The 121896-nt window shown below is 36.6% G+C and overlaps 4 protein-coding genes across 6 annotated transcripts; 2 read left to right on the top strand and 2 right to left on the bottom strand.

Annotated features, from left to right (window-relative positions):
- Window positions 1-17326: 17326 nt before the first annotated feature.
- LOC125241291 (serine/threonine-protein kinase Pak) lies at window positions 17327-45644 on the bottom strand. The gene is made up of 13 exons (XM_048149692.1): window positions 45476-45644; window positions 42616-42746; window positions 40198-40358; window positions 27179-27350; window positions 26940-27055; window positions 26546-26647; window positions 26312-26466; window positions 25708-25836; window positions 24979-25156; window positions 23934-24135; window positions 23051-23166; window positions 22490-22708; window positions 17327-22223 (listed from the first exon to the last, which is right to left on the bottom strand). The coding sequence occupies exons 2-13, from the start codon at window positions 42725-42727 to the stop codon at window positions 22140-22142; spliced, it is 1746 nt and encodes a 581-aa protein (XP_048005649.1). The 5' UTR covers window positions 42728-42746; window positions 45476-45644; the 3' UTR covers window positions 17327-22139.
- Window positions 45645-48616: 2972 nt separating this feature from the next.
- LOC125240999 (GRIP and coiled-coil domain-containing protein 2-like) lies at window positions 48617-78969 on the top strand. Of its 2 annotated transcripts, none has more exons than XM_048149255.1 (15): window positions 48617-48627; window positions 49530-49644; window positions 50238-50681; window positions 52912-54561; window positions 54651-54747; window positions 54836-55125; window positions 55321-55511; window positions 55629-56045; window positions 56207-56334; window positions 56717-56882; window positions 58617-58835; window positions 63196-63398; window positions 67893-68049; window positions 73401-73509; window positions 77168-78969. In XM_048149255.1, exons 2-15 carry the CDS (start codon window positions 49530-49532, stop codon window positions 77224-77226), a joined length of 4245 nt encoding a protein of 1414 aa, XP_048005212.1. In that variant the 5' UTR covers window positions 48617-48627; the 3' UTR covers window positions 77227-78969. The 2 variants fall into 2 exon arrangements, with proteins under 2 accessions (XP_048005212.1, XP_048005211.1); XM_048149254.1 differs by lacking the exon at window positions 48617-48627 and adding an exon at window positions 48760-48945.
- On the bottom strand, window positions 64590-67861 carry LOC125241001. Of its 2 annotated transcripts, XM_048149257.1 has the most exons (6): window positions 67159-67861; window positions 66851-67008; window positions 66406-66578; window positions 65907-66026; window positions 65651-65770; window positions 64590-65049 (listed from the first exon to the last, which is right to left on the bottom strand). In XM_048149257.1, the coding sequence occupies exons 3-6, from the start codon at window positions 66452-66454 to the stop codon at window positions 64775-64777; spliced, it is 564 nt and encodes a 187-aa protein (XP_048005214.1). In that variant the 5' UTR covers window positions 66455-66578; window positions 66851-67008; window positions 67159-67861; the 3' UTR covers window positions 64590-64774. The 2 variants fall into 2 exon arrangements, with proteins under 2 accessions (XP_048005214.1, XP_048005215.1); XM_048149258.1 differs by lacking the exon at window positions 66406-66578.
- Window positions 78970-83349: 4380 nt separating the features above from the next.
- On the top strand, window positions 83350-121656 carry LOC125241472 (elongation factor 1-alpha 2). Its single transcript, XM_048149983.1, has 11 exons — window positions 83350-83440; window positions 84464-84682; window positions 86726-86875; window positions 86971-87190; window positions 94940-95085; window positions 116424-116556; window positions 117253-117368; window positions 117775-117864; window positions 118602-118722; window positions 120149-120315; window positions 121021-121656. The coding sequence occupies exons 2-11, from the start codon at window positions 84509-84511 to the stop codon at window positions 121090-121092; spliced, it is 1389 nt and encodes a 462-aa protein (XP_048005940.1). The 5' UTR covers window positions 83350-83440; window positions 84464-84508; the 3' UTR covers window positions 121093-121656.
- Window positions 121657-121896: the final 240 nt, after the last annotated feature.

Raw genomic sequence — 121896 nt, forward strand, 5'->3', positions numbered from 1 at the left:
GATTGAATAATTTATGTCATGCCCTCACTGTGACTCCACATAACACCAACAGACTCTCTTCTACCGTAAACGAAAGGACCACTGCGATGTACAGCACAGGTATTTAATATTGTAATATTGCCCAAAATTACCTAAATATCATCCTCCTTGCGTTAACCCGGTATTCACCACGGTTCATGGGAGCCTGGGGTCTGGTATGACAACTAATCCCAAGATTTGGCGCAGGCACTAACTGTAGGAAAACTACCTAATCTATATTCGAAACCTAAGTTAGTGATAATTATTTGTTTTACAAGGGGGCAAAGTTGTGGTTTAACCGCACGTGCCAATATTGATGGTACTCGAGCAAGCGAAAGATTCCAATATTCAAAAAGTGGAATCTTAAGCGTTGCGAGGGTTTCAAGGCACGAAGGTTAAACAAACTTTGTCACTGAGTGAAACACAAATTTTTTCACCACACTAACACGAACTAACTACTGACTATAAAAAATCAAACTAAATCAAATCCATAAATCTATTAAATATTGTATTTACCCCCTAATTCATAAACGATCACTAAAGTTATGAAGCCGATAAAGTTCGTTTGTCCCTTTTCGACGTATAGGTGTGATAGAAAGGGACTAACAAACTTTATCGGCTTCATAACAGAACTTTAGTTATCGTTTATGAATAAGAGAATACTTTGCACTCTTGTGGATAAAATGAAATTTTTCTATCAGTTTCAAAGGGAGCGTTCAAGTATTACGTAATGCAATTTTTGAAGATTTTTGACCCCCCCCCCTCCCCTCCTTGTAACGCACCGTAACGTTTTACTGTACCCCTCTCTAAATGTTACGTAACATTGTTACGTAACATAGTGACCATTTTTACCCAAAAGTCGCAAAAAGTTATATTATTGTTTTTATCCTTGGTATAGTTTTAATTGCATTTGCAGTAATAATACTGAAACGAAAAGGTTTTCCAACTTGCGAGAACAAATTAAAAATGACGACCAGACTAATACAATCGATGGATTCCTCGTAAAACGTAAATGGAAAGGGTTGCCAATTTGGGTTATTTGGGAGTTTTAATTTCCTAATTTAAAAAAAAACAATGTTACGTAACGTGTTGTAAGAAAGACCCCCTCCCGCCCCTGTAACGCATCGTAACGTTTTACGAGACCCCCCTCCCCCCAATTGCGTTACGTAATACTTGAACGCTCCCAAAGAACAATGTAAGCCTTTACTAGTTGGTGTGGTGGAAAGTGAATGTTTGATCGCAGCGGCATCCCGCGGCTCCGCACAGTCGAACCCGCGGCGCAAGCTCGGCCGCAGCCCGAGTCCCAGCCCCGCGCGGCTGCTGGAGCACTCGCGCGCCACCAACACGCCCTGCTCCAGCAACAACAGCAGCTGCGGCCGGCTCAGCAAAGGTGCATCTAAGATGTCCTTGAAGAAAGCTCTATCTAAGCTCAAATGTTAGTTTCACTAACACTTGCACATACACTACTTTTAAGTAGCCTTACCACCAGTTTTACATTAACCTAATACCTATACCTACTCTAAACTAGCGTATGCGTAAATTCCCTCGTAGGTACTGACATATTAATGACGACCGGTCTGGCGCAGTCGGTAGTGAATGTAGTGATAGTGACCCTGCCTTGCTGCGCCGCGGTCCCGGGTTCGAATCCCGGTAACGGCATTTATTTATGTGATGAGCACAGATATTTCGTCACTACTTTTAAAAAATCTCGTATCTCACGCTGTTCCTCAAAGTTAAAACGCAGTAAGTCTATATGCATTCCATACATACTTAGGTACTACATTTTACTTTTCATTGACAGACGAAGATACAAGTTTTTAGGGTTCCGTACCAAAAAGGTACAACAGGAACCCTTATTTTAAAAGTAGTGACGATTTGTTCCTGAGTCATGGATGTTTTCTATGTATATAAGTATTTATATATTATATATATAGTATACCAGTGGCGGGGCGTGAAAATTTTCATTGGTAAAGCCGGACAATCTGTTTTGTATGGACTTCTACAGAAGAATTTTCCGTTTGAGCGTACCGACGCTCCGCCTCAGCCAATCTGAGCATACCGTGAGCCTCAGCCAATCTGTGTAAGAATGTCCTATAATATTTATTTATTTATTAATTTAGTGAGACTAATATAGTGCACAGTATCTTAAAGAGTCCCTACTATCGCACAGTATGTCCACTCCCTGTCTGGTTACCTCACAGTTACCGCCTATCAAGAACGCGACCAGTCGACACCTGTCTTATCTCACTCACACGAGCGTGATACGCGTTCGCCTTCGCCTACACGAGCTTAGACTGTGTGCGTAGGAACGCGCTTCTTTCATATATTTCATCGCCAGTGAAGAGACACGGCGATGTTTATAGTTACTTGCTCAGCGGTGAACTACGAGTATCAAATTATCAATATCGCCGTGTCTCTTTTATTTACACGGGAGTGAATATCTTTTGTTCGTTTTTATAGCCGATAGCTAATAGTTAACAAGCTTGCGGTGGGACCATTGCCTAAACAATAGGCTATTTTCCTTCTAGTCAAATCAGCTTCTTTTTAAGAACTGTCAAAACGAATTTCAACGATTTGCTAATATAGAATTAATATGAAATTGTGTCGAATGACGTCAACTCATTTAATTTTTCCCTTCAACCTATTAAATACTAGCTTTTGCCCGCGGCTTCGCTCACGTTAGAAAGAGACGAAATGTAGCCTGTATCACTTTCCATCCCTTCAACTCTGTTTTGTCGTGGAAGACGGACAAACAAACAAACACACACTCTTTCCCATTTATAATATTACGCCGTGTCTTGCGTGGGCGACGGTCGCCGTCGCGTCTCGTACTTCCATATCGATAAGGTTTGATTTCGTATGCGTCGCATCGCCGTCGCGCGACCATCGCGCGACCGTCGCCCACGCAAGCCACGGCGTTAGTATGGATATATTGGGTTTTAAAATAACTGCTGTCCGTGTTTTCCTTATAGTTATAATTATCTGACGCTTTCTTGCATATAATAAAATATTTTATTTGAAGTAGGGTGCATTGGGGTAATTTCGAAAGACACATAAAAATCACCATTATTTCTATCATATCAAGATTCCCCTTTCGAAATTACCCGAGCATTTTGTGCTTCGAAATTATCCCAATGCACCCTACAGACAAGTTCCCTATTAAGTATCGGATGTTGTCGTGTCGGTATTGAAGCGTTGTCCGTGCGATGTGTCCAGGTGTAGCGGGCCCGCGGGACGGCTCGCTAGGCGGGCACTCGGTGGGCGCGGGCTCGCTGGGCGCGCGCCGCGCCGCGCCTGCGCCCGTGCTGCAGCGCTCGCCGCGCGTGCGCTCCGACGAGCGGACCATCGCCACGCAGGGAGACATGCTCAATAGCATTAAAGTAATACTTTTGGCACAGTTTTTTTTGCAACTGAGAGTTCTTGCTGCGAATATTAATACGACACCTACACACTGTGGTACCAAATATGAAGAGCGTTACCTTACAATCCTGCTATGAATGCCGAGCAAATGTATTAGATTCTTTAATTTAAATCTGCATCTAATGTTACTAATTAATTTCAATATTTCTGCTGGAAGTTTTTAGCAAGCTATGAAATTAAATTAACTAAGGCATGACCAATTTTTAATAAATGTATTTACATCTTTCAGTTTCAGAGGAGGTACCGAAACAGCAACTTCGATGAAAAATTAAATAACAAAAGGTAATTTTTACGTTTAATGCCTATTTGAGTAGGTCTGGTATGTATATATATATATATAGCAAACTAAGCCTGCTGATTGGTTGCTGAATAAAAGGGAGTTGAAATGGCCTTAATTGCTTCGAGTAAAGGATTGTACGGCCCACGGCCGTGCCGCTTTTTTGCTCGACTGGGCTGGGGCACTGCCGTGCCCCCAGATTTACATCCTTTGCGATGTTTATTGATCGAGATTAATCAAGACGAAAATAACAATGTATTGACTAAATATTAGCTATTAATTTATTGTGTCGACTATCATTCAAGCGTGAATAGTACATTACATTACACAAGTGCGATAAGAAATTTGAAACAAGCGACGATCGTCTTCATGAAGCTGAAGCACCATCATGGCATGGCCGATGGTGTGTCTTGTATACCGTGTATTTTTTTTCCTGTTGCTGTCGAACAAATAAGACAATACTTATTTATTACATGTTGCAGCTCTATATCAAAAAACTCTTTCACAGACCGATTAAGTCAGCATGCGCCAGCACAGTGAAACCTCCTACGGCGCATGACATGCGAGCGTTGGGCGGACTCCAACGAGATCTCACGGTCCCAGGACAGTATAAAATCACGCGGAAACACTAGAAGTATCCAATTGCTTTGTGCTTTCAATAGGTACGTTAGGTAGATTTACCTACTTATTTTAACTATAAAACTCCCGTGAGACTCATACATATTCAAAAATATTTTAAGCGGGTTACTCACGTATTAAGTCGATATAGCGTTCGACATGTTTCGATCCAATTTCGAGGACCTTTCTCAAGAGTCGACTTAATACGTGAGTAACCCGCTTAAAATATTTTTAATTACCTACTTATATTTATATATACGAGTATGTAGTTTAATTATGGTTTAATGAATAGGAAGGGGGGGGCGATTTTTGAAACTCGCATACGGGATTTTGTCACTAAAATACCGGTTGAAAACGGTGACTTGCTTATTATATTTATTATTTTCAGTGACAATTTTCTGAATTCGAACCCGTGAGACTCAAAAATCGGCCCCCTGAAGAAAATTACTAATAGCCTACAGCCCTACACTATGCCGGTAGAAATTATTAAATTCTTATTCCTATGTCACTGGCATAAGTAAACTTCTTGTTCCTATGCCAGTAGTATAGAAATACGAACAATTCGAGTATGGAGATTATATAAACTCCATAAATTCGAGTACGACAGTCGACCATTCGACGGACCAGGCCCCGTAGCCGAATGGCATTTCTCCGACGCCAAACGAAAGCGATACGCCGCTGGCTCTGTCGCGCCAATACGCAAGCGCGATAGAGATAGATATCTACTAGCGCTTCGTTTCGTGAGCGTTTCGTGAGCGTTTGTGCCATTCGGCTAGCCACCCAGGCTACCAGTAACTTTTTTTATGAATAAGGGGCGTATATGCCTACATTTAAGTTCTATTTTTCAGTTCGGCGTGGCGTAGATCTTCAGCTGGATCCACTAGATAGGGATAAGAATGTCCGGATTGAGAAAGAAATTGAGTATCTAATTTTAGAAATAGAGCTGTTTAGATGGATGTAGCATTTGGTATGTACGCGAAAAAGAAAATTGCACGTGTGCATTTTAGTATGTTAAATACCTAACTAGTTGCAAAGATTATATTACCTTTCTTTCTAAGAGTCGTATGGTTCTTTATTTTCCTCCGTTTCTTGCAAACTTTACTTTGCTGCTGTTACTAGACTAATAAGAGCCCAGAGCCGCCATTAAAAAGGTCCTCATTTTCTCAAGGATGGAACTTAATATGGAATATGTAGTAGTACATTACGATACAAGTGCGAAAAAAAGTAAGTTCGAAACGAGTGGCAATAAATTAAAACACGACCGAAGGGAGTGTTTTAAATCGACACGAGTTACTGTAGTAATTGAAATAGTACATTACAATACAAGTGCGTAAAAAAAATTCCTTTTCGCACGTGTATCGTACGACGTTTTTCAGTGAGATTGGCACAGTTGTTAATAAACTTAGATGACAAACTAGAGTCTGGCTAGCCAAATATTGTTGACAGATATTTCCTTGTGGTATCACCAATTGTCTATGGTTTAAAAAAAAGGCTAAAAGTCTGCTGTCAATTTATGTCACTTGTTCAAATTGTTCGCGGGTTAAAGGGTAAATCTTAAATATTATAACAATGACGATACCAAGCGAGGTCCGCTATTTGCTGTTTAAGCTAATAAATAATTACAACCAAGAGCGAAGTCGACGTGAAGCGGCATATAATGAAAAACTGCAATGTTTACAAGTCGTAAACAATATAGTAGGTTGGCATTGAGGTATAATGTACTAGAGAGGACACGGCGAACAAAAAGTTTGCTCCACGAACATAAGTCCAGTGGACTTATGTTGCCTCAGTCAGTCTCTGCGCGTGGTGGGAGGAGGTTGTCTCTGACTGCACACAAATAAAATGAAAAAATGCCTTCCTGTGCTATAAGATACTGTTGAAGCTATACGAGAAAATCTAATAACAGTGACGGTGTCACATTTCATCGGTTAGTAGACAAGTTATTTTGATCTGACTTATATTTAAGTAATTATTATAATGAAGGGACGGGCTCCTTAAACGCGATGCTATGGCCGCCATTTTGACTACTGGAATCATAGATGAATCGCGCAGACATGACATGTAGGTATTACGGTATAATAATTGTGATCATATTCTGTTTTCAATATATAATATAAAAATATTTATTTCAATTTATAGTTTTGAATATTACACGGTTCTAATACAAATTTTAGTCGATAATATTATACAATAAGCATGATTTTGAATTATTTCTGAATTATAATTCTCATTATTGACGAAAAATAGTGACACCAAAACTGAAATAGTATTTAATGCAACCGGTGTTTAAGGGAGGTAAAACAAGGTGAATGGCGCGATTATTATTCTGAGCGACAGAAACTTACAAAACTAATTTTATTCAAAGGAAATTAAAATTTATGAAAAAAACAATTACTTATTTTTATTTCACTGAGTGGAAATTAAATATAACACAATGTATAATAGTGCTAAAAGTAAACTACTTAGTATTTCACACACAAAGTATAAAACAAAGGTCTACACTAAAAGTGTCGCGTCTAGGTGGTCAAGTCTTACTCTATGACACGGTTCGCTTCACGCGCATGCGCCTCGCGCTGCCGCCGCTGCCGGTTGGCGCACAGAATATGTTCGAGTTGTCATTTCTAGTACGTAGTACATAGTAGTTCAATGTAGGTTGGTGATCTATTAATATTTTGATACTTTAAGTACTAGTTCTAACATTTGCCTATAACTTTGATTAAGTATGTGAATATAATAAAACTTAAATCTCATAAACAGGAAAAGAGTGTAAAGACAAGGAGAAACTCGAAGCTCTGGGAAGCATTAATAAAATAAAAATATTGGAACGTAACGACTTACTTACGAAAAACCAATATTTAGAAGAAATCAGTGAAGTGACTGGTCAGTAGTAATTTGATATAAAAAATAAAATAAATAATATAATTTAGCCTATATACGTTCCACTGCTGGGCACAGGCCTCCTCTCATGTCTGAGAGGGCTCAGGCTATATAGTCTCCACGCTAGCCCAATGCGGGTTGGAGACTTCACATAAATCTTTGAATTTCTTCGCTGACGTATGCAGGTTTCCTCACGATGTTTTCCTTCACCGTAAAGCTAGTGGTACATATTAAATGATATTTCGTACGTAAGTTCCGAAAAACTCATTGGTACGAGCCAGGATTTGAACCCGCGACCTCCGGATTGAAAGTCGGGCGTTCCCCATTACTTCTTGTAATACACGTTAATTATTAATATTTAAATGCCAATAACCATCGTAAAACTTTTAGGTTAATACGTCAAATGCTAACAGATTTTGTCAAATTTCTGTACATATGTATATTAGCAATTTCTATTGATTTTCAATATAAGTGTGCACAGAAAACAAAAATATTTTCTAGTATCAAAACTATATCTCCTACTATACCAAGTGTGACCAGCCCTAGATTTTTTGAATTTCCCGCCAAAAGTTGGGGCAATATTTCATTAGCCACACTCTAGCTCTGCAGAATGTCCGCAAACAATGTGCAGGCGTAGGCGGAGCTGAGGGCCCGTGGCCATAAAATTGTTAGATTTGTGAGTCGGCTCAGTCAGGTTCCGGTACTTTTGAAGCAGAAAAAGAAGGGCCGACTTATTATGGTAGCCGCAGCGCCCCTAGCGAAGTCTATGGAACCCGAACCACAGGAGTTATTTTCCCGGCAAGTAATTAACAAGTGGGTTAATCGCAGGAACGGGGCCTTGATGTATTTGTATATGGTGGTCCAGACACGACTGTTTCGGACATTATCTACACAGAATACGGAGGGCGCTGAGTTCTCACTTCCACAAATGGGGCGCGGCAGATGCTATGGTCCAGCTCCAGCACACTCTGGGAGAATATAGTCGTTGGACTCCTTGGGCCGCGGAAAGAGCTCCCTTCAGGGCAGTGACGATTGACGACGGACCTCTCGCTATGCGGGATAATTGAGGCTAAGTATGCTGAGTAGTGAGTGGTTGACGCCCGTGGTGTAATAACTTCGATGCCAGCGCACTCGTACGAACGGCAAAGAGAGTGAAACGCCGGTGTGGGTTTAGTGAGTAGGACCAAGTTTTCTCCCTCTGGGTAGGGGAGGGGAGAGGAAAGGGCGAGCGAGTCCCACATATGGTGCTTAACTACATAACTAAAACTTACTTGGACCTAATGCCGCTTAGCAGTATCATAATTAGTTTTGTTAAAAGACTAGTCTTGAAGACTTTCAAACCTTAACGACTTGCAAACCTTGAAAGTTAAAGCTCAAGCGTTAAAGCTTTCAGCTCAGAAACTGTTCAGAACCTTAACGACTCAAGCTTTTTATGAGCTCTTAAGAGTACCTAAGTCTTTAAGACTCGGACTTCATAAAGAGCTTAAGCCCCCGAACCTCGAAGGCCTGAGTCAAGCGTTAAGAGCTCAAACAGAGAGCGTTATAGTCCGAAAGTATGCTTGTGTATTTATTTTGAACCCTTAAGACGCTGACAACACCCAATGACCTTGACGCTAGCGGACACTGTCTATTCGTATGGGAGTAAGTGAGAGCGCGATGTCACTAAAAGAGGTCGGGTAGGTACGAAAAGTACGGAAAAATATTAAAATAAAAATAGAAAGATGCATTATTTGTGCAATATGTTTCGTTAGTGTTTTAGATATGTATATTTTTGTTATTGTAATTTTAATTAAAGACAACTAAGTGAATAATTGAACGACATAGAACCGTTTAATGACGAACTCGAGACCAATCTTTGCAATTTTTTTCTATCGAGCTGATTTCATTGAATCGTGTATCGAGTACGGCTATGTTCATTGAAATATAATGAATAATAACATATAATTTACTTGCCTTACTAAAACTAATAGTTTCCATAAAAAACTGCGCAAGTAACATCAATTTTGCGCAATTGGGTGTTGTCAGCCCCGTGTGGTAGTGCGCGACTCTATTACTAAGACTCCGTTGTCCGTCCATCCGGTCACGTCACCAAACTGTATCCCAGGATACTAAAAATTAAAATTTTGAAAAAACCCCCGACCGCGACATAGTGGACCGATTTTCATGAAACATGGCTAAGAACACTCCCGACTAACTCAGCTTTCAAACAAAAAAAACTAAATCGAAATCGGTTCACCCGTTCGGGAGCTACGGTGCCACAGACAGACACACACACAGACAAACAGACAGACAGACACGTCAAACTTATAACACCCCGTCGTTTTTGCGTCGGGGGTTAAAAAGTACGGAAACCTCAATGGGCGAGTCTGACTCGCACTTGACCTATTTTTTATTTCTGTTATGGCCGCTGTACACACATGGCCAACAGTTCCACCAACCCCCTTGGCCATGTGTGTAGAGGGCTACTTGGCCGTAAGTTGGCAGTTGGCGCTTGCGCTTGCCGGTTAATTTTACTACGGGGTTATTATTTTTTAATATTTTTTTTCTGACAACGTCTATGACCAAGAATTTCCTAGATTTTTTCATTCCACGTCCATCTTTCATGAAGAGCCAATGCCAAGTGATTGGTTCGCCAATGTGTAAACAGCGGCTCTTATCTTGGCCAAGGGGTTTCACAAAGGGCTGGTGGAACCGTTGGCCATGTGTGTACAGGGGCCTTTAAGCTCAGAACCTTAAAAAAAATAGACTTAGCCAATCACACCTTCCAGATCAACTTCCAACCTTCAAAGTTTAGGAGGATTTAAAGCTTGAGGCCTAAAGACACGAGGTTTTTGTGCTCGTAAGCAGCAACGCGAACTTATTGAGGCTTTAAGGTTTGAGGCTTCAAAACTCAGAAGTCGCGACTCGAGTTTTCTAGTTGATGCCTCGAAGCATAAATTCACAACACTAAAGTCAACCCACGATAAGTTTGCAACAATTTTGACAGCCTCGCCGGTGCAACTGTTATTCTAAACGTCAAACTTCGATGAAATGATGACGTTTACTTAACCATTACAGAGGCAGGGCTAGCAAAATTGTTGCAAACTTATTGTGGGCTGACTTTATAACACTAATCATAATGCCCGGGCAACGTGATAAAAAAATGGCATTTAGACAAACTTATTAAGACGATACGGTAGGGGTCAATAAAATTATCCATACAAACGCTCTCGACTACTTCCTCCCTGGTTTTTGAAGATAGAGGAATTATTTTTTTCAACACAGATTGTTATTATTTTTATCTGTGTCGGACCGTTTTGATTTTTTTGATATTCTGCTTTTTAAAGACTCTAGAGCCAATCAAAAATTTCCAAAAACGGCCTTTTTCATTGTGGCGCAAAAAAATACTCAAGATTGGTAACAATTAACCAAAAAACCGGCCAAGAGCGTGTCGGGCCACGCTCAGTGTAGGGTTCCGTAGTTTTCCGTATTTTTCTTAAAAATTACTGAACTTATCAAGTTCAAAACAATTTTCCTAGAAAGTCTTTATAAAGTTCTACTTTTGTGATTTTTTTCATATTTTTTAAACATATGGTTCAAAAGTTAGAGGGGACACACTTTTTTTTCCTTTAGGTGCGATTATTTCCGAAAATATTAATATTGTCAAAAAATGATTTTTGTAAACCCTTATTCATTTTTAAATACCTATCCAACAATATATCACACGTTGGGGTTGGAATTAAAAAAAATCAGTCCCCACTCTACTTGTGGGGGGGGTACCCTAACAAAACATTTTTTCCACTTTTTATTTTACCACTTTATCGGCGTGATTGTATACATATTGGTACCAAATTTCAGCTGTCTAGTGCTAACGGTTACTGAGATTATCCGCGGACGGACACAGTGTGGGATCAGACCTCATTTTTGACCATGGTCTTTTTATTGTAAAAACCGGTAGCCTAGACCAAAACAATGCTACGACTAAAATTCCCGAATGTCAAATATGACTAGTTAACGAGAAATTATTTTTTGAAATTTTAAAGGGTGAAATCAAAATATCCTGAGAACGGTATCGATTATCAAAAAAACTTTTCAGAGAACTTATAGAAACCATCTGGAATACTACTATCAAAATATCCTGAGTAATTTTCGATTTTGGTATCGATTATCAAAAAACATTCCATAGGATCTAATTACTTAATTACTCTATGGGGATTTTATATGGGACGTTTAAACACACCATAATTTCTAGATCCTATGGAATTGCTTAATGCAAAAATTATAGCATATAGGGAAGCTAATCACCTTTCAGTAAAAAAATAAAAGAAATGCTAATATACAGGAACTTTCGAGAAAAAAAATCAAAATCGAAAATTACTAATTTGGTTCTAATACCGATATGAATGATGCTATTACCGTGCTGATTATTCCATACGATAGTATATTGGTAGTTCTATAAGTTCTCTGAAAAGTGTTTTTTGATAATCGATACCGTTCTCAGGATATTTTGAGTTTTAGTCAATTTTCGGGTACATTTACCCTAAATTTCAAAAAATAATTTCTCGTTAACTAGTCATATTTGACATTCGGGAATTTTAGTCGTAGCATTGTTTTGGTCTAGGCTACCGGTTTTTACAATAAAAAGACCATGGTCAAAAATGAGGTCTGATCCCACACTGTGGGACGGACGGACGGACGTACAGACAGACATGGCGAAACTATAGGTAAGGGTTCCTAGTTAACTACGGAACCCTAAAAAGCTAAACGGTCCGACATAGATTATTTCATTGTTATTCGATTCTCAAATTTCATTCCGATACACTTATTATCAAATTGTCCAACAATCACGTAGCAATGTGATAAAAAAGGCGTTTAGACAATGTATAATCACTTTGCCCAATGTAGTTAGGCATTATTCATAATTCCCAACCCTATCCTGTGTATGTTAGCGGATAGATTGGACTGTCCGTATATGCGACACTGCTGTGAAATGCATGTTTCCAGCAGTGAATATATATTGTAATTATTATTATTAGTTTAAGTACTAACATTTTAAACGTAAGCTTACTAACAAATTGTATGAGTCATTAGTTACTCGAAATAAACAATTTCATTTCATTTCATAATGCCCTTGGTCCATAACATATGCACAAATACGTTTTTGGGGAATACACTAGACTTGTCTTGACATCTGTTATGGTTTTAGTATCTTTGCACGACCCTGTAAATGACAAAAGTACGGGAGTGGAAAAAATAATAAAACAATTCATGGTGAGTCTTTTATTACAGTACCTCTATGTTCGTAATTCATACGCACAAGTTGCTCATACATGGCACTGATGTTTTAAAACTGTCAAAAATCATGAAAACTTTTAAATCGCTTTTTAAACGTCTTGTACATAACCTAATACATTTATTAATACAATCGTAACTTAGATTAAATACATAATTACAATTATATATCAAACTCAATTTTACGCTTTAATTTATAAGTTCATAATCACGAACTTGTTAATACATTTTTTTTCACGGAATATTACAAGTTTAGTGTTAAGCGATACAGAATAACTTTGTGTGAACTCCTCAAGGCATCATTTTTATTATTGCACATAAAATAATCTTGCCGTGGTTGGTGCAGTTTATATACTTAACTAACGTAGGCCATCTAAAGAGTGGCCAAACTGAATTACAGCTAACAATTAGGCCAGATTGCTTACAACATAAGTAATATTGCAGCAATTCCCGTCAACTTTGTACAATGCCACGTCAGCAAATTTTAATTGATCCTATTTTGTTACCAACATTTAGTAATATAATTCGACTTTCGTAAGATATATACAGGATAATTGTTATAATTAAGAAAATATAGATACTAGAGAACCTTAATGACGAAATAAAACTTAATAAAATCTCAATTAATCAACAAAATCTTGGTAACAAAATAGGAATTAATAAAAACAAATTTTACTTTTCCCTTAATTTTTGTACAAAGTTGACGGGAATTGCTGGTTGGATTTTATGCATGCACGCACGGAGCTATTCGCTTATGAGTCGATGCCATCAAAACACATTAGAGCTTCTATTTCGGTTTATATTTATACTCTTTACATTGAATTCATTATTTTGTTGTTTGCCTGTACACACTACCATCATTGGCAATAGGAGCCTCCAATACTTAATGACATTGAAGTTTACAGCGCATACCTATCATAACAATTGTTTCTTGGTGCTTTATGTAGGACTATACACGATACTTGCGGTTTCAGGGTGAAATGGTTTTTAGATAGAAAAGAACTATAGTCGGCTAGATGACTATTTTAATTCGCACACGTTGTCGTTTTGATGGCGTCCACTAATAAAATAGAAATAACTGATAAAATGATTATAAGTAAATGTTGTGGATTGCACCAACCTGAAACCGTTGCAGTACCTACGTAGCGTTAATTGGTCACTTCATATTGTCAAATAGTACTCGATTCTGTGTCTGTTACATACTATGTACAGTAGGGTGGGCCAGCCCCGATCAAACGCCCGTTATTTCTTTAATACCTTTTCTATACAATTCTCACTGTCACTCCTGCATTCATATCAACACTTACCTACAAGTAATAGAATAATAGCGAATATGCAAAGATCTAGTCTAAATTAAATCGGAAACAATAGCATCATTCGGCACAACCTAAAATAAAAGCAGAGAGCCATTGATTACTAAGGCGTTAGGTATATTGAAAGCAGACTCAATATAATATGTAATTAAAAATAATTCTTGATTATTCGTATCATTGGTACATTTTGAAAAATGTGCCTTAAAACAAGGAAACTTTAGCTTCGTACTACCGCCCAAATGTATACAAAGTTAATGCTCCGATAAACTTTATAAACTTAATACTAAGTAAATGCTTCACTTTTACACTAATCTTTAATGACTGGAGATATACTTCCATAATGCGTTGCGGTTTATAACTACCTAAAATGATAATCTTGGTGGCTGGCTCGTATTATTCGATTCCAATAGCTATGTCTATCTGTAACATTTAGAGCTGCGGCTCCGAACAGATGTCACTGGCCTGAGACGTTTAATTCACACTTTATCTCTGGTACCTAAAATGTGGTTTGCGTTGAGTAAATACGCACATAGATAGCATTAGTCAGATCAGCTTTTGCCAAATAATTTTACTAAAAACGAAAGCTTTGCTACCACCGTTATGAATAATTTACTTGATTAATTTAACCTTTTCGCCACGCCAAGCGTACAAATGGCACCACAGGCTCAACGCCAATGACAGATTAATCATTCACTGACCACAAATCAACGTACGTGCATAGATCAAATTTAGTTTTAAAACTTTGGTGCCGTGGCGACTCAATGACGATTGACATGGCGTATAAAGGATTAACCTTTTGAACGCATTGCCTCTTGCGTCAAAATGTGGCCTACACGCCACTACTAGGAAATAAGAACGAATATAAATATCTGTCACCAGGACAATGTCCAGCGGACAGCGTCCGCCATAGCGACTACACACGACCACTTACGTTGGCGTGGTGGGCACGACGGCACACGACCACTAGTAGTTTTCGTCGTTCAAAGAGTTAAAGGTAGGCCAGCAAACCTCATTACAAATAAAAAAATCAGGTCAGAATCCAAATCTAAACAGAAATACATTATACTGCTTATACATGCTAACATTAGAAGATTTAGAAGTTATGATGGAAGATGGGCTCCTAGACAGCGATCAGGCACAGCATTATGGAACATACCTACTACGACATAATTTTTCCTTCAAGAATAAATATAAAATAATGAACATTATTTGTAAATATTATTTAAAAAAATACGCATGAGTAAGAACAAAAGCATTAAAATGCACTAAATTACAATAAAATTAACAGTATGTTATACTGCGAAACGTATTGATATAATGATTCATTTTAATACATAATATGAGGATTAAGTTCAGCCAAGACTTTGTAGCAATAGATTCGTGTTTTCCCAAGATTTTATGGAAACATGCACTTGTTTAAGTGTTTGTGTGAAAAACCAGCTAAAAAGTTTATCAATTTATAATATCAAACAAAAGTAATAGGCTAGTTTCCTATAATTAATATAAAATATTTTATGCAGTGCACAAAATAAAGCACCACCTAATTAGAAGAAAAATATGGACAGTGGTTATGTTTAAACATAATTTATATTTAATAAATCAAAGAGAAACATATAAAGTAAATGAATTGACCGTGACGTCACTCCTCAGTATTTCATAGTAATTCCATATTAGCAAATCGTTTTGACAGTTCTTAAAAATAAGCTGTTTTGACTAGTAGGAAACTAGCCTATTAATACAAAAATCATAAAATATTTATAGTGTATAAATTAGAATGATTAGCGACAACTTACAACAAAATATCAATAACCAAAGGAACACCTTTATGACATCGACAATGCGATAAATCTCTCTCTCTCTCTCTCTCTCTCTCTCTCTCTATCGCTCCTCCGTGTTGGTACGATACGGTGGAGCCGGTCGCGTATCGTTAGCAAAGCCCGGACGACGGGAGCAAAAATGCACTTTTCAATAGTGCTTTATTAAATATCGACTATTTTATCGACATCCATACGAACAATTTTTGAATCAGAAATTGATTGATCTTTATTATAGTTATTATCTTACATGTCATATTGTTACATAATGTGTAAGCTTGTTATTTATTATTTCAGTAAACTAATTACATACTATAATAATCATCAATAATTGAAAAATATATATTAAAAAAATACTAATTGTTTATTACGAAAATTATATAAAGCATTGAAAAAAAATACAAACAGCTCTTTTTAAAATTGTTTACAACTACCAATTTATTTATTTAATTCGTAATGGTGGTCGAGTACATCGTGCTTTCTATCGACATTTTATCGACTTATAGAATGTGTTTCCTCGCACTATTGAGATGTCAACACATAATTTCTCCCGTCATCCGGGCTTTGATCGTTAGTCACGGAACATCAACAATTGTACTCTTGGCTGCAGGGCTAGTATTTGCCAAATATGACTTTCAAAAACGCATTCTTAATAAATTGTATATATAATGGACTCTCAACACAACGCTACATGGTCGGTTCGCTCCGTGATATTACCCTACAAGATGAAATCTATATTTACAACTTGTCACTCGTATAATTATAGACAGAATCTCTAATAACAAATAATTTCGTGTCACTCTTAAAAGAACTGCAGAACATATATATTTCGCATATTAATAGATTTGTCCCCGATAGGTAGAAAAGAGGACTTAGTCAAGTGACAATCCTTTGTATTAAACGAAACACTACATTGTCTTGCTTAGGCTGGTTTTAGTGTCACGCGGACCGTCCGCGTGGAGCGATCCATCCGCACGACCAATTTGTATGAAGTTGATTTTGTCGTCTGCGCGGACCCGTCCGCTTTAAACTTTGAACCAATTATGGGACGCGTCACACGCACGCGGCTGCTGACCTCGACTGATAAGTGTGCACAGTCATAAGGCTGCTTTCGAGAAAAACGTCAAAATAATGTAAAATTGATAGTTTTAGTCGGTGAAATACTACACTTTCCGTTATCTAATAGATAATTTAATTAAAATTTCAATTAGAGCATCTTATTATCTTGATACTTATCAGACTGGATTTTAGAAAAGTAACTCATTAAATTAATTATGATTTTTTCTGTGATGCACGTTTAGGAAAACCCGCGTATAGTGCTGGATTAGTCGATCTTATTAAATTTGTAAAATTTGGACATTTTGGAATACTGAAACTGGTAAATTTATAATACGTATATCCTGTACTACAAACTTCTCAGACTACATTTGTTTTTAAAAATAGTAAACAAGGCTGAGACAAATTCAATTTTTTTCAGACATTACCTAAAATTATGTGACTATGTCTTTGAAAATCTACATCACATCGGAGTTATTTTCGTACAAAATTAATCTGCAACGTTTAATAATATTGCTCTTATGCCTTAGTGATTATAAATTTCTATTATATATTTTTGGCCATTTTTTGAAAACGAGCCTTCTCCGTCACAATTATTGCCACTTCTGGACATTTTCTCATATTTTGTTAGACCAAGTAGAAAAAGTCCTATAATATGTTATATATTTGTAAACTACTCGGAAAGCTCTTTAATATGATACCACACACGGTATGATTAAGCGCTCGGTTGCGATTTCATTATTTTTCACATGAAAGCCCTCTTAAAACATCCAGCGCGCCAAATGACGTCCGGACGTCCGTAAGCTCAAGGGCACGTCCACGGCTTACGTCCGATAGTTTGACCATTCACTGTATATTCGTTATCTAGAACGCGGCAGTGGACGCGTCCCATAATTCGTTCCTAGCTTTACTCTAAAAAGCTCCCTGAACTTAATACATATTAGTCCGGCGCGGATCGCTCGGAGTCGGTCCGCGTGACACTAAAACCAGCCTTACTCTCGTTTCTCGTTTGTTTTGGATTCTCGAACGATTGCCATCTCGGCTAGGCCCCCAGCCCTTTCTCTAGTTCTACGTACAAACAGGAACACCCTTAACTAACCATATCGGTAGATATTTTATATTCTTGTAATAAGGATTACAAATGTACAGCTTAACAGTGTTGCCGATGGTACGTGAAGTCTGTGTACTACATGTGAGTCATGTGTTAATACTACAACGAGCTGCAAAGTTGCATGAAAGAAAAAATACGAAAGAGACAATTTCATCTCGAAATCTGATAAGTAGTTACGATGTCTATTTATTAACCCGATGTATCAAAAAATATGTGAAGCTAATAAACTAATACCGAAATTATTAAATCTTAACAACTAAGAAAATCTTGTTTGATTTGTGTACATATCATTTAAGTGTGTGGTTATGTTTATGGTCATATTTATATCCGAGAGTTTTCGGAAAAAAACAAAACCATACACTTTTTTAGAAAGACTAACACAGGCTATTTGCAACTGAGAACCTCGAGAATTATAGTATGTTCGTGGAGCGAAAAGCGTTTACGAACTGAGAGCCCGATATGGGCTCATTGGCATGCACTATTTGTGTTAGACAATCTTTCTTAAGTGTTGGTAAGATTTTAAAATCATTACCACTGAGGGAACTGTATTTTATTATAGATAGAGGTTTAAAATACTATTTTTGGTATCGTATATAGGTCGTCCTATTCGTATTTTTTAGGTTCTCAATTTCGTTTCGACTAAGGGTTGTTTGGGGAGTAAATGGAAAGGTGGAACAAAGTCATACATAAATATTAGGAAGCCTCGGCCTAGCACTAGTTCCGAGTCAGAAAATTCCTATTTAGAGGTAGGTATATATTATAGTGCTTTTCTCAAACATGCGAGCAGATAAATTTTACTCCATACTTCTTTTGACTTCGCAGGGAGCAAGTTATTCGTCACTTTTTTGCTTCTGCTTTCAAATCAAGTGCGGTTCTGTCTATTTTTCATACTTTCATCACTCGAACTTATTTTAAAAGATATAATTTTACGCAACACAAGAAAGCAATGTATAAATTTCCGTCAACAACTAACAACTTTCCCGCCTTTTGTATTTATTTATTTTTTAACCATAAATCCGCTGTATACATGGGGCCAACGGTTAGGCCATCCCTTGGAGCAGCCCCTTGGCAAGATAAGAGTCTCTGTTTACATTGGTGAACCAAGTAGATTATATAATGTAATTATGTATATTAGAATTACCTTTATCATGCAGCCTAATACGAACTTCATGTAATTTGACCTTAGATATAAACTGTTTTATTGGCAACTTATATATTTTTTCTGATGAAATGGATACATTTTTATGACATCATTATTTATTATTAATGAATGAATAATTTTGTTCCATCGTTCCATTTACTCCCCAGACTACCCCTATGGTGACGTCATTGCGACAAGAATCCGGGGTCTTAAAATCATCCATTCTTCATTCATATTATTGACGAGATATAAAGTGAGCCGTCCGTCCTCTCGTTTCCTCATCTGTGTATTGTTTTTTCGGCTCACTTTAGTTTTCTAAATCACCTCGAGACTACCGAAAAAAGTGACGATTGCAGAACATGGTTATTAATATGATTGACCAAATGCAACAGTAAAAACATTAGCAGTTAGCACGGTTCACCATAAAACTGTAAAAAACTTTCGAATTAATAAAAAATATTTGCAGACCCGTAACATTGGTACTCGTATTATATGGATAAGTTAGGGCAATATTGTAGTCTACATAACTTCAAAATATCCATCTCTTCGACTTTCGTACCATTTTGGTTACACTCTATGATTTTGATGTCTAATCGTATGGGGCTTCATTTGGGCATCGTGAACAGGTGGTACAAATTATACAACAATGTATAATTATAACTCCATGCATTGGAGTGCAACTACGTAAACGTACTAAAACCTCACTTGCAAATATGGATAGATGCTACAAGAAAGATTAGCTTATTCTAATCCCCATTACAAGACTATAAAGCTCACCAATAGTAAGTATATCATTGTTAGAGGTTCAATTATACTCTTACACTGCTCTCATGAAAGATGTTTATATTAATATTGGAAAATTATAAACAAAGTATTTTTATTTTTGATTCCGTTGTAGGTCAGTCTACCAATAAACAAGTTAATATTGATGTTTTGCCTTGGTGTATGTAATCGATAGTTACCTCCAAGTCTGAATTAGTAATTGTAACAAACCTAATGTATTCTACAATTTACATTTTACAAGATCTTCGAAATTTAAACTGCCAGTCTTCATTTGCAGCTACATTATTTATTGATAATGTCAAAATATCTAAGAGATCTATCTACTTCTATCGGTCCTAGACTCAATCTCTACATGACGCCACAGCTGAAAGAAACACGTCAACAAGAGATATCGTCGCTAATTAATAATAAATAACACCACTACGTTACATAGGATTCCTTAAATACTTTATTTACTGGACTGCACTCTTAATTAAATCTCTTCATGTAAAAATATGATCACTTTATTTTCAGCAGCCACTACACAGATAAAATATTGCTCTCTAACTATCGTCATCTTTAACATAATGCCTGAATATTTTGCAAAAAGAGTATAGTCGGCCACTTAGTGAACTGCCGAGCTCTTTCACAAAACTTGTACTATAACTGACGACAGCGTAGTCAAACAAACCGACTATAGCGATTACGGATATACCGGTTCACAAGACGCGAACATAAAGAATAAGCATTATCTGACGGTCTTGAACCAATGGGCAAGGTCCAACCAGTATTTAGTTCATCAGTCAGTTAAATACTGACTGCCGTGATACTACATACATATATATATATTTATAATATATATTTTTTTTGGACACGAAGTGGAATATCCGCTCGGGTTGTTTGTTTCATTCAAGTGTTAATTTTAAGACGGCGTACCTATACATTATCTGGTAACACTGCATCAAAAGTTACAATTAATAACTCATTCAGCTAGACATGAACAAAAATTCCAGTTAGATATCATTACGGAAACCAAAAATTACGTCTTGCACAGGGTGTAACATGAGATTTTATCAGTGTATTCCCGATGAAATGGTAAGGAACTAATATATTGAGTAAGCTTTTCAGTTATACGCCGAGTTTCCGAGTTATTACCGATTAAAACAAAAAAATCTTTCTGTTGTTTTTCAGTACAAAATACCTTTTTAAAGGCGGTGATAACATTATGGAGAATATACATTATCCGGTAACACTAGGTATCAAAAGTTACAATTAATAACTCATTCAAGGTAATTCATTGGATGTGTGAAAGACTTACAGAGTCGCGCATAACGGCGGGCTCCTTTTGTAACTTTTGGTACGGAACCCCAAAAATATTTTACTGGAAGTGCCAGTTTTATAAAAAGAAGAAGTACATTGAAAAAATTTGAATAAAAATATCCAGAGCATACAATTCAAATCATTACATTACTTCTTTCTTTCGGCCTCAGAAATCATTCGGTTTCATCGTGTTACACCGTGTATAAGATTTCGTAATTGATAAGAACAATGTTTTACAAAGATAAATAATTAGATGGAGAAAATGGTACCTAATGTCAAATGCACTGTTATAAATAATCGGATGCATCAACTGTTACATATTTGTATACAGGATGCATTTTGATAGCGGTCAGTAAAGGCAGCTACCAGGTCCCGTGCTGCCTCTCAAAAATAGTCTTAGAAGACCTTCCTTCGATTTTTAATTTATGAAAATTGGCGTTTACAGATTTTGGAAAAAAACATACAGAGTGCGAAAAAATAGTACATTACGATACAAGTGCGTTAAAAAGGAAGTTTATTCGGAAAGAGAAGAGTCGTGGAATGTATTGGACCCCATACATTTCACGACTCTTCTCTTTCCAAACAGACTCTACCCTATACGACTTAAGAGAATAAGTTTTTCGTTTCTTTTAAAGCTTATCTCAAAAAATCAAAAGGTTTTAACTGCTCATCAAGTTGACTCCTGGTAAGAATCATATATTTGACACAATGACATCACAAACATTGTATTGTAACGTCAGATCATCACATGAATGTGATGCAAGCGAAATCAGCATCTAATAACATTTTACGTCGCATAAAATTATTACGTGACTGTATACAACATAAAAAACCATTTTAGTATCACGGAGGTGGACTTTACATTATCCTACTATTAACTACACGGGTCTTAGCTAGGTGATTGAAAACGTAATTTTTTAGCTATCAGTCTAAGTGATTGTCTGGAAGTACTGAATGTTTATCACAAATACGGTCAATTCATGTAAATGAAGTAAACGAGGTTAACGTAAATTGGAGTAATATTTGTAATGTGGCTGAAGTGTGGTGTACCTAGTTAGTTTCTTGTTCGTTTCGGATGTAACAGGCACTGAGGGCGCTAGGGGAGCGCGGGCGCGGCAGCGACGGCCGCCGGCGGCCTGCGCTAATGCCCCTTGGCGGCTTCCTTGGCCGCCATGATCACAGGTGTTAGCGACGCCAGAGGCCGGGCCAACTTCAAAAACGGATGCTGAAACAAATATTCATTCTTATAATGACAAACTCATTTCTATGTATGTTTTAAACAACATCAATGCTCAAGCTCGATACAAATAATAGTGTTCTAACTATTCTGACTTGTAAATAATAAACTAACTGAATGAACTGAGCTAATTAAATTTCATAAATCACTTGCTGTCACGCTGAAATGGTATTAAACTTTTCCTAGCGATTTTGGTATGAATATTTCAATGGTATTTTTGAGCCAAATCGAGTCGTGTGTGGTGTGTAAGTCACCTTTAACAAATCAAGCGCGGTGGCGCGCCGGTCGACGTCCACCTCGAGGCACTTGTCGAGGAAGTCCTGGAACACAGGACTGAGCTTGTCCTTGTCCTTGATGTCTGGCTTCCCGTTGGTCGCGATCAGGTACAGAGCCCGAAGAGGATTTTCATTAAGATAAGGCGGTTCTCCTTCGATCATTTCTATAGCCATAATACCTAACGACCATACGTCCACCTGCAACATTGTATATTATTTTTAGTATTTGTTTCCATGTTGACAATGTTTATGTTTATTATTGTTTGATGACGAAAGATTTAGTTTGTAGATTCGGGAAGCGATTACGAGACTACGACTTCTTATTGTGTTTAGTTCTATTCCGATATACCTACTGTTATTTGTAGTGCAAAATCATTTACATTATTATTATTACACGGAAACCAACCAACGTGTCATGCTATTTCAGTCAGAAAAGAGTCATTGACATTGAGTAAAGCATGCGAAATAAGATAGTTCCTGAGAAAATAAGTTGGTAAAAGATTATGCACTACATCTGTATCCAATGTTCACTAAGTATACCTTGGGTCCATATTGCTTTCTCGTCACAACTTCGGGGGCCATCCAGTAAGGAGTGCCCACCATCGTCGTACGTTTATTTTGTTCAGGGGATATTTGCGCACAAAAACCGAAGTCAGCTGCAATGAAAAAGATTTATTCATTCAAACACTCCAATGGTCTACCAAACATTAACCCCCTTATTCATAAACGTTCAATAAAGTTATCAAGACGGTAAAGTTCGTTTGTCCCTTTCTATCACACCAATACGTCGGAAAGGGACGAACGAACTTTATCGGCTTGATAACTGTGGTGTACGTTTATGAATAAGGGGGTAATGGTTTAGACAAGCGCGGATCCAGCTTCGTGCCCAGGGGGGGGTCACGTGGTAAAGGCCCGGGGCCCCAGGGGTGGGTCACGTGGTCTATTTGTATGACCAAATTAGGCTCCAGGGGGGGTCATGACCCCCATGACCCCCCCTGGATCCGCGCATGGGTTTAGAAATGTGTATAGATTTTTAAACTTATTGGATATGATAAATAACAAAATAATTATACAGATAATTGTTTACGCAAATTGTAAAAATAATTTGATATCAGTGATACAACAAGCATTTATATTCAATTTAAAATTCTATAGGTGGAAAATGCGATATAATAGTACCCTCAAACATTTCGAGTCGAGCTGATCTAAAAAACTGTGATACAATGTCACCTAATTGTGTTGTTGTTATTGTTGGGATTGTCTCGACAAGCACCAGTTGACTGTTTAAAGAAATTTCACGGCGACTTACTACGGTGGCTATCTTCCAATCTAACACTAGACTCCGCCATTGGCTCCTGTCCTGTGCGGTCCATCGATCAATCGTTACCTTTTCTTCAAACCTTATTGTAACTTAAATACTCACTCAATTTAACTTGTCCGTCGAGTCCTAGTAGAATGTTGTCGGACTTGATGTCTCGATGTATGACGTGGTTGGTGTGCAGGAAGTGCAGCGCCTGCAGCACCTCGCGGCACACGGCCGCGATCTGGCCCTCGTCCATGCACGTCTCCGTCACCACGTCCGTCAGCGACCCGCCCGCCAGGTACTCCATCACTACCCATAGCTCCTACAAACCATCATGTGTTAAGGGCCGTGCCTGCGCTAATGACTTTCGATTTCAACCCAATGATATTATGGTAGTTTCTATTTTATACTTCTACTATTTATTATATAGTGTCTCATAATTAATACACAGCTCATTTTTTCTGTGATATTAGACCTCTAAGTTGACCAATTTTAGGCCAAAAAAAACTGGTTTTTTGGTCATAACTTTTGTTTTAATTAGTCTAAAAGTGTTTTTTGGACCATGTTTAAAAAAATAAGCACTTATTTCTTTCTTAATATGGCTCTTACGAATAGAGATAAAAGATTGAAGACCCAGATTTATCTTATAGCTGTAGTGCAAATTTAAATATTTCAACACAAAACTTGTCAAAAATCGATGAAAACCTCATCTAACTCATTCAAAAATAACACTACTCTCGCCATTTGCACACATATTTAACGTCGGACAAAAGGTAAAATATAAATATCTAAATTATGTCATTAAGGATCACTTGCATCGACCACAGTTAGCAAACACATCAACTTCACGCAGCAGAAGTTGATGGAAATTTCCATACAAAAGAAATAGAACGTTAAATTCGGTATCAGACGGTTTGTTGCAACTGACTCTTAGTATCTAGTTTACGTAGCAGCACGATGATGTATCAGTGAATTTTGCCGTTGCCAATTAATAACATATTAAGATAGTTAAGTAGCAGTTTTAACAGCGATTTTTCCGTTGGCTATTCTTATAATCGGATCAGACCTTGACTCCACCAAATCATGAATTGCTTTCTTCGTTGCATTTCTTGAGTTATACATAGCGTAACTAACCCGTTAATCTGAATATACATATAACATTTACCTCATTAACCAAATAACTGTCTAGATAATTAACAACGTTGTTGTGTTTGTTCTCCCGCATGACCAGGATCTCATTGATGATGAGCTCTTTCTTAGGTTGTTGACTGAGGTTCATCTGTTTGATGGCCACTTCCATGCCCGTGGATGTTTCGATTGCCGTGTATACCGTACCAGATGCCCTAAAAATATACACATTTATATTATAATCACCTTCTACCATTTAGCTTATTGTGATGTTTAAAAGTCTCCATTTAGAATATTTAGACGAGGTCGTAAGTCCATCAAGTTAATTCATCAACATAAGACGTAATGGGTATGTACAGATCCTTAGTGGCCCACAAATGAGGCACGGATTGGTTGAGTTTGTTGAGGTATATTTATGGAGCACTGGCTCACTGGATTGTGAAGGTATGTGAATAACGTGCTCACATTTCTTCAGAACATATTATTAGTATAATTTATTAAAAATAAATGTTGTTACTGCAATAGATTTTTAATATTTATGTTTATTATTGTTTCTCAAATAAATACACATAGAAACGGTAGTAAAACGTCAATATGTAACGCTTACTAATATGCCGTTATCTGGTTAAAGGGACCTTATTGTCGGTGGCGCTTACGTTCGCGGTGTCGTATTTGTATATGAACATCGTTCATAACGCAGTACAAGCCATCGACAATACCCAGATAACGTCACATATAAGAATTACGTGAACGAAATCATACATACCCTTGGCCAATTTTTTCCATTTTTGTATATTTTCGATTGGGGTCACCAACGCTAACAATCGTTCTTAACTTCTCTAAAATCTCCTCATCAGTCATTTTCTTTTTCCTCTGCTGCTGTCCAGTCGCTCTTCTGGAAATATAGAAAGATATTGATATTGAAAAAATATTTCAATTTATTTTATTTTTTTATTTTATATAAATCGTAATGAATGTTAACCAACCAAAATATAACACTTTTAAGTTCTCGCGCTTTGTACACATATTTAAAGTCACACACAGGTCGAACGCGATTAATCAGCATTATCCCGGTGACAAGTTGCTGGGACGTCAGTCTTCCGCGACCCACGGCCAGTGCAACCTGGGGCCCGTTTCTCGAAAGGTACAAGCCTTTTATTACAAGTGCGCGAACTGTCAAATCGTATGGGATGTCATGGAAACACACTTGTAATACAAGGCTTGTACCTTTCGAGAAACGGACCACTGGTCGAAACGTTGGAAAAAGGGTAAAATAATGTTAATTAATCGCGTTCGACCTGTGTGTGACTTTAAATACATTGAGAAAATCTTTTATGTTGGTGTTAAAAGTAGGTGATATAATAAATAACCCGGTTTCGGTGTTGGTCTGTGCGCCGTTAGAGGGCGGCGGGTGCGGCTGGTGCGCGGGCGGCGTCTGCGGCGCCGGCGCGCCCGTCGGGTTCTTGTTGCGGTCCAGCGGCGTCGGCGCCGGCGCCGGGCTCACCTCCACTCTGCTCGGTATCTGCTACAATTACCAAATAATCACTTCAAATATGCTCATCTTATGGTCATGACATCTCAGTAGTTATTAAAATGGAGCTTACCGGATGCGCAGTGATGGTAGCGTGCGGGATGTGCGGTGGTGACGCCGGCGACGGCACGGGCCGTGGCGGCGGGGCTTCTTCCTCTTCGATAGGTTTCGTATACTGGAACAAATCATTTTTACTTACAACAGTGCACCACTTTTTAATTAAGTACCATCGGGGCATAGTCTACCGATGGTTAGCTAACGCCGTGGCTTGCGTGGGCGACGGTCGCGCGACGGCGATGCGACGCATAGGAAATCAAACCTTATCGATATGGAAGTATGAGACGCGACGGCGTAAGGGTGTTGCTGTTTGTACTTAGATAATTTGAAATGAAACATAATATAATGAAATATTTATAACTACGGTTTTTTAAACTTACTATACTCTTTGTGCGATTTTTTAAACTTACTATACTCTTTGTGCGATCGGGTCGAGACGGTGGCGGAGGCGGAGGCTCGGGGTGCTCCGTGTCCGTCGGAGTCGACGACGAGGGACTACTGGAAGACACTCGTGATACCGATGACCCTGCATCAAAGATTTACCTTCATTTCATATTCAAATTAAAAGGGGAAGGGGGGTCCCTTTAATACAGTCAGTTTTATGAACAATAGGTAAAAAGGTTTTTTTTCTACGTGTTGGTGTCGGTACCTGAGTGCGTGGTGTGCATCTGAGCCGAGGTCATGTACTTGGAGGGCGGCGGCTGCGTGGCCGACGCGTCGTACCACTTGAGCACGTCGAGCACGGCCTGCGGGTTGCTCTTCTGCTCCTGCTTGCTGATGTTCGACGCCATGAGCAGCCGCGCCCATGCTTCTGGCATTCCCTGCAGATACACACACACACACATATATATATATTACTGTTTGCTATGTAAATATAATGGAGAGGATGTTTGAGGGCATCGGGAACATATGCTAAGATATTTTTAGCTTGTTTTCAAAGGTATAACTGTAGTAAATTTTGCGGGGACTAGTCTTATGCCACCAATCAACGCTATCGTTTACACCTTTTAGGGTTCCGTTCCGTACCAAAAAGGTACAAAAGGAATCAAACCCTTAAGGTGCGACTCTATCCATCTGTCACATTACTAAATATCTCGAGAACTACATATGCTATCGATTTGAAATTTTTAACCCCCACAAATTGAAAACATTATTTTCTTAAATTTATTAATATTAATATCAGAAAATGGCAAAAATGAAAGGGGGCCAACTGTAAATGTCAAGTTACTAGCTCAAGTGGGATATCGTTAGAAATAGCTCAAATTGTACATAATCAAAACTATATTCTATTCAACTAAAAATTTTACGGAATATCGGTTTCATTAAAATCGTGTCGGTATCTTGGAAACTTTTTTTTTTTATTGACAAAAGGATTTTACCAATTTAACCACCTTTGCGGATGGATATCGTACTTCAAATTAGCACGAGATTTTACGTAAAACATTATCCTTCAAATAAAGTCAAAACTGTTGAAATCGATTAACTTTAGAGTTATATGAGAAACATGAAATTATTTTAACTCTTGAAAGTTTGTATGGATACGGAACCTTCGGTGGGCAAGTCCGACTCGCACTTGGCCGGTTTTATTTTGTTAGAACAGGACTACAGTTGACAGAAGTTTGGCGAGATTTAGAGTAAGGGAGTTATAATATATAATCATTACTTTAGGCAAGATAATAAGTAGAACAGCACGTTTTAGGAGTATGTACACTAGTACAGTACTTGATTCAGAGACTTATGTTAATTCATAGCTATTTGTCACCAATACATAGGTATAAAACAACCATCCACAGCCACACTACAAATTCGCAGATAACAGAAACGCACATAACATTCTGTACAACCATACAGATTAAAAATGTCATGAGATTCAATCATACTATAAAGATAAGCCATTAAATTAGACGCTCAGAATATATGACAAAAAATAGTTACCTAAGATTATCTACATGACGTATCTAATGACAATTACCTAAATTTAAATCTAAAATATACAAAAATGAAGACTATTTGAAATTAAACATGGATAAAGTAAAAGTATAGATAAGGTACAGCGGGGCAAATCTCGACTGGGGGACAAATGTAACTGGTCCATTTTTTCCATGTTTTACAATGTTTGCATTATTATATAGAGTGTCCGCTGGTTATACAGGCTGCCCGGTAATTAATGGACAACATTTTAACCACCAAGAGGGTGCCTTATACTGGTCCAGAAAATCGACATTAAGGTTTAGTAAAAGTCGCCTGGTTTTCGAGATTTTCACTTTTTAAAATTTTAATACTACCTAAAATTTTTTAAATTTCTTTTATTTCAATATCATAGTGTATTAATGGAAAAAATGAATTAGTTACAATTGCCCACCAGTCGAGATTTGCCCCGCTGTACCTTACATTATACATATAAAAGAGTTTCTCGAATTAAATTTTCGGCCAATATGTAGTCATGTAACATTATAGTGGCTTCCTGTGTATGAATCAGGCATGAGTGGCTTTATCGAAATGTTGTCCTGAGCTGTATAGTAAAAATGTTTCGATCATCGAAATATCATGTTCATGACTAATGTTATTTTCTACAATAATTTCTCGTTACTGTGTGTTTAGTGTAGGTAGTTAGTTATACACCGTGTCCCAAAACTCAACGATAAGCCGGCACCAGAGGATGGAGCTGATTAGTCGAGAATAAATAAGAAATAAATTCGAAAATCGACATCCCTAATGTTATTTTTAACGACCATGTCTACAAAATACTCAAATATTTCTGTTTCTTTTTTTTTGTTTTTGGAAACTTAAGTAGCCCTGTTATCGAACACAACCCTTAAAAATACCATAACATAACACATCAAGTTTTACATTACAAAATAATCAAAATTCATTTTGCCGCTACAATATGGAAAGATTTTTTTCTTTCAGTCCACTTTTAAACATCATTGTGTAAAAAAATATTATTGACACCAATATGGCAATCGAAAGTTGACGCAACTAACCAAGATTCCAAAATTGTATAATAGGTAGGATACGTGGTCACAACAAAAAACAAAGAATTTTTAAACAAGAATTGACATTATTTCATGTTGGCGGTAAGGTCAGTGCGGGCAAGACCGGCATACTTTATTTGCCCTTAAAACTAGACCAGTGGTTTTCAAACTTTATGGTGTCGCGGCCCTTTATGACTCCTTAATTTTATCGCGACCCCCATAGCTCTTTCTTTGCCAAATATTAGCTAAATATATCAAGTATAACAAAACTGGATTTGCAGATTTATTTTCTGATTATGTTTGGCTATTGAAAGTAGCAAACGAGTATCTTGCCGCGATATCTTTGACGGAAACATAATTACAGCAGATAAAGTTAACGGATTTCTAGCAAAAATAGAGTTGTGGACAACATCTTTATACAATATGAACGTGAACGTAGAAATCCATATTTATGTTATGGTGGAGAGCTTGCAAAGTTCTCAAAAAGTTGGATTTTGAATCTTTTTTTGAATAAATCGCGTACGCCTCGGTGAAAGAAGCAAATTTTGGAACTAGCATCTGATAGATTGCTAATAAATTGCAGTTGGTATCCATTTCAATTGGTGCGTTCTGGGTTTTCATGATCCCATTTGCTACTTTCGTATTTATGTGAGCTGACATTTTCAACAATGGTAGATATAAATACAAAAACAGGAATAAGAATTTGACTTTTCAAGAATTTGACTTCATTAAGTTAGAAAAAATCAAATCAGCCTGTCATAAGTTTCTCTTAAACCTAAACTTCGTGGCCCCCCAGGATAAGTGCCGCGACCCCCCTGACGGTCGCGACCCACACTTTGAAAAACACTGAACTAGACTATTAAAGTAGTCTGGAGTAGTGATGTGCAAGTTGCGGAAACTTTCCAAAAAAATCTTAAATTTCTTGAAAAATTCACGAAACTTATGAAATGAAATGGAAAGTTTCCATCCATACAATTGTCCATATAAAGTACGGAAAGTTTCCGAAGTTTTCCTATGTGAAAATTTCAGAATTTTGGAAACTTTCCGTCGGCACATCAGTAGTCTGGAGTGATCCGCATGGTCCTATGGGCTAGCAAATTTTATATTCTACACGAGCCTTCGAGAATGTCATATACTTGGAAATTTCGACCCTTGCTTTCGTGCACCGATGGCCGAGTGGTTTTCAGGCATTCGCCCGGTTAGCGGAGTACGCTGGTTCGATTCCAGCTCGGAACACTGGAGGCCTTGGTCACTTTTTCTTTGTATATGACATTTATTTAATGTTTATTTAATATTTTTCTACACAGCTTTTATAATACTTTGGTGAATTAAAGTAAACTTATGTGATAAAAATCACTTTTTTTAAGGCTCGGCGGCTGGCCGTCCCCACGCGCTCAGTACGGAAAGACCGTTTGCTCGTTGTCGCGTAATTTAATATGGAAATAAGTTTAAAAATTATGTTCATTGTTATATTCTGTAATAACAGGGAGTAATGTGATAGATATTAAAACAAATAACGTTGATATTTTCAACATATCAGCATTTTGCTATTTATTAGGCAAGACCGTCATATGTCCCGTAAATGAGGTTGATAACCTTCTTTTTTCAGGTCCAGACAAAAGCAAAGCCGAAACTTATAATTAAAATTAACCTACAACACCCGTTTAAACTCGACTTATTTCCCATAAAGCCTAAAAAAGGTGCCTTACTCTTATATGCCGGTCTTTCCGACTAGGCACAATTTCGAAGTTACATATTTCAGGACATAAAACAATAAATTGAACGCGTTTTAAGAGCATTAATTGTACTAGACAGGAAAAATGATTATTAAATTAACACGTTACATACATAATGAACAAACATTCCAACTGCTTCTATTTTATTTTAATTTTTTGCGTAACCTTGTTGAACTCGATGGTCGAGTTCGAAACACGAATCGAGATTTTTGTTAACTACGGCGCGATACCGCTCAAGACCGAGCAAAGTGGCGTGCTCTTGTTGGAGGCCAAAACTCATTTTGGGTTATCGCGCCAGCCAAGTAAGCAAGTAAGTGTCGTCCTAGGGATATCTATGGATTAAGGATGAAAAACTGGTATACTCGTACCTTACCTTCGGAGGTGTAACAAGTGATAGATATATAAATACAGAAGTTATATTCAGTAGACGGTCTTTCTGGGTAGACGGTCTACCCGACACTGACCTTAATCATTTTTACGTACCTACTCAAAAAGGATATTTGTTGTTGAAAAATGTTTTTCTAAAATAATTGAGATATATATTTTTTTATCCTCATTCTTTATCATAAGAAGCTCTATCCTCTGGAGCTGGCCTATCGTTTGTTTTTGTTTTACGACAAATAGATATGAGAGTGTGCTTAATTTATGTATGTGTTATAAAATCTATGCAATAAAAGTTATAGAAAAAAAAATCGCAGATATAGAAAGAAATATACCACAGACATTGAAAGAAACAAAAGAAATTTGCTAATGCTAATTGGTATACATGTAAGTATTTTTTTCTACTCCCGAACTGTTATGCGTCGTTTACAGGGTCGTGCACGGATCTTTAATACTCTACATAAAAGACTATGCGCACGCGCGCAGTAACGAAAAAATTGAAAACGCATTGCTTGGCTCTGTAACCATGGCAACGCATTGTTATAACGTTACTGCGCGCGTGCGTGGAAAGCCGGCTGGGGATGGTTTTGGGCAGCTGGCTCGAGCGTTGGCAGTTTGCGTCAAAATACAGGAAACAGTGTGAATTTCACGAAAGTTATAACTATTAAAAACTAAGTGCATGGTCGTTGATAAAGTATTATAAACAACAAACGGTGTTTAACTGTGTCAAAAAATACTCGTGGCGTCTTTATTTGCAATTTTCGGCTTCGCCTCAAATTGTTACCCCCGTCACTCGCCATTTTTGACCTCCTTTAAACGCCGGTTGCACAAAATACTATTCCAGAATAGATAGTATAGAGTATCCTGAATAGAGAATATATTTTAGAACAAAAAATAAGCATAGAGCAATAGCTTTATAGCGGTTCCTCGTGTGTTTCATTAGCAGTGGTCTGTTATGAATGAATACTGCCATATCCGAACCTAACTGTCGCATGCAATACTAATAGGATGTGCAATCTGCTTGCATGACAACTGAAACGTGCAACGAACTAGGATGTACAGATGTAGTGCGAAAAAGGTTTCCTTCGGAAACGTTCGTATTGTCACGCTAGTTCAGTCAATGTCAGTACATCTTGTATTGACACTGACTGAAATAGCATGACACGTTCGTACGTTTCCGTAACAATACGAAGGCAACTCTTTTCGCACTGCATCTGTATTTATTATGATTGTCTCAATTTGATTTCCGTCTATCTACGTTCAAACTTATGTTTGCGGATCATCAAAGTTAGAAAAGACGGAACATCACCAGATATTTAATACTCTAATAGTACCAACACGGTATAAAGCGAAATATGGCACATTACGTCGTATCTAATCACAACAAAGGAAAATAATTGGATTACTTTCATAAATATTTATGCCATAATTACCGTAAGTATTTGTATTATATTTATTTATTAACGCACAAATAAACAGTTTACATTAGAACAATGTCCCACAAAATAGTTTTCACGGTTTGACCGTGCTAGATCCCGATCTGTGGACACTGATATATATATATAGATAGTTTCAGATCTGTCAATGTGTCAAATATAACCTAGTAGACTACTAGGTTATATTTGACACTAGTATAACAGTACGAGCCGTAGCACATTTTAACAAGTCATAATTAAATCGTACTATGTAATTGGAAATTAACTTAAATTTTAAAAGGTACCTATAACAATTTTGAAAAGTTAGGGTTGTGTCAATCTTATACATATTTTCAAATTAGCCGAATAATCTTGTAATGAAATGGTAAGTAATTGTGGATTTTAAGTCCTGCCTTTTCTAAGGCTCGAATGGCCCACTTTTATTAAAATGTAAACGTGGTATGGAAACAGTCTATAGTACTTGTAATACCAGATGATTTACTATCCGTTGCCAAATGTATTCACATTATAATTATGCATAAAATCAGGGGCGGCTCATTCCGCGATTCTATCGCCGCGCTACAAGGACATGTAGGCGGCCGCGAGTTCGCGACCCCTTCAGTGGTGACGACCTTCGCGCGGCGCAATAAAATTCAATGTAGGCTGCTCGCGCGCGGTCCGTTTGTTAACATAAGTAAGAATTTAGAATGGCGGCATTTTGTGAACATCAAAGGAGTGAGCCTTCTGTACTTGTACTATTATATATTTTGTGATAAAATACTGAATAACTATTAAATACCAATTACATTAAGAGTTGTAAGGAAGTATAAATCATATTTAAATGTATAAAAATACACTTGTACATAATCACACATAAATAATAATTAATAAGCATGCCATCTGCTGAGTATCCAAACCTGAAATTAGGTTGATACGTCATCATTAGTTAAGAAATATAAATGCAGAGTGTGATACTACACAACTACCTATAACAATGAAGGCAAATATAATAGTGACAATATTATTGCTATTTAAATTATTGTGGGCTACCTGTCAAATATCAAAAGCCCAGCAGCAGCACTAAGATAATATCTCCGTCCACTCATAATACTCATTTACTTGCTAAATGATTTACTAACTATTTTGGCTCAATGATCCAAAGTGAATCTTGGCTCCCGAAACGAGAGATCACCACCTGTCCCGATTCTGCGCAGCCTCTTGCCAGTCACTGACTTGAAACTGACGCAGATCCGCCGCCGCACTGTCCTCCCAGCGATACCTAGTTCGACCCGCCGGCGCCGGACGGCCACCAGCTGGTCGACCCAAGAACGCTGTTTTGACGGCCCGATCGTTTTATTCTATAATTGTATTATTATGAATTTATGATATAGATTGAAAAGTGATTCTATGTTATAAATAAGACAATAGACCAAAAATACCTTTGGGAATACATAGTTAATCCAACCAAAATTAAGTTGATTATTTTGTGTTAAATGTTTAGCTTTAAGTACAGATTAAACATTGAAGGGCTTTTATCGAGGAATGTGGTTGCCCGGTCCCTGCTAATAATAAATAAGTAATAACCACCAAACAACTCTACTGTATATAATATACTGATGCACATCATATACAACCTATAACTCATATTCATATTAGTGGAAGCACAGATGTCATATATACCATAGATCAAGCAAACGTATCTACTTAGCGTGTCAAATGAACTCAGTGAAATCCACTGAGTTGTCCGTCTTTACTCGCAGCTTGCAGCTTTCGGGCGTCAATTTTTGTAAGTTGAAGTCAACCAAAACATAAAAAATGCCTCGTTACGTGATATTAAATTGCAACAACACAAAAATTATGAACAATCAAGAGCCTGAGACATATTTAAAATTACAGGCAAGAATCAACTTCAGTCCAAATTTGACACGCTCGGCCCCTATACAATATATGAATTTGTTTCTTCTATCTAAATTAAGTTCTGTGAGTGGAAGTAACTAATCAGTATAATAAAAAATAAACATTTTAATTTGGAAGTAATATTGGCTAGGGTTCTGTGGAGGGATGAAAGGAATGTTATAGAACGAGTGGTAAATATGAAGGTGATTGGATACAATGGTCTTTACCCTTTGGTAAGGGGAATGCCTAAGCAAAGATGGATGGACTGTGTGAAGAATGACATGACAGTGAAAGGTATTAATATGGAAATTACGGGTCTGACAGAGAGGAATAGAAGAAGAAGATTTGCTGCGCCGACCCCAAATAATGGGAAAAGAGCAAGTGAATGATGATGTTCTGTAGTATCACACTGTGCAATTTTTGGAATACGGCTAAACGACAGTTTTTATTTGAAAGGCTGTTTGCTGATACATTTAAATGGAAACGAGAAAACAAAGAAATGTAATGCATATACTATATACTACTAGAATGCTAACACAATATGCTATTACTTACTGTTATAGGCAGCTTGAAACAAAAGCGATAATCATGGCACTCCATCCAAAGTTTAGTTTATGTGATAAATAAATATCTAAAGTGCATACGTTTCTAAACTGTGTAGGTACCTAATCTAAAAGAATATATAGGATTCTATCTAAATAATTCTTCTTAATTTCTCCTCAGATTTTCAAATAGCATTTAGAATTCAATGCATATGTTATTTTACGATTACAGCAATGAAAACGAGTCATTTTGTTCGGACGTTCCATATCACTCAAATCCATTACGGTGCTAGGACTAACTAATATATTTGTACGGAAACAAATAACAAATGTTCAAAGAGTTTTTTGTTTATTATTTGATTTTAGAATAAGAAATAATTACTATTAAGTATTACTGATTACTGTTCAGTGTTTACTATGAATTAGTACGTAACGTTCGTACGTTTAGTAGGTACGTAAATACTGTTAAGTATCATAGCCCAATAATTTACTGTAATATTTTTTAAATATTATGTCGGTTTATTAATTAAATTTCGTTTGACTATATAAAAAAATAACATTTTAAATTTTGTTGTAGTATCGTTATTATTTTTTCATGTTTATCAAATTATTTTGTCTACGATTGACTAAATTAAGGGGTATGGAAAGGAAGGCCCTTAGCAGTTACTGCATGCAGAATCATTATAATACTACACTAATTGGATCGTTACATCTAATATCCCATTTCGAAGATTTCATCATTCGTTCATGACGTTAACATGCCGACAATTCTTAAATCGTAACTTCTTAACTCCCACTTCCCACATTACTATTTTGACCACAGTCCCAGATCATTCACATTCTCATTATGAGATTTATGAGCTAATGTGCTCCACTGGTCCCAAAAATGCGGACCATACGAGTACATACTTATATAAGAATGTAGACGAGTAGCACTATATGAACCACATGGGAATGTCGACAAGATAGGAAAATGACGATGTGGGAATGTCAACGAATCAGAATCGATAAACTATTTGGGAATAATGAGTAATGATGTTTAGAGGGTGACGAACTGACTAAATAGGATTGTGGACGAAGCAGTCCCGCGTCCATCACTTTGTTAGTTTTCAAACGTTAAGTTGATAATAAGTATAAGAATAATTTACTATTTCGTAATCCTATTTGATATGCGCAGCTTTAGTCAACTTCAATTTCTCTCAGAGGGTAAAAATACAGTTTTTCATGAGCACTTCTTTTTAGTTACAATAATATTTAAGAAAAATTTGTAACATTCATCCAAAATTCGATTCATCCATACTAATATTATAAATGGGAAAATGTGTGTGTCTGTTTGTTTGTCCGTCTTTCACGGCGAAACGGAGTGATGTATTGACGCGATTTTATAAGTGGAGATAGGCTACTTTTTGTCTCTTTCTAAGTCCCCACTTCCCTAGAATGGGGGGTGGAAGTTTGTATGGAGCATAAAAATAACATTATTTCTGGATGAGATGGGTGTAGATGTAAAACAATATACAAGTAGTATACAAGTGTATACTTTCCATTGGCTATATCATTTTTAAAACGATCCCAGACAGGGGGTAAAAATACAGTTTTCACGACCACTTTTTTAGGGTTCCGTAGTCAACTAGGAACCCTTATAGTTTCGCCATGTCTGTCTGTCCGTCCGTCCGTCCGTCCGTCCGTCCGTCCGCGGATAATCTCAGTAACCGTTAGCACTAGAAAGCTGAAATTTGGTACCCATATGTATATCAATCACGCCAACAAAGTGCAAAAATAAAAATTGGAAAAAAATGTTTTATTAGGGTACCCCCCCCTACATGTAAAGTGGGGGCTGATATTTTTTTTCATTCCAACCCCAACGTGTGATATATTGTTGGATAGGTATTTAAAAATGAATAAGGGTTTACTAAGATCGTTTTTTGATAATATTAATATTTTCGGAAATAATCGCTCCTAAAGGAAAAAAAAGTGCGTCCCCCCCCCCTCTAACTTTTGAACCATATGTTTAAAAAATATGAAAAAAATCACAAAAGTAAAACTTTATAAAGACTTTCTAGGAAAATTGTTTTGAACTTGATAGGTTCAGTAGTTTTTGAGAAAAATACGGAAAACTACGGAACCCTACACTGAGCGTGGCCCGACACGCTCTTGGCCGGTTTTTTTTTACTTACGATATTGATTAAATAAAGTTAGACTCTAATTTTAATCAATGTTAAGTAATTAAGTAAAACAATAAAGGAAATTCCAAATTAATTGATTTTAAATTATGGTTTTCTCTTACTTTTCATTTTCTTATTGACTGCTATTATTTTGCCACACGAAATTTTGACGAGAGCCAAGAAAGTATGCTTCCTAGCGGAGACATATTTTGATCATCGTTTTCTTATAAATACGTGTAGTACATTTTTTTAATTAGCGTACAATCTAGTACAATTCTCGTATATTTTTTGATGTGAGGTTGGATTCCATACGATACCATGTCACCGCTAGAAAGTATGATACTTCACTACTCCCTGCATTAGTCAAATTCGAATATTTTGTTTCGCCCCATGGTTAACTGGTAGAGAGTGCCTAAAGCCATTAAGTCCACCTGTTTTAGTTTTTAATGTGCAATTGAGTTTAAATAAATCTAATACCGAATATCCGGGCCCACACAGAACGTGGTATGTAGAGACGTGCCTCGGCCGAGTCACTGCGCGCGTTTTGCTCGGCCGGATCGTCATTGCCGAGGCTCGTCTATATTGGACGTTTGCTGAAAGAGCACATTGCCTCGTGATGTGCCCCTCGCTCTGTGTGGACCCGGCTAGTTATGATGTTTTAATCCATGTTTCATACTATTCAAATCTATGTGTTTCATAGTGTCCATTTTGTATGCGTAAGGCAAAGCTAATTAATCTTGTGTTTAGATATGCGGTGGTATTCCACATGTACAAGATCTTTAACCAATGTGAATTGCGTTATCACTTATCAGTTCAGACATCGGATTCCGTGGGGTGAAACTTCTTGACAGCTAGGGACTTCCTATATCGATAAACTCATTTATCGATACTAGTTCTATATACTAGTGACCGCCCCCAACATTGTGTGTGTTTTTTGTAACTATTGTTCTGAAGACCAGTATGAAATTCATACATAGCGTCTAAAGTAAATAGCGTCGAAATAAATTGTGACGAGTAAACTTTTAAAAACGTTTTCAAAAAAGAAGAAGAAAACTGAGTTCTTATTTTATTATATAATGTTTTTTTATACTACGTCGGTGGCATATTGTCTACGTCGGTGGTTAATAAAAAAATATTTTATAAGCAAACCTTTGTGTGATCACTAGTATTTAGAACTAGTATCGATAAATGAGTTTATCGATATAGGAAGTCCCTAGCTGTCAAGAAGTTTCGCCCCACGGAATCCGATGTCTCATCATCGTCACATTTTTTAAGCTAAATGTAATACGCAAATATCGACTTTGCTCAAAGATCTTAAACCTTTTGGAGGATCAATTTAATAAAATACACATACAATATAAATATTGCTGGTAACAAAAATATGGTAGAATTTTTCTTATAGCTCCACATATTTCTTTATGTTACCGTTTGAAATAGTGCAAAGCAAAAAAAACAAAAGGCACAAAATAGAATAACAGCACTTCTAACAAAATAGTCTATAATCCAATCAAATCATCTTCCAATTTTTATGGGAAATGAGTTATAGTCAAAGCATTGTTGCCATGGTTTTTGTACGGGTCTTCAGTAAAAAAGTCAAGTCGTACAACAAAGCACTTTTATGAAATAATGATATATATTACGATCCCTTCGTAGTAAAATGAATGTGATTTGACAGAATCCTTACTAATATTATAAATAGGAAAGTGTGTGTGTTTGTTTGTTTGTCCCTCTTTCACGGCGAAACGGAGCTACTAATTGACGTGATTCTTGAAGTAGAGATAGTTGAAGGGATGGAGAGTGACATAGGCTACTTTTTGTCTCTTTCCAACCCCCCGCTTCCCTAAAATGGGGGATAGAAGTTTGTATGGAGAATTTGGTTATATTCGAATTTAACGCGAGCGAAGCCGCAGGCAAAAGCTAGTATAAAATGTCAGCTAGCATCCTCATTTGAACGGTCAAGTCAAGACATTGGAAATGCCAATGATTTTTTGAAATTATTGTAGGGTTTAGGTAGTTACAAAAATGCTAAATTAATTGAAGGATTAGCAGTAAGCTCTGTTTTCAATATAAAAATAGCTACAATGTCAATAGTTTAAAATGACAAGCTAGACTGCTTTAAAACTATATACTCAAGATAAGGTTCTAAGCCTGTAATGTAATAGTGTCATTCTTCAATAGCTTCATATAACCTAATTTAACCATTACAGCAAGTTTTTATCATTAAGGGCCGGTTGCATCAAACCGTCTGTCATCGTTAAAGCGTTAGTTAAATTTTATTGTGTGGGCAGTTCCATAGACATCTGCTGCGTGACGATGATGTGTCTGTCAAATGTGGTTGATGCAACTTGGCCCTAAACTCGTTTGTATAATCTATCTTTCTATTACAAAAGCTTAAGGTTGACAGTTCAGTTTGGAACATCAACCATGTTAAAAACTAGAGTTGGTAGACAATTTTAACTCGCACATTACTTATTTTTCTTTGTCCTGACATATCGTGTATTTGTATATCTTGAGCCATATATTATATTAGATTGAAAAGGTTAATTGAAATACATGCTTACCGTAAATTCTCCCGTGACCGCATCAAACCCGACGTGGACCGTGTGCTCGAAATTGGTTGGATAACTAATGTTTGGCTTGTTGTCATTGTGTGCGGTGCTTTTAGATCCCTTAATTTTTGCCTTCAATGTTTTCTTTTTCCTGTCACCGCCGTCATCCGGTTCTAAAACAATGGAAGATACGTCATTACATACCAAGTGGCCACATAAGTACGGACATCAGTCTCCAACACTATAGGCTAATGTTCTATGTAAAGACTGACAACTTTGAGTAGCCGTATTTATTTTTCTTATAACAAAACATAGGCTTAATAAGTACCAAAATAAGGTACGCATTCAGAAATATTCATTGACAATCCTCCCGAGTACCAATTACGATTTCGGACAAATGCTACTGGAAGATTCACAAATTGCGTACAAGACGATACGATTGCGAAAAAATATTGTACGGTGCGACCGTGCGAACCTTAACCACAGTATAATAAAGAGTACTATCGTACAGTATGGCCACTCCCGCTCCCCGCTGAAAGTGCCGCCCAACCCCTCTCGGTTACCTCACAGTTACCGCCTGTCAAAAACGCGAACAGTCGACCTGTCATATGTCACTCATACAAGCATAGTACTCGTTCACCTACACGAGCTTAGACTGTGTGCTAGGAACGCGCCTCTTTCATATATTTGATCGCCAGTGTCCGAGGTGTGCCTTAACTACATATGATCCATTAAGCAGGATATCTGGACATGTCTAGCCACTGTTATTTGTTAAAAATAAAGTTTAGGATCTGTGTATGGTGGCCATTTAAAGAATGTGGCATGGTGCCTACGCTAACTCCGACTTTGATGTCGAATATATCTATCATGACAGTGTTTATATCGATCTGGTTTAGGGATTGCTCAAACACCATGAATGTCTATTAGACTTTGGCCTATGGCTAATTCTTTTATCTGTTTCTCTCGTCCTGCTCGCATAAAAAAATAACGACAATCCTAAACATTGCCCCAAAATGCCGTCTTTTTTTATTATATAAATTCACCGCATTTATTCTGCAAGTGCTCAAATGTACAACCATGAAGAGGACTCTTAAGGAACATTTTTGGCAGTATATTAACCTTTGTTTGTTTAAATCGTACAAAGATTCATTGGAATATTCTCAAATTAAGCCAGATAGGGGTTGTCCGAAATTTATTTGCTAGACCTTAATGAAAGCACCATACCATAAACTCCCAAAAATGAAAAATAAAATCAGACCTTACATCAGATGGTGCTTACTGCTTACCAATACCTTCAGATCATGCTCTCGGAACATAATAATATAAAATTAGGCACGTGTCAACATTTAGACCAGGTTTTTTTTGGCCTTTTACTTAATGATACAGTCTTTATTAGTTAGCAGTCCTTCTGTACATTAAAGAAGATTCTTTTCCTGGTGAAATCTTTGTAAGTGAATTCTAATATTTTTGTGGGTTGTCATTGTCACTTGCCAGGACCTCAGGACCAAAGCACTGAATGAACTACAACATTTCTACTACATAGAAAAGTACTGTGAACAACCAGAATGAGGAACAGATTTCTTCTTTGTAAGCATAATAAAACACCTAGAGGCAAACCATCTGATATTCTGTGCACCCATGTAGACGAAGTGACAACCCTAATATACCCTAGCGTAAAACTGAATATTGAATAATCAAGATAAAGTGCGGGACTGCGGGTAGTTCGCAAACCTCGCACAGCTAGAAGATGTTGATACAATTTCTCATCAGTCTGCCCGTGTCCGCTAACGAGACGTTACGTTCGCAACGTCGAGAATATAAACTTAAGTGTTACGTGATTACGTCCCGTTAGTTTTAAAAATATTAATAAGTGGAATACATATATCATAAAGATTGTCTTGAGACAGCAAGCATCCTGACTACAATGACTACGTACTACTTAACTTCAAACTTGCGTAAATCCATTCTGCTATTAGGTTATCTGATTCTGCTAATATAATCTGAAAGATAATTATCTTTCAGATTATATTAGCAGAATCAGATAAAGCAAATGGATTTACCCAAGTTTGAAACTAAGTGACACATTTATTGCCGAGAATCGCGAATGATTTACTTTTTTTTAATCCTTATTCAAAAGATAATGCGAAAACCACGAACACGATTCGTGCCACAGAAATAAATATGTGCAGAACTATTTTGAACAGCTGACCGAGCCACAGCTGACGAGCTTGCCGAGAAAATTTGCTCGGGCGAGGCAAACGTGCGCGCATGAGCACGGATGTATTCCTCGCGAGGCGTGCGGCCAGTGTGAACCCAGCTATTGACCATGCTGCAAGAGCAAATGCCTAACGACAGCGTTTTCGCTCTTATTGTGGAGACCCTTAAAACAAGCTAGGAGTAATTGTGGCACAAATATGAGTAGATACATGCCTTTGGGTAGAGGCCTCATGTCGACGGAGGGGGCGGAGTCGACGCGGTCGGTGGCGCGGTTGCTGGTGAGGCGCACGGGCGGCGCCGGCGGCTTGTCTTCGTCACTCGACATGCTACTCCACTTTGCCGTTCTACGAATGTAATATTGTATCAAAAAATAAACAAACATATTTTTCTTCATTTTGTCGTTTTCGAATACTGGAGTTTGAAACAGGAGGGAATTGATTGACGCTTGAACAATAAAAAAAAATGTGGCAACCTTAACATATTTTATATACAACCAATTCCTTAGTTTATTGTAACCCCTGTATACCAGAGTTACAACAGTTATACAAACATGAAGGTAAAACTATGACTGTTTGAAAACCGATTTAAAAATCACGTGAAATACTACTTCAATATCTTTTGATGTAATTACATCACTATTATTAACTTTACCAAATTTGCTAAAGCCTAAATAAAAGTGCCTTGAGATTAGTGATGCGCAAGTTGCGGAAACTTACCAAAAAAAGCTTAAATTTCTTGAAAAATTCACGAAAATTAGAGGGGATTTAAACTTATGAAATGGAAAGTTTCTATCCATACAATTGCCCATACAAAGTATAGAAAGTTTCCGAAGTTTTCCTATGTGAAAATCTCAGAATTTTGGAAAGTTTCGGTCGGCACATCAGTGCTTGAGATAGATTAGGTAATAGGAAACAGTATATTAAAAAAGTAAAAAAAAAAAGATTCCTTTTTGTGGAAAATTATTTTATCCTAAACATTACTTATAGAAATATTATATTAGGAAATCATAATAATATTTTTAAAGTCGCTTTGCATAATATATCATATGAATCACTTTTTCAATTAGAGTAGGTATTACATGGCTATGCAGATAATAAATTGGTAGTAGCATTGCAAGGGATTCACTTAAGTCCAATCTCACCAACCACCCATAAGCTCATAACAACTGCTCCACATTAGTTAACAGAGTCCTAGATACAATTTCTCATATAATAAAGTTGATCAGTGCAGTACAGCAACCTTTATCCACTGTCCTGAGTCCATAAATTTACTATGCTCTATAATGGCATCTTAAACATCAAAAAAGCATTTTTCACATAGTAACAATTAGGAAGATTTATTATATGATAATTAATTTAAAATTTGAGGTGATTTTTATAAAAGTTTATTTAACATTTGTGTCTTGATATGTGATCAGAAATATATTTTTAGAGACTATGGGTTTCTAAATAGGCAGCAAAATAATTTTCTTACATGGCTTTCAAATAACAACTTCGCATCGCATTTTATAAATCTGTAAACATATTATGATAAAATAATTTGCTAGCTGTGTCCAAAAATAAATTTCTGTATATTGATATGTAAACATGGGGGACAAAAAGGCGATACTATGGTACATAAATCTCTTTATAACTAGACATAGGTACTTTCAAGTTGCATATATTTCAAATCAAATAGCATTTAAAAAAGGAGAAAAGATATATTAGCATATTTGTGCAACAAAACCTTTCACAATTATAATTATTGACCTGATGATTGATAACTTATAGTGTGTTAACATTCTGTACTGCATAAGTATGACACATGGCAACCACACATTGATAATCTCTTTCAAATTTAGTATGACACTAAAAGGATAACATAGCAATTTAGGTGATTATTGGTCCACAAAACGAATGACTTAAGACAGTAGGATACAACTATGTGCAATCTTTCATCCCTAAACATACATACATAAAATCACACCTTCGTTCCAAATGGGATAGGCACAGCACATCCTTATATGTATACATATATCATTGTTATATTATATTTTTATCTCATGCTTATGTTTTTTCAGTAAACTATTTTTAAAGAACAAAGATCTATAAAAAGCTGTTAAAAAATAAAAAAGAACAAATATGTGACATTTTCAAATAAAATGTCATTTCATATCTAGAAACAAATTACCTGTTATAGCTCCTTTTACTTAAAGGACAGTTTGTTTCTGTTCACTTATAACTCGGCACATATTATCGATGTTCAGTGAACAAGGCATCCCAACTGTTTGAAAGTTTATATTGGACACAAAAAAGTCACCAAAGGATTATTATAATTTATGAATTTGCAGGCCAATTGAGATGCTACCATGGAATGCTAGTGGATTGGTATTCATATGTTAAATATATTAGTTTTAAAAATATTTAAAGTGGGTACCTTATGTGTCAAGTTGATATAACATTCAAAATGTTTCTATATTTGTTTTGCTCAGTAAATATAGTACCTATTTTATTTATTTATATTATGATCACTTGATTACTTGTTAAAATAGGAAAGAAGTAGGTTACATTTATATTTAATAATTAGCTTAAAGGTGCAAATAAAGAAAAAACAGTCCTAATTAGATAAAATTACTCTTTCAACAATAATCTATAAAAGTGCCCACTTCTGAGCACAATAATAACAAATGAAATTTTGCCCTTTACAAGACCGACACTTGTACCATATCTAGTTCTGATTAATTCAATCTGGTGACTACTTTTAGATGTGGTTCATATGGATAAGAATATTAATAATTCGCTAGCAGAGTTACCACAAACGAGACCATTTTCATACTTTGGTGAAGTGTAAATCTATTTAGGCGTTGTAACTGCTCATATTCATGTTTGGACAGATAGTAAATTGAAAGCAGACTGTACCAGGACATTACAGCAAGTTGACTAGATATTTGTTATTGTTTCCAATATTTGCCAGTTTTGCCCCATAATCGATGAATTCTAATCACATCAATAATTTACTAATATAGGCGCCCAAGACATTACCGACAAAATTAATGATCTCTTATAATGCCTGGAAGACATTTCATTTCACGTACCTGGAAATGTATCTGGATAAATAAATACTCGGAGACAGACCGAAGTCACATTTCAAGTAATCACGACACTAAAATATTAAAGACAAAGATAATCTATAATTCAGCGAAACCATCTATAATATGAATGTAGGCTTATTTCAATAGTTAGAACTAAGGCAGCAATGACTGGAGAAGCCGCCATTACTTTCAATTCCAAGACCATCACACATTTTCTTTCTTTTACGCTAGTGATGTAACCACCAGTGTATAAAATAAATAAATTTATTATTCACTGCTTGAACATTGTTATCCTCTATAAATTCCTGGTATATTTTTTTCTAATTTATTAATATTAATTATAGAAAATAACTAAAATGAAAGAGGGGCAAAGTGTAAAGCTAGGAACATACTACGCGGACGTCCGTCGTAAAACGACCGCGACCGCGACCTATCAGTGTGCACGGAACAAAACATCCAGAGAGCCAGATTTCGATCGGACGTCCGTGCGCTCAAGGCCACGTCCGCGTCCGTCGACCGATAGTTTGCACGGTTATGTGTATTTCCATTGTCCAGATTCCCGTCCGCGGTCGATTCACGACGGACGTCCGCGTAGTGTGTTCCTAGCTTAAAGCTAGGAACATACTACGCGGACGTCCGTCGTAAAACGACCGCGACCGCGACCTATCAGTGTGCACGGAACAAAACATCCAGAGAGCCAGATTTCGATCGGACGTCCGTGCGCTCAAGGCTACGTCCGCGTCCGTCGACCGATAGTTTGCACGGTTATGTGTATTTCCATTGTCCAGATTCCCGTCCGCGGTTGATTCACGACGGACGTCCGCGTAGTGTGTTCCTAGCTTAAATGTCAAGTTAGGTACTAAGTAGGCTTGTGTAGGACATGTACTAATAGTAATAGTACAAAAGACACGATTCCCTGCACTATACTAGACCGAACTACTCCCAAATGATTCTGCTCTCTAGTACATTTAGTACACTCACACACGCGCAACAGAATGGGAGCGAAAGGAGCGAAGAGCCGAGGAGTGACAATGACAGCAAAGCGATCCGTGCGATCCGACCGAGTGCGCGCGAAAACGGCCGATCAGCTCTCGGTTGGTACGAGCGAGCGTTACTGTACGTCATATGCACAATTTGTCTTTCGCTCTCTCGGTGTACTACTGTCCTTCAATGTCCTAAAAGAACGAACTAGTATGCTTCGGAGATCGTACTAGTTGGGAGCTATCTTTTCAGTGAACAAGCAGGCACAACTCTAGTACTAAGTCAAGTGGGGTAACGTTAGAAAGAGCTCAAATTGTACTTTACAAAACTATCCCCCCCCCCCACACTTTATCTCCAAAGTTTACCAAAAACATTGGTTTTATGCTAAATATTACAGGAAACTTTTTTTTAATTACCTTTTCAGATTTTAACTTTCAAGTTAACCATTCTTGTGGATGTATATCGTTCTTGAATAAATACAAGTCGTACAATTTCGCGACGAGAAAATTGCCCAATTATATGTCAAAAGCAATTTGCTTGGTGGCTGTGGGATCCATGCGAGAAAAAATACGTGTTGATGATAGAGAAAATCCAATGCAAATTCACTGGTACTACGAATACTATCCAACTCTATATCTATCTCTGTGTGGAGTAAATGGTATGGTTGGTTTGGATATCCTCGAGATACCTACGCCGGAAGACTGCGATACTGCGCCACTATTGCTTGCTCTTGCACCACAGGGTAGACGATCCGGTTGCCTTTAGGAGGGTAAGTTTGTTTGTTTCAGACAACTTCACTAACGCGGTAGGACGCAAGGGGAGACGAACGCGTAATCTTTTTGCCATTTCCGCTGGTAAAACTTAAACCCGGCAAGCATGCAACGCACTTACGTCTCGAGCCTTTAGAGTACTAAATGAGTTCCTTTCGTGGATCTTGTATAACTGCTGATAACATGACAATCTTACAATAAAAATCAAACGTTTTAGTCGACATTCAACATTTGGAGTAATATATTTTTATTGTTATTGTATAAATCTTTATCTCATTAAATTGTAAATGATCATTAAATTTATTCAAATGTAACTTAAATGAGTTCCTTTCGTGGATCTTGTATAACTGCTGATAACATGACAATCTTACAATAAAAATCAAACGTTTTAGTCGACATTCAACATTTGGAGTAATATATTTTTATTGTTATTGTATAAATCTTTATCTCATTAAATTGTAAATGATCATTAAATTTATTCAAATGTAAGGCTTCCCACAGACAGTCTTAAAAATTCATAATCTTAAAAAAAACTTGTATGCAATCTGACAGTTCAAATCTGTCAGTGTCTTGTCAGTGTCAGTTTGAACTGTCAGATTGCATACAAGTTTTTTTTAAGATTATGAATTTTTAAGACTGTCTGTGGGAAGCCTAACTTGACTTGATTTAGTGCATCCAATCTAGTATTTATAATAATTGTATTAATTAACTTTACGTGACATTGTTAATTTTTAGAATAAGCACTATCTTGTAAGCATTTTGGGATCACCTGTAAGCCAACAAGAGTTGTTATTAAGTAAAAAAAAAGTTAGATGTGTATTTTAAGATATAGATCGACCCCTTTTTTAAATTAGAACTGACAAGAATGATGTTACATGTTATTACGATTTTCCTATTGTTCGCATAAATATTATAATATTAATAATGTACAATTTCCTTCTCGACCTGTTGCACTCATAAAATGCCAAATATGCCAAGTCAATATTTTTGCGCTGGCACAAAATACGTTTTATTTTTCTTCCTCTTGATCTTTAACCACACGTTGCTCATATAAATACAAAATACAAGTCAGAATTTATTATGACTCATCCCCGAAGGGTGGACAGCACTAGTTATCATAGACAATATCGTAACTTTTTTAAATTTTACAAAATGTATTTCTGGACTCTACAGACAATAGCGGTTTCAGATTGTGGATGGCGCTTATGAGATCCATCCGGCAGCAAGCTACTTTAGAGAGCTGATATTGGGTCTTAGCAAGAATGTCTTTCATATTATATTACATATTTCAAATATTGTAAACAACTCGTAAACAGCTGATATTTTGTGACAAGGACAACTACTCTTGTTTGGGCCCGTTGCTGTGGGCGTTGGCAATTTGGTGTGAGTGTGGACCTCCTAGCTGTGAGTATTATATTCTTTGGTGTGGGTGGACCTCGGACCAAGTGTGGACCCATTTTGCTACTATGTGTACTAGGCATTATAGGACGGTAGTTTCTAGTCTATGTTCATGAAGACGTCTGGTCTGACGTCTGACGTATCGTGAGTTCCGTCATCCTCATCCGTCATTTCGTGATATTGTCATAGTTTCCTGTAAATTTGGCTTATTCGTATTCTATTTATATTTATTATAATTGTTATTTAACTAAGTATACCTCGATTATGAATCGAAATAAATAAATCAAAATCATTATAAAAAATATGGACAACCCGGAATCTAAGGTAATTGAAATGTTTGATGTCTGTATTTACCAACCACCAATTGCCACGAATAATTTATTTTATCTTCTATTATTTAGTAATAGTAACTAACCTTGTATTTACAGTATGTTGGAGTGAGTATAATATGTGTGCGAACTATGTATAAAAATATTTATCGAGTACAGTAGCTATCTTATGCATAATTATAATGTTTATGATATTATTCTAGATGCTTCACAGTAAATAATAATTATACTATACATGTAATTAAAGCCTGTTACCAATAAACGTCAAAACTACTTTATAGCAGTGTTATTATATCTTTTTCTTGATGCAACCATCTTAGTACACATTTTTTTTACTGTGTGACCCTCATTGTCTGTATAGCTTTACAACTGGTAATGGCTAGGCAGCCAGCCTCCAAGAGGTTTGCGACCCACAGTTTGTTAACACTGATCTGACTGCCACAGTGAAGGTGACATTATAACAAAAATGCAAATATTATATGGGTACATATTACAAAACATTAAAAAAATATATATTTAAAATTATGTTCTTGTTCTGTAAAACAGGACCAATCATTGCAGAATTTCTACATTTTTCAGATGCAGCAAGATGTTTCTAAGAAAAATTCATTAGATGAACTCTCTAAAGAGGAACTGGTAACAAAATGTAAAAGCTTGCTTCTAATAGCTCAAAAAGCAAGGCATTCAAAGCAAGGTATGTATTATAAATAAAAGGTTAAAGACATCACATAATTGTTTCAAAAGTTGCAGAAAACCTACTCATGATAAACCTTTTTATTGGTTTGTCTTTCATTACACATAGGTGACATATAGGTGAAGATGTGTTTATCTATAAATAGTTTTCTCCTTACTACGAAAGAGTGTTCACTTTTTACTGAAAGCTTTAATAATATGAAAAGTTTATTTTGAGTTAAATACAAATATTTCATGACTTCATTCATTTCTAAAGAAGGGTACAAAGGGTGAAATTGATTGAAGGTTAAATAGATAGACCATTTCAAGTATGTTAAATTCTTATAATTTGTACCATTTAAAAAAAATGATCTTGTGTACATAAGTGTATGTACACAATGTTACATATATTCTACTTACATTTATTTTGTAATAATAGGTCCTGCAATATTAGATTAAGTAAGTAATATAAGAGACTTGCACCTGCAAACTGTTTATACAGTTTTGCAGGAAACTGTACTAGATTAAGACACAATATTATGTTTTGATAATTCAAATAAGTAAATATTAAAATTCAAATTTGGATCTATACAAATACATGTATAAACATTACAGAGCTTCAAACTCAAATAGACCAATATAAAGTAAAAGAAGTGGAATATGAAAACTCAAAGAAAAAATATGAGGAGAAAATTCACACCCTTGAAGAACTTGCAAATTCTCTTACTGATCAGAAACTCAACTACATAACAGACCTTGAGTCTGCTCAAAATAAATTGAAAGGTTTAAATCAACAGTGTATAAAGTCTGAGGAAGAACTAAAAATTCACAAAGCAGAGTTGATCATAAAAGAAAAGAAATATGCAGAAACCCTAGTCAAGTTATCTGACCTAGACAGTGAAAATATATCTTTAAAACGACAAAATACCAGACTTGTGGAGGAAAATGAGCAACTTCTTAACCAGCTATCTGAGTTAGAAGCAAGAATAGAAGAGTTCAATAATATTGGACTCCAGCAAAGAGAACAGTTAAAGGTGTTAGAAGAAAAACTCCAGTCAGGTAAATAAGAAACTGTCTATGATAAAGTAATCAACAATCCATAGATTGCAGATTGTAACTAAACAAATCATACATATTAACTTATTGCCATTATTATGCATCTCTTATTTGCCATATATTCCTAATAAATTTTAAAAGTTAGTCAAATCAATAATAAAGCGGGAAAGTCATAAAATCATTGAACATATAGTTAGATATAGTAGCAATTTGTCTTATCTCTGTCCCCCATCTGTTGCATCCCAAACTATGCATTATCCCTAATTTGATTATGGCACGGAGGCGTGCCCGGACTGCCTTAAATAATATGTCTCCCACTTTTTTATTTATTTATTGGAAACCGGTAAAGCATTTGACTAAAATCTCACCTGATGGATACATCAATAAAAAAAAAACCTGACTTTTTGTTAAGTACATTTTTTTTTTATTTTATCTTTTAAATATTTTTTTTTACCACATACGAGTTAGCGACACCTACTATATTTTTATATAATAATCGCCATTTTATACTCTATTACATATATTTTTATCAAAATTATTAGTTTGGATCAACAATGTCAAAATAAGTTATTTATATATTACTAGTATTACCCTTTAGTACGTTGCTCCTGGAAAGTGATGTATGAAAATTTTGGCATAATTAATGGAAGATTTTTTTTTAATTGGGATATGTAGATTATAGGCCGAAGTTATTTTTCATCAACCCTCCCACTCCTCCCCCTCTGCGTCACCCCTCTACCCCCCCTTAAAGAGCCGAATATGCGATTTTTCTCGATTTCTGACAAAACCGATGAAGATACAGAAAAAGCGTGTAGGAACGAAGTAATCCTTAATAAATTTACTACAAATTTCTCATAAACACTTTAGTGCTAGCACTTATAGTTTTCGCGCAATCCGTCACGAAAGTTGCTCCTTTCTGCAATTTTCTTTAAAGAATATTAAAGTGTTGTCCCAAAATGCTTACGAAATTTGTTTGATACGACTAAAATATTGTAAACTCATGACTATAATAAAATTAAGGGGATAAATCACTACCATGGTTGGGACTTGAACTCACGGCTTCCGGATAGAAACTCGAGGGCTCTACCAACTGAGCCACCAAAAGCTCATCCCTAGTTTCTAGCGAATCTTTCAGCTTTCTACTATATGAATCAGTGGTACCCCTAGCGTCATTTATCTATCATATCTATCAATCTAGAGGCCGTGAGTTCAAGTCCCGCCCATGGTAGTGATTTTTTTCCCCTGAAATTCATTCTGAGTTTATAATATTTTTGTACTATCAAACCGACGATTTCGTAAGCATTTAAGGAGAAAACTTATCATTCATTAAAGAAAATTGCAGAAAGGAGCAACTTTCGTGACGGATTGCGCGAAAACTATAAGTGCTAGCACTAAAATGTTTATAAGAGATTTGTAGTAAATTCATTAAGGATTACTTCATTCCTACACGCTTTTTCTGTATCTTCATCGGTTTTGTCAGAAATCGAGAAAACCGCATTTTCGGCTCTTTAAGGGGGGTAGAGGGGTGACGCAGAGGGGGAGGGGTGGGGAGGGTTGATGAAAAATAACTTCGGCCTATAATCTACATATCCCAATTTAAAAAAATCTTCCATTAATTATGCCAAAATTTTCATACATCACTTTCCAGGAGCAACGTACTAAAGGGTAAAACTAGTAATATATAAATAACTTATTTTGACATTGTTGATCCAAACTAATATTTTTGATAAAAATATATGTAATAGAGTATAAAATGGCGATTATTATATAAAAATATAGTAGGTGTCGCTAACTCGTATGTGGTAAAAAAAAAATATTTAAAACATAAATTAAAAAAAAATGTACTTAACAAAAAGTCAGGAAGTTAATTTTTTTTTTTATTGATGTATCCCTAATATATCTATAAAATATCCAAAGAACAACTCAATCGGATACGCGGTTTTAAAGAAAAAAATAAAAAACAAAATTTCTTTTTTTTAATTTTTTTCGTAAACGGAAACAGTTTGAGGCATAATATCCAGTAGTAGTACATGTAGTAACAATACGAATAATCCTGCATATCAATATTTCATATTTAGCCAGGGGCGATTTTACCATGGCAGTCCGGCCAGGCCCTTTAATAGTGGTCCTTAATTTTATAGTGTATTGCACCTAAATGAAAGGTGTTCTTTTGCGCATCTGAACTAGAGTTAAAATTCTGCAAAGAATAATATTTATACATTTTCCATTACAGAAAATGAATATGAAGCAACATTTAAAGAACTTAATGAGAAAATTGCTGATCTTGAAAGTAAACTGAAATCATCAGAAAATACTGATGAAGGTAAGAATAAAACAATTGAATATGAAAATAAGATAAAAGAGTTAACACAACTATATGAGAATGAAAAAAATATCCAAGAAAAATCTAGCATTAAGTTAAAAAGTTACAGGGAAAAATTTTCTAAATGTGCTGCTTGTATAAATCAACTCAAAAATTCGAGATTTATACTATCAAAAACTGTGAAAGAGTATTCTGAGAACATTCCTAAATGGCAAAATGACATTATCGCTGCTTCCGTCGTTTTAGATGGCCAGTTAAAAAAGCTTAATGAAGAAAATAATAGTTTAAAAAATAAGTTAGCCCTATTAGAGGAGCAATTAAAACAACAGACAAATGTAACAGACTGTAATTCTACGATATCTAATTTAAAAGATGAAGTCCAATCTTTAAGAAACCAAAACATCCATTTACAAAAACAAAAAGGTGACTTGGAACAAAATAATAATGATCTAACAAAACACTTGCAAGCTCTTGAAGATAGCATTCAAGATAGTGATAACATAAAACATGAACTGGAAAAACTAGGAGAAAAATATGAAGCTTTATTATTTAGGAATACAGAATTGGAGAAAAAAGAAACTAAGAATGCGGAACTTATAGACCAGTTACAAAAACAAAATACCAATAATGAAGTAATAGAACATTTGGAGTTGCAAATAAGAGCTTTGGAAAGCGAAAAATCTACTCTAGTCAAAGAAAAACTTAATGCTAGAGATATGTCTCTGGAATTAGAAGGGAAAAATAATATCCTGACCAATCAAGTTCAAAAGATGCAAAATGACATACATAATTTGAACTTAAAAGTCAATGAATTAAAGAAAGAGAACGAAATTTTACACGAACGCGCAAAATCTGAAAAAGATGGGCAAGTTAGTGTGTTAAAATGTCAAGTGGCAACTCTTCAAGAGCAGCATGATTTATTGAAACAAGAGTATGAAAGTATAGTCGACATAAATGGGTTACTAAAGGAAGAAGTTGAAACTCTGAAATTATCTCTGGAACAGCCGAAGGATGAGACTGACAATATGTCTGAATTAAATGTATCATTGCAAGCCGATATTGTGAAGTTGGAAACAAAATTGGCGGCCTACAAACAGGAAAACGCTACACTTATAGCCGAAGTTAAGGAATCGCGTTCGAAACTCAAAGAGTTTGATAGTTTAGTCGGTGAAAATGAAGATACAAAATTAAAACTTTCAAGTTATAAAACGGAAAACGCTGAATTACTAAACGAAATGAAAGAAATCAATCAAGTAATTAAAGAACGTGGAGAGAGTATATCTAAATTACAAAAAGCTATTGGTGAAATGGAGAGATTAATAGATACATTAGAAAAAGACAGGGATATGTCTAATAAGGAAAAAGAAGAACTTCGTAAATCAATAGAAGCGCTAGAACATGAATTAAGTAATGCAAAACAGAAAACCACAGAAGAGAATGACATAAGCCAGAAGTTATTGTCTGACAGAGAATCTGCAATAAAGAACTTGGCTGAAAAAGAAGCGATTATTTTGGCTTTAAGAGAAGAAATAGAAAAACTTAGACAACAATCTTGTTCGGGTGAATATAAGCATGTTAATATTTCTTTTTATTGTTATCCTTTTTTTTTTAATTATTTTACTGTAATCACTATGGTATTTATGTTTTAGCTGCAGACATAAGTAACGAAGATATGTCTACTTCAACGATATCTAAAGCGGAAGAGTATTCACGAATGCGCGACTTAGACGAAACTTTTGAGGAAAAGTAAGATTAAAGAAGCATTATGTACTAGTTTATTATTATAATTTAGTTTAATGGTTAACAAATTCATACTAACGAAAATTAATTACAGGTACACGAAACTTCGAATTTTTGCTTTAAAACTAAAAAAGAAATTGAATGAGACCATGATGCAATTGCAAAGTGCAGAAAAAGAAAAAGAGAAACTTATTAAGTTGCTCGATGAGACTTCCAAAACCGTGGTAGCCTCAAGTGATGAGGTCGATCACGGACACGCAAAGCAGGCGCAGCAGGAACAAAAAAATCAGGCTCTTGTATCGGAACTCGAGAATAAAGTGCAAAGCCTCACTCTCTCTGTTCAGTCTATGGAATCATCTGCTAGTGAATTACAACTACTTAAAGGTAATATTTATTATACAATATTATTATTAACGCAACTGGATGTAAACTTGTGATGCGTTTAAAGCGGTTACGTGTTCATGGTTTTCGGATCTCGTATGTCGGTATTTCCCTATTGATGGTGTTATTATTAATAATATCCGTAGTTACGATTTGCTAATGCAGATCAAATAAATTTTGACTCTTTATTGGTTTTAGGAGAACTTGCAAGTGTAAACCAGAGGTTAGAAGCTGAAATAGAGGCTCACAAATCTACAAAGGAAAGCCTAGACAAAGCTCGTCGCGATGTTAAGAAAAAAGATGTTCTCAGCTTAGAAATGGAAGATTACGAGAAATCTATGAAGGACCTAACCTCAAAGATGCAGGAAAACAAGAAAAAAATAGTCCAGGTAATGTATTAACTTGTTTCTTCAAATGCTTTCAGGGTTTATTGTGGATGGATATTTTCATGCCAATTCTTATTTCTAATTGAGTCCGTCTTATTTCCCTTATTTTCTTATATTCAGATGGAGTCTACAATCGATACGCAAGAAGGGACTATCGCTTCTATGAAAGTACAGATTAATTTGTTAGAAGAACAAATAAAAGCTGAGGAAACACAGAACCGGTTGCTCCGAGAGGAGTTGCAGAATGCTATCGACGAGTTAAAAGAAAAGAATGAAGTCATTCAAGCAAAAAAGAACATCATTTCAAAACTAGAGCAAGAAGTCGAAGATGAGAAGCGGAAAAATGAAGAATCCAGCCTTGAGACTACTTCTTTACTGAGTGAGAAAGAAAAGATTATCATCAGTCTCGGGCAAGACAAGGCGGAATTGAATAACAAAATGAAACGAATCGAGTTCAAGTGCGCTGAACTGAATGACCAATTGAATATCACGAAAATTGAGTTGGAGGACTTAAAAACTGAACATGCTAGTTATAAGGTAAGACATTTTTCTGTAACGTTAAATAAATTAATTTAGAACGTAATCCTATTATTTTTTCGATTTTATGGGAACATTGCAGTCTGAACCGCGGGCACATAATTATGCCAGCGGAGTATACAATGGTCTTGCTAATGTACAAAATTAAATTGTTGACCCAGGTTAGAGCTCAAGCTGTGCTGCGCCAGAACCAGACAGTAGATCACAGCCAGGAGGAGCGGCTGAAGGAAGAAGCCGCGGCGTTTAAGGCTCACATCGAAACACTTTCCTCTAAACTGGCGACAGTAGAGTAAGCAACAATATATTTTTGGAAATTTTCAAGTGTTAACTGGAAAAGTCGTAAGAAAGTGCCAAGGCGTCACGCGCAGATGTTTTTCTAAAGAAGGTCAATCGAAGCCACAGCTAACTAAGTACTACAATGAAAAATGTGTGCGTTTAAATTCTGTACCTAGTCTAACCGAATACCCCAGACCCACAAAATGAAACATAACAGCATAGTCATCCCTCGTTATTCCATAATATTATCTGTTTGTCATCGCGCGGCAAACTTCAACCGAGGAAAACGCGCGCATTGCCTCAGTTTAGGCACGTCTGCATTGGCCGTTTGTCGGGTTGGGAAATTGGCTCGATCTGTAATAAGGTAATTGACAAGGAGTGGTTATTGATTTCAGGTCGCAGTGCTCCGCTGCCGAGGAGGAGGCAGCGGCGGCGCGGCGGCGCGCGACCGAGGCGGCGGGCGAGCTGGCGCGCGCGCAGCAGCGGGCCGCGAGGCTGCACGCCGACCTCGCGCGCCTCTCGCAGCAGCTTGACACCGAGCGGGCGCACCATAAGCTACAAGTAAGCTGGAACAAATTATGGGACGCGTCCGACGGTCGCGGCTGACGACCGCGACTGATAAGTGTGCACAGTCTTCGGGACGTGGCTTGCGGCTGACAAAAACATCCAGCGCGCCAGATTTCTGCCGGACGTCCGAGCTAGGCTTGTGCCGTTTCGTTCGTTGATCGGAGCGCTCCGATCTCGTTCAATCGCTCCCACGAACTAGTTCGCTCTTTTAGGTCTTTCGCTCATTTAGTTCAGCCAGACCAGCGACCACTGCGGTCGGAAAGATCAGAACGAATGGGACCAAATAGTGTCAAAATGATACGAATAGTCCACAGATAGTAACATTCCGGGCCCAAAGGATGTAAGTAACCGAAGTTTAATATGAAAACTTGACGTTTTTTTGTTGCTCTGCTAATTACCTCTCGCTCTCGGTCGGCGCAGTCACACACTCGTTCTCGATCCAAACCGCTCGCGCTCGCCGATCCTATACTGAACTAAATGAGCAAAGACCGAATCTCAGAGCCTGAAAAGATTCAGTTCATTTCGGTCATTGATGGGATTTTATTCCTAACAGTTCATAGTTCGTGAACGACACAAGCCTAGTCCGAGCTCTCAAGGCCAAGTTCACGGCTTACGTCCGATAGTTTGCACAATTCAGTGTCTATTCATTATCTCGATGGCGTCTTCACGGGTTACTTACTTCCTATATCTCTAATGGTGGCTTCCGGTGGCTTCCTATCTCATCTTGGATTTCGGGGGCAGTAAGTTACTCATGTCTACTTCTGCCTCCGCTTGCAATTTCGGAGGCGTATCTATGCTTTAAATCCACATCCAAATCACTTTTGTCCGAACTCATTTTGAAATTTGAAAAAGCTCTTGATAAAATATTTGATAAATCCGAGCAAACATATATTTTTATTTAATTTCCGCGCTTAAACTTTTATTAAAATCTGTTTGAGGTAACGTTTTAAACGGTGACATTCAAATTCCGCGCCAAACTTTTTTTAAATATGTTTGAGATAACATTTCAACCGGTGACATTTACTGTATTATAGTCTGGCAAAAAGAGTAGAAATTAATAGGGAGCGCCACCGTCTATGTAAATCGTTTTGTATGTTTTTTTTTCTGATGATGACGTTGTCCTTTTAAGTATTATTTCATTCTGCGGCGTTGTGTTAAACTACTTATGACAAAATTACTGAAGACGAGGCCGCATGGCCTATGGTCATAGCCTGTCCGGAAGGATGAATAAAAAAAAATCTGTGGCGTTGTGTCAGAATTTGACGTTTAGAAACAAATGCCTCGAGCATTGCTGGCTTAGGTCACACCTCGGACACTGGCGATCAAATATATGAAAGAGGCGCGTTCCTAGCACACAGTCTAAGCTCGTGTAGGTGAACGCGTACTATGCTTGCGTGAGTGAAATGTGACAGGCCGACTGTTCGCGTTTTTGACAGGCGGTAACTGTGAGGTAACCGAGAGGGAGTGGGCGGCACTTACAGCGGGGAGCGAGAGTGGCCATACTGTACGATAGTACTCTTTATTATACTGTGCTTAGGTGTAGTCACAGACCTATTAAATATAGTGAGGAAATTACTATGAAATTCCATTACATATCATCCTCACTCAACGAACCATACGTAGTACTTCCCGACCTAATTTGAAGACTTTGAAGTACGTAATGACAGCATTTCATTGCAAGTTTGAGAAAAAAAAATCCTATATAATGTATGTATATCCATTATTCAGGTATCAACTCTTACACAATGCTACAAAACGCAAATGGCGGACATGGAGGCGCGGCACCACAAGGAGTGTGACGAGCTGCGCAACCAGCTGACGATCGCGCAGGAGACCGTGGCCCCGGCCGACCTCGACAACCGCACCTTCGTGCCCGTCGCGCCCAAGGAGGACAGCGACACAGAACTGGACATCAACGTGTCCATGATACCGAGGGAGGAGGGAGAGGTGAGTTCATAACTGGCCCAATTTTGATAGACATATTCCGTGGAGTCAGAGATTATGGATTTAGTAGATATGTCCACCCCATACAAAAAAATGCGACCGCCTAAAAGCACGGCAAATCTAGATGGCGTTACTACAAATTTCTTGTTGCCTTGAGATCACTGTTAGATGGCGTTAAGTGTCACTTTTGAGACATAAATCTTTAAAAGAATATAATGAATTTTAGGACTCGTAACGCCATGCATGTACTAGATTGAAAGTTAGTTAATATTTCGCCACCATTTCTATCGCTTAAATAGCTCAGTTATAGTAGCGTAAGACGATGGACGCGGCCCTGACGTCGTGGGTTCGATCCTCGGTAGTGAAAATCTTTTTTTCTTTTTTTTTAATATTTTATACCCTTTTCAACCATCTCCTTTTAAATAGTGATTTTTTTAAATATTAGATTCACAACCCATTTCATTGAAATTTTGTTAGACACATGTAATGCAATAAGTTTAAAAATTGTCTTTCAGTATTAGTATTGATGGAAGGTAACCTAAGGTTCAACATCGTACCCATCGTACCTACTAACAGCAATACTCTGTCTTAACTAACCATAGACGTTATGCTCTTGTAATAAGGATTACAAATGTACAGTGACAGTTGTCCAGTTGCATGTACCACATTGAAAGTTAGTCTAGATATATTAATATCGACAATTACAAACCGTCAGCAGATGTTGCTTTATAATATAATTAATAAATAAAGATTTTTTTGAGTGTAGGTGGATATTGTCGATTTTGGTTTCGCTCAAGAACCTTTGCGAATACGTTACAGACTAAGGTGTAAATTATCTACGCATTTTGTTATGAAAAACGATACAATATACGGCTTAAACAATACGCGGAATATAAATACATAACAAAAATTGCCTTGTGTTGCTTAATTCCGTGATTCAATATATGTATGTATTTACAAAAGCTTTGCCGCCATCCACGTCTTACTCAGCTTTAACATAAGACTGAAAATCACTTAAATTTTTTTCTTTAGAGTCAAAATCTTTTTACTATTTTTACAATGAATGAATGACAAGTCTAGCTAGGAGGTTTTCCACGAACACCAGAGTTTGCGCTATGTGGCTATATATGTCACTCTATATGCCTGGATAGGAGTAAAAGAGAAAGATGTCCGCAATGTGTTAACCCAGGTGACAGCAGTAAGCCCTCAGTACTAGTACTGTCACTGGCTGTCATGGCCAACCTACTGCGTTTCGATACTGGTAAAATATCGAAGTATCATTCATTATGTTCTTTTTGTATTTAGGTTATTAATTATATACGAATATCAAAATATCAAAATGATGATAATTGATGAATATCAAGATGATTTTTAGTTTAAAGCAAGAAGATAAAAATATTTTCAGAAATATGTACCTACTCTTTTTATATAACAAAACGCATCCATCAGTCAAGCGCCGTATAGCCATCATCTTCTATTTCTGAATTGATTTTTAATAATAATTTACTAAGGTCTAAATCAGTTTACGACCAAACTAGAGTTATGCGACGTTGCAGTCAGCAGTCTGGCAACGTTGCATTTTGAAGTAACAAAACATTTAATATTCATTCAATTTGTCGTGAAGTCTTCATGACTTACTACTCATATTATACCTATAAGTTACCTAATTTCGTCACTCTGATTAAGTAGAAGTTTGGTGTGGCGGTCAAAGATACTGCTTTTTAGCTGCGATAACTTGAGCAGCAGACGAGGTTCGAATCTCACCGGGGAGACCTTGCTTTTTTGTGAATCTTTTTTTATTTTTTTATTTAATACTTTGTGTTTGATTTATTTTTATTCATTATATTTGATGGGAAAATAAGTACTAATATTTCATATCTCAGGTTTGACATGTTTTTACACCCCGAACTACCAATATTCCATGTTTTATCAATCTGGACCAACACTTAGTATGGTAATGAAAAAACTTTTCAAAGAATTTGGTGAATAAAATTGGCCTATTAATATAATTATTGTTTTATTCCCCAATAATATACAATATCTATCATTTTGACAACTTTAGTCTCATTCTGATCATAGTGCCGTCTGACTCTGTCGTGCTGAAATTATGTAGTTGTTTGTGGTAAAACATTTTTATACTACTAAAAATGAAATAATCAGAAAGTAATACTTCCGTCTTAGTGCGTTATCACATTATCCGATCCGGTATCAGATGTAGGACCGATATCGATATCCAATATATTTAAGCCGCTATCTTTGATTTTTGCCTTTAAAATTCTTCCTTCATCCGATATCGCGGATAGGATAATGTGAAAACGCACTTAGAGTTGTAATATTTTACCTAGCATATTTTGGTTTTACTGGAATGTACGTTCAAGATAATTCAGAATTATCGTTAAAACTTATGCAAAAAAAATCATACATACAACATACATACAATCACGCCTGTATCCCATAAAGGGGTAGGCAGAGCACATGAACTACTCAAGTTTCAGTGCCACTCTTGGCAAAAAGGGATTGAAAGAAAACGAAAATTGTGATTGTGTGTGTGAATTGTGTGTGAAAATTGTGTGAAAATTGTGAAAAAAAAATCAAAAACTATAAAATTAAAATAAAACACAAAAAAACTGTTATCTTCACTTTGTGTCTCTCCGCCGGGATTCGAACCCGTGATCTCTGGATTGAAAACCAAACCAACTACAACCGTGACCATAACGTGTCTTTACAATTGGCCCGAAATTCGCCATCATCTAGCTTTCACTAATGTGTCAGGCGTTTCGATGTTCCTGCTGAAAAGTAAATGCTTAAGTTAGTAAGTTGCACCTGTCAAATGATTGAAGAGAAAAACGTGAGACGGATGTATGGGATGACAAGTCTGTACTGTATTGAAAAGGTGCAGGGTGCAAAGCGGGTGGAGGGGGTAACTAAAAGGATCACAGCCAGCGCTCACTATGGCCAAAATTGACATTCCTGTCACTGACTTACGCTGTCAAATCCATATTGCAGTAAACATTTTCGAGATAAATTTAATATGGGCCTAGTAAAATTTGTTATGGTGAATTGTAATAACACCAAGAAAAATAGCGACTAAATTCTAGCTATTTCCAAGACTGTGGTGGAAACGAAACCACCGTTTAAGTGAATAATTGCCGTAAGAAGAAAAGTGTCATCTAACCTCTGATTATTTAAAGTGCATAATCATTTGTTACAAGTATTGAATTTACGGTGAATTTATAATGCAAACTTTATTGGAGGTAGAAAAGCCGATGTGGGAGCCAATCCCAGTTACGAGTATGTTCCAAAATCATTTGAGTTGTTCCCTCATGTCTGCTCCTGTGTACAAATCGAAACAGATTGACAAAAATGCGTAAACATCGAAGTTTCAATGGGATGAAGGAGCACGAAAACAAGAAAAGCAGAAGCAGGACATCCACTAAAGGCTTATCACATTTTAAATAAATTTCCTGAGAACTTATTTCATCGCATTGATGACTATATATTTGTTGTGATATGGTAAACCTCTAATATTTTCAAGTAAATGAAACAAGTTTTTGTAACGTATATTATAATTAAAAGTTATTATAGCTAGTTTCTTTTTATTTTACTATAAACCCTGTACCCTGTCCCTGAATGATATACAATAGTACCTACAGTTAGCCTATGAAAATGACATATCAACAATTTCAAAAACCAATGATTTATTTATACTTTATTGCACATAAGTTCAAATGGTGGAATAATGTCTTCAATCTCTAGAAAATTCCCAGCTAGAACCAATTTCTTGCCTTTATTTATTGACCGATATCGCATATAAATTATGTTTAAGTCGCCATCTTTGATTTTCGCCTTTGAAATCCTTCCTACATCCGATATCGCGGATCGGGTATAATGTGAAAACGCACTTAAGGTTGTAATATTTTGCCTATTCTGGAATGTACGTTCAAAATAATTAAGAATTATCGTGACGTGGAGTGAAGAAGCGTCGTAACAAAACAAAGAAAAAAAAACCTAAATATCTCGACTTATCATGCCGGTGGTGGACCAAATATTATAGACTAAAATATTTACTTATTAGCCGGATCCACACTGGCCGCACGCCTTACGAGGAAAACGTCCGTGCTCATGCGCGTACGTTTGCCTCGCCTGAGCAAATTGGCTAGGCGCCATCATGCCTACCCTTGGTCAGCTGTTCAAAATAGCTTTGCACATATTTATTTCCGTGGCACACAATGCGTGGTTTCCGCATTTTCTTTTGTACAAGGGTTAAAAAGGAAAATAAATCATTCATATTTCACGGCAATATATATGTGCTCTCGTGCAGAAGTTTAATGTTGCTTTTTAGTAATGATAAGTGTTTGTTCAGGGGTCAGAGTCGGCGCCATCGCCGCCGCCATCAAAGTACAAAGCCGAAGGAGCGAAGGCCGGCACGCGGTCGCCGGTGCCGCTGGAGCGGCTGCTGGAGGAGGGCGTGCCGGAGGACGAGGCCTCCGACGCCGCCGCCCTCGGCCTCACGCCCGACCAGGAGATCCTGGACCTGCGCCGCAAGCTGCTATCGCAGCAACAGAGGTCGGTGGCTTCTGGTTATAGCATGAAACATTGGACTAGATCGGACGATGCGCCGTCCGATACAGCAACCTTCAGTCTTACGCTGTGAACCTTTAAAAACCTCCGTGAACAGTCATATACACAGACCGGTGACGCATTTTACTTATAGTTTTATTAGGCGCAAGCTATTTTCGACGAACAAACATTTTTTTTAATTTAACCCTTTGTCTGTGTCTGTCAATAAAAAAATTACTTTGATATACATTTTTAAAGTCCAACGCCTTATGTTAGGATCCTTATCAAACACAGATGAAGGGTTAAGTAGGTACCAAGCAGATAGTTATCTAATCAGCACGGATTTTTACGACCGAAGAATCGCAGAACGTACCGATTACTTTAACACACATAGAGATAAAGAGTTTCACAGAAGGTTTCGATTAGAAAAACACAGTGTCGCATTTTTATTGAATAAAATCAAACACAGATTGCAATAGGTACGTAAATCCCAATATCAGGTAAGTAAAGACGTTTTCACCACACCAACTGGTAAAGGCTTACTTTGCTGATTTCATTTAGTTTGATGTTTTAGGTATAGTCAGTATTTTGTTCGTGTTGGTGTGGTGAGAAATTTTGTGTTTCTCTACTACCTATATTTTGTGTTTCGCCTGCTCGGGTATCAATATTGGCACGTTCGGTTAAACAACAATTTTGGCCCCTTGTAAAACAAATAACTATTGTTTTCTGGAACCTACCATATTGAATATAAGTACCTACTCGTATGTTTGTTATGAGTAGGTAAAATACAAACCTACTATTTTATTTTCAGTGAAGCCTTGTCACCTATGAATCAATTACCATGCACACTACGATATTTTGCCACTGGAAGTCAACTTGTGACTTGCGGAGATTTCATTGGTGTGCACGAATCGACCGCATGTAGAACAATTCATAAAGTAACAGATGTCATAGAGATTAGCTTAATCAAGTTAAAGTTATTAAATAACGGTCTATCGTTGCAATTATAATAAGGCCTTATGTAAGAACTTTCAGGGTGTAATTTCGATTTTCGATGCGCTTATTAAATCTAACATTCAATGGTAGATTTGGTAAGCTCATAGAGTATTACATTACAACGAGTAGTACTTGGAACATTCAAATAAAACAAATGTCAATCAAAACAAATATTTTTTATTTCAATAATAATTTGAAATGACCTTCCCGAGCGGGGTTCAATGTCTCTATAGTTCGAGTTCCCACACGTTGGGGCGATACACGGCTATGCGCGCCAACCTGACGTCAGAACGGCGTGAGGCTTTATAGCAATTGACAAAGTGGGACGTTTTCCCGTGCACAGTCACATATAGATCATATAGGTATGAAAGTTGGACGATTAGAGATTAATATTGCCTCATTTTTTCATTAAATACATATCTCCTCTTCATTTCCTCCATCTCCATTTCTCTATGTTTATCATTATGTAAGTATTTTTTTTTTGCATCTTCTGCCTCCATTTCTCTCAATGTCTGGTTATGTTCTGCTTGTTTTTGTTGCTCATCTAATTGACTCCTAACCAACTCCTTTTGCAGCTCCAGTAACTCAACTTTTTCTGCAGCAAGTAGTTTAAATTTGTCAGCTACAGTCTGTTTATTTTGAGCATCTGGTTTCCGTTTTCCTGAAATAAATAAATATATACTATAGGACAAATAAATTAGGTAGCCTCACCTCCGGATCCATTAAGATTGACTAAGCTGGCCAGCTGGAGGTGATTCAATTAACGGCCTTATTATTTTTAATTAAAATTTTGATAATATTACTACTTTCATAAAGATAGGGTAATTCGCCAGTAACTGGCCACCTATTAATAACTAGCCACCTTTAGGTACGTCGCAAAAATGAATTCTGTTTATAAGTGAATAGAACTCATTTTAGTAAGAGGCGGCCAGTTATTGAAAGGGTGGCTAGTAGGCAAATCTAGTAACTGGCCATTTTTTGCTTATACTAAATTGAGTTCTCTTCATCTTTAAATAGGATTCATTTTAGTATTAAGCGGCCAGTAACTAAAATGTGGCTAGTTATTGAGTTTTTACTTAATATATACTAAAATGAATTTTGTTAACATATAAATAGAAATCATTTTTAGTGGCCAGTTACTAAAATTGGCCAGTTACTGAAGATTTACCCTACATTTGATTTCCTACAATCACATTAACTCTACTACTAGAGTACTAACTTTAGTGCCTATATATTATATTATAAAGACAAACAATACTCACGAGTCAATAAATGGTGTGGCTTTTTCTTCAAATTCGCTCTGTCATTAGTAAAATATGTCTCATCCTGGCAATCAACTTGATCTGGATTCTCTTGAATAACCGGATCAGTTATTGTAGAAGCTGAAATACATATTAATATTTTAATGTTGTTTGAAATACTATCTAAAAATGAAAAATTAGTAATTTGCAAGCTAACCAATTCTAAATTAAATTCAAGATACTAACCACAATAATATTAGAGAAAAACAATACTCACAAGTCAATAAATTGTGTGTTTTTTTCTTAGTATTTGTTTTGTCATTAGCAAAATATGTCTCGTTCTGGCAATCATAATTATCTTCAGTTTCTTGCATATAGGAATCCAATAATGTAGAATCTGAAATATTAGTATTGAAATGTTGTTTGAAATACCATCAACAATTCAAACCAAATAATTAAAATTAATGGATTTGATTTGTATGTTTTATGTATAGAGTCAGATGCAGACATGGTAAGACTGGGCCGGAAGGATCCGGTTGCTTTCCATGGGCCTGGCTTGTGGGGCTTGCATAAAAACGCCACAAGCCAGGCCCGTGGGGATCTACACAAGTTGAGGCCCAGCTGGCAAACACAACCTCATCTATACTTGTAAGGACAGTTTTGCTCCAGGTAGCACAAAACCGAGGCGAGTGGCAAAGATTGGAGGAGGCTTACACCCAAAGAGTAGAGAAAGGCTAAGAAGAGATTCTTCTCTTCAGAGAGAAGTAAAATTTTACCTGATCTCATGTTCTGAAGTTCTATTGGTGGTACATTTTGGGTTGCCATAAGACTGCGGTCTCCGTCATAAATTGTGTAAACACCGGTTCAGCAAGGTCCATTACCGGTTCAGCAAGGACTTTGACTTTTTCCAAAACTGGATCATTTTCAATGATAGGTGGTGGCCCACCTCCTATTAAATAATCACACATTAATAATGATAATAAAATATTTGTAATTGGTCATTTATTGAGAGACAATTTATTGTAAGCCCTTTCATTCTGTGTTGTTCAATATGTATCCAAATAATAATATTAATAGACTTAAAAGAAATAAAGAGATTAATAATAAAATAGTTTTCAAGGCAGCTTGTGATGAAATGAGCTGTGACATCATTAGTACCTACTCCAGAAATGAAAGTCAGTGAGGCTCCTTTTTTCTGACTTGATTCCACAACATACCTACCTGTACCCATAATATTTCTTTTCAAATTTGTATCACTTTTTCTTGCTTCTTTCTTTAATGCTGCGAACACGAAGTTTCGCTAGCACCTGTATTTGCAGCAACTTTGCCCCAGTCACTACCATACTCTTCAAGGTTTAGCACCAAAGTGGCGCTATCCACTGTAAACAAAAAAAAAACCGTTTTAAATAGGCAATACAATATTACAACTCTAAATTTAATGCATCGTGATGCGACCCATTTTAAGTTGTTTAGCAACCGCGATAATAGGTAGTAGTAAGAGCTCACATAGTTAAATTTAGAGTTCATACCTGGAATACCCATCTTCTTGTCAGAGGCAGTCTTTTTTGCCTTTTTCTTCAGGTTTTTATACGTTTGCTGAAGGCTTTCTAACGTTCGACTAGAACCGGTCGTGGAAGAATTGTATTCCCTCATGACCTCTTGCCAAGCCTTTTGTTTAAGAAGGAGTTGTGCTCCGTCCGTTTTCTTATTTTCAATTACTTGTTTATGTTTTTCCACCGTACTACACAAAAGTAGAAAATCACTTTTTGTGAAGTTCGGAGCACGCACACGTGGCTTTTTATCGTTGTCCATTTTACGCTCTTCTTTCAAGACACAAACTGTGAAAACAGGCAGGAGTGCAACCGTTCGTCATCAGAGCTGATAAAAACAGTAAACAGTACACAGCGGCATCTCATGACACAAATATAATACGCCTAGACGAAATATCATGCCGTGTTGCTTTAAAGAAAGATAGTATTACGCCCCATGTTGTGGCGTAAAAGAGATAGACATACATTTCCATTCATCATTCGTTCTTTAATATTTGGCTGGTTTATAGAACGGATTGAAAAAGTAATAATGTTGCCTGCTTAAAATAAAAAAACTGTCGGGTTAGCTAACCCTAAGTTAGTTTTCAATGGTGCAACAAAAGATCGGGGTTAAAATTTTAACGAGTTAACCCCGGGTTTATTAACCCACTATTTATTTAGTTAACCCCTTGTTCCGTGCAAGTGGCCCTAATACTGTTAATTTATATTGATAGAGTGAAACACGTGACCGTGCTGCTTGCTGAGTCGGAGCGGGAGTGCGCGCGCATGGCGCAGCTCAGCGAGCTGCTGAAGGGCGAGCTGCGGCGCGTGCGCGGCGCCGCCGGCAACTCCGCGCACAACGCCGAGTACATGAAGAACGTCACGCTCAAGGTACCTAATACACAGTTTGTAGTCGTGGAGTGAAATACATGGTGCAGTAGGGCAAGCATATGAGATACTGTCGCTCACATCTTGTATGTGCTTGTCATGAGAAAGGTGATTATAGATGGCCCTCTTTTTTGTTAGCAAACGATGTGATTTGAAAGAGCACAGAGTTGGAGCAACTTATACACGGTGCTCGTGAGCATTGCGAGAGATTTTAACAGCATATTTCTGATCCCATTTTAAGACTAAAATTATGTCATATATATTTTTCGGGATTTCGGCTAGTTTCAGAGTTACTACCAATTAAAACAAATCTTATTGTTACTTAACTTACTCAGTATAAAAGGTAATACTTACTTACTCAGTACAATTCTAAAAACAATTCGTATGCCTGAGTTATGCAGGTTAGCCCTGTGGGCCTCAAATAGTAAAATAATGATGTGTGTATCAATTTCCATACCAACGACTTCTGAGATTTATAAATCAATACATCTGTATTATATTTTTAATAGGATTCGCTATTTTGGGTTTTTTAAATAAGAAGTTCAATATTAGCAAAGAGGATCGAGTTTTATAGAGAGTTACTGTCAAAGTAAAATGTGTAATCACAGTGCATAAACTGCAATCTCTCGACACAAGCTTAAAACTTTTGAACCTCAATTTTGACAATTTGGCCATTATTCTTAGCTTGATATGTGTTAAAATGTCAAATATTAATATTAGCGCCATCTAGCCGAGCGTCCCCCAAAGGTGTGTAACGCCATCTAGGTCACCGTACCTTTTTCTCTCTGGTTCTGAGGTACGTTTTTTTCTTAGACTTTATCTGTCTATACAGAGTTACATATGTCTTTGATATTAGCAAAGACCTATATAACTTCGTAAAGACCGATAAAGTCTAAGAAAAAAACGTATATAAACAACCCTCAAATTTGACAGCTCAGGTTTGTTTACACTTTTTTCAAGTGCCAAAAGTACAAGGACTACAAGGTATAGTCTAAATCTAACTATACTAAATAGTAAAAAAGTATTTTCTCAAACATGGTATGAAATATTGATGTTATGTGCCTTATAATTGGCAGCGAAGTATGACGTTGCAGGTGCGGCTAGGACGATTGATAGATAATGGAATTTCATACAAACCTTGCAGGCCAAGGCCGGCAAAGTCTTCTTTTTTAATTTCCAAACACAGATAATTGTGACATAACATCCAGGTATTTAGCCAATTAAAAAAAAACTATAAGGGCCTTTATAGACGTGCCGACTGCAACTGGTACGGGCCCTAGACAATATTTGATTTTGGGTGCGTTTTCATACAAAAAAAAAATTTTTTTTTTTTTTATTTTTTTTAAACTTTTTGTATTTTTATAAGCGTATACGAGGTATCAAAGGGGAACGAAAATTCGATTATTTTTGCGCTACGACGCACCGTTTAGGAGATACAGCCATCCAAAGTTACTATTTTCAGTTGACTTAATGTCCTGTGTCCCCTAGATGGGGCAGAGGGCATCCACAGTGCGTCGCCATCCCGAGCGGTTTTGAGCTTCGCGCTTTACTTCGCTCCAGGTCATCCCTATCGCCTTCGCTTCTGCAGTGATCGTCCGCCGCCAGGACTGCTTAGGGCGGGCACGTCTTCGCTTTCCTTGGGGATTCCAGTCTAGGGCTTGCCTCGGTATGTGGTCGGGGTCCCTTCGGAGCGTATGGCCAATCCAGTTCCATTTGCGGCGTTTGATCTGCTGGTTGATCGGAGTCTCACCGCAGCGTTCCCACAGAGCTGTGTTGGAGATTTTCTCGGGCCAGTATATTTCGAGAATGCGGCGAAGACAGCGGTTGACAAAGACCTGGATCCGTTGCGAGATGTCCTTAGTGACCTTCCACGTCTCACATCCGTACAGCAACACGGGTTTCACGTTGGACCGGAATATCTTGAGCTTAACTCTCCGAGTCAGTTTCCGCGATTGCCACATAGGACGGAGTCGTGCGAAGGTTGCTCTCGCCTTGGCGATCCTCGAAGCGATGTCCTCTTCGGTCCCTCCAGTTTCCGACACTACACTACCAAGGTACGTAAATTTGTGGACTGTCTCCACACCCTCTGTGCCGATGAGCAACGGTACCGAACTGGTTGCTCTGCACCTCATGTCTTGGGTCTTCCTGGTGTTGATTTTGAGTCCCGTCTCCAAAGCCTCTCGCCGTAGGTCGTCCAATTTGGCTTGCATGTCGGCGCGTGTGTGGCTCAATAGGCATAGATCATCGGCATAGTCTAAATCTTCCAGCACGTTGGACAGCCCCCACTCTATGCCGCGGCGCTTGCTATTGGTCTTGACCATGATGCCATCGAGGACGACAAGGAAGAGGAGAGGAGAAAGAAGACACCCCTGTCGTACACCGGCCTGAACCGGTATGTCCTCCGAGATGAGACTGTCGTGAGTTACTCTACAGGAATAGTTCCTGTAGATGGCCTTAATCAAGTTTGTTATTTTCTCGGGGACTCCAATTTCTTGTAGCCGGTCCCAGATACAGTTCCATTACTATTTTCAGTAGACTTTATTTATTTCATACCATGTTTGAGAAAAGCACTATACATACCTTGGCGGGAAATGGGGTTGCCCGCCTCAGACCTATCCGGCCTCGCTTCGTCTATATGTCTTCGGCCGGCAACCCCCTTTGTCCCGGCCTCTGTAGTAATGTACTATTTCGTTAACTGACAGATTTCGGAGAAAATTGTAAAAAACATTTCATCGATTTCATCTTTTCTTGCTTGCTTCTAGGTTCTAATTAGTCATACGATATAAACTTGTTGCAATTTATAATACGTTTAAACGTTAATCGCTTGAAAATTGATGTAATCAAACTGGTTACAAGGTTAATGAACATAAATGATGATGCAGCATTCTCGAAATCTAATAATAATTATAATTATTTATGTAATGTTTAATATTGTATGCTAAGTACTGATGGAATGTAACAAGTTAGCAAGTCACCGCCTGCTTCGCGGAGATTGTGTATGTGTATATTGGCATCCAACGTGGCAGCTTCCTTGTATGATGTTCGATTGGGTAATATTCGCGCTACCTAGCTCTTATTTCATCCGATTTTCTAACCCAATTTAAGGATAGTAAAATCTAAAACCTTTGCTGTTTGTAAGGTCATCTATGTCATCAGCCCAGTCAGCGTCAAATACTACCTACATCTGAAACTACATATGTATATTCAATATCACTTTTACAATATTTTTTCGATTGTACATACTAAGGCCTGATTCGTAACGGATTTGTCAAATTCAAAACTGTTTTAACGGTACCAGAGCCGGCCGAATCAAAGTATGTTTTTCTATAATGTGTTTAAAATGTATTTAAAATTTATTATTTATTAGTAAATTCATCATTCTCCATTTCTCCTTGTTGTATGCCCTCCATCGTACATCCGACAGTGTTTTTCGACACATTCTTAGTTTTAGTCCTATCAAGGACTATCTTTTTTTAAATATTTTGGTGGCTTATGGTTGGTGTCATTTAAATGAATGAATTTCTTAGACACTCCATCCTATTCCGGTTAATAGGTGAATACTATGAGACTTCGTTAAATTAAGTTTTTTACCTGATTTGAAGAGCGTTGGCTTTAGCAGGCTGCTGGCTTCATAGCTGTGGTGGATGATATCCAGCTATTGTCAGAATAAAGTTGAAAGATCATATTATTAAATAAAATCTGCGAACAGCTTCGTTCAGCAGTTTTTGTTGTAGATTTTTTATCGAAAAGTGGTTACTTTGCTTTAAATGCTTAGTAACGGACACTGCATCGACTGAATTCCTAGTAAAGTGGATATTTGGAGACTCATCTACATTATCATTATTTCATAGGAATCGTAAAGAAATTGCCTTTCAGATAAGGTATAATGTTGGTTGCCTGGTAGTGTTGAAAATGATTTAAATGCAAGTTTCGTCAACAGGAATCAAGTTTTTGACAGCAATTTGTCGCCGAATTATTTTCAGCGATCACTTTAATTTTATCTATCTAGTTAGTTGAGAATTGCTTTTAAACATGATTCTAACATAATAATTTTGTGAATCTGGCAATTTGAATGGTGTAATGTATATATAAAGTAAGCTAGAAATTATACAAGAAAAAGCACTCTGAATTTGACAAATCCGTTACGAATCAGGCCTTACGTTTCTACAAATCAATTTTTGCAAGTTGACCCATGTTTTCCAATAATTCCTAAGCTTGGAAAAATACTTAGGTGACACAATGGCAATGCCACTAATATAGGCTCATATCGAATTTGGCACAACAAATGATTGTCTTCTGTAGTATTTGACATGTAAAAAAAAAATATGTAGATTTTGGGTATTAAAAGTGTATGATGATTGATGACTACGTATTTTCGATTAAAAATGTGTGTATTTTTTTTTTGGCCACCGAAAACGCTGTCAGCGATGTAGTGACGTCATCGAATTCGAACTTACTTCATGTCAAAACAATCACTGACATAATGAACTTTATGCCTCATACTTAAAAGTCAGAAAAATGTTGTTTTCGAATATAATGACTTAATGACCTGATGCACAGACAATCCATAGATTAACATGACTGTGTTGTTTTCGCCTGATTACGTAAAAGTATCCATACTACTTAATATTATAAATGGGAAAGTGTGTGTGTCTGTTTGTTTGTCCGTCTTTCACGGCAAAACGGAGCGACGAATTGACATGATTTTTTAAGTGGAGATAGTTGAAGGGATGGAAAGTGACATTGGCTACTTTTTGTTTTTTTATAACCCCCCACTTATCTAAAATGGGGGTTGGAATTTTGTATGGAACGTTCCGCAGTTTTTGAATTTAACGCGCGCGAAGCCACGGGCAAAACCTAGTATTTTAAAAATATTTTTACTGTTTTTAGATCATAATATTCATAATAAAATATGGTGATATAATTATAAAAATTATAAGTATTAAAAAAGGGTCAAGTAGCTTATTGTTAATCGAGCTGGTCTGTTGACAGAGACAGGAGCCATAATAACGACGCAAAATTTGATATTGATGAAAAACACATTTTTTTCGTCATAATATAGTATTTTCTATGAAAATAATTTAATTTGTTCCTAGAGTTTATTGGCATAGACTTTTGATTTTAAATAGCCCCGTAAAAAGAAGTCTAAAGGCGAAGATCTAGGGGGGCAATTCTTATCACCTAACAGAGAAATCGAACACTAGGAAACGTTTCGTTTTCATTACTTTTGAAATATGTTCAATAATAAAAACGCGATGGTCTTTCGTATGGTATGACCCACCATTTTTACAAACCCTAAAAATGCAGCTTTCAAATAGTTTTTTTTTATAAAAATGGTTGTTTCGTGTGTTCAGTTCCTGACGCTGCCTCCGGGCGACGAGCGCAGCCGGCTGGTGCCCGTGCTACAGAAGATCCTGTCCCTGACTAATGACGAGACGAGCAAAATTCAGGCAGTTGCTAAAGGTAACATTACTTAACCCTTAAATGCATGAATTTTTCTTTCAACGAGATATTAATATATGTGATAGACAATGGTTTTCTGACTCTGGGAAAAATAATAAAATTTTTATACTAAATCAGTGTTAGAAGTTAAATAGGCAAAATCTTATTTATATAAATATATCGTAATTGGTAAGTTTAAATTTATTTAAAAAAAATACTACTATTAAAAAGGTACACTATTTGTGAAACCTTTATGATAAAATGTTTAAACATAAACTAATTACTAACTCCGAAAAAATCAGCCTAAATCACATACCTACTAAAAATCGCCATAGTCCTGTCGGTCACACTTTCAACACACTCACACTTTTCCGCCATTTTATCTTAATCCTTAAATAATAAATAGTAAATCATTATATTATTTAATTTATTTAATTGTATATTAAATAATAATAAATAATGAATAACAATTAAGCAATAAATGTGATTTTGGATAGCTACATATCGAGCCACGGGCCATCAAATATATGATGCATATATACATCACCATGCATTTAACGGTTAAGTCAACAGAAGCAAAGTCGAACAAAAACTTTTCTATACGTACCTTGAAAACTTCAACTGATACATTTCTTTATACTTAATAGACTTTATACACGTCTTGTTATTCAACCAATATTAAGGTTTGCCTGATTTTTATGTACAAACTAGAGATGGGCCGAATATTCGGTAAATATTCGGTATTCGGCATATTCGGCAAGTTTTTCAATTTTCGTATTCGGCCGAATAGTTCGGTTATATTGCCGAATATTTACCGAATAAACAAAGTAAATAAATAGCGTAAGTTTTTACGTAATTCATCGGATAATGACATCCTATTTCAGCATTCTAAGAAACCACCAAAGGGAGTTAAAAATGCGTTAAAATATAACTACCTAATTCATAATTCATTCATAATTCTTTATTGCAAACCATGGTTACAGTACAGGTATTGAATGTAGTATGATGTCTCACATGGACCCTGCAAGGGCACAGCATATAATAACTTATCATTAAATTTAATTATTATTATTTTAAAAAAAGAATAAATTAAAAATTGAAAACATATATATATATATATATATATATAGGTAAAAAAAATATTAATCCATAGAATTTCTCATAAAATAAAATAGTAGTCTCAAATAAATAATTAATTGTTGTGAGTTTTATATTTCAAATTTAATAATAATTAGAAGTAGGTAGGTGTAAGTTAATCAATCAATAGTTAATAAAATAACCTTAATAACCTACAATAATTAATTAATTATGTTAGAAATTAAAATAACGTAGCTTAAGATACAAAACCAAAATTTTCTTATGCACTGAATTATAGGAATATTAAGAGCCTTAGTACCCATTACTTACCAATCATTGAAAAGTTTTTAAATCTAATCCAGGATTTAAAATATGGCGGAACCGAATATTCGGCCGAATGCATAAAACCCGCGTGACTCAGGGGACCGTAACCATGGCAATCAATAACAGGCAAGAAAAAGTTGATTCGACGATTTCTTCAAAATTAATATTAATAATTAAAAAAAAACTTTCAATTTGTAGAGGTTAACAATATCCATAACTATACCAAATTTCAAATCGATAGCATAAGTAGTTCTCGAGATAAATATTTAGTAATATGACTGACGGACCGGCAGACAGACAGAGAGAGCTGGCAACATAAGGGTACCTTTTAGTACGGAACCCTAAAAATACACGTTTCTACATAATCCACATTCGCAAGGGTCTTTCACCAGAAACCCAAAAGCGGCGGTTTTTTTTTTCTTAAAAAATATCTTCATACTATACTAAACTGTCACCGCGTACATCAGAATAACAGCGCCCTCTTGACAATAGTCATATATAGGCTTAGGACTTTTTATGGCATACCGTGGTTCTAAAATGCGTGGAGTCGCCATATGAAAAATTCTCAAAGTCAAAGTCCAACAGTATGATGTCACATTAAATATAAATATTTATACATACTGTCACATCGTCACTGAGTTCATTTTAATCGAACGTAGTTGATTTTATCCTAATAGTAATTTTTTGGTATTATTATATAGGATTATGATAAAATTTACTAATAAATAACATTATTAGTTAAAATGAACTACGTTCGATTAAAATGAACTAGGTAACGTTGTGACAGTATGTATAAATATTTATATTTAATATGACATCATACTGTTGGACTTTGACTTTGACTTCGAAAATTTTTCATATGTCGACTCCACGGATTTTAGAACCACGGTATGCCATAAAAAGTCCTAAGCCTAGTCATATATTTCTGTTCAGGCTTTAAGGTCAGTGTCGGGAAGACCGTCTACCTGGAAAGACCGTCTACGGAATATAACTTTTGCATTTATATATCTATCGCTTCTTACACCGAAGGTATACCAGTTTTTCATCCTTAATCCATTGGTCTTCAATAGATATCTCTAGGACAAACACTAGTTAACAATAAACTTGATTCGTGTTTCGAACTCGAACATCGAGTTCAACATGGTTACGCAAAAAATTAAAATAAAATAGAAGCAGTCGGAATATTTGTGCATTATGTATGTAACGTAGTAATTTAATTTGTTTAGCCTGTATAGTACTATTAATGCTCTTAAAACGCGTTCAATTTATTGTTTTATGTTCTGAAATATGTAACTTCGAAATTGTGCCTACTCGGCTCATCTACGTAACATAATTATCGTCTTGCCTTATAATAGAAAAATGCTGTTGAAAATTTCAATGTTGTTTTAATATCTATAACATTATTCACTGTTATTACAGAATATAACAATGATCATGGTTTTGATACTTATTCCCTATTCCCATATTATTTATTTAATTACGCGACAACGAGCACTAGACGGTCTTGACTTACTCAGCGCGAGGGGACGGTCAACCCGCCGAGCCTTAAAAAAAGTGATTTTTATCACATAAGTTTACTTTAATTCACCAAAGTATTATAACAGCTTTGTAATGGTATATTGTGCGAGGCAGTACCAACACTCTCCTGAAGGTGATTGCTGAGAGGGTGGACAGCCCTATCCTCACGCATTGGATGTCTTTGCATCTTCAGTCCAATTGTAGTTATACTTTCTACTAACGTATATTTAGTTTAGTTTTTAAGTTATTACTAACATAATATGGATGTATTGTTGTCCGAAATAAATGATTTCATTTCATTTCATTTCATTGTGCAACAAGGGGAGGAAGTTGAATCTTACTAACGAGAGCAAGTTAAATCGCGACGGCTTGCCGGAGCGATTTAAAGACTCGAGTTAGTAATATTCATACTTCCCGAGTTACACACAATGTTTTTCATCACACTTGCATTATAAAAAATATGCAAAAAGGTAAAGAAGAGTTCAATACAGTACTAGAAATTTCTTAACTCCCTAGGGAGAACGATTTTTCTATAACTCACGCTCCGCCTGCGTGCAATAGCACATTTAGGTGCGAGTGTGATGAAAAATATAATATTTGTTAGCCAATAGGACTATGCGTATGGACAATACTTTAACCTATAAACAATATTATTGTGGTGGTGTCTCTTAGCATGTTGTAATAGTGTTATCTGTGTTATCTATTTATTGATCTCATGAGCATCATTTTATATTCTTTAAAATTATCATTTTATTTACAGGTATGGATCCAAACCCAAAAGGCTGGGGAAGTTACCTGCCGTGGCCAGGAGGAAAATAGTCTTATATTTTTAGTAGCCATATACTTTGTTGAATTTAATTATACAAATAGACAGTTTAAATAAACGTATATTATACATTTATTTCTAAATTAAAAATTTAAGATTTTAGGCGTGTAAGTATCGGCGAAATTTTATGATGTTGGCTGATCGTAAAGTAATATACACTTAATTTATTAATTTTATTATGCTTGCTGGTTGCGGATATCGATAATCGACACAAAGCTCGTTGAGTTAATTAATCCTAAACATGGTACAAATTGTGAGTAATTGACTAATTACTGTTAGTACTTATAAGAAACACGAAGCTAAACATGGAAAACGGAGGAGCTCTCACGAGAGTAAACAATGAAATAGTTAGCATCATAAATAATTTATTTAAAATAAATAAACTTACTAAAAGATAAACATTTTCATTCCTGTAGCTATTTTATTTTATTTAAGGCATGAATCAAAATATGTAGATAGTAGGTACTATTACATTTTTACGAATACATCGTAAAGTAAATGTATATTATAGTATTTGTATGAATTTCCAACTTAATTAAAATATTATTTATTTTGTATTGTATTCTTTTAACAGTGTAAAATTATACATGAACTGACTGTCTTAAGATTATATTTGGCTTTACCTCAATTACCAGTTTGTATTTAATAGCTACCCTATCGGGGTGATATGCTTGCGAAACGTATCTAGTTAAATTATACTTTTCCAGGAATTTATAATTATGTATTGCAGTAATGGACCCGCGAATAATAGTATGTACGATTATTGAAACTTGTTTCATTATTAAAATGATCGCGGTCATTAAGCCGTGACATCATTGTCAATGGCAAAAATGATAATAAACATTAATTTGAATAATAAATGCCAGCAAGTTTGGAACCGGATGTCTATCTTATCTAATGTACCACAGATATTTGTAGTGTTCATGCTGAATCTATTTTAAACTACATATTAGAACTACATTAAAATGTTGTGTTCGCCTTGAATTTAATATGTATTTCTATCGTTTGCTTTGTTGTAAATAGCAATTACTGCTAGTTGATCGTGCATTTCAAAATCTAAAATTCTTTAGCATTATTAAATATCTAGGCGTCACCTACATAATAATAAATATTGTCTACTATTTATGTTTAAAAGATAATGATAACTCATATAATGAGACAACAGTCAAATTATTTAAATATTTATTTTATTGCACAGACATTATAACAACTTAGGTACCTAATTATATGTACTCTATGTACATCGTAAAAACGTGCAGCTCGTGATCTGGCGGGTAATAAACGCATTTGTGTAATAAATATTAAATACAAACACAACTACCATTATGTGCCTGGAGGGCGGGGCCGAAGTCAACATTGAGTCTGTTTTATAAAGTTTGGTGGTATGTAGAACGCTTGCTGGAACTCATTCACCGGTACCAATATAACATTGCTTCTTTTATACTTCTGTTTAAACAGGCATAAAATCAAATTAGTTTACATGGGGATCTCGTGAGACATTGTTCGTTCAATTGAAGAGTAGGTACGCAGTACAAAACAAACATATAGTCTGTCAAGCTGCTTCTGTTACTACATTAGAGCAGCAAATTTACAAAATGTAAATGCGAAAGTTTATAGTTCCGTAATAGTATTTTATACAATCGTGATATAATACAAAGCTTTTCAGTTGAGTACCATGTTTAGGCCACGAAGCTTGCTGAGTGGCCTAATAGTACGGTACGAGAGTGAAAAGCTTTATTATATCTCTATCGTATACAATACTTTTTCTATGAGTCATCATCTTCGTCATCAATTGACGAAAAATATCATCATTCAAGTTAAAATTAATCTTAATAGCGTCGTTCACCGTTGTATCAACATCGAATTATCTGGCAACCAATTGTTTGTAATAACCGTCTCTGATTGGTCTATCGATTTCTTTTATCACGCTATAGATAAAAGAAATGTGTTTCAGATGCAGAAAGATTTGCCAGGTATCGCAAATGAGTATAGAGCTTGTATGAAGTTCTATTTTTAATTTTTTTTCTGTTAACCAAAGTGAAGTATAATGAAATATTATAGTTGACTAAGTGTGAAAGACTATCCAACACTGAAAAGTCAGCACGTATAGTTTAGTCTGTGGTGTCCTAATTGACAGATTAAAGTCGACGAGTAGACAAAGGATTTTTATTTTCGCGCCTTTTTCTAGTGACAAACTTGGTTGACCCGCTATAGCAGACGTCCCGATTGATAAATCACATTTCCACACTTACGAAAATGGTATCTTTTCTTTATAAAACATTTATGATTTTGCGTTATGCAAACTTTTAAGTTGTTTTAACTAACTATACAGAAGGAATGAAGGATGTAATATTATAATATACTTTGTAATTTTTGCAAGATTTTAACCTACTATTTCTTTAAAGAGCGATGGTAAAACATGTATTAAATACGAGAAAGTTGTTTTGTTTCTCTTGCCTTGAAACGAAACAAGTCGATTTGTATAATAACTATAATAAGTCACTATTGCTTTATTTCGGATAATTGGTAAAGCAATGCATCTCGTGTGTTTTTCGGTACTAATGAATAATTGAGACATCGCACAGAGCCACAGATGAGATGACAGCATAATGTAAAGCCTCGGCCAAACATAGGGCGTTTTGATAGCGTAGCGTTAGCGGAGCGGAATGCGCGCTGAATGTGAGCGTATTCGAAGCGGATCGGCGGAGCATGCTCGCGCTCGCGCCAGCACGCCACACATAACACAGCGCGCGTTGTGAGCGGACTTGTCTGAATATGGACTAAATGTTAACCATTTAGCTAACTGTTTTATTCCAAATTCATGTTTTGATTTCTTATGTGTCATTGAATTCTTATTAGAAGTTTACATTTGCAAAATATAGGCTTAGAAGTTGCCATGTGCAGAATGCGCGCAGATCCGCTTTGAATACGCTCGCAATCCGCGTGTTCTGCCCCGTCCGGCGTACCGCCATCATTGCGCTCCGCTAACGATGCGCTCTCAAAACGCGCATGTATGGCCGAGCTTTTAAAGCTGACTGTGTCATTACGACACTGTTCTAAGCGCCCGTGTTAACACACACAAATATGGGCCCAAGGTCTGCCCGAGGGGCTGGCCCAAGACCTTGGGCCAATGCACAATGTGTACACCGGTCTTTGGGCCAGCCTCTTGGGCATATGTGTGTAGGGTTACTTGGCCTATGGCCGCTGTACACATGGGCCCAGCCCTTGGGCCAAGATAAGCGTCGCAGTTTACACATTGGTGAACCAATCACTTGGCATTGGCTCTTCATAAAAGATGGACGTAGAATGGAAAAAGCTAGGTAATTCTAGGTAATTTACGTTGGCAGAAAAAAATAATAAATAAATAATAAACTCGTAAAAAAATTAAATCATCTAAAAGTTAAATATTAACATTTTTTTAAACAATCTGATAAACACGTTTATCTTTTTTAGGCAATTCATTAAACATTTGCAAGGGTATTTTATTTTCTAAAATCAACATTACTATTGGCATAGATTAACATATTATAATATGTTCGTAAATCTTTCACTACTGTCTTCTCTGACGGATGATGACAAACTGAACGAGGCGCCAATCTGTGAACACAGTTGGCCATGTGCACCAAGATACTTTGATGTGTGGACAAAAAACCGACACCGCCAACTGCCAACATACGGCCAAGTAGCCCTCTACAAGCCAAGGGGCTGACCCAAGACCTTGGGCCAATGTGTACAGCGGCCTGTGTGTTGGCAGTTGGCGCCAACGCTGGCGGGCCAAACGAATGGTGTCACATGGCCAACTGTGTTCACACGTTAGCACCTTGTTCAGTTTGTTATCATTCGTCAGAGAAGACAGTAGTGAAAGATTGTTAAAAATAATATGTTAAAAAATAAGATATCCTTGCAAATGTTTAATGAAATACCTAAGAAAGATTAACGTGCATATCAGAATGTAAAAAAAAGATACTAATTCAGATGATATTTTTTTTTATGTGTTTATTATTTATATAGGCAATTTCATTGCTAACGAGAATTACCTTAAACCATTTACATTCCACGTCCATCTTTTATCAGGAGCCAATGCAAAATGATCGGTTCACCAACGTGTCAACAGCGACACTTGAGATTCGTTATCTTGGCCCAACGACTGGTACAACGGTCTTTATTGAAAAAATACATTTTAACCAATTATGTATACCTAGGTGTCAGTAATTCGATTCTTTACATATTTAGAAAACAATTATTACAGAGTTTTTTTAAATACCTAAGTAATTGTAAGAAATTTAGATTAATTAAATAGATTTATATTTATTTGTATGTAGATACATAATAATAATAAAACGCTTATGTATTTCAGAATTCTGTTTTATTTCAAACAATTAATTATAATGACATTATAATTAATCGTTATGTTTATATATTATACTAGCTTTTGTCCGCGGCTCGCGTTAGAAAGAGACAAAAAGTAGCCTATGTCACTCTCCATTCCTTCAACTATCTCCACTTAAAAATCACGTCAATTCGTCGTTCTGTTTTGCCGTGAAGGACGGACAAACAAACAGACACACACACTTTCCCATTTATAATATTAGTATGGATTTGTTGCGCTTCGCTTGGCTCGTCTTGGCGGGACTGAATGCACAAACGCTTCACGAAACGCTCACGAATCGTGAGCGAAGTGAAGCGTTTGGGCATTCGGGTCCGTACACTGAAATACTTAGACTCAGCTTATCAGGAACAAAGGTGACACACAACACAATTTTTGTAGGGGAATTAGACTTTTAGCGGACGCATTTTTCTACAGCAAAAAAGTTTGTCAGTAGAAAAAGTCTCAAAATTCAAATTGTATAGCCCCGTACAACTATGTTGTAAATGGCGCCAAATCCTAATTTTATATGGAGCGCTAAATATTAGTGCGTAAGTACCTACATACGGGACAAAGCCCATACAAAAAAGCGTTCCCCTTAAATGTATGGGCCTTTAGGCTTAAAACTAGATGGCGCTGTTTCGCAGCCTGGAAGTGCCCAAAGTCATATTTTCCCCAAATATTTTACGTGTTTTTATTTTTTATAAGAACAAATGACATGCTTCTTTATTTTAATATCATGATATCACGTCAATCAATACACGTTTTGAAAAAAAAAAAATTTGTAGGCATCATCAGTGTAGTTACGATAGTATTTAATAGATGGCGCTAAAAATGTAGATAAGTACGGTAAGTACGATTCTTAGTATGAATGAATATTGTAAATCCTATATAAATAATCCTTGGTTAAGGAACAGTATAATAAAGAGTACTATCGTACAGTATGGCCAGGTCTGCTCCATTACATTAAATAAAATAAAAAAATAAAAATAAAAATCATTTATTCATGTACCAAAAATAGCAGTTATAAACAGGCCATAAACAAAAATAGGCTTCACCATGTCCGTGCCTGAACTAGGGAGATCCTGTATCTCAGGCAGAAAAAATAACTTACAAACTAAAACAGGGAAATTATTTGATAATATCATGTGCATTGCATAGGTATTCAACTAAAAAATAAATAAGTTACATTACAGATTTATAAATAGAGTAGGTTACCTACTTAAAACTATCATAATTCTAAAAGTACAGCAAAAAAAGATGGTAAGCCATATGTAATACTTATTGCTTATTAGCATTTTAATGAGTCAACAGTTGTACGCTTCAACTTGCTTCAACTATCTCCACTTAAAAAATCACGTCAATCCGTCCATATTCATTTTGCCGTGAAAGACGGACAAACAAACAGACACACACACTTTCCCATTTATATTATTTATTAGTATGGACAAGTATGGATAAATAAATAAATAAAAAATTGTAGGTACTTTATTAACAAAATAGGTTGAATCTGATATCCGCATTTTTGCAAAACTACTGGCAGGGTAAGTGAAACAGTTGAATGGAATGATTTTTTTTCGTGGTGAAAAGAAAGTAGTTATATCCGGCATCTAGTGAATATTCGCAATTAAAATACAATAACTGTGATATTCATGTAAGCCGAAACATCAAAATAAAACGAAATATTTATTATATGAAAACCTCGAGACATTTTAATTATTTATATTCAATAAGTAAATTAAAAGTACTAATTTGATTCTATTGATTCGAGTTCCCGGGCGACGTTGCAACGGCGCATGCTCGAAAAGCGCTGGGAAAATTCGCGACTACGGCTGCTGAAGGTGAGTATTCTATAATTTTTTATGATTATCTTATTACATTTTATTACTTACCTATGTCCGTAGAAAGGCATGTTTCGGTTTTAATTTATAATATTTTTCAAAGTAAATACTAACTTGGTAAAACTTCATTACGTGAAAATTGATTTTGCCGGTAGGTCTTCGTATCAATTGCGCAATTCAATAATCTTATAAAATATACGCTATGTAGTCATTGTGGAGCTGTAATTAAAAGAAGCAAAATGTATTAAAAATATTGCAAATGATTTCTACTACTATGGTTACTTCTACTACTAATAATATGTCATTGGATTATTCTTATGCCACATTTCTACTTAATATCATAACATTCATGATGAATCTTTACTTATTTTGTGACAAATACGGCTCTAAAATAATGTATACCTAACTCGTTGGTGTAAAATAGGCATTTGACATGTTTTTTTGTAATATTCTACTTTATAAGAGACAGTCATCATATGAAAATCTTTGGAACTCTTCCTTTATTAGTTAGCCGCCTAAAAAAGTACCTAAGATATTTTTACCAATTGGTCCCTTATATGCAAGTATTAATCGTTCTTGCTGGAAATTGATCGGCTTTAGATATAGATGGACAAGATGGAGGCAGGCATGCGTTGCGCCGGCAAGTCCATGTGTCACGCTCGCCAATAGATGCGGCTTTAGTTTATTCTATTTTCATTCAAACGTACAAATGTATGCACTTACGCTTATTATAGCAGAGATCAGTATACTAAATTTAGACAATGCATTGACTTGTCGTGGCGGTACCTACACATGTTTATGTTCTTTTATTGTACACGGAAAAATAACAGTCTTGTCTCAGCGTCTGCACCTTAGGTTATACAATGTGAAAGCCATCTTAGAAACGACCGCTGCGCATTAAATTGCATTTTAAAGTCGGGCAGAATATGACTTTTCTTACATAACATAAAGCATTAGAAATGCCTATTGTTATTTTGTTCTAGGTAGTTATATTTGTTTCCATTCGAAATATTTTGTCTATAGGTCCTGTTGGTTTCAAATACTTAAGTAATTCGACAACTGCCTAAGATGGGTAAAGAAAAAACGCATATTAACATCGTGGTAATCGGCCACGTGGACTCCGGCAAGTCCACCACCACCGGACATCTCATCTACAAATGTGGTGGCATCGACAAACGCACCATCGAGAAGTTTGAAAAGGAAGCCCAGGAGATGGGCAAGGGATCCTTCAAGTATGCTTGGGTAAGTGTTTACTAAGTAAACTAATAGGTTTTAGTAGATAGGTCAGTACTCGTACTCGAATCCCACACTTTATATGTAGGTACTTACTAGGTAATTGTTATTTTTGTGAGCCACCAAAATCATTAAGGTTTCCGCTGGAAAGCACATGATAAACTAATTAACCCTTCGTCTGTGTTTGATAATATTCCTAACATAAGGCGATGGACTTTAAACATTTTTTTGACAATTTTTTTATATACCTTTTTTGCTATAACCCAACCCAATTTTTTGACAGAAACAGATGACGGGTTAAGTACAAAAATCTTGCAAATAGTTATTCTTCTTCCTACCCTTATCCCACGTTATGTGGGGTGGGTACAACATGTCTTCTTCTTCCATTCTCCCCTATCTTTCGTCATCTCAACATTCACATCTTTCTTTCTCATATCCTCTTTCACACAATCCATCCATCGTTGTTTGGGTTTACTCCTCCCTCTCCATCCGTCAACATTCATCTCCAACATTATTTTGCCTATATAAATAAATAAATAAAATAAATCAATTTTAATTCAGGCAAAAAACCCATAAGAATGACAAAAACAAACATCGAAGTAAAATAAGACAATACAGTGTATAGAACGTGTAAAAATACAAAAAAACAATAATTAAGTTAAAATACAATATAATAAAATAATTAAAAGCCATTACTTATATGACATTCATCCCTCCTCATTACATGACCGTACCACGCCAACCTGCCACTCCTCATCTTTTCCGTTATAGGCGCTTTATATTAACTTTCAAACTTACCCTAATAATTATACTACTCATTCCTGATCCTATCCATTCTGGGGCCCATTTACGAAGCTACAAGTTACAATTTACAAGTGGTAATCAATGTCTAATTGACAAGTTGGAATTAAGAGGCCGCTTGTAACTTGTAATTTTCAGTTTTGAGAAATGGGCCATTGGTCACTCCACACATCCATCTCAACATTCTCATTTCCGCTACGTGCACTCTCCTTTCATTCTCCACCTTTGTCGCCCAGCATTGAGATCCATACAAATATTATTTATTTATTTGTTTGAAAACATATTTCAATGACATTACAGATAAATCCAATGCGTCATGAAATTAACAACGGGCGTCACAATCGTCTTGTAAATTTTCCGCATGTTTCCCCTGGCATCCGCATGTTTCCTTGTTCGCATGTTTTCCCTGGACCTGTCGCCATCATCCATCCCGCATTTATTCTATTTTTCATGTCACGGTCGATGCTTCCGTCATTTTGGAATAGTGACCCAATCTTGCAAATACTTAGGATATACACAAAAAAGTTCCGCTTTCCTTGAATTATTATCTAACAGAGAAGGATTAGTTAGGCACATGAAGCATAAAGGAGTCTTTTGGACTAAGCAGTTTTAGTTTAAAATCTGTTTTTCACCAATAAACATTAAATCTAAAAAGGGATCCGAAGAAACTCTCATTGGTTTTGGTTCCCATATAACGTCGAGCTGCTCTGGCCCCGTAGCCGAATGGCATTTCTCCGACGCCAAACGAAAGCGATACGCCGCTGGCTCTGTCGCGCCAATACGCAAGCGCGATAGAGATAGATATCTACTAGCGCTTCGTTTCGTGAGCGTTTCGTGAGCGATTGTGCCATTCGGCTAGCCACCCTGGTAACATTCTCAAATATGGGCTTTTTTGTTAAGTATGCTACCTTCAGTAAGAGAGGCAGGTACCTCTTACTTAGATTTATATTACGTAGTCGGCAATAAATTGACGCAGGTACCTATCTAAGTTTTCTTTAGATCCCAGGATCATTGAGATCATTTAGTTTGCGTCCACTTACTCTACTTTTCAAAAGTAGATATATAATCCTTATCTACTTTTGAAGGCCTTTCAGTAATACAGCGGAGCAAGCGGAAACGTGCACGAAAGAAAATGTGTGCAGGAACGTGATTTGCGCTCCAATCCAATAATATATGTATGTCCCCCTTAGTACCTACCTACTGATTGTAAGGGCCTGTCTTTACGGAGTAATGAGAAGTCAATGATTTTAGGTATTAGACAAGTTAAAAGCAGAGCGTGAACGTGGTATCACGATCGACATAGCACTGTGGAAGTTTGAGACTGCCAAGTACTATGTGACAATCATCGATGCGCCCGGACATAGGGACTTCATCAAGAACATGATCACTGGCACTTCTCAGGTAAGTCGAGCTGTAAAGCTGCTGGTTTGTGGGTAAATATCAGCTGTAAACAAGTAAATTGATCCAGTACCTAATAAGAATGATGCAACTTGCAGGCGGATTGCGCTGTTTTAATAGTGGCTGCAGGGACGGGAGAATTTGAAGCGGGCATCAGCAAGAACGGGCAGACGCGCGAACATGCGCTCTTGGCGTTCACGCTCGGAGTCAAGCAGCTGGTGGTGGGCGTCAACAAGATGGACTCCACCGAGCCACCCTACCACGAGGCTCGCTACGAGGAGATCAAGAAAGAAGTGTCCTCTTATATAAAAAAAATCGGTTAGCAGCTCATTCTTATATCGAATAGCCTTCGGTTTTATTTGTTTATACTGTTTACTAAACGTCCCACTTTGTCGCTTACCATAGAGACGAGATTTGCTTGTATTGTATCTTTATATTAATAAACTGACAAAGCGGCTTTATAGCAATCGACAAACTGGGACGACCGGTCTGGCTCAGTCGGTAGTGAGAGTGACCCAGCCTGCTAAGCCGCGGTCCTGGGTTCGAATCCCGGTAAGGGCATTTATTTGTGTGATGAGCACAGATATTTTTTCCTGAGTCATGGATGTTTTCTATGTATATAAGTATATATTTATCTATTTAAGTATGTATATCGTCGCTTAGCAGCCATAATACAAGCTTGTGGCTAAGTTGATTTGTGTAAGGTGTCCCCAATATTTATTTATTTTATTTATATCTATTTTACTAAACCCACACATTTTTTCTTGTATTAGGTACAATATTTTTTATTATTTGTAAGGAACCAGTTTGCGATTATTTTTCGAGCATCTAAAGCAACTTAACAAACCAAATTTACATATTGTTTTGCACCAGCGGGCCGATTTTTGAGTCTCGCGTTCGAATTCAAAAAATTGTCACTGAAAATAATAAGCAAGTCACCGTTTTCAACCGGTATTTTAATGACAAAATCCTGTATGCGAGATTCAAAAATCGCCCTCCTGGAACGAGTTTCGTAATCAAAGGATAAAAATTCTTCCATCGCACTGTAACTGGTTGCGAAATATCGGTTACGCACGAATAAGGGAAAAAGTCGCTGTTTCACCGGGCTTTCTTTCTCTTTCCATCTCTATAGACCACTATTGGTTCATTCCATAATTTCCATAGTTCCATACAGTTCCCATTTTATTTGAAACGCTAACAAATTCTGATACTACGATGGTCCTTTATTTCGCATAATAATTGACAACATTTTATATTTTCGACTACTACTTTTTATTGTTTGGTTTGAAAGAACTCAATATTTAAAGATATACGTATTTTTTTATTTTTCCCAAAAACTGCTATTTTAATGCGAAAATCCCTTTTTATTACTACTTCGAACAGAAAGAGCTTAAGTTACAAACGTCAAGACACAGCGTTCTGACGTCACATGTGTTGTTTCATACACCTAAGAAAACGACAAAATCATTCAAAAAAAAAGTTTTAACAGTCAGCTTAAACAGTCCGCGATGTTTGCCTGTCAAGTGTCACTGTCAACAAATATGAGCTATGGAATGTAGAAGTATAAGGAGATAAATCTGTCAAAGTAGAACAGTCGAAAATGACGTGTCAAACCCTTATGTGCCTGCAATTGCAGCGCCGCCTGGTTTTATATCTGCACTTCTGAAACTTAAAACTTCCGCTCCTTACCTATAATCGCCATACTACTAGCGATGATTAGTGTCACAGTCAAACTCAAGTGACATCCCAACCGGAAGATTTTTTTTCGTTATAGTGGCAGCTCTGAATAGTCTGACTCGGCTACGTAACGTCACTTCCCCTTTTAAATATTTTTAAGATTTTTTTACTAAAAATAAGGAAAAAAAATATTAAAAATATATTTTTGTGATCTACAGGCGTGTATCTCGAAGTGGTTTTCGATTTAGGGACATGGAAAATTTTGAAATGTTGTCAATTAGTGCTCTGCCTTATGGGAAACTAGCTTTTGCCAGCGGCTTTGCTCTCGTTAGAAAGAGACAAAAAGTATCCTATGTTACTCTCCATCCCTTCAACTATGTCCACTTAAAAATCACAACAATTCATCGCTCCATTTTGCCGTGAAAGGCGGACAAACAAACAGACACACACACTTTCCCATTTATAATATAATATTAGTATGGATTAGTATGGATGGTCAAAGATACAGTTAGTTAGTATCGTTTTCAGTCTTTAAAATAGCTCCCGCCACTTTGGGATTATTGCATAATATGTTATTTACTTACTTATTTATTCATTAACACACAAGAATTTACAGTTTACATTAGAAAAAATACCCACAAAACAATTTCCACGGTTTCGTACAGTCTTATTATAAAGTCTCTCTTATATTTATATTGAAAGAAATATTTACATTATGAATATATAGTCTATATACATACGTATAATACTAGGCGCAATTATATGTAGTTTTTAAGGTAACTACGTAGTTTTTTCCCAAACTTCAATTTACCTACTCGTTTCCTGTCTGATGTCAGTGGGCACTTGGGCAGGCTGGGAGTATGTAGGGGAGGAGTTTCCAAAACTATGAATTTCACATACATGTATACCTAGGGTATCAAATGGAAGCTGATTATATATAATACTTATAGTACTTATTAAGATTCATATTATTAAATTAAAACGGGCCTTAATCGCGTTAAACTTACGTTTTATATTTAACCCGACGTTTCGGACATGACATTACGTCCGTGGTCACGGGTAGACTGGCTGGGAGTTGTATCAACATCTTCTAGCTGTACGAGTTTTTCGAACTACCCGCACTTGATTGTCATTCAGTCACTTTTACGCTAGGGTTGCCACTCTCCCTACATACAACACTCACGACATCCGATGGTATGGGACGGGAAGTTTTCTCACGTTTACACTTGCTAATCACTGGATTCCACGAAGATGAAATCCCTTGCCCTTCATTTTGATTGAAATTGCGATGATTCCTGATTTCAATCGCTTCACGTACCTTCCTGCTATAGTAAAGACGTTCAGTTGAAAGGACTTTGGGATTATGCAGTTCAATCCAGTGGTTTGGTCCTGACTCTAGCAAATGTTCATTGATGCATTGCATCTCAAAATTTACAATAGTTTCCGAATTGAACATATTAAAATAGGGGTTTACAACTAAACTAAAAATCGGCGTTAAAGTAATATGTAGGTAGGTACCACAAAGTAAAGACAACGTGCTAAGTCTTGTATAGACACCAAAAAAATTACTTAGGTAATCGAATGAAAATTGTGAAAATGGTCGTAATGATGATTGGTACATTATTGTTAGTCAGCGTGGTTATTCAGCAAGTAACAGAGCAAATTTCAAATTTCTGGTAAAAAGTAAGAAAGTATGTGTCCGATTAACTAAAGCGCGCCAACAATTCTACATCAATGTGCTCATATAGGTACTCGTACAGCTGTGTGCAAAATAATAGCAGTCAATAAGAAAATGAAAACTAAGGGAAAACCATAATTGAAAATCAATTAATTCGGAATTTCCTATATCATTTTACTTAAGTACTTAACATTGATTCTAAATTTGTGTGCTACTCTGCGGCGGCGCCACCATAATGAAATTCAACTAATTATATGTTAAAATGATGTTCGTAAGACGTACAGTATGTACGTATAATGTTATGACTGTACCTATAGCGGGAAACGAAATAATGGGCTTTTATTGTGGCGCCGCCAGGGAGCATACTCTGCAGCGGCGCCACTCAGTTCTCATAGATAGAAATGACATCATCTGCTTTTTTCTCATGGAAATTGATGAACCAATGCTGTTTATTATGTACGTATTGAAAAAATTACTATAACTTAGTAAATGTATGTACTTTCGGTAATTCCGCATTCCGCCTGAACGGTATGAGCTAGTATGTAAGGAGGTGTACCTACGGGTAAGCGAGAGGGAGATATGTTCCTTCCCGCTCGCTCCCGCGCTTTGCGCGTTTCGTTCTAGGTTTCAATAATTATTATTAAATTTATGCCCCTGTTGTACACTTTGCTTTTCACTTCGATTGCGAGGAATTATTATTATATATTTTTCTCGGCAATTTACACCACGAAATTGTCGTAAAGCGAAAGAACATAATAGGTACATAAGATAACCAATTCCCGCCAACTTTTTTTTCAACATGTGATCAGAGTTTCAGACGCTTGGTTTTTTGCCAAGTCAAACATTTTTTAAACGATAAGTAATCGAATCCTATTTTATTTTATTTACTTAATTTAATGACAGAAAATACGGAATTCTAATAAATTATAGCAAAACTAAAATAACCTATCAAAGTTTTGTCACCTACACAATTTTATTGCTCAATAAAATTTTGCAAATGTTTTAACTGTTTGTCTCTTGAGACCGATTACCTTAGTCTTAGGCCGGCACGGCAACAGACAGTCTTAAAATTCATAATTTGATAAAGTCATAATCAGTACAAAAATCAGATCGAGTGCACGGAGTTACATATAATTTCGCGACTGTCCACACACACTCTTGTTTTTTAAGATTATGAATTTTAAGACTGTCTGTTGCCGGCCTTAGAAGAAAATTGTACCTACTTTATGCTCTAGAATGTAAAATGCGATTTTATGTCATCTTCGCACTACATAAAGGTGCACTTTTCGAGCATGAGAAGTGAAAACGAATTTTTTTTGTTATACTTATACAGAAATGCCTGCCAACGATACTATATTTATATACTATGATTACTAAAATAATACTCTCTTTAAAAAAAATTACATTATGTAAACACTGTCAAACAATTTAAATCTGTCAGTAAATAAGAACAAAGAAAACTATTTTCATCCTTTTCTATAGAAATAGAAAAGGATGCACAATTTTATTGAGCAATAAAATTGTGTAGGTGACAAAACTTTGATAGGTTATTTTATTTTTGCTATAATTTATTGGAATTCCGTATTTTCTGTCATTAAATTAAGTAAATAAAATCAAATAGGATTCGATTACTTCCCGTTTAAAAAATGTTTGACTTGGCAAAAAACCAAGCGTCTGAAACTCTGATCACATGTTGAAAAAAAAGTTGGCGGGAATTGGTTATCTTATGTACCTATTATGTTCTTTCGCTTCACGACAATTTCGTGGTGTAAATTGCCGAGAAAAATATAATTAATTCCTCGCAATCGAAGTGAAAAGCAAAGTGTACAACGGCGGCATAAATTTAATAATAATTATTAAAACCTAGAACGAAACGCGCCGAGCGCGGGAGCGAGCGGGAAGGAACATATCTCCCTCTCGCTTACCCGTAGGTACACCTCCTTACATACTAGCTCATACCGTTCAGGTGGAATGCGGAATTACTGAAAGTACATACATTTACTAAGTTATAGTGATTTTTTCAATACGTACATAATAAACAGCATTGGTACATCAATTCCCATGAGAAAAAAGTAGATGATGTCATTTCTATCTATGAGAACTGAGTGGCGCCGCTGCAGAGTATGCTCCCTGGCGGCGCCACAATAAAAGCCCATTATTTCGTTTCCCGCTATAGGTACAGTCATAACATTATACGTACATACTGTACGTCTTACGAACATCATTTTAACATATAATTAGTTGAATTTCATTATGGTGGCGCCGCCGCAGAGTAGCACACCTAAATTTGATTCAAACTTTATTTCAATAATATTGTAAGTATAGAAAAGTGGTCATGAAAAACTGTATTTTTCCCCCTGTCTAGAATAGTTTTAAAAATGATATACGTACCCAATGGAAAGCATACAATCTTATTTTATTACAAGTAATAGTATCTTGTCTACAATTTTTGATCGCAGTGCATGTACAGTGTACACCCATCTTTTCCAGAAAAAAAATTTCTATGTAACTATCCACTTCGCCAAATGTACCAGTAGGTCCATATTTCGTTTTTTTTTGTTGCAGTTTGAGTTCAACTACTTGGTTTATTTGCTAAAGTGAAATTAGTTAAAGCAATGACTAAAAACACCAATTAGTCGGTCTAACTTCATTTATTTTATTTATTTATAAGAAAATATTATAACACTATTTCTGGATGAGATGGGTGTAGATGTAAAACTTTGATTAACATTAATAGACAAGTTATTACAGTATAATAATTGAATACAATTGTTGCGCTTAACTTCAAACTTCGGTAAATCCGTTCTGCTTTAAGGTTGATTATAGAAAAAAATATATTATGATCTGAAAGATAATCAACCTTATAGCAGAATGGATTTACCCAAGTTTGAAGTTAAGCGACACCATTGTATACTTTCCATTGGCTATATCATTTTTAAAACGATTCTAGACAAGGGGTAAAATACGGTATTTCATGACCACTTTTTTTACTTAAAATATTATTTAAATAAAGTTTGAATCTAATTTAGAATTAATGTTAAGCACTTAGTGTAAAACAATAAAGGAAATTCCAAAAAAATTGATTTTAAATTATGGTTTTCCCTTAGTTTTCTTTTTCTTATTGACTGCTATTATTTTGCACACAGCTGTACTTACCAGAAAGGAAACTCGTGATTGTCGGGAATACCCGAAAAATAAAATGAAAGGATGTTTTTATTCCAATTATAATTTAAAAAAACAGAATATCCTTAAGGAAATAAGCAACACAGCAGTTGTTTTGCGTACGGAATTGGGTTATTTGAAAGGCGCTAAGTAGTCGGTAAAAATCATGGAAGTATATTTTGCATTACATTGAACTATTCATCCATTTGATACCCTACACATGTATGTGCAATGCATAGTTTGGGTACGATATGCAATATCCGCAACGTAAAATAGTCCGTGGCGGGCGCCACTGTTTCCCCATCTCCCGGTAGTTTTGGAGACGGATACGATGTCCAACAAAGTGCTTAAAATTCGTAGCGGTTTTCATATCTGAACTATGTTCCCATAAAGCAAAGCACTAAGATTCTGTGCACTGTGCGGAAAGCCACATCCATATTAGGGACCATTCACACTCACATGTCTTGCGGCGCCCAACGGACGTCTCCGCCACGCCGCCCGATTGTAATTCAAAAAACGTCTCCTCAGTACATTTTGTATAGGAAGGACGTAAGACGCGCCCCCTAGGGACAATGGGGCGCGTCTTACGTCCTTCCTATACAAAATGTACTGAGGAGAATTTCGTGAGGATTTCGTAATTTACATACTTAATTTCTTAAAACTTTACCTGTTCAAAATTTAATGGCTTTGGAAGATAGGTTTTTGAATTTCGAAGAGAGCGGGAAGATAAATACCTACTTAATTGTCGCGGAAATGATCCGAGATTACAAATATAGCACAGTCAATGCCAACTTGCACCTTTTACTTGCATTCCATTCGACCTTCGGTACAATCGTCCGGTTACTTCCCATTGAGTCCTATTAGACTAAGAGCCCAGAGGTGCCAGACCTTCCTAATTTTGTCGAGGATGAATCTTTGTGATAATGTATTTAGTATCGACGTTTAATGTGTCTGCATACAAGGTTTTTAACCCTAACTTTCTTTGAATTCTCAAGGCTGATTTTATGTGTTAGAAAATACATATATATATGTTTAAAAAATCCGTCGGCCATGACTTTCACGAGACACTTGAGTCTCCATAATTTACCCTAATTTCTCAAGCTACGGCCGGCGGAAATGACCAGGAAATGGTGATTATCAGTCTGATGTTTTATAGTCAGTATTTTGTTCGTGTTGGTGGAGTGAACATTTTTGTGTTTACTCGGCGGCAGAGTTTGTTTAACCTTCGTGACTTGAAACCCTCGCAACGATCAAGATTCCACTTGAATATATTGAAATCTTTCGCTTGCTCGGGTATCAATATTGGCACGCGCGGTTAACATATTATTACAGGATTTTATTTAAAATTTCATTAGGTCGCGCACGTTTACGTTTTGTTGACGCTGTCATGTGTCAAAAATGTGAACTTACAGCTCCGGGACTATAGTCGACTCCTATATGTAAAGCTAAACATTTTTGAAGTAGGTATAAATATTATTGTCACTGAATTATTAGACGATGTATATTTTAAATATTCGTTGGCATGTCTCGAAAATGTGAATTTTGTACAGGCTACAACCCGGCAACCGTGGCGTTCGTGCCCATCTCGGGCTGGCACGGCGACAACATGCTGGAGCCTTCCGACAAAATGCCGTGGTTCAAGGGGTGGACTGTCGAGCGCAAGGAGGGCAAAGTCGAGGGAAAATGTCTCATCGAGGTAACTAATATTTGTTTTTCTACTCGTCGACTTTAATCTGTGTTGTATAGTCTTTGACGCTTAGTCAACTATAAAATTTCATTACACTTCACTTTAGTTAACTGAAAAAAATTCAAAAATAGAACTTCTATACAAGTTCTATACTCATTTGCGATACCTGGCAATTTTTTCTACATCTGAAACACATTTTTAGGGTTCCGTACCAAAAAGATACAAAAGAATAGTAAAAAAAATACCGCCCCCTCTTATCTCCGAAGTTTACCAACATAAATTTATGAAATTTACACCAAACATTGCCAATTTAATGAATATTACAGGAAAACCGGCCAAGAGCGTGTCGGGCCACGCTCAGTGTAGGGTTCCGTAGTTTTCCGTATTTTTCTCAAAAACTACTGATCTATCAAGTTCAAAACTATTTTCCTAGAAAGTCTTTATAAAGTTCTACTTTTGTGATTTTTTTCATATTTTTTAAACATATGGTTCAAAAGTTAGAGGGCTTTTTTTTCCTTTAGGAGCGATTATTTCCGAAAATATTAATATTATCAAAAAACGGTCTTAGTAAACCCTTATTCATTTTTAAATACCTATCCAACGATATATCATACGTTGGCGTTGGAATGAAAAAAAATATCAGTCCCCACTTTACATGTAGGGGTAGGGGGGTTCCCTAATAAAACATTTTTTTCCATTTTTTATTTTTGCACTTTGTTGGCGTGATTAATATACATATTGGTACCAAATTTCAGCTTTCTAGTGCTAACGGTTACTGAGATTATCCGCGGACGGACGGACGGACGGACGGACGGACGGACAGACAGACATGGCGAAACTATAAGGGTTCCTAGTTGACTACGGAACCCTAAAAAATAAAATCGTACACGTATCTTTAAAACTTTTTTTTATTTATAACTAAACCTTTCAGATTTAGCAGCGTTCCCACTTATGCGTCGCGTGTCTCGGGGCGCGCAAAGGGCGTCCGCGCCACGCCACCTGAGTGTAATTCAAAAAGCGTCTCCTCAGTACATTTTGTATAGGAAGGACGTAAGGCGCGCCGCCAAGCGGCGCGGCGCGCGCCCCGCCGCCGCCACGCCACCTGGGGCGCGTCTTACGTCTTTCCTATACAAAATGTACTGAGGAGACGCTTTTTGAATTACACTTAAGCGGCGTGGCGCGGACGCCCCTTGCGCGCCCCGAGACACGCGACGCATAAGTGGGAACGCTGCCTTACATTTTCAATTTCATATGTGTGGTGGTGGTGGTTTCATATATATTATGGTGTTTATTGTACCTGTATTTTTTAACAAAATAACAATGAAATTACCTGCTTTCAAATAAAGGCAAAATGGTTAAAATCGGTTCATGCAATAAACAATTATTCCATAAAAATCTGACTTTATGAATAACATTTTGATGATTCAACTATTGAAAGTTTGTACGGAACCCTCGGTGAGCGAGTCCGACTCGCACTTGACCAGTTTTTTTTATCTATCGCGTTATCTACCAATCAGAGACGGTTATTGATACAACGGTGAACGACGCTATTAACATTAATTTTGACTTGAATGATGATATTTTTCGTCCATTGATGATGAAGATGATGACTCATAGAAAAAGTATTGTATACAATAGTGATATAATTAAGCTTTTCACTCTCGAACCTCGTACGTACGTACTAGGATACCCTAGCAAGTGGAAGATTCCAATATTCACAATTTGAAATCTTGAGCGTTGCGAGACTTGCGAGGGTTTCAAGACACTTAAGGTTAAACAAACTTTGCCACCGAGTGAAACACAACACTAACACAGGCAACACAAATAAAATACTATCTGTAAAACTTCAAATGACATCAAATCCATCCATAAGTATATTAAATATGTATAATTCAAAATCATCATTTATATGTATATAAAATGTGAATGGGTGAATCAACTTTTTCTTGTCTGTTATTGCCATGGTTACGGTCCCCTGAGTCCCGCTGGTTTTATGCAAAATTATGTTACTGAAATTATGCAAGCATGCATGTAGTCCACGTTTGTAGGTGGTAAATTAAGGAAAGGGCTTGTTAACACCAGAAAAATGCATATTTGCATAGTTTAAGTAGCATAATTTTGCATAAAACTTTTAAGTCCCACTTACGCTTGACTGTGATTTTTATAGGTTTTCCTGTAATCTATATACCTATTGAAGGGTACGTCGTGTATTTTTTTGAAAATTTTACGATTAGTAGCTTCGGAGATAAGAGGGAGATTATTCCGGTGGTCATTATTTGCCAATTATCTTAAATTACTTGACTAAACATTTTTTTTCTACTCCCGAACTGTTATTGTCATTTACTATTCCGTCTTTTAAACCCTACATAAATGTCTATTCCCCAAAGCGCAGTAAAGAAAAAAATGAAAACGCATTGCTTGGCTCTGTAACCATGGCAACGCCCATTGTTATAACTTCTAGAAAACTATTAAAACTAAGTGCATGGTCGTAGAAGAAGCATTCTATGCAACGGTGTTTAACTGAGTCAAAAAATACTCTTCGTTATTAACAATTTCCGGCTTCGTCTCAAATTGTTACCCACGCCACTCGTCTTTTTTGACCTCCTTTAGACGCCTGTTGCACACAATATTATAAATATAGTTATTTGTTATACAAGGATGCAAAGTTGTATTTTAACGTCGTGTCGAATTGAAAAAAGAGCAAGTGAAAGGATTCTATACTTGAACCATGAGCGAAGCGAGTGGTTCGAGAATAGAATCCTGAACTTTGCGAGTTTTTCAACACACGAGAAGTAAATAGTATTTTTTCTACTCGTCGACTGTAATCTGTCAATTAGGACACCACAGACGTTTAGTGCTAACTTTTCAATGTTGGATACTCTATGGCAGTTCCGACTCAACTATAATAATAATCTCATTATAGTTGACTTTTAGTTAACTGTAATAATTTCAAAAATAGAACTTCATACAATTTCTATACTAATTTGCGATACCTGGCAAATTATCCTGCATCTGAAATACATTTTTTTTATCTGTCGCGTTGTCGGCCAATCAGAGACGGTTATTACAAACAATTGGTTGCTAGGTAATTCGATGTTGATACAACGGTGAACGACGCTATTAACATTAATCTTAACTTGCATGAATGATGATATTTCCGTCCATTGATGATGAAGATGATGACTCGTAGAAAAAGTATTGTATACAATAGTGATATAATTAAGCTTTTCACTCTCGTACCGTACTATTAATTTAGGCCACTCAGCAAGCTTCGTGCTTAGCTTATTATACAATCGTGATATAATACACACGAAAAGCTTTGTATTATATCACGATTGTATTATACAATCATGATATAATACAAAGCTTTTCGGTCGAGTACCATGTTTAGGCCACGAAGCTTGCTGAGTGGCCTAATAGTACGGTACGAGAGTGAAAAGCTTAATTATATCACTATTGTATACAATACTTTTTCTACGAGTCATCATCTTCATCATCAATAGCGATGAAAAAAGCCGGAAAATTCCCGGTTTTTTTCCATTTCACTTGTTTTTTTCAGAAATTTATAGAAAGAAACCGCGAAACTTTCGGCTCGTATTTTTCGGAAAAAAACGATTTAAACCGAAAAAAACGAATTGAAAAAAACCGAATGCAGTTTTCAATTTAAAAATTTCAGTTAAAAAGTATTTACTTGACTTTTTAAAGGTTTTGAAACCTTTACACATTGCTTTTTACTACTGACGGGTATTTGATGGCTGAATTCGCCGAGTATGCAGAGAGCAAAAGAAGGCTTTTGGGCAAATGAAGTTATTTGGCGGCCTGTCATGAACATAACCCCACTGAGTTGGTGGTAAGGGTGATGTTCTACCAAACTACTGTCAAATATTGCGGTTAGATTGCTCAGTATTCCTCCATCGTCCGCCGCAGCTGAGAGAAATTGGTCATTGTTTGGACGGACACCAGAGACAGAAATCGGCTAATGCCAAAGCGTCTTAATCTAGACAAGCGGTAGCGTGTCAAGCCAAGTTCAAGTAACAGAACTGGCGAGCAGCACCGTGTGTTATTACACGAACCATTTGGAGCCACTTTTGACCCCCTCATAACTCAAAAACTATTTTACATAAACGTGTCAAATTTGGCTCATATATTGGGACATGCGAGATAGACATATTAATTAATAAGCGTTCTCTAGTGGTTGTTCACTTCGACGAAAAAAGTCGTCGAAGTGAACAACCAAGGCATTTATCATATTATTGAACTTGGCTCTCATTTCACATTTACGTTTTTGATGGGATAAATTAATCTTTATTCGGGCGAATTTGCACCTACAAACGGACTACACCGACCACATGGAAGAAGAAATAACTGAAGTATATGATGAGAGTGACAGTGATTTGAGTGACTAAATAAATACTTATTTTAATAATGTGCTCGTTTTTTTCCTAATAAATTAACTTTTTAACAAAAAATAAAACCGCCTTCAAAAAAAAGCGTGTTACAAAACACGGAGAAACTAAAAAGCCAAAAATAATAAACCTTCGAATTCAGATTTCTTATCGGATTGCAATAATCTAAACATCCAAATTATAAACAAATCAATTATTTTTGTAGTCGGTACCAGACCTGTTTGTCGCCTTGCTATTTCCTGTTTGCCCTACCCAACCATACGCAGGCTGGTCCCGACTCCAAAAATAATTGATTTGTTTATAATTTGGATGTTTAGATTATTGCAATCCGATAAGAAATCTGAATTCGAAGGTTTATTATTTTTGGCTTTTTAGTTTCTCCGTGTTTTGTAACACGCTTTTTTTTGAAGGCGGTTTTATTTTTTGTTAAAAAGTTAATTTATTTGTTGATTTTTAGTGGTTCCTAGTGATATTATATGTATCAGTCCGAATATATGTACAGTAGTGAAAGAATTGTCCTTTAACTCCTAACCATTGAGGAGTTGACCTTCCATCATCAGCTCAGCCACATAAAATTATTACCATCAGGCGCAAATACTGGTGCACCTTTGAAAAATACACAAAAAACATTACATGTGCCTATAACATTTGAAGAGTTCCCTCGATTTCTCCAAGATCCCATCATCAGACCACGACTTGGTGCCAATGGGACCATCTCGGGGTTATACCCGTTCGATCAAAAAAAAAATTTTGAAAATCGGTCTACGATTCTCGGAGATATCGAGTAACATACATACAAAAAAAAAATAAAAAAAAAAAACATTCAGTCGAATTGAGAACCTCCTCCTTTTTTGAAGTCGGTTAAAAAACCCGAAAAAAACCGAAAAAAACGAAAATTTCATAAACTCCTGAAAAAAACATTTGTTTTTTTCCGGTTTTTTCAACGCTAATCATCAATGGACGGAAATATCATCATTCATGCATCATGCAAGTTAAAATTAATGTTAATAGCGTCGTCCACCGTTGTATCAACATCGAATTACCTAGCAACCAATTGTTTGTAATAACCGTCTCTGATTGGCCGATAATGCGACAGATAAAAAAAATGTGTTTCAGATGCAGAAAAATTTGCCAGGTATCGCAAATTAGTATAGAAATTGTATGAAGTTGTATTTTTGAAATTATTACAGTTAACTAAAGTCAACTATAATGAGATTATTATAATTGAGTCGGAACTGCCATAGAGTATCCAACACTGAAAAGTTAGCACTTATAGTTTAGTCTGTGGTGTCCTAATTGACAGATTACAGTCGACGAGTAGAAAAATATATTTCCACCCGTGTGTAACACAAAACTTTTCCCCTCACTATAGCGAAGAAAGTACAACGCAAAGAACGCGTTTCTCACTGCTTCCAGTAGTTCCACAGGTGGTAAATCATCTTCATCACTAGATTCAATCACTTTTATCAATGTTAAAGCAGAAAATTTTACTATATTCAAGGTCAAATTACTTTATCCACTAGTGGATAAAACGCGTTTTTACCCGTTGATATTAAAGGACAAAACACGTGTTTCCGAGCTAGTGAGGGGAAAAAAATATATTTGAAATACTTATAAAAAGCTCTTTCATTTGATATGTATACTTAAGATATGTACCTATAATACCTATATAGTTCAGAAAACTTTGATTTTTAATTTTCATTTTTACCCCCCAAAGTGGCCCCTATAAGTAATTAAATTTTACATGTCCGTCTTTGGGTCACAGGTTTTCAAGTTAATCGGTTCAGTAGTTTTTGAGAAAATTGGCTGTGACAGACGGACACACAGACGCACGGCGAGTGATCCTATAAGGGTTCCGTTTTTCCTTTTTCGAGGTACGGAACCCTAAAAAACAAATAATAATGTAAACATTTGGGGTATCATAAAATAAAATAATGTAAACATTTGGGGCATCATAACAAAGAAAAGAAACTTGGTAGGTATCCTGCCTACAGTGTCTACTATCTATTAAAATTGTGGTACCTACTCATTTCTACTTGGTTATTAATTAGCCAAAGGTCATCTAGCTAAAGCTGTGTTTCGGTACCGATTATGTAAGCAGGTAAGACTTAAATATAATATACACCTACGCGTAGTTTCAGTTTTCACCTAGCTGACCAATACTAACATCCTGATGCATTCTAAGATTTCTAAGGTATTTCCGACTGTTGTACTATCTCCAATATAGTATAAAAATCATTGAATATGCTGAAAGGTCGATCGCTCGAGTGGCAGACAGGCGGCTATCTATATTTTCAAAGTTCTGATGAATATTCTTCATGTTTATTTATGAGAAGCTATAAAACGAATATTTCCGTATTCTGCTGCACAAAAAAGTTTAATGTCATCCAAATAAGGAAAGAATGTATATTTATATAGCCATCTGGAATAATTTCAAAGTATTACTTAATTTGAACATCGTTCGTCTTAGCAACATTTTACATGAAAAGTGGAGTTTATAACTCAGTGGAAAAAAACGTTAAGGTTCAGTGGGCTAATTTTAAAAGTCACAAAAATCACCTTTATTACCATCACTTTAAGATTATACTTTCGAAATTCAGCATTTCTGTGGTTCGAAATTACCCCCACTGCACCTTACATGTTTTTCTCCTGCGGAATCGAAAGAGCTCATGATTCTGAGTAGAACCTACCATGGTTTGCAATAAACGATCTTTGATAGATAGAAAAGTAATACTGGGGACGCTATTGCACAACACCCTGCATTTTATGATTAAGCACTGAGACTTGGCACAGGTTGTTCCTTGGGTGGCCCTGAGTAGATAAAGATCGGGAGGCATCGAGAGCCCCCTTAATTTAGGAGGGAAGAGGGGGAAGGCTGGCGCCGCCGCGCTTCCTTTGAAACCATATTTCTCTAAAACTATACAAAATAGGGCATGCGATATATCATTTTCGGATAAATGAAGGACGAGGAATTCATTTTTGGAACAAAAAAAATGTATTTTAGAACAAAAATACAAAATAAAATGGGAAAATCTGAAAACGAGATTTTTTTTTATACATATTATTGCACATTTTATGAAAACTGTAATGGTTTTTTCTAAATAAAAAATATTATTTAATAGCTACATTTATCTAGTTTTAGAAAATGTATAATTTGTTATAGAAATATATTATAGGACGAGTGATAAAAAATAATTTACATCGCCCGATAGGGTGATTTGAATGCTCATTTCAATAAGTTTTGTCAATGATTTCAGGTATAATCACTATTTTTAACACATGAAAGCCGTAATCATTGTATTTTATGGCTATTTTAGTGATTAATGTACTTAAAATAAAAAAAAATACAAAAATTTTAAAAAATATGAAATTTGTGATAATTTTTTTTAACATTATCCTATTTTGTTCTTTCTACACAATATATATCTAAAAGCAATAAATATCAATAAAAAGCCACATTTATACAGTTTATAAAAATATATAGTTTGTTATATAAATATATTACGAAACGCGAGATAAAAAATAATGAAAATGAAAATTTTAATGTACGGGTCAGCTTGCATTATTCGATGAGGTGAGGTAAAGGTACTACCCGCTATGCAGTGGAGTTCGTCTAGTAATACAGAAATATACTTATTCTAATAACGTTTACACATGTAGGTATATCACGACCCAGTACAGAAAATTGTAAAAGTCCTATAATATAGTTTATTTTGATTGTAAAATAAAATTGCATGTGACTTATATTGCAAAAAAATGTCTTAATCACGTTCTCCTCTCCTAAAGCAGTTCTGCATGCATAGGCTTGAAGATTTTTTAGTTTACTAGCAGAATTTAGTTACTTCCTTTGGGCCCCCTTAAATCGGTTTTACCCATCCATAAAAGATAAAATAAAAATCGTCATTTATTCTTCCTTTCAGTATCAATGATAGTTAGTTATTGCGCAATAGTGCCATAAAAAATAAACTAGATTCGTATTAGCATTAAACATTAATGATTTTTGAACTAAGACATTGCTTTTGTACAAAGGAGAACCTCAAAAAATGGTCTGACTAGACGAAAACATGTGTATCGGGGCTACTACTCAAGGCTCTCAAAAAGTGTAGCTATTTTGAGTTATTCAAATAAAACAACATGAATAGTCTGAATTTAATTATGTATATATCACAACATCCACTGCATAAGCACATCAGCTCCGAACATTTAATTTAAAAAGTCTTTTTTTACGGTTGCACCTTACGCGGCACTGTTTTTTATTACACCTGCATCCGACAATTTCGAGGCATGTTTCTGCAGCAACAGGCAACGTTGCGGGCAAGTAGGCTCCCAAATCCCAATTGTTACAGACTTTCGTCCAGCCACAAGTAGCAAATAATGGCAAATTTTGAATTGGGTTTAATTGACCCCATAAATGGACACCTTGATATACCTATAACCCTTACAAAAATGGTGCAAGGCAGCTTTTGTCGGTGAAATGCTGTTAATTTGGCGGTCTTTTTTGGTTAATAACTATTTTCGGCACTCGTTAACCAAAGTACAGGACGCAGATCTGGAATAATAAATATGTCAAGTAAGAATTATCCATAAATTATGCAAATCATATAGATAACTACTATTTCACAAGATGTATTAGGATCAGATGTATATATCTGACCTATCATATCAATCGATCATTTCATGTAATATAAATAGTTAAATTCAGACTATATAGAAGTATGTTGTTTAATTTGAATTACTCTAAATAACTACACTTTTTGAGAGCTTTGAGTACCTTTACCTCACCTCATCGAATCATACAAGCTGACCCGTACCGTACATCAAGATCGCCCTGCCACGTCACTTTCATTATTTTTTATCTCGCGTTTCGTAATATATTTATATAACAAACTATATATTTTTATAAACTACATAAATGTGGCTTTTCATTCATATTTATTGCTTTTAGATATATATTGTATAGAAAGAACAAAATAGGATAATGTTATAAAAAAAGTTATCACATTTTTTTTTTTAATTTTTGTATTTTTTTTATTTTAAGTACATTAATCACTAAAATAGCCATAAAATACAATGATTACAGCTTTCGTGTGTTAAAAATAGTGATTATACCTGAAATCATTGACAAAACTTATTGAAATGAGCATTCAAATCACCCTATCGGGCGATGTAAATTATTTTTTATCACTCGTCGTATAATATATTTCTATAACAAATTATACATTTTCTAAAACTACATAAATGTAGCTATTAAATAATATTTTTTATTTAGAAAAAACCATTACAGTTTTCATAAAATGTGCAATAATATGTATAAAAAAAAATCTCGTTTTCAGATTTTCCCATTTTATTTTGTATTTTTGTTCTAAAATACATTTTTTTGTTCCAAAAATGAATTCCTCGTCCTTCATTTATCCGAAAATGATATATCGCATGCCCTATTTTGTATAGTTTTAGAGAAATATGGTTTCAAAGGAAGCGCGGAGGCGCCAGCCTTCCCCCTCCTCCCTCCTAAATTAAGGGGGCTCTCGATGCCTCCCGATCTTTATCTACTCAGGGCCACCCAATGAACAACTGTGCCAAGTCTCAGTGCTTAATCATAAAATGCAGGGTTCCCATACAAGACATAGCAATAGCGTCCCCAGTATATTATGAAATTTCTAGTACCGTACATATTTCGCCTTTTTAATGTATTTACAAAACATTGTGTGTAATTCGGAGCGTAAGAATATTGCAAACTTCTTGCGCGCTCTAACTAACTACTTAACTCTACCTAACTAACTACTATAACTAACCTAACTTACTTTTGTTACTTAGCAATATTCATCTTCCGCCCCATGCATTGATGTATCATTAGTACTAGATACACAGTCAGGCGAAAAAAATGGCTACAGTCAAACTCTAGATCTTACGAAAAAGTACAGAGTTGGTGACTTAGTCATTCGTTTTTTTACGTAAGTAATTCAAATGTATTGACAAATTATGTATAAACTCGATGCAATTTCGTGTTTTAGAATAAATTTAATTAATTGCAAAAATAAAGGATTTTCATGGAACAAAAAGGTACGGAGTCGCTATTATTTTATTTACATTCTACTTACATGCGTTTTCTTATACATGTGCCTATTGACGAAAAAGTAGGTAGGCAGTGTACAGTAGCCATCAGATATATGGCAACGAACGAGATGTTCAAAAATATCTGAACATACACTCACACGTTTTCTGATATATTTGAGTATATCTTTGCGATATATCTGACTGTATATTTTTAAAATACATGTAGCAAACTTGAAATGGCAGATTTCATCACTTTGTCTCGTATGTACTTTAATGGCGTTATATTTTAATTCAAGATTCCCTCGGGATCCCAAGGTGGTGACAACCTGACAACACCGTCCGTCTACATTACTAATTAAAACTTAACCAAATATACTCAAAATAAACTAAGAAATGCCATCAGCATCCTCGGTTAAGTGCCTCTAATATAGGCCTATATTAGAATTAAGTTTTTAGTTTCATTTATACTGTAATTACTCTGTATCTATTTTGTCAGGAAGTATTAGTTATTAGTGGTTTGAAAAGCAGTATGTGTCACACGGTAGCAAAATTATTTTCACCTTGGGCATTAACACTTGAATCCCTCATTACGCTCAGGATTCCATTTTAGAATCCCTCGCTACGCTCCGGATTCTATTATATAATCCTCCGCTACCTTTAGGATTCAATGTACGCCCTCGCCGTAAATTTATCATTTTGTTCCCCTGAGACACAATCTATTATTTGGGTTGTATTTATCGAAATAAATATTGTTGCCGGTTTTACAGGTGGTTAAAGGTTTTCACGATTGTTGTATGGGAGCCCCCTTAAAAACATATTTTATTTTGTTTTTAGTATTTGTTTCGACGATTCTTGAGATAAAGCCTGGTGACAGACAGACAGGCAGACGGACGGCTAAACGGAAAGTCTTAGTAATAGGGTATCGTTTTTACCCATTGGGTACGAAACCCTAAAAAAAGATTATATTTACAATGAAAACCTAGGTATACTGCCAATTTGGCAAACAAGTGAATTTGTTTATTATAATAGATGTCTTAAGTCAAACCTTGTATATAAAATGTAAAAAGTGTAAATAAACTTATTTTGTTATAAGAGGTTTTTTATTACTCAACGTGCCTAATATTATTTATGCGACTCCATGCATTCGATATTCTGATGACTTGTAGTTTCGACATTGATTGTTTTTCTAATGACGTTTCAGTAGTTGCCAGTATCGCGGTGATCGGACGAAAACGGTTTATAATTATGTTACTTATTTAAAAACTCGTATCGAACGGTTCACGAATTTGATTCTTACGGCTTACATAACAAATTCGGTTTTCAAAAAACAGATATATGTATTTTGATTTTAGGTTTAAGTTAGCGTTATTTGCACCTATCTGAATAAAGTTGGAATGTCATTTGAGGCCATTTTTTTCGACTTTTTTGTTCGGGACTGTGCGTCTATAGGTATATATTTAGTCTAAGGCCCCATGTGATGTACTACATATTACTGCAGTTGGACGTTAATTCCTAATCAGCAGGGAGCGTACTTTTCGTGCCGATGACATCAATTTGACGTCACGCTCCATATAGGGTGATCACAAATTGTTTTATTGTTAATTATTAATCAATATCTGGGCGACCGAGCTTCGCTCGGTTCTATTTTAATATATCACGTCTTTAGATAAAAAAAAACTCTTATAAATACAAAAACAAAAAAAAGACAAAAAACAAAAACTTAATTTCTGGCCGGGATTCGAAACCCTGACACCTACGATCTATCTGCGTACATTAGACCGACCTCGTGCGACTGAGCTACGCGGAATCGATGCGCGCGCGGCGAAATTAAGGACCATATTTTACGTTTACAAATGCGAAAGAAAAACTCATAAAAACTCGAAAATTCGCGTTTTCCGGGATCTAAGGCTACGCTAGATCGGTTTTTCACCCCCGAAAACCCCCACAAAACAAATTTCAGCGAAATCGTTAGAGCGGTTTCCGAGATCGTCGGTATATATAAATAAATAAATAAATAAATAAATAAATAAATATACAAGAATTGCTCGTTTAATAGTATAAGATTAGTCATCAATCATTTTAAGTTATGAATTTCTTTGCATGGTAATGAATGCAAGAAGGATGGTGTGCTTTACGTTAGAGAGAAATTCTCTTTTCTACGTATTTCTTGTAATGTGTTGTTAACAATACTATTTAATTAAATTTATTTATAAAAACAAATCAAATAATTTTATTCACGTTTCACATTTCAAGTAGGTATTATTTATGCCACATGTAAATGGACTACTGTAATTGAAGTAATTTGTATACGATTAAAATGATTGACGACTAATGATTAATAATTTACAATAAAACTATTTGTGATCATCCTATACGGAGCGTGACGTCAGATTAATGTCATCGGCATGAAAAGTACGCTCCCTGCTAATCAGTCTGTTAAATATGCTTGGTGCAAATCCTTTAATAAAGGAATACAGGGTAAATTGCCAGTAACTGGCAAGTGTCCCATAACTGGTCACTTTATACTAAAAATAAATTCTCTCTACATATAAACAGAGCTCATTTTTTCATACAATTTCTATTACACCTTTCAGTAACTGACCACGTTATGCTAATAGTTATTTTCCCCTCACTAGCTCGGAAACACGTGTTTTGTCCTTTAATACCAGCGGGTAAAAACGCATTTTATCCACTAGTGGATAAATTAATTTGACCTTGAATATAGTAATTTTTTCTGCTTTGAAATGAAGTTAATCTAGTGATGACGATGTTTTACCACCTGTGGAACTACTGGAAGCAGTGATAAACGCGTTTTTTGCGTTGTACTTTCCTCGCTATAGTGAGGGGAAAAGTTTTGTGTTACACTCGGGTGCAAATGTATTTTACTTCTCGTATGTTAAAAAACTCGCAAGTTCAGGATTCTATTCTCGAACCACTCGCTTCGCTCGTGTTTCATTTATAGAATCCTTTCACTTGCTCGTTTTTCAGTTCCACACTCGGCGTTAAAATACAACTTTGCTCCCTTGTATAACAAATAACTATGTCTTACATCCTGAAAACAGGTAAAAACGAATTATTCAGTATCCCATTTTAAGGTAATGGCAGGTCCTCGTTTGTTCTTCTAGACTCTAGACCGTAGCTTAAATTTTCAATTACGTTTTGGACTGCCTTTGCCCCTAGTTATTTAGTTTATTAATTTTCACCACACCAACTGGTAAAGGCTTTCTTTGCTATTCGAAAACAGATAGAAAAATTTCATTTTATCCACAAGGGGGCAAAGTAATTTCATACTAATTTTAACTCGATGTGTTTAATCTGGCTGCTCGATTTTACCTATAAATGATGATTTTGAATTATAAATATTGAATAAATTGATGGATTTGATTTAGTTTGATGTTTTATAGTCAGTATTTTGTTTGTGTTGGTGTGGTGAAAAATTTTGTGTTACACTCGGTGGCAAAGTTTGTTTAAAACCTTCGTGCCTTGATATCCTCGCAACGCTCAAGATTCCACTTTTTGAACCACTCGCTACGCTCGCGGTTCAATATTGGAATCTTTCGCTTGCTCAGGTATCAATATTGGCACGTGCGGTTAAACAACTACTTTGCCCCCTTGTAAAACAAATAACTATTAAAAACTTCGGCACTACTTGAATAAAAATTAAAAAGTGTAATACTTATGTTTTAGATAAATCATTTAATCATTATTCATTTAATCATAAAATGTGTCGCTTAACTTCAAAACTGGGTAAATCCATTCTGCTATAAGGTTGATTATCTTTCAGATCATATTATATTTTTTATTTATTCAACCTTAAAACAGAATGGATTTACCCAGGTTTGAAGTTAAGCGACACAAATCGACTCTATTGCCCGCACTGTCCGGAATGCCACCACATGTCCGTACAATAGACATGACAAGAAATAGGTTAGGGATTTTTATACCACTCGTGTATTAAGATACCTTCTGCAGCAGTACAAAAGGTCAACTTAGGTTTCTGGACTGCACAGTTACATAACTGTAGGAGATAAGTCTGAAATATTGAAGCTATTAACCCTTAAATGCAAGAATTTTTCTTTTAACGAGATATTAATATATGTCGGATTTATAAGTAGATATTATAGGGGAAACCGAGCCGTCATCGTCCGGCTCGCTCAGGTCCTCCATATCAAAGTCCGGTTGGTTTTACGATTCACTATTTATTAATACGCCTAACAGTAATACGCAATAATTAATCAAAACACAATCAGAAGTATCAGAACACAATAAAACACATAATCAAAACAATAATAAAGTGATTCAGGTGTGATACAGCTCACCAAAGGACTCGTTGACAGACCGGCGGCTCGAGCGAAAGTGCTCAATCCCCAGTTCAAAACAAGCACCTACCGGTTTGCCAACGGTCACCTGATCCACAGAATGATTACATAATATCGCCGACAGATGGCGCAGTCAACCAGCTATCAAGCTAAGTCGCTTGTCAACGTAAACAATCTATAATAATTTCACAGTTTGACGCTAGATGGCGCTCACAAAGGTTACAGTAAATAATAACAGATGGCGCTTTTATTAATAGCGCCGACACGACCATCCTGCTGCAGGTCGCGCTCGACATGCTTTACAAGAATCATCAGGCACTCAGCCAACAAAATTCAACATTGCAATCCATAATATTCATAGAATAATCTCACAATAATCATACAACAACAACAAATCTCATAGAAGGAGGCCCCTGTCCTCAACGACTATGCAACAGTAATCATCTCATAGAAGGAGGCCCCTGTCCTCAACGACTATGCAACAGTAATCATCTCATAGAAGGAGGCCCCTGTCCTCAACGACCATGCATCAGTAAAAATCTCATAGAAGGAGGCCCCTGTCCTCAACGACTATGCATCAGTAAAAATCTCATAGAAGGAGGCCCCTGTCCTCAACGACTATGCGATAGCATCAAATCTTAAAGATGGAGGCCCCTGTCCTCGACAACTTCAAGCATTCGAGCTCATAGATGGAGGCCCCTGTCCTCAACAACTATGTTCTACTGATCTTACTAACAACTTTCATAGATGGAGGCCCCTGTCCTCAACAACTATGTAACACAATATCAAATAAACATTTACATCGTTATTCGGAATCACAGCGAATCATTGAGAATAAAATGTGTTAACAACAAATTAACAGGAAACGTAATAATTGAAATAACTCACAACGAATTCAAACATAATTCTAAGTACACACTTAGTAAACATTGCACTGTAATTTATAAATTAATTATGCTGTAGTGTAGTTCTTCAAATGAACATTTAAAACAACTTCCGATTTTGATCAGACTTACGGTAAGTTATTACAAACTAGACAAGCTTTGTGTGAATTTCAAGAAGTGAATTCATTACAGTACAACGTCGTTACATTTACAGTAATAACTAAACATTTTATAAAGACATCATTATGATTAGGTAAACAATACAATTGCACAGTGATTTTAAAGGACAGTTACTTAGTAATCGTTTATTCACTTCACTTTTTTTATTATTATTATTGATTTACACTTGCACACACCACACACCCTAACACAGACACTTGCACTTACACTCACACTGATGATGTTGTTGGTTGATTATCGTCTACATCTCCGATCGCCGACATGGCATCTTGATAGCTATTACTACTTCCTGGTTTGGGTGCGAGACGAAGCTGGTCATGGGCAACTTTTTTAGGACGTCCTTTGCCCGCTACTTTTTTAATCATGTAGCGATCATTGGGTAATATTTTCCAAATTTCATAGGCATCTGGATATTTTAAGTCAAGACCGATTTGTGTCCTTGGGTTTGTTTTAAATAGTACCATATCCCCTTTCTGAAATCGGTTTACCCGAGCCTTTCCTTTGTCAAATCTTTGTTTGTCCTTTGCAGCACGATCTTCGATTCTTTTATTCATGTACTTTTCCAATTGGTTGCGATCAACGGTACCTTCAGCGTCATCAATTAAACAAACTAATTCGGCTGGCACAGCACATGATCTACCAGTTAGAGCTTTTAAAGGGCTTATGTTAGTCGTCTTATTTTTAGTACAATTTATGGCCAACTGAAGCGCGTCAAGACCTTTTTTCCAATCAGTAGTCTCATAATTACGGATGATTGTCAATCCGTTTTTCACTACTGCCATCATTCGCTCCACCTGACCGTTCGATCGGCTTACTCCTGGTGCTATGAAGTGTTGATGAATCCCATGCTCATTACAATACGCTTCAAACTCAGCTTTGAAAGCGCTGTCCTGGTCACTGATTATTTGTTGAGGCGCCCCGAACATTGCTACTACTTTTTTGAGAGCGCTAAGCATAGATGTCGAAGTCTTATTGGTGGCATATGTTAACATTGTGAACTTCGTGTATGCGTCAATAATAACAACCACATATTCGTGCTTATCGTTGCGTTTGGTCAGTTTGCCAGTCATATCTATGTGTATTGTTTGAAATGGCGTCGGCTTCTTTTCGATTGGGTACATTTGTACTTGTTTTGCGCCTGAAGGTCCCTTACTGGTTTTGCATATGACGCAAGTGTCCACAAATTGCTTGACAGTAGTAGACATTGCGGGAAACCAGTAAACTTCACGTAATTTTGCCAGCGTTTTCTCCCATCCGAAGTGCTTCAAAGCCGTGTGATAAGCATTAATTATGCTCCATTGGTAAGTTTTTGGTATCACTTTTTCCATTCTCTTCGGCCAGGTTCATCTTCAGGATCGTTCTTTTGGAGAATGTTGTCATAAAGACGGTAGTCGTTCACCTCTTCACCATGTTCGAGTTTTTTAATCATCGTTGCTAAATCAGGGTCGCGTCTCTGCTCCACCACAAGCCAGGAATCAACATTACTCGCTAGATTAATACACGCTGTTGGATTCCGGCTGAAGAAGTCTGCATGTTTCATGCGGCTGCCCTGACGATATTCGATATTGAAGTCGTAGTGTTGCAAATACGCCAGCCACCTGTGAATCCTTGGAAGGAGTTCGTGTTTTTGCAAGGATGATTTTATCGCGTTGCAATCCGTAACGATAGTAAATTTCCTCCCGTACAAATATTGTCTAAAGTGTTTCACAGCTCGAACTATGGCCAGTGTCTCCAGCTCATAGGAGTGATATCGACTTTCCGGTTCTGTCGTCCTCATGCTCATGTATGCCACAACATGTTGTCGGCCATCTTTAATTTGAATAAGTATCGCTCCGAGGCCAGAACTGCTGGCATCGGTATGTAGCTCCGTTGGCAAATCATCTCTGAAAATCGTTAGCACGGGAGCTGAAGTCAATCTCCTAATGATGTCGAGTCTCACACTCTCGCATTCGGCCGTCCATTGAAATTTAGCGTCTTTCTTTGTCAAATTATATAGAGGAATCATGCGTTCCGAGAAAGATGGGATGAAGCGCCTAAAGTAGCCAGCTAAGCCACAAAATTGTCGGACTTGCTTCACAGTAGTCGGAACAGGAGACTTCTCTAATGATTCCACCTTTTTGGGGCTTGGTTTCACTGTACCTTTTGAAATGATGTTGCCTAGATATTCAACAGAGTTTTTAAAAAACACACATTTCTTAGGATTGACGGAGAAACCAGCCTCGTGCAAAGCAACCAGCACTCGATCCAACATTTCGAGCCCTTCTTTGAAAGTTTTGCATTTTATAAGGACATCATCCATATAAATGAGTATATCGTTGAGAAATGGACGCAATGCAGCCATTATTGCACGCTGAAATACCGCTGGTGCGTTCATAAGTCCGAACGGCATCATAACATACTCAAATAAGCCGTCTGGAGTGATAAAAGCTGTTTTTGGGATGGACTCTTCTTTGATAGGGATCTGATAGAAGCCCTGAGCCATATCCAGACAGATAAAATAAGAGGCATCAGCTAACCTGTCTATCTGATCTGAGATTATAGGCAGTGGGAATTTTACGGGGACGGTATTGCTGTTTAATTCCCTATAATCGGTACACATACGATCGTCACCATTCTTCTTTTTCACAAGTACAATCGGGCTCGCGAACTCGGATGTACTTTCGCGAACTATTCCATTAGCAATGAGGTCGTCGACGATTGTCTTTACCTTCTGTCGCTCTATAGGCGCCATGCGATATGGCCTTCGCGAGACTACCTTCTTGGGATCTTTGAGTTGAATATCCATGTGTCCCGTAGTAACTTTAGTCTTGGGTATTCCGCAAGCAAAGACATCTCTATTCTTCTCCAGGACAGCCTTTAATTCTGCAATCTCGTTTTTGTCAGTCAAATCGGTATCGATATTTTGTACGAAGTCTTCATTTGTCGTTACTGTCAATACTTGAGCAATTCTCTTTAAAGTAGCTCCATTTTCGGTAATGTTGACTTCTAACCCTGTCCCTTTGACCAAATCGGATCCAATTATAAGCTCGCAAGGTATTTCGTGATCTTCTACTACGTAAAAACGTATTTCGACGAATATACCACTGATAAGACACGTGACTGTTATACGTTGGCTAGATACAATAGGACCACCTACTCCAAATAGCATTAAAGGATAGTCCTCTCGCTTTCCAGGTAAAGTTTGGCCTAATGATCTTGTTACTAAGGACCGTTCTGCCCCGCTATCAAATAGTGCTGTAAGTTTACGCTCATTAACTTCAACTTGCATTGGAATGGATACTTTAGATCCCACTGTGACCAAAGCTATCTTATCACCATCGTCCTTTAGTTTTTTGAAGCATACTGTTTCGCTGTGTCCTAATTTTCCGCAATAAGTACACTTTTGTGGTGGCTTTTCCGAAGGCTTCACGTTCGATGTTAAGTCGTTTGATGTTAACAAAGGCTTAGGGTCAGTACTGTTTTTATTAGGACAATTTAATTGTACATGACCTACTTTGCCACATTTGAAACAAGACAGAAGTGATTCGTCCCGAGTGTTGCGAAGCCTAGGTCGTTTAGCTGGTGGTTCACCGCTCCTAGATTCACGTGGTTTTGTAGTAGATATGACGGAGATCAACTCAGGTACTGTTGTACATTTGCTAGATATCAGACGTAACCTCAGGAATTCATTATCAATACAACCTATAATTGCTTCAACAGCATCTTTTTCCATGTCACCGCTCATAATTCTTTTCCAAATAGTCCACGCACGCGTTATAGATTCTGACGGGTTTGACGCATCGAATTTGAAATTACGTAATTTCAAAATATCATTTGAATACCGCGCTTCAGGTTCAAAAGTCTGCACTAAAGCATCTCGCATGTCACTCCAAAGCGGAGATTTTACAAGCCACGTATCTCCGAGGGTCTTCGCTCGACCCTGTAATAAGCCTGCAATCTTAGTGCAAATTTCGTAATCTGTTAGGTTCCAATGTTGTTTGGCCCTGTCTACGTGCTCACACCAATCTCTAACGGGAACTTCACCATCCGGGTTAAATGGCGCAATATAAATATCGCTCAGCCTTGGGCGTTGTGACGAAGTGACAGCTTTAGACAAAATTCCGGCTAACAGTTCATTATTAGTATTCATGCTCTTTTGTTGTTGGCTAGTTATCCTGTCTAATATCTCTGCAAACGATGATAGTATTCGATTAGGATCATTATTGGAAACGTTGGTTGCGAAAGAACTTTGCTCGTCATGATTGTTTGTCGCGGTCGAAACGGGTACGTCGTTATTTATCGCGGCGAACTGCGGCACGATATTTTCGTTTGTAGGGACCGAATTTGTCCCGTGATTATGATCTGCTGTGGTAGAAAATCGCGCAGTGTTTTGTGTGATAGTCGCAGAAACCGGTACGTTGTTTTGATTTAAAACCAGTCTAGAAACACCGCTATTTTTCGTCGAAGTACTCGAGCGCTTATTATTTCTTGCGATAGAATTCGACAAATCACTTTTGTTTACGTCAGGGTTTCGCGGGGTATCGGACGCGTTAAGAGGTCTTTTTCCACTTCCGATGTCGGATTTATAAGTAGATATTATAGGGGAAACCGAGCCGTCATCGTCCGGCTCGCTCAGGTCCTCCATATCAAAGTCCGGTTGGTTTTACGATTCACTATTTATTAATACGCCTAACAGTAATACGCAATAATTAATCAAACAATCAGAAGTATCAGAACACAATAAAACACATAATCAAAACAATAATAAAGTGATTCAGGTGTGATACAGCTCACCAAAGGACTCGTTGACAGACCGGCGGCTCGAGCGAAAGTGCTCAATCCCCAGTTCAAAACAAGCACCTACCGGTTTGCCAACGGTCACCTGATCCACAGAATGATTACATAATATCGCCGACAGATGGCGCAGTCAACCAGCTATCAAGCTAAGTCGCTTGTCAACGTAAACAATCTATAATAATTTCACAGTTTGACGCTAGATGGCGCTCACAAAGGTTACAGTAAATAATAACAGATGGCGCTTTTATTAATAGCGCCGACATATATGTGATAGATAATGTTTTTTTGACTCTGGGAAAAATAATAAAAAAAATATTTAAGATCGATTTTTATACTAAATCAGTGTTAGAAATTAAATAGGCCAAATCTTATTCATACAAATATATCGTAATTGGTAAGTTTTATTAAAAAAAAAATACTTTTATTTAAAAGGTGAAACCTTTATGATAAAACGTTTAAACATAAACTAATTACTAACTCCGAAAAATCAGCCTAAATCACATACTAAAAATCGCCATAGTCCTGTTTTTTCACACTTTTCCGCCATAGTAAATCATTATATTATTTAATTTATTTAATTGTATATTTAATAATAATAAATAATGAATAATAATTAAGCAATAAATGTGATTTTGGATAGCTACATATCGAGCCACGGACCATCAAATATATGATGCATATATACATCACCATGCATTTAAGGTTTAAGTATGTGTTGTATGTGTCAGGCGCTGGACGCGATCCTGCCGCCGTCGAGGCCCACGGAGAAGCCGCTGCGGCTGCCACTGCAGGACGTGTACAAGATCGGCGGCATAGGCACCGTGCCTGTCGGCCGCGTCGAGACCGGCATCCTCAAGCCCGGTTAGCATGCCATTACATACTAGACTAGCTTTTTTTCACGGCTTGGCCCGCGTACTAAAAGTAATTGTTATTCAAACGTTGAACTTTGAACCCCCATTTCACCCCCTTAGGATGTAAATTTTGAAAAATCCTTTCTTAGTGCTCCTCTACATCATATAAGGAACCTACGTGCCAAATTTGGAATCTCTGGTGCCAGCGGTTTTGGCTGTGCGTCGATGTCAAGATATACTCATTCTTTATCTTATCCATTCTTGTCACGCCACACATCCATCTTAACATTCTCATCTCTGCTACATGCAATATCTTTTCATCCGTCACCTTTAGGGCCCAACACTCGGATCCATACATGACGACAGGTCTGATGACTGATTTATAAATTTTGCCCTTCAGTAGAAGAGGCATCCGGGCGTCACAAATGGTTTCCGTGAACTGTCGCCATTTCATCCACCCCGTGCTAATACGGTATTTCACGTCACGGTCGATATCGCCATCGCACTGTACGAGCGAACCAAGGTACTTCAAGTCGGAGCAGACCGGCAATAAAATGCCATCCGAGTTTTATGGCAGCAAAACTAGAGAGACCGCCGAATTCACATAACATATGTTCTGTTTTTATCTACTGCTTAGCTAACAGACATGCTTTGATATATTAGTATGAACATTGGCGACCCTTAACCTTTACGTTTATGATGTCAGGCATGGTGGTTGTATTTGCGCCGGCCGCCATCACCACCGAGGTGAAGTCTGTGGAAATGCACCATGAGGCGCTGCAAGAGGCGATGCCTGGCGACAACGTCGGATTCAACGTCAAGGTAAACTACTCACCGTTATCTATAAGTTTAACACTCTGGCTGCTAACCTTATTTCATGTAAAGTGTTGCTCTTGCTAAGATACCTAATCGAGAGAACACACAAAAAATTAATGGTATAGGTATAAATGTTTCTCGTTGGATTCTCGGTACCTACGCAAACCCCTGCACTTGCAATTACCGGTTTTGTTGTAATCTCAACTCGTGAACCGTGGGTGTGTCGAGTTGTTCTTTTGGATTCGTGACAGGGTTCATTGAAATACAATACCTACATGAAATCGACTGTTATTTGAAAGTAGCTCTTAGAACACTATGTTGATTTCACAATAATATAGATCAAGGTTGTCTGAGTCGAAATAGTTAATTAAGGTGATGCAATAGAAAGTGAAGGCAAGTTTGTGCATTTCAGAACGTGTCAGTTAAGGAGCTGCGCCGCGGCTACGTGGCCGGCGACTCCAAGAACTCGCCCCCCAAGGGCGCCGCCGACTTCACCGCGCAGGTTGTTCACCCGTTACTGATACACCTACACCTACATCTACAACGTACTTACACCGCCGCTGCGCCTGTCTACCCGCTAACTCTGCTTTATGCACATTTCAAAAATACAACATAAGGATAAGTATAACTAATAATTCGTATGGGGCACCCAGAGGAGTTTAAAATAAGATTGTTTCCATTTCACTTCAACTCTAGCCCAAAATCACTAAATCTTAGTGGCCTCAGGTCAGGTCAGTTAAGTCTCGTCTACTACATGATTTTTAATTAAGTGTCTTCTAGTGAATAAAAAGTAACATTCTAAACATTAGGTACCACTTAATTAGGGAAATAAATGTAGGTAGTCATAGTATTGTCATTTTAAGTCAACAAAATAATAGTCTCCGCTGATAAGAAGCCACCACGTTTGCAGTTTGCACAATATTGACCCCGCATTACCCACTGTTTGCGTGTATGTTTAACGAAATACAATTTGCACAGGCTTGTCATCTCTCGGAAAAAATGTTATTAGGTACCGTAACCCGATAGAATAGTAAGAAAAATTATCGTAATTAGGTAACCTGAATTAAGCGCTTCAATAGCAAACAAAAGAGACAGTAGAACGATTACAGAGGCTTAGCAATGACATTTTGTTTGACAAATTAGTATAAAATTGTATTACCATAAAAATGTATTACCGTAAGTTTTAGGCCTATCTACTCTAATATTATCAGCTATGAACCTAGATTGTTTTCTGCGCAGGTGATCGTGTTGAACCACCCGGGACAGATCAGCAACGGCTACACGCCTGTGCTGGACTGCCACACGGCGCACATCGCCTGCAAGTTCGCCGAGATCAAGGAGAAGTGCGACCGCCGAACCGGTATATACACTTCTTAAACTTCTTTTTAACCGCCTTCCAAATCTCAAGGGAAGGGGTTCTCAATTCGGCTGGTTTTTTTTTTAATGTTCTTCGATATCTCCGTCGTTACTGGACCGATTTTGAAAATTTACAATACAGATTGGTCCCATTTTTCTCTGAACCCAGTTCTGATGATGGGATCCTGGAGAAATCGAGGGAACTCCTCAAATCTGAAAGGCATACATATGGTGATTTTTGTGTTTTTAAAGGAACAGCATGCATTTACGTACGGAACAGTGACATTTGGTGCAGTGGAACTGCTGATGATGGTCAGAACGGAACTCCTCAAATCTGAACGGCACACTTATAGTGACTATGGTATTTTTATAAGAACAGCATGCACTTACGTCCAGAACAGTGACATTTGGTGCTGTGGAACTGCTGATGAAGAGTGAGCCGACCCTGGTTAGAGTTCCGTTCTGATAATCATTATCATCTGTAAGTACTTCAGAATCATCCAAACTTCAAAATTGGTTCAGAAATGACGGAGATATCGAATAACAAACATTAAAAAATATACAGACGAATTGATAACATAATCCAACATTTGAAAGTATTTATCACCAGAACCCCAAAGGAAGGCGGTTTTTTTTTTCTTAAAAATTATATATAATACACCTTCTCAAACACACCAAACTCATTCCACCTGTATTCTGTATTCACGATTCGTCGTCGTCGTCGTCGATTTCTTAATCGACTTAGGTTTAATGAACGATTAGGTTGAATGAAAAGAAAACAAAAGCTGACGCCCCCAACTTCTCAGTACAAATAGCGAAATCTCTAGTTTTCCATGTAAATATAATATTTCCACTGTCGCCATTTTGATTAATTTGAATTTAAAATACTTCCGTGTTTTAGATTAAAAAAAAAAGTACTCTTCTTTATCTACCTGCAGCATACTTAAACCACACCTCGGACACTGGCGATTAAATATATGAAAGAGGCGCGTACCTAGCACACAGTGTAAGCTCGTGTAGGTGAACGCGTACTATGCTTGTATGAGTGACATATGACAGGTCGACTGTTCGCGTTTTTGACAGACGGTAACTCTGAGGTAACCGAGAGGGGGTGGGCGGCACTTTCAGCGGGGAGCGGGAGTGGCCATACTGTATGATAATAATCTTTATTATACTGTGCTTAAACCGAGTTCCTGGCATTTGACTTTGACGTACTCGAAGCCAAACCTTTGAGCCTCTTTCTGGAATTTGAATTACCTACCAAAACCTACAACGTGTGAACGCAACACATTCCCTTAGAGTACTACCGATAAACAAAATTGTAGGTAAATGATCCAAAGTACATTTTTATCGTCATTTAAATAATTATAATGGAGAAAGAGTTAAAATGGTCCACGTTTGTTAACTAATGATTGGTTTTTAATGATTAGGCAAAACTACAGAGGTAGATCCCAAGTCGATAAAGTCTGGCGACGCGGCGATTGTGACGCTGGTGCCGACCAAGGCGCTGTGCGTGGAGTCGTTCTCGGAGTTCCCGCCGCTCGGCCGCTTCGCCGTGCGCGACATGCGCCAGACCGTCGCCGTCGGCGTCATCAAGGTACTTGTAATCTCATCTCTACATTTCGTTATATGTCCTTATACTCTACCCCCCTTATTCATCCACTAAAGTTATCAAGTCGATAAAGTTCATTTGTCCCTTTCCGATGTATTAGTGTGATAGAAAGGGACAAACGAACTTTGCCGGCTTGATAACTTTAGTGAACAAACGTTCACAAAAGTTATCATAAACATGAATAAGGGGGTACGTCTACAGGGTTTATAAGGACCCGGGGCCCATTTCTCGAAGCTACATATTACAATTTACAAGCGGTAGTCAATGTCTACTAATAAGTACTAATAAGTTGGAAAGAGACTTCCGCTTGTAATTTTCAGTTTTGAGAAATGGGCCCCTGCAATAAATATTTTATTTTACTCTATGAATATACAGGCCCCTCTGAGCAAGTTTTACTATGGGACCTGTACCTCGATCTTCTGTTGCGACTGCACTAAATTCTTTATTCGGAATTTGTAGTTGATTGCAGGATTTAGTAGGCTAGAATGGGGACAATTGGAACTAAACTGGTAGCTGCTAGGTGAGCCTATATTAACAAGTATAATTTGTATAACTGAATAATCCACTACACTACATAATTATATGGCATTGGTAGCCAGTTATTAGAGAGGGACCAGCTACTGGCAATTTAGGCACCATATTGCATACTACTTTTTCTATGTGTTAATTGATTTCTTGTATTTATTATAGAGTGTCAACTTCAAAGAAGTTACCACTGGAAAAATCACGAAGGCGGCCGAGAAGGCCCAGAAGAAGAAATAACTATGGAGCAGCTTAAATATATTAGTGCAGGCGGTAAACATCGTCCGCTGCGCAACGCCTCGTTCCGTCGTGCTCCTCTGTTCGGTTCCGGTCACCCCCCCACACCCCGCCGCCAGGGCGGGCCACTCCCACGTAGCCTCCCTTACCCATCGGAGCTTCTTCACTGGTGACATCACGCTCATCCCTCAATTATGCATTTATCATAGCACGATATTGTTAAAGTTAGTTCGTTTTAGTTACGCTTACGTGTTAAGTTTATGTATTTGTGATTATTTTAGTCGTAAGTTACTCTCGAAGTTTGAGTTTCCATATCTGCAAGCTCGTTACGTTTTGTTTTTTCATCGCAAGGAGTTCAGAAGGAAAACCAATGGTATTGTGGTTGAATTGTTAAGCCACGTCACAACTCAAAAATCGCTAACTCGCACGACTAAAAGCGATTTTTCTTCAAATATTTCATTTATGCTGAGCTCAGTCTCATCAAAAACTCTAAACATCATAGGACTATTATAGCATTTAACCTCTTTTCTGTCCAATTGCTAGATGTAAAGTTATCATTATTATATTACGTTACTTTATCGTTCGTTATCACTATTATATTACTCAAATATTTATTGGATATATTGCTGTCTACCTCCAGGATTTTTATTGTTTACTAGTTATATAAATTTGTTATGCACATAGTGGTACTTAAGTAATAGAAAAATTGAGTAACAGTTACTTGATTCATTCTAGTTTCATTAATGTAGCAGAGGAGTAAATGAATGTAACATCACGAATAAAAAGAAAAGGGTTCGTTGATTATAA

The sequence above is a fragment of the Leguminivora glycinivorella genome, chromosome Z (genome assembly GCF_023078275.1).
Source record: "Leguminivora glycinivorella isolate SPB_JAAS2020 chromosome Z, LegGlyc_1.1, whole genome shotgun sequence".
NCBI lineage: Eukaryota > Metazoa > Arthropoda > Insecta > Lepidoptera > Tortricidae > Leguminivora > Leguminivora glycinivorella.

Excerpts from the sequence above, each read along its gene's own strand:
- LOC125241291 (XM_048149692.1), bottom strand. The coding sequence starts at position 42,727 with ATGTCGAGTGACGAAGACAAGCCGCCGGCGCCGCCCGTGCGCCTCACC. Across the intron at positions 27,056-27,178 it reads GATGCACACCACGCACTCAG|GGTCATCGGTATCACGAGTG; the intron begins GTACCGACACCA and ends TCTTTGATGCAG. Across the intron at positions 22,709-23,050 it reads GAAAGCAATATGGACCCAAG|GTGGACGTATGGTCGTTAGG; the intron begins GTATACTTAGTG and ends ACAATGTTGCAG.
- LOC125240999 (XM_048149254.1), top strand. The coding sequence starts at position 48,925 with ATGGACAACCCGGAATCTAAG. Across the intron at positions 50,682-52,911 it reads AGAAGAAAAACTCCAGTCAG|AAAATGAATATGAAGCAACA; the intron begins GTAAATAAGAAA and ends TTTCCATTACAG. Across the intron at positions 58,836-63,195 it reads TACCGAGGGAGGAGGGAGAG|GGGTCAGAGTCGGCGCCATC; the intron begins GTGAGTTCATAA and ends GTGTTTGTTCAG.
- LOC125241001 (XM_048149257.1), bottom strand. The coding sequence starts at position 66,454 with ATGGCAACCCAAAATGTACCACCAATAGAACTTCAGAACATGAGATCA. Across the intron at positions 66,027-66,405 it reads ACTTCAGAACATGAGATCAG|ATTCTACATTATTGGATTCC; the intron begins GTAAAATTTTAC and ends CTAATATTTCAG. Across the intron at positions 65,050-65,650 it reads GCCACACCATTTATTGACTC|GAAAACGGAAACCAGATGCT; the intron begins GTGAGTATTGTT and ends TATTTATTTCAG.
- LOC125241472 (XM_048149983.1), top strand. The coding sequence starts at position 84,509 with ATGGGTAAAGAAAAAACGCATATTAACATCGTGGTAATCGGCCACGTG. Across the intron at positions 84,683-86,725 it reads GATCCTTCAAGTATGCTTGG|GTATTAGACAAGTTAAAAGC; the intron begins GTAAGTGTTTAC and ends CAATGATTTTAG. Across the intron at positions 120,316-121,020 it reads TCGCCGTCGGCGTCATCAAG|AGTGTCAACTTCAAAGAAGT; the intron begins GTACTTGTAATC and ends TATTTATTATAG.